The sequence below is a fragment of the Sceloporus occidentalis genome, unplaced genomic scaffold (genome assembly GCF_023333645.1).
Source record: "Sceloporus occidentalis isolate IW3139 unplaced genomic scaffold, rSceOcc1.0.p SCAF_6, whole genome shotgun sequence".
Lineage (NCBI taxonomy): Eukaryota > Metazoa > Chordata > Lepidosauria > Squamata > Phrynosomatidae > Sceloporus > Sceloporus occidentalis.
This window is the reverse complement of record NW_028316986.1, coordinates 93269993-93414171: the sequence shown is the minus strand read 5'-3', so window position 1 is coordinate 93414171 and position 144179 is coordinate 93269993. Positions and strand designations below refer to the sequence as shown.

Sequence of the window (144179 nt, the reverse complement as noted above, 5' to 3'; positions counted from 1 at the left end):
AGACAGTCAGTGTGGGGTAGTAGTTTGAAGGGCTGTACATACAGCCCTGAAGGGGCAGCATGCAGTTGCCCCTTCTTCAGTTGGATCGGTACTGTGGCAACCTCATGGTGCAGCCCTGATCCGGCCTCTGGAGGGTACAAAAAGAAGCTGCAAAAAGCAGCTCATTTTTGTGCCCTCCAAAGGACGTCAGCCGCAATGGCGTGGCTGTATGGCGCCCCTTCAGCGCTGCATTATTTGGACACAGTGCCGGAGGTACGTCATGATGCTGCGCACTATCTAGAGCAGCGCATGGCATCAGGGCACTTTGGGGGGTGGAGTTGGGCATGCATAATCAAGATGCTGTGCCCTGACTCTGTCCCCAGGCCATCCTTTTAGGCTGGTCTTGATAGCCCCTGAATGTTGAATTAGAACTCTGGGAAACCATGGTTCAAATTCCCATGTGATCATGGAAACGCAAATTACACTTTCTCAGCCTCAAAGAAAGGCAATGGCAAACCCCACAAAACAAATTCTGCCAATAAAACTCCATGATAGGGTTACCTTAGGGTCGCCATAAGTGAGAAACAACATGAAAGCAAACAAGAGTAAAAACTCCTATTTGAAGTTTGGAAGTCATTTTCTTTTATATAGATTGAACAAGATATGAATAAATCCTGTATTCTGGAGTGTGGGCCCTTTATAAAGAAAATGTATACATAATATAATTTATGAATGTGGACAATATGTTAATTTTTCAGAGAAACCCATTACTAACTTAACTCAGTACTTTAACTTCGCATTTAGGCAGAGCACAAGTTTGTTAATGGGTGTTTCCAGATGGTCAACCTTGCTTGTCATGAATTTTGACTATCCCTTGTTGTTATTTTGAAAAGATTTATGTTGTGCCTCAAAAAGTAGTTTTCAAAATATTTGAAATAAGTAATTAAACAAATTATATGTCTATTGTTTGCAGCACTGTTTATAAGGGATTAAGCATGCCCTTCACTCAAGGGATTAGGTTACCAATGGCGGGTTATAAACCGCCGCTTTGAGGCAGTCTGCCGCCGCCACCATTTGCTCCGTGCGGGAGCCGCAGCAGCCACACCGCGCGGCTCCCGCACGGACCGAAAAAGAAGCTCCAAAATGGAGCTTCTTTAAGCGGCGCCTCTATGACGTCGCGAGGCGCCAGGGGCGGACTCGCGATTTCATAGACGTCGCGACACGTGCGGACGCACAGCGTCTGATACGTAAACATGGCGGCCCCCATGTGGAAGGGGCGCCGCCATGTTGTACGTATGGAATACATACTAGGGTTAGGGGGCTGCGGAAGCACCGCCCCTTCCTAACCCTAATACGTATTCCATACGTATTTTTTGGCGGTTTGTAACCCGCCAATATCTCAAATAAAGGTGTAGATTTACTCCCAGTGCTCTCTCTTTCTAGACTTATGATTAGTTGAAAATTAACAGACATACACGTACTCTTGAGAAGCCCAGACAAAGGCTATGAAGAAGAAACACATGCTGTTACATAATATCTACATCTAGTAACTCATCACACTGAAAACAGAAAAATCTGGAAAGAAGACATATTTGTGAAAATGTCTGGAAAATCATTTCAGTTCTTAGGGATTTGAGTGTTAGATTTTGATGTATTTACCAATCAGAAGGATTACGTTGGAAGGAAATGACCTACCATAGCTCAGAAAATTGGCTCAGATTAGTGTGTGATCATATTTCTAAGATGCTAACCTAAAGCAGATTTTTTTTTAAAAAATGGCTCATTGTTTGCACAGATGCAGTCAAACTGTAATAGATCCAGTGCACCATTGGATCCATTACTGCTTTGCAGTCAAAGTCCTGTGATGGTCTTAAATTCTTAAAACAGAAACTGGGAAATCCTAGAGTGCAACAAGAGGCTTTTGGCCAAAAAATGAAAGATTTCAGCATTGATATATTGAGAGTTGGCAATAACTAAAATGTCAAAAAAGTGTTCTTTAAAACATCTTTGCTTCAAGAGAAGTATGACGAAGCAGCAACATGTCCCTCCAAATCTTTACAATTGCACATTTCCACTAGGTGGTAGCATAGATAACAATTGTGTTTCAAATATAATTAGTGTCTTACCAACCTTTCCGATGGATATTAAAATGCTGATCTCCCCCCCTCCCCCCCCCCCCCCCGGCTACAGCCCACAATTTTTAGTGCTATAGCTGCACTATTCTCTAATGTTAGTACTGAAATTCTTGAGAAAGCCTTGTTGATGATGATAGGTTTGTTGTACAAGGTATCATATTACCTTTTGCTTTCTATGTATGTATTAGGATTCCTGGGCACTCTGACATTGAGAGAATACAATTTCTAAAGAACTAATGGTGCAATCTTTTGTATATTTACTGAGACTTTAACCACTAAATTCAATGGGGCCTGTTCCCTACCAGGTGAATTTAGCATCCCTCCTCCTTTTGGTTTGTTGTTGTTTTCAAGAAGCACCCATCAATGTCTCCAATGTGTTTTGAATTAGTTTTGGGATCTTTTGCTTCTTTTTGGATTCTTTTTTCCTATTTGAGGAATCTTCTTCCTTTTTGAGGTAGGAAAGCATATTGGGGGGGGGGGGGGGATCCTATGTGGCTGGAGTGTAGACAATAATCAAAACAGTCAACAGGAACACAACAGCTTAGGTTCACTGTATAAAGCAGATCAACTTCTCCCATCCACTTCTGCTGGAATGCTAAGGAAGCCATATCCACTCTCAAAGAAGAAGAAATTCCTATTGACATTTAAGCCTATCTTAAACAAGCAGATTCATCATATAGCAAGATGTTATATATAAATAATTCTTGCTTCTTGGTTTCCCTTTCTTGGCTTTATGGCAATATTTTATAACTGTATTTTGCCTATATTGCAAGGAAGAGTGATGAGTGAGTCTGTGTGTGAGAAAAAGACAGACTGCAAATAGGGTAGGGGACCCCTTCCAAGCTGCTTCATCTTTCAGGCTGTAGTCTATTCAATATCCAGTCACCCAGGAGAAAGACCCATTGATTCAAAGGTACTGATTTCTAAACAGACACTCTAGGATTGCACTTCTACCTGATTTGCAGGCAGGAAGTCTTTTGCACAGATACATCTGGTCCTCAGGTCCATCTCTGAAAACCAAAGCCAGTTCCTTTCTCAGAGGAAAGCATACTTAATTTTGCCATTGTTGTTATTATGAAGTATTACTGCATATAACACTTAACTTTTTTAAAAAAAGTGTTAAAGCAGTCAAACCATATTTCCTAATGTAGTTCATTCAACCTGACTGACCTCAGCTATAGAGGCTGCTGTGACTATGTGCTGGGGCTGCAGCAACATTTCAATTGAATAAAACTGATTTTTGCTCCTATTTTTATCCCTCTCCCTCCCTTTTTCATTTATTATTTTTAAATTAGATGTTAGTCAAAATTGCTAATCATGGTGCATATTTATTACTGTAAGATGCTTAGTCTATTGTGCAGTAAAGTATCATATATGCCTTCAAATTGCCTGTTGACCTGTGGTGCCCCAGGAAATTAATAGGGTTTCCTTAGGCAAGAAGAACTCAGAGGTAGTTTGTTATTTCCTTCCTTTAAGTATAACCTGTAGCACCTGCTATTCCCTAGCAGTCCATTGCCAAGCTGCTCTCACCATCATTCTAAGGTTTAGACTCTCCATTCCTCTCATTTCAATTTGAATCTAATTTGAATCCATTGCTTTGTATCCTATCCTCTGGAGTAGCAGAGGAATAGAGAGAGATATTGTGTGTGTGTGCACATGTGCACAGGTGTGCATGAGCACTGGGGTGAGGTGGGAATAAATGGGTTTTTAATCCAGGCAAAATTGGGCACTTTATCTAGTTTCTCCATGTCTTATTACTGTGCAGTGTCTTAATATTCAGACAGTAAACACATCTTGATCTTTCTGTGTATTCTGCCATATATCTCATGGGCTAGTGGATATGTTTGCTATTGGGCAGCCCTTTGGGTTTCATGCCCATAGGAAGCACTTTCATGGTTCAACATATGGACCAAGGCCATCATTATCCTGTGGTGTTTCTTACCATTAGTTTCTATCCACTACAGGCCTGCATGCTCAGAGTATTCTGCCAGCATTTATTGCCATGTTCATGCTTTGTCTTTCATTATTAAAGAAAGATTTGCAGTAGGGAAGGGGGGGGGGGCTGATCACATTACCCAGGTGAATACTAGTCCTGATATTTAATCACAGGGATTTGCTGCCAGTCACAGATTGCTTGAGCTCTGCTCTTGCCATGCTTCAGCTGCATCCCTTGATTAAATTATAGCATTGCTCCATCAAGGATGATGTATTCCTTTGTATGGCTGGCAAACAGAAGTGGATAACAAAAAGTCCCTGTAATGGTGCCTTTGCAAATAGGTTTGTTCATAATCTGAAGGGATAGGCTCCCTGTTTGGTTATATAACATGTTAATTTAATTCTGCATTTGGGAAGTATGACTACATATCAAGTCCCGAGGGAGTAGTCATTCCACGTCAGAATCCACTCACCAGCCAATAAACAATTGGTTGCCACTGTGCTTACACATCTACATTTTTGCTTTGAAAAGGTACATTTCCACATGTGTCACTTTTCTGTAACAGCCATAGGATGGCCATCCTTTTTTTTTTAAACAGATTTGTTGTTTCATAAAAGCAGTAGAAAGGATGGCAGCTTCCATTCCGAGGTCATAAGCAGTCTATTATAGGAAGAGTATACATCAGAATAGCCTTCCACCTTGATACATATGAATAAACTTGATTTCTTCATTCACTTCTCAGCGTAAAACATCAGACAACATCAGTGGTCATGGTGTTGTTACTGTTATGGCAGGGATTTTGAATCTCAAACAAGGTCAATATAATGGATTAGCCTATTTTAAATGCTGAATATCCATAGGACAAATTTCTCTTGAACAAGGTATGTTAGATGTAATCTAACATGGCCACGATTTATAGACCTGAATCCTATAGTTAGTCCCTCAGCTATAGCAGACACATTGAATCAATAGAATTTACATAGTGTTAATTAAGTTACAGTTGATTTGGTGTGTCTATCCTTGCTGGGATTTAACAAATGGATTTAAATCAGGGGTGGGTATTATAAAAGGTTATTGGAATGCAGCTTCTAGAAGCTTTAGTTAGTATGGTTGTTGGTGAAGAATGTTGGGCGTTGTAGTTCAGCAACATCTAGGAAACCACATGAACTCCACCATGATTTAGACCACAGTTATTTAGGTAAGGTCCGAAATAATGGGTCAGTGACTGAGCTATTTTAAGGAAGAGGGTGCAGTGATGTCTCCATGTAGGCTACTGGTTTTAACATAACAAAAGGAACAATAAATTTATCTAGGCTTCTTACATAATGTACAAAATAGAACACAGTATCTAATTAGAAACACTGAGTTTCCTGATACAATGATGGAGGTTACTAAGTGAAAGTAATGGTGCCAACAAAACTGAAAAGGCTAATGGAGTTTTGGCGAGTGAAATACAATTATCCAAAGAATTTAAGCAGTAATCCAGGGTTAACAACACTGTCAGAATGTTTCAGGGTGGGTTGGTAAGGAGGAAGATGAAATGTGAGATAGAAAATATGACTAATCTTTTAATTTGCAATGAGATTTTTTCCTGTGACAGTTATTGAAAAATAAAGGGCTATTTGAAGCCTAAGCTTACCATCCTTTTTGTGCTAAATTGATCCATATGTCAGCTCCAATAGCAGTTCTGGCTGATGAACTAATTGGTTGGGGTGTCCATTTAAGTAAGTTTAACTGCAGGAATAAAAACAATACAGAAATCCTCCCGGTAAGCAGATAAGATGTGTCTTCATTAGAAACCCTTATAGCATGTTCAGAGGCCTTTTACTGTGACAAGAACAGATCCAGAGTGTTTTTGTCATCTCTACGCATATGTCAATCCTAGTGACATTCTAGTTTTCCAGAGCCTGGAATGTTATTTTCTAAAACCCTAATGTGTTAATATCATGTGTTACTTTTCACAATTAATACAGTGGACGACACTTGATATCCATGGCAGTTTGTTTCCAGGATTTTGTGGATACCAAAGTCTATAGATGCTCAGGTTACATTATATACAATGGCATAATAAAATTTTGTCCCTTATTTTTTTAAAAATGGCAAAATCAAGGTTTGCTTTTTGGAATTTTTAAAAATACTTTCAACCCATGGATACTTTCAATCCATGGATTCAGAATTCATGGGTACGGAAGGCCGACGGTGACATGTTAGCATTTGAAGAGTAAACCCTAACACATTACTAACATGTCATTTTAAATTAACTATTTTTAAAAAAAAAACCTTTAAAAATTAAAAATGTCCACCACTAAAATAAAACTAGCTTTTAAAGAAGTAATATTCTAAATTAGGATTGGAATTGCCAGCTTTCTTCATCATTGGCTGTGCTGGTTGAAACTACTGGGAGCTGTAGTTCAACAATATCTGAAGGGCCACACACTTCCAATGCCTGCTTTAAAATAATGAGAAAGCATTACTTGTCACACACAAAGAAATAATGTATTAGAATTAAGATGTGTGTGAACAAATACTGCTACACCAAAAGTGATGTGTTAGAGATAAAACTATTACCATAACAGGTTACTGCCAAACTCTTGCTAGTTTCATCTGTTATGAGTGCTCACATGAGCTGGAGAGAGAAAAAGCTACCAGCTGAAGTTACCTTGAGTCCAGATACACCATAAGAGGCCAAGCATCACTAATCTTGGAAAGCAGCAAGATGAAACCACATGCTTCAGGTGATACTGGGGGCCCATTCACACTCCAGAATTATGGCACTAGTATTCCACTTTAATTGTCACTGTTCTGTCCTGTGGTTTTGTACTTTGGTGTGGTAGTGGAGCACACTGATTGTACATTCCAAATCCCAGGACTGCATAGGACAGAGCCATGGTAATTAAAGGGGAACAATAGTGCTACAGTTCTGTAGTGTGGATGGGACCCAGGGATGGTGGAGGAGATGATGGTAATAATTGGTTTCTAAATAGTGCAACAAGGCCTTTAAAAGTCTTTTTAAAGTGTTCATTGGGGAGAAGCAAGGAAGATGGGAAAGTTACGCACTCCTCTCACCCTTTATTTCTTATTTGAGAACTTAAATTCTAACTCCCCGCATCAGCATTGTGAAATAAACATGGGATTAAAAAGACCTTTGTTTGCTTTACCAAGATGGCCATGGTTTGAGTTGCAAAGCACTATGCTACATATTTATAGCAGATTGATACCACTTTAACTGTCAAATTTCCATCTCATGTTATCCTGGGATTTGTAGTCTGAGGAGGAAATTAGAATGACCTGCTTGAAAATGCTAATGCTGAAGCTTGGTGGGCTGAAATTTACTCAGTTAGCATTCTGCACAGATTCAGATTAGGGCAGTGTAAATAAAATTATATTGTTGATTTCTATTAAAAGTTTAAAGTCTGAGCCCCAAACTTAGCACAAGAATATGCTCATTAAATATCATATCAGGAGGAAAAGGATCCAGCCCGTTACTGCCATTTTGCCAAAGTAATTTGCTTTTCATAATCAATGCCCAGCAATTCATTTCAGGTTGTTTACAAGAAGTCTCAAGAGATCTCTGTGGCTTTCTTGCAGAGTTTATTACTCACTGGATGACAAGAAGCAGAACACATTTTTAACATGACTTGAATTTAAGAAATGCCAGACTCTTCCATTTGATTTCTTAGATTTATCTCTTTTTTCTTCTTTAAAAGGAAGTTAGTAGTTTTGCATTTTGACACCAAACCATTTGTAGCAGGATAAGCCCAAAACATTTCACTGGCTAGACTGAAAGCTGAATCTTATTTCAACACTATTGACAAGAGAGGTTGCTCTGCAGCACATGAGGGTAGCTGGCCAGTTTACAAAGCTGGGAGGATATGATCTCTCACATTCAGCTCTATCCATTTTACCCCCCTCGGCATCTGCTACCTCTGGCAGTCCCCTCACTTTGCCTAAGAGTAGGCTTGGTCCTGATTCCATGGGAATATGGCTCCTGAGAACTTATTTGAAATTCAATTATGATTCCTGTGAACTTCTTTGAAATGGGGCTGAAACAGGTTTTCCTGCACGCAACACAAAGTGAATGTCAGGTTTGTCTCCTCACTGACTTTACAATGTCAAAATGAGTATGGACTTGTTAGATCTAAGCTGTATCATAGAAAAGGCACATGGGAAGCTGAGCTAAAATACCACCTGAAAGCTTGCATGCAAATTGCATTGTACTGCAGCCTATGGTAAACTTAATCCTATTTGGCTGAGTGTGTGAAGCAGCATTTTTACAAATGCACTTCACCTTATCATACAACAGTGGCTTTGTAAGATTACTTCACACTAATGGCCTGTAGCCAAGATTTTAGCCAATCATTAATTGAAATGCAGTCCTCTGGGGCTTTTATCTCCTTGGCAGATTCTGTAGTAAAGGGCATCCCCTGCCACAAATAATAATTTTTGTGCCTAGATTGTCCTGTTGATGGCATCACCAGAGGATTCTTCCTGTTGTCACCACAACAGGCCATGTGGATCTTCCCTTTTGCTTTGGTTTCTCAAATCTCCAATGTATCCTCCAAGGCCAAATTGGGCTTTTTTCTTTTTCAGTTCAGGTACACCAGTGAGGTCTTTGCTTCTTAGTATTAGACAGTTCTGTGATGTTAGATGGACAGGAGACGGAAGTGAAGGGGGAAATGCCACCCCCATAATAGGATTTCAAGATTTCAAAATAAAAAAGAAAGACAGAGCAGGAAAAATCTAGCAGCAACTTTGAGTCTAACTGATTTATTTTAGCATGAGCTTTGATGCATTTCACTCTACTTCTTCAGATAAATGATGGAGTACAAAATTAATGTCACAGGTATTTAAGCAAAATAAGAATTCTCTTGATTGGAAATGGACTGAAATCTGGTTAATTCTCTAATGAGAAAGTGGCTGTCTAGAGTAAGATGAGGTTTCTGTGCTGGGAATGGAAAACTGGCCATTTTCATTTTTCAGTTCACCAAAGGGGAGGAGTGAAATGCCCATACTGTACACTTTACTTGTGTGAACATGCCCACTTATCTAAAGTCAAGAACTGTTTGTTTTCTTAGAATCAACTTGTACATCTCCATGTGTGATGGCGAGGAAGTTCACTCACCTGCCTCCCCAGAACATGACTGCTGCTACTGTATGTACAAGAAAGGCCTTGGAAAAAAGGCAGGTGACATACTTAAACCCTGTTCAATTTGCATTCCAAATAAAGGGGATTATACTTTCTGACTACAAGGCACTCCTGCTAGCTTGTTTAGTCCTAAGGATGTTTGATTTTAAACGGTGATGCAGAACAGTTTCAGATTGTGATTTTACCATTATGTTGTACTGCCTCATTCACTGAATTTTATGGGGACTTCACCCTATTGTTCTCCACCAGTTCTCCACTACCTTGTTCTTCCAGCTATCCTTCTACCTTTTTTCTTACCAGGGAAAATCTGTTCATGAGATAAAGACTAAAAACCTACACAGTCCCTCCTGTTTCCCAGCTTCAAGAGCCCTGCACCTGGAAATGCCTAAACTGTTGCTGGTAAATACAGTACACTGTGACAGAATAAATATATCACTGAATAGTGATGTTACATGTGTGTTTTTCCTGTACCAAACAGAGAGAAATAAGTAACATGAAGTGGATCTTGAAAGCTTATAGCAGTGATGGCAAACCTTTTAGAGACTGAGTGCCCAAATTCAGTAGCGCTCCCATACTGAGTGTCACCCATTGCGTGGGGGGACTTCTGGGGGCCATAATTTCTGCCTTCTGTGGGGGTAGGACTTCCAGAGGTGGGACTTCCCTCTTCCAGGGGCAAGACTTGGGGGGGGGGGGGTCAGGACTTCCGTGGGAAGAAGAGGAACAGGTGAGCAATGGCTCTTCCACTGCTTTTGCCCTCCCATTCCCTTAACTGCCTCCCTAGGGAAGAGGAGGAACAGGCATGAGTACCACATAGAGAGGTCTGTGTGCCAGAGAGGGCACACATGCCATAGGTTCACCACCACTGTCCTTTTGGGTGGGAATGTTACTGTTTACATGCTGGCTGGAGGATTCTGGGAGTTGTGATTTAAAAAAATACTTTTCTAAGTTCTGTAAAACATAAATCAAGATTGAGATTTGGCTGGAGCCTTAGTGTCACATGACATCCAAGAATATGTATCAATGGGGGATATCTACACTGTAGAAATAATGTAGTTTGACACCAGTTTAACTGCCATAGCTCCATCCTAGGATTTGTAGTCTTGTGAGGCATCAGCACTGTTTCACAGAAAGAAGGCTAAAGATCTTCTGTCAGACTGCATTATTTCTAAAGTGTCGATACACCCCAGTCTCATATTTCTTGTTTCAAAAGTTAGCAAGATCTTCTGTACTAAGACTCTTGTACATCTTTCTTGACAAATTGCCCACTCATTTTAATGACCACAACTGACAGGCAGGCAATGGAATGACAAGCTGTTAAAATGTTAATAAATCTCAAGACTATGGCTGAACTTTCAGAAAGTTCATACATAAGATAAGAGTTTGGCATTTCAAATTGTGTTCAGTCAATTAAACTAATTGCATTGCTCAGTGATATTTAGCTTGAGAGCTCAACAGAGATCTTGCAAGAGACACCTTAAGATTTATTTGATTTAAGCAAGCTTTTGCAATTAATCACCTTCCACATGAGTAACATGTGGCATCTCTAAAGGCTATCGTTCATGGAAGGGTTTCAGTATACATTCATTGGGACATTTCTGAAGAAAAGCTGTCTTGAACTGTCTTATCTTTAGGACTCTTGATAAATAAAACACCTTTTAAGTACTAACAAGGCATCACAATTTTAGTTTGGGTGGGGATGAATAATCACTAGCAAAGACATTGGGGCAATACTGGACTTAACATGCATCTTCCATCATCTCCCAAATCAATGTTGAAAGCAGTCCTCCTCCTCCTCCTTCTCATCATCATCATCATCATCATCATCATCATCATCACCATCATCATTTGGATATTCATCATCACATCATTGCTACAGTCTGATTTTCCTGAACAGTTAAGGCAGATCAATAATAATCCACATAGAAAGAAACTGCTGATCACATCCATGAACTTCAGGGACATTATTTAAGTACATTGTTGAAAAATATTATTTTTTCTTTCTCTCTCTGTGTACAGTATCAATTTTTTCTCTGTTAGGCTTATTGCAAAAATAGTTATTGAAATATACTGGAGTATGTGTATATTGAAGCATTCCACATAAAAGATTAGCAAGATGATAATTCAATAAAAGATGCACTCCATGCAGGAACTGGTTCTTTGTCATGCAAAGACAATAGAAATGGCCTTCAAATCCTCCTCACCAGCATGGGGAGATTGGGGGCAGCGTAGACAAGGATTCTTTAGGCAGAGAAAGTGTGTGTGTGTGTGTGTCCGTCCGTCCGTCCGTCCGTCCGTCCGTCCGTCCGTCCTCACCCTCATTACACCTCATTACAATTTTAATCTTCACATAAGCAAGCTGAATGCCTGGATAGGTTTGTTGTATTATCTAATTTTGCATATGTGGGGCCTAGCTGAATCCAGATTGTCATTGACAAGGTGATGGCAAGTGGGACAGAGATGGGTAATGTAGTTGTAAACTCACCAGCAGTCAGGTGCCAGGTCAGGCAAACAAGACCAAGACAAATGAAGTTGTCTTGGAAAAGCTAGAGGAACAGACTATATGAGGTGAGATGGGAGGTGTAGAGGGAGACTGCTCTTCTTCAGATGAATTGTTTAGACTGCAGGATTAGTGTTGAAAGAAAGGTTTATAGGACTTTCTACCCTCTGTTTCTTCAAACAGACAGCTAACTTCCCAAACCAGTGGAGAACAACTTCTCTATAAAATGTTTTCTTTTTTTATTAATAATTTTTATGTTCACATTTCCACTTAATAACATTTTAAACTATTAACAAACAAAATCACACTATCATATCACACCACCTTTGGGTCACCCATTCATTCACTACATACTCTCTAACCCCCCACCCCTTATTTCCCTATATAGTAAAACGTTTTCTGAATTCATTTGTTGACACTGAAAGAAATGGACTAAGCAGAATAGCATTTTGATATGACCACTCTGATACATTATAGCTCTTTCCCACATAAGAATAGTTTCTTATCCTTTTTCATTGTTTGTTTATTTAAAACTGTTACACAGCGTTTTGTAGAAGAATAGCAGTTACTGTAGAGAGGATGTCTTTCTATGCAAGCAGATACAGTATTCACATTTGCCATCATTGTGTACACAAAGAGGCATTTGCTTTTCTCATTTAAAAAAAATGAATTAAAAAATTATGTAAAATATGCGGGTTACTTGATACATATAGCACACACAGAGAGAATTATGAAATGACAGATGAAACAATTTCATAAGATTATGTGGTTTGGACATTTTAAAAAATAGTAGTTTATTTGCTGCTTGAATTCAGGACATACTACCTATCCTTAGGGAGATTTATGCTTCACTTCTTCCATGTTTTGTCAGTTCAGCTGGAGGTCCCTGATGGAATTTTGTACAGAGAGAGCATTAGTAATGCTCAAGACATCATCATTCATGTGTGGGAAGCCTGTTGTTATGGAACTGGGTAGTAAAATCATACTCACTCCCCCCTCAAGCAAACAAGGGTTGATCATTGCTTCAGCCATCCCTTTACAAACAGTCAATTGCCTTAAATATTTTGGTGTCACACACCTGCTCCACACACTTGCTGAAGTTCCCCAAGTAAATGAACAGTAAAACACACGTTGAAGGCATGTGCACATAAAGAGGTTGAAAGCATTTGAAAGGATGTGAACAATTATGCTACTTCTGATGCCTATAATTCAGGCAGGAAGATTGTCTCATTGCCATCTCTCATGCCAGAGGTGAACAATGGCACCAGTGGAAGCTATGCGTTCTGCATAGCTTGCTTCTATTTACTGTCAGTTCACACCCAGATTCAGTTTCTTCTCCCAGCAATGACTTAGAGGAGATTGGAGGATTATATTCTTTCTAATCAGATCCTCTTCTTCCTGGTTGTCAGCTAGGTCCTGATGCATTCCCTGTCCTTCCTGGTTTTTCCTTCTTCCCAGTACATGGCTTGTAGTGGAAGTCACCATGAGCACTTCTTCCTCTCTCCCACTGTCTCTGGATTTCTTACTGGGCCCCAAATCACCTTTGCTCAGGGGGGAGGGGATAAAGGGACAGTCTGGGACCAGGGCACATGCAAGAGGTAATAGGAAGAGTCAGGTGAAGTGACTCTGGGACACTCTGGATGATCATCTCTGAGAATCAGTTCTTCCAGATCCTCAGTTGCACCAGAGATTTCCATGGATATCCTACTCTTGTACCTCAAAGTTCTTTGGGTGAGATATACTGGAGTCATGACTGGGTGTTACACTAGCATACCGTATATACTCAACTATAAGTCGACCTCATGTATAAGTCGAGGGCAGGTTTTGAAGCCAAAATTATGGATTTTGATATGACCCTTGGATAAATTGAGGGTAAAACTTAGGGGCATGCAAGATGCTGAGGAGTGTTAAATGTTCAGGTCAGAAGTTTTCCGACCGAGCAAAATGGCACCCCTCAGCACTGAATGGGGACAGCTTGGCGCTGAGGAATGGCCACATTTTGTGGACAATTTGCTATGCGGTAAAATCCATTTTTTCCCAGTCACGCGCAGCCCTGAGAATGCCCTTCCCGTTCCCATAAAGGGGAAAATAATGTGTGCGATAAGGTTTATAAACACTTACTTTTACAGAACACAAATAGTATCACAAAGTGTGGAGAAATTTTTAGTCCTATTCTAGCATTCCTCACCAGCGAAATAGGAGAAATGCCTTAGTGTATTCCCTCAACATACTACAAATTTCTAAGAGGTTATTTATAGAAAATACTCTTTTCAGTGACAGAAAGAATTTCATGTTATAGATAGAAAGAATTTCATGAATGTAAGCATTTCAACTTTACACAGCAAAGCTTAAGCTGAGCAACCATTAAAGGAACACAAGCATTTACTGATGCAGTTTGGTGTCTTCAACCCTATATGCAAAGAATCTAGATCCAAACAATCAGATAATTAATTGCATATGCATATTTTGGAACAAGCAGTTTTAGAGTGAGAGGATTCTTTTTGTTTCCCAAATTACCATCTCTCAGCCATATGGGGAATTAGTGGCTGCAGAAACAATGACAGCCAATACAAAACAAAAAGCAAACAATATATCTACGGATTTTGATTCTTACACATGTGAAAGAGAAATTGAACTTTATGCAAGAAGAGAGAGATAATTTTATAGTTATAGATACTCTACTTGCTAGAGTTTTAAGAAACAAAAAATCAATGAGAAAAGTTTGGGAGGGTCTAAGGCTCAGAGGTACACCAAAGGATTCCAGGTTCAGTCTGTCATTCCTGAGTAGGCCTGTCTGAAACCGTGTAGAGCCAGGTCCCCTTGGTGTAGGCAAGAAATTGACAGGGAGAGTGTGTTCCTGATGGTTTTGTTGGACTAGATATTCTTCTGGTCTGCCTTACTGGGGTGGGAGTTGGAAGCACAGTTTTACAGTGATTTCATTCCTTCCTGGAGGGGTGAATTCAGGAGGTGGTACTTGGGAGTTCTGTTTTGGCATATGGGGTCTCTTGGGATTCAGTTCTGTTCCTCATACATGAAACTGCTTGGAGAGTTGTTCATTTCTGCAGTCCATTACCATCAGTATGCAGATAATAGTAATAGTAATAAAATTTATTCGGTCTTTGATCAGTATAAAGACAAAACCACACAAACAGCGTATCAGTATAACAGAATGGTGCCTGTGATCAGTAACAGACCAGACTAGGCTGAACAAAATGAATCTTAATCCAAGCAAAATAAAGGTGCTCCTGAAAGATCAGGGAATGATGATTAAACCTGAGCTAGATGAGGTTACACTCTCCCTGAAGACATAGAGCTGCCACTTGTGCGGATTCCTGGACTCAACATTGAGCCTGGAAGTCCAGGTTTCAGCAGTAGCCATGATTGCATTCACATAGTTAAAGCTTGTGACAAATTGCACCTGCTACTTCAGACATTGGTTCTGACATAGTGATACATGTCTTGGGACTGTGCAGGCTGCCCCTAAGGGCCTGCAGCTGCCCCTTTTAGAGCCAGATTGGGGCTGTGGCAACTGCATGCCATGGCCCTGATCTGGCCTTTCCAAGGCACTAAAAGAAGCAGCAAAAAACAGCTCCTTTTTGCACCCTGGAAAGGGCTCTGTAGTCACTGTGCCGTGGCTTTACAGCACTCCTTTGGCATCTAAATGCAATATCAGAGGAGCACCGTGATACTGCATGCCATGTGGTGTGGCCCACAGAGTCATGTCACTGTGGGGGTAGAGTCAGGATGTGTGCTGTGTGGACTCCACACCATGACTCCACCCCCAGGCTGGCTTTAATGGCCAGTCTGCACAGGGTGTTAGTTACTTTGTTTGGATTACTGTAATGTGCTCTATGTGGGGCTGCCTTTGAAGAATGTTTGGAAATTCCAGATGACCCAAAGTCTGGCAGCCAGACTGTGAACTGGGGCTGGATACAGAAGCATGCAACTCTCTTGTTGAAACAGCTCCATTTTCTGCTAATCCGTTTCTGGGCACAATTCAAAGTGCTCCTTATGACCTATGAAGGCCCATATGGATCCAAGTTACCAAAAGGACCCATATTCTCCCACATGAGCCTGCCTTTGTCCTCTCTACCCTAATACCCTCACAGGCACATCTGGTGGGAACACAGGAGAGGGCTTTCTCTGTGGTTGCTTCCAGGCTTTGGAATTCTCTTCCTAGAAAGTTGCACAGGGAACCTCCTTGCTATAATTTCATAGGCAGGTGAAAATTTTCTCATTTTGTTTTGACAGACCTTTGAGAACTGATTGCTAATGGAAAAAAGAACTTTACTAACATGCTGTGTTGTCTCTATTTAGTATTTTATTATTAAACTTCTAAATTGCTCTTAATCCTGTTGATAGTTCAATTATATTTCAGCTACTGTGAACATTTATCTGAATTTGTTTTGCAAGCCTCCTCGAGTTGCAAGGCTAGGAAAAAGGTGAGATGATCATTATGGTGATGGTGATGGTGGTACTAATTTCAATTACTGCAGTTTGAAGTGACAAAACATCCGAAGGAAAATGTCACGGACAGGATCACAATAACACAATTACAATAAGTGACACTGCTTGGAAAGTGCCACATCGGCTGATGATACTTCATTGATTCCTAGCTTCTTAGACAGAGTCTAAATCACCGATGGTCCAAACCGCCAGTCAATAATACCTAGTAGATTATGGAACCAATATCACAGTAACAGTAGTAATAGTAATATTAATAGTAATAATAGAGCTAGATCTGGAATAAACCTATTTCAGAGCCCAGAGAAAGGTCATCATGCCTGCCATTTTGAGTGAGCACAAGTGACATTGCATCTTTTTAGGTTAGGGTTGCCATATCCCGCCAGGGGGCGGGACAATCCCGGTTTGGGCGGTGCCAACCCGGTCCCAGTCCGGTTTGGCGCCCAAACCGGGACGGCCCCGCCCACCGTGGCCACCTCAGGCCCCGTGGCGGCTCCAAGGCCTTGCTGAGGCCTGGGAAGGCTCTCCGCGGTTGGAGCTCCAGCCGCGGAGACGCTCCCTCCCGGGCCCCAGCGAGGCCTTGGAGGCGGCTCCGCGGTCAGAGCTCCGGCCGCGGGGTCCTCAAGGCCTCCGTGAGGCCAAGGAGGAGGAGGAGGCCGCTTCCCACCGCGGCGATTGCCGCGATGAGGGGCGGCCCCTGCCTCCTTCCCGGCCTGGGAGCCAGGCCCAGGCTTCCTCCTAAGCTGGGGAGGAAGCGGAGGCTGCTCTCATCGCGGCAATCGCCACGATGAGGAGCGGCCCCCGCCTCCTTCCCAGCCTGGGAGCCGGCCGAGGCTTCTTCCCAGGCCGGGAGGAGGAGGAGGCCGCTTCCCCTCACGGCGATCGCCACGATGAGGGGCGGCCTCCGCCTCTTTCCCGGCCTGGGAGCCGGCCTAGGCTCCCTCCCAGGCCGGGAGGAGGAGGAGGAAGCCTGGCACCGCGGCGATCGCCGCGATGCCAAGCTTCCCCGCGCCCTTCCCAGCCTGGGAGCTGGCCTAGGCTCCCTCCCAGGCCGGGAGGAGGAGGAGGAAGCCTGGCACCGTGGCGATCGCCGCGATGCCAAGCTTCCCCGCGCCCTTCCCGGCCTGGGAGCTGGCCTAGGCTCCCTCCCAGGCCGGCAGAAGGAGGAGGAAGCCTGGCACCGTGGCGATCGCCGCGATGCCAAGCTTCCCCGCGCCCTTCCCGGCCTGGGAGCTGGCCTAGGCTCCCTCCCAGGCCGGGAGGAGGAGGAGGAAGCCTGGCACCGTGGCGATCGCCGCGATGCCAAGCTTCCCCGCGCCCTTCCCGGCCTGGGAGCTGGCCTAGGCTCCCTCCCAGGCCGGGAGGAGGAGGACGAGGACAAGGTTTAAAAATCTAGGACTTTTTTTTTTAATTTCCTAGCCAGGAAATTTTTTTTAAAAAAAGTTCTACATTTTCAAACCTTGTCCTACATTTGTCCCGTTTTGGAGGTCCTCCATTATGGCAACCCTATTTTAGGTTGCCTTTAGGCCCCTATCAATGGTTTTCAGGCTGTTTCAGGGTATGATTTTCAAAGTTTCAGGGTAATTTTTTCAGATTGTAAGCCTAAAATCAGGAAACTGTCTATTTTTTTAAAAAAAATTGTAAGCTGCTCTGAGAATCTTTGTGAAGAGTGAGGTATAAATACTCTAAATAAATAAATAATATGGCTCCTGAAGCAGCATTTGTTGGGAATGCTTTCATTGTGAGTTCCTGCATGGCAGGCGGTTGGACTAGACGGCCCTTGTGGTCTCTTCCAACTCCAGGATTCTATGATTCTATGATTTAAAACATGTTTAAACCAGTTGCAGTTCAGAAGGAAGGAAAGGGTGGGTTAGCGATGATGATGATGATGATGATGATGATGATGATGATGATGATGATGATAGGGGTTCTGGGGGGTTGGGGAAGGACACAGGACCCCAAGAATTGTACTGCTCCCCAGAGAGGAGGTCCGTAAGCCACATGATCCCCCCCTCCAAGCTAGATGGACCTATTTGGCTGACACAGCATAACTCTGCTTCCTGTTGATACTTGAAAGAAAATTCTGAAAAACAAATTCTAGGATGCATATATATATATATATATATATATATATTGAAAACTTATTGAAACAAAACTGGATCTCCCTAATATTGTTCAAAACTGAACCACAGTTATGGGTAAATAAATATATGAATGCTTTTCTATTTTGCAGTCAGTTAAAACTATTTTGGGTCACAGAATTGCGTTTCTGGCATAAAACTTCTTTTCATATGAATTATTAAAATGTCCTTGATTATAGTATTCAGTTACATTGCCTTAAATTCTGTACACTTTTTGAGAATAAAAACTGCTTGGCACTTAATCCTATTACATAAACGTAAAAACATGTTTGTTGGTGTTCGTTCTTGCACCTGTAATGGCCATAGTATAAGGTAGTGGAATACTTTGTGCAACAAGGTTTCATATTATTATGAGAAGCTAGCTCAAAGACAGGGTATTTTAATACAGAGCACAATCTCACAAATGTATTTATTTACCTGAAACAATCAAATATATCCATGAAAATAAAGGAGAAAACAACCACAATGCCAAGTAAAAATCAAACAGAGAGAAGAATTGTGTAGCTGTTTTCACAAGGCCAGAGACTAAAGGCCAACCTCTCAAAGCTAGTGTTTCTATTACTGTTTCTATATTATGACTTTAGCTTTTATCCCCAGTTACAGAAACTGTAATTAACAGTTAATTCCAGACGTATGGGCTAGTCCAAATGCCACGAGCTAGGAATACAATATAATTGTGTTTTTAAAAAAACAAATTTAATTTAGACTGCATTTAAAAAAAAAATTAAAATGAGATTTTCTGCTGGTTTAATATTAAACAGTGTTCCCTTTGCAGGCAAAAATGGTTGTATAATTTCAAATAATGGCTGAAAGTTAGCCTTGTCTGCACTCAACACAGCCATCCATTTGATTTCTTATGCGTATCACACTGTTATCTAGTACTATTTAGTTAGTAGAATACTAATTGCTGCTAATAATCCAGTTTGGCCCCACTTTAATGGGCATGGATCAATGCTATGGAACTGTGCCAATTCCATAGCATTCATATCACGGATTTGAGAGAAAGCTATAATTCTGAGCAAGTCTGCTAAAGGTATTTTGATTTTAGAATAAAGAATTGTATAAAGTTATATTTATTTTCAATCATGCTGTGCATGTGCATGCACACACAGAGTATTGTTTGTATTGATTTCCTTTTTCCTTTTTGGGGATTTCCTAAAGCCACTTCATTAATTCCAGTGTTTTTCTGCTTGAAATGGCAGTTGTGTATGATTCTGCTCATTAATAACTTTTGCCCACTTGTTGCCTCTCCTCACCTCTCTGACCCCATTGCTCAGCCATGTTTCCCAGTCTTCATCAGTGAAATGCCCTTATCAGCAGGCTAAATGTCCTCATAGCACCAGATACTGTCTGATCTAAGCAGGGTCACCACTAGTCAGTGTTTGGATGGGTGACTACCAAGAATTTTCAAGTGCCCGGGGTATATTTCGGAATTGGTATAACCACCTCTGAGTATTTCTTGCCGAAGGAAACCCTGTGAAATTTATGGGCTTGCCATAAGTGGACAGTTGGTTTGAAGACACACACACACACACACACACACACACACTTATCCCTATTCTAAACCACTTCTTGCAGAGACATAATGTGACATAATATCACATTCTGTTTCAGCTTTTCCTGAATAACTTGACAGGACAAATTAAGCTTCTTTCTCCAAAGAGTTTCTTCTTTTAATTAAAAGAAGGCTCAGGAAGCTGTGGTTGAAAAGGGAATTGAGATCTCTAGCTTAACCCCTCATTTTCTGCCATTTCCTCCTGAGAATTGATCTCCAAGAATTTCAAGGAAATATTTATCTTTGCTAAAATATTTAACATTTACAGTTATAAATGACAAAAGCAGTTCTAAACACATCAAAAATCAGCTGTTTCAGCAAACCACTGTTACAATTCAGTATCTAACACAACAGTGCTGAGAGACACTGTGCAGCAACCATGGAACCAGACATCTCCATAGATAGCTTGATGATCTATGCAAAATGAAAACAAGCAGCATTCAGCACAATGCTCCTGTAAAATGGAGTCATCATCATGCAGTAACTTGAGAAGTAAATTAATTACTGAATGACTATTCAAATATTACCTGAAGCAGCCACTTTTGTAATTAATAGATGAACGTAGCTGAATAACTGCATGTATGGGACATCACTCTCAAGACTGGAAAGTAGAATACTAATAAAATAGCTGTAAATAGTTAGCTCTTCAGATAATGCCAACTGTTGAGGTTTTATTTTTCCCTCAACTTCCTGGGTGTTCAGCAAACAGGATCTCTAAAATTAATAACTACAGTGAAATAATCTTCTAGACACACAGTATAAGCTCAATTGTTGAGCCATGATGACAGCACTATTGTACCATTCAGACAAATAATTTCACTAGAAATGTCCTAGAAAAGACACCATGTGATGGCTTTTTAAAGAATATGCATGAAAAAATGGGACTAAGTATCCACTTGTCTTCCAATTTTGCCACACAGTCTGGTTGACTGTATCCGCACTGCAGAAATAATCTCGTTTGACAGCCATGGCTCAATGTATGGGATTCTGGGAATTGTAGTTTGTTGCAGCACCAAAGGTTGCAGCACCAAACTACAATTCCCAGAATTCCATAGCATTGAGCCATGGCCACTAAAGTGGGATCAAAGTGAATTATTTCTCCAGTGTGGATACAGCCATTGTTAGTTGCTGATTACTTTAAAGCCAAAGATCCAGTACAACATTTTGTAAGAAAATTAAAAAACTGTACTTCCTCTGCCCTAAAATTACCTCAGGATTCAGTACAACTGTTGTTCAGGCAATACCATACAGGGTTCATACAGGCAAAGGCATTGCAAATCATTGCTTGCCACAACACTGCTATGCTATTTTCTCTCCTTTTACAGAAACCACAATTGTGAGAAAAATAGTACCTTCAGGAGCAGGAGGGGGGAGAAGATTTTTGTCAAGGTTGTATCATGAGGACTAATCACTTTGCAATATGTGCTGTTCAGAAGCCTCAATTGCTATTTTAAAATGAGAGCAGATATCTTAAATGCAGGCATCCAGTGATTTCCCCCGTTCTTCTTCCATGGTTGTTTTGTCCCAGTATTTTCCATCCTGCTTCCTTCCATTTGAATAAATGTTTCTGCCCTAGCTATGTAGAAATTAGATTACCCACCAATGAAAACTGGTCTCTGTAAGAAGTAATAAAGCTATGCTTGCATCATGGCCTTTTTGTTGCAGCTACTCATACTCAAGTTTGATTTGGTTTGTCCCTGGCTGTCTTTCAGTCCTCTTTGCATGTTCTTATCCATATGTATTTTCTCTCCCTGAGACCTCAGATAATTTTATAAACATTTTAATATGTCCTCCTCAGTAAGTCACTGATAAAAAAGGTGGGGCTAAAATCTTTCAGAGACAAGCACAAGGTGACTGTCATATGGCTCAGGTACTTTTAAAGATGAGAGGGATCCATCTGTACTTAGACAAAAGAGCAGGTATGCAGCAGATATTAATGAACGCTCTAAGGACAAAAATGATGGATCATTACAGAGTAGGTGTTTTAAGAACATGAGGAGGATGTAACATAACATTATGGTAGCCATCTGTATGTGAGAACAGACACTGACCTTTTGGATGACATCAGTGATTTATCCAGACCAGCATTCCACAAGCAGAACATAAGAGAAAAAGCACACCCTATTCTTCATCACTTGGTACTGAGAGGTGTAATGCCTCTGATACTGTAGTTTTCATGACTAATAAGCATGGACAGCCTTATCTTTCATGCATTTATTTGTTTAAAGCAATTGGAAGTCATTGATGCAGCTTGTGGTAGCAAATTTCAGTTTGCCTATGAAGTATGTGAAGAAGGATTTTTGTCTGTCATTCCTGAATCTCTTATAATAACTTTTATTTATATTTATTTATAATGCCCCTTTTGCCACACTTCTTACCATTCAGGTTCTTGGAATGACCATGGGGATGGGGTTAGTATGTTGTCTCCCTTTCCAATTGTTCCACACCATGCACAACACTGTAAATCTTTATCACAACATACATTGCCATTTTTTCCTGAGCTAAAAACCCTTGAACATTGCAATCTTTCCTCACAGAGCACTTGCACCCAGTCCATGGTCATTTGGGCTGGCTTTTTCTTTACCTTCTCCAACTCTTAAATCTGTAACTTCTGGTCACATGATACATCTAGAGTAATTATCACCCATCTTCTGTGGATTGCCAAGTATTTGCAGAAGGGTGGTAATAATAAACCCACTAAACTGCTGGAAGCCACAGATGGCAACCTGCCTCTCCATGCAGTTACAGCTGTCCTATGGTAAGTTTTAGATGGGTTATTAAAACATTATCAATAATCTGTGAACACTTTAATTTCTAGTGCCAGGATGGACATCTAAAGAAATATCCTGTTCTGTTGCTGCTTGCTGGCATGTGTGGTTGAAAAAAGGAATCTATAATGTCTCTAGCTACAGGAGTCCGTATCTACTTTTGAGTTTTGAGCATCATCGTTGCCTTCCTGCGTCAATAGAGTTATTTGCTCCCTGAGTCAACAGCGCTATGTGCTAGGTTTTTATTACCACGGCAGTGAAAGATTACATACCCAGAGCAGCTGTTGGGAGAGCAATATGATCACTGTGAATTGTTTGCAAGTGTTTACGGTGTGCATTGTCGGTTGTACAGCCATACAAAAAGGCCCAGTATTTGCTTCAGAGATCAAGTGTTATATCTCCTTTCCTCTCGCTCAGACCATCTCATACACATAGTCAGTCCTTCATATCTATGCCTTCTTTGTCCATGGATTCAACCATCCATGGCTGAAAATATGCAAAAAAAACATAAATCCTAAAAAGCAAGGCTTGATTTTGCCATTTTATATAAGGGACACCATTTTACTATGTGTTTGTATTTAATGGGACTCGAGCATCCATGGATTTTAGTATCCTGGAACCAAACCCCAGCAGATACCAAGGGCTCATTGCACATACAGAAGCTTCTCAATAAAATTATCCTTTAGAATAGGATCAAACACAGGAGTATAGGTGTCCTAAAAAACTTATGACAATTGCATTAAAGCTTAGTCAATTACATTAATTTTATTGTTAAAAGTATTTCCTGAGGTTTGGGGGCAGATAAACTTAGCAAAAATCTTAAAGTTAGACACTTAGAAACAATGGTCAGGCCTCACTTGGAATACTGTGTCCAGTTTTGAGCAACACAATTCAAAAAGGATGCTGACAAGCTGAAGCGTGTCCAGAGGAGGACAGCCAAAAATGGTGAAAGGTCTGGAAAAATGGATGCAAGCTACAGAAGAAGAGCTTTCATCTAAACACTAGGAGGAACGTCCTGATAGTAAGAGCTGTTTGACAGTGGAACATACTCCCTCAGAGACTGCTGGAGTCTCCTTCTTTGGAGGTCTTTAAACAGAGGCTGGATGGCTATCTGTCGGGGGTTCTTTCATTGAGTATTCCTGCGTGGCAATAGATTGGACTGGATGGCCCTTGTGGTCTCTTTCAACTCTATGATTCTATGATTCTAATGTTTTAGTGTTCATTCTCACCAATTATGTGTTTTGGTGTGAACAGTGAAAAAAGGGTGAGAAATAGTTTTTGGCAAGTTGAAATTTCTGCAGTTTCTATTCTCATCACTCTGTAGGTGATGACAGATTATGTTTCAAGACTTACTAACATCTCAGGTACATCTTGGGAACATTAATGAGTTTGAAAGGATGTGCCACTTGTTCATCTGGATGGCTTGGTACTTTCTCCCCACGCTGCATCATAGAATTACTCCAAACTGCCCCAAACTCTTCTAATAGGATGAACAGGTTTGAGTAGTTAGATCTCAGTTGTGCTTTTTAAGTGGAATGTTGCAAATAACCTCACCCATGCTTTCTGGGTTTGTTATTCACATTATGGAACCACATCTCTGTGCATCTCTAGGAGTTCAGTTGCTCACACATGCCAGCACTCAAGCATGGAGTCGACAATGCAAATGGATTTGAAATGTGTTCAAGGCATAAAGAGTTTAAATGCCGGTCTATCCACATTGGTTATTCACGCTACCAACAATACATTAAAAAACAAACAAAACCTCAGAATGAAAGGCTATTGATTATCCCAGGCCAAGTGGTTGTTTTGGTGCCTCTGGGATGCTTGTGAACAATGAGATTCAACCCAGATTCATCCTGGATTATTTTCACCATCTGAATAACCACTGAGGCTGCATCTGCATAAATAATGCTGTTTGATACCACTTTAACTGCCATAGCTCAATGCTATGAAATTCTGTAGAATTTGTAGTTTTGTGAGAAATCAAGCCTTTTCTGTTAGAGAGCACTGGTGCCACAAACTACAAATCCTAGGATTCCACAGCACTGAGCCATGGCAGTTAAAGCAGTGCCAAACTGCATTAATTCTACAATATAGATGCAGCCTGAGAGGGCTTTGGGATTGATATAGACTAGGGTTGGAGCAAATACTGTCTCATCTTGGAAGTCCTGGTTAGTATTTGGATGGGACACTGCCAACAAATACCAGGTTCTGTAGGCTATATTTCAGAGGAAGGAACTGTCAAAAGCACTTCCCCACTGCTATTCCCTTCTCTTTTTGTGTCACTGTCTTTTTAGATTGTAAGTTTGAGGGCAGGAAACTGTCAAATTAACCACCTGTAAACTGCTCTGAGAGCCTTTGTGAATGAAGAGCGGGGCATAAATACAATAAATAAATAAATAAAAACCACATCTGAATATTTCTTGCTTAAGCAAGTCCTATGAAATTCATGGGGATGCCATAAGTTGACAGGCAACTTGAAGGCACATATTCACACACACATGGTTGGAGTAAGAGAAAGAAGTTTGGGTTGGATGCTTGGTAAGGCCCTGGTTTAGTCTGAGACAACAGATTGTGGTGTTTCAAATGTTATATATAAATAATCTGCTGTTTTATGTTTAACTTTGTAAATAATTTTTTGCTTTGTTTTTATATACTTTTGGCCTCGCTATCATTCTGAGAGCTGGGTTTCAGACAAAGCGCCTGTCTTAGCTTCATTAGAGATGGAAGGGCAGTATCCTAAACCTACACCTGGGGTTTGCATCTACACTGTAGATATAATGCAATTTGACATCACTTTAACTGCCATGGCTCCATCCTATTGAATCCTAGGATTTGTAGTTTGGTGAGGCACCAGCGCTCTTTGGCAAAGAAGGCTAAAGACCTTGTAAAACTGTACATCCCAGGATTCTATGGGATGGAGCCACAGCACTTAAAGTGGTGTCAAACTGCATTATTTCTACAGTGTAGATGCGCCCTTGGAAATGACCCCGTCTTAGTGAGAAACCCTACTCCGGCAGATCACAAGAGAGCAGTTTTTTATCAACATACCTCTCTAGTTTTATGGCCTCTTCCCCCTCACCTTGGCCCCAAGCTTGGTCTGGTTAGTTGGTGCCTGGTCACAGTTTTGTGGCAACCAAATGGGTACAGTTCCATCAAAATTCCAGAGATGTAATGTTAACCAGGGGAAAAAACTGGAGAGAAATCTCTTTCACAGGGGACAAACTTAAAACCGTAGAGCTGAGATCCCCAAGAGCCATCCAATCCAACTCTTTTCTGTCATGCAGGAACTCACAATCAAAGCACCCTGGCAGATGACCATCCAGCTTCTGTTTAAAGACTCCCAGACTTTGAGCTGGGGAGGTGCCCAGGCATCTAGAAAGAATGTAGTTTGGGCCTCACTTTACCTCTTGTAGGAATCCTGGGGATCTGTAGTTTTTTACAAGGTCTGTAGCCTTCTCTGAGGGCCAGCACTGTGTAAAGGCTTGAGGGCTGGGCTAGGAGACTGGGAGACCAGGCTTCAAATGCCCTTTTGCTTGGCCATGGAAACCCACTGGGTGACCTTGGGCAAGTCACACTCTCTCAGCCTCAGAGGATGGCAATGGCAAAGCCCCTCTGAAGAAACTTGCCGAGAAAACCCTGTGATAGGGTCGCCATAAGCCAGAAATGGTTGCTTTCTAACAAAACGATAAATCCCAGGATTCTGTAGGATGGAAGCAGGCAGGGCAGTTGGAGTGGTTTCAACCTGCATTATTTCTACAGTATAGATGCATCCTCCAAACCCCAGGAATCCTTAATGTGTTGTCAAGCTGCATTATTTCTACAGTGTAGGTGCAACAATCCTCTTCTCTATAGGGATGTCCCCCCCTCTCTAGTGTGTGTGTGTGTGTGTGTGTGTGTGTGTGTATATATATAAAAGGAATGATGGCATTGGCTGTCCTTCTTCCTTGCCTCTTGGGGCTGCTTCCCTCCTTTTTCAAAGGGAGTTATATCCAGGGGTAGCCATGCTCAAAATACTTGGGATAAACCTCACACGGCTATATCTTTGAATTCAACCACTATGGAAAGCACCAAATTTAGCCAAATGGAGAGGAAATCCATCAACCTCTTCAAGAAACTTGCCCAGGTACAGACATCTCTTTTCTCAACAAATGCAAGCAACAGGTTGACATCCTCACACACCAATGGCACATATCTGTCTGTCCCTGGATGCCACTCCACCAAATGCATCTGAGGAAGTAGGCTGAAGGAAAGCTCATGCTGCCAAATTCTTTCTTTCTGTCAGTCTCAGAGGTGCTACAAGATCTCTCTACATACATGGTTATATCTCTGAATTCTATCCCTTAGGATAAATGTAACACATGCTTCTTAGTGATACTCCAAATGGAGGACTTTTTGGAATTCCTCCCAGACAGAAGGTTGAAATGGAGGACATGTCCTGGAAAAGTTCGCCTCTGGGGACATATTTCCTTTAGCAATGCAGGGTTAGAGCCAATGTGGCACAGTGGTTTGAGTGTTGGGACTTGGACACTGGAGACCAGGGTTCGAATCCCGGCTTGGTCATGGAAACCCACTTGGGCAAGTCACACTCTCTCAGCCTCTGGATGGCCATGGCAAACCTCCTAGTGAACACATATGATCAAGAAAACCCCGTAGGGTTGCCACAAGTTGGGAAGGACATGAAGGAAGGCATGTAAATATCCATATTGAACCACCTATAGTAATAAGTAGCATTTCACTTGTTGCTGCATTTTCCTTCCTCTTCGTAAATACGCGCCTGTCATGAGGAAAGAGAGAAGGGTGAAAGGAAAGTAGAGAGAGGTTAAAAATGTTGTTTTATTTATTTTTATTTATTTATATTGTGAGCCGCCTTGGGTCCCTTTTTGAGAGAAAAATAAAATAAGATAAATATTAAGAAGGGATCGAGGTTGAAAGAAAATGAAGAAAGATGAAAGGAAAGGACAGAAGAAATAGGGGAAAGGGTTAGAGAAAGTTTAAAGTTTATTAGGTTAAAGAAAGGAATCTTAGGAAGAAAAAATATTCATGGTAATTGGAGACTGAAGGCTTGAAGAGATCAGGGTCCAAAACACACTGCAGAAATAATCCAGTTTGAGACCGCTTTAACTGCCCTGGCTCAGGACTAGGGAATCTTGGGAATTGTAGTTTATGGTGGCCCCAGAGCTCTCTGACAGAGTAGGCTAAGTACCTCACAAAATTACACTTGCCAGAGGTGCCTATCACTGAGCCAGGGCAATTAAATCGGTCCCAATCCGGATTAATTCTGCAGCGTGTTTTGGACCTAAAATAGGGCACGCGAGTCCACCACACACTGCAGGAATCCCCCTAACTGCCCCTGGCTCAGTGCAAGGGAGGAGGGCACAGGGCTAGGAAGGAAAGAAAGAAAGAAAGAAAGAAAGAAAGAAAGAGGGAAAGGCTTGTAGTTCCCTGTGGCCCCCGAGTTCTCTGACAGAGTCGTCTGACCCAGCGACCCTTCCGAGGGGTCCCTAGGCTGGAGGAGGCCGGGCGGTGAGAGCGGCCTGGAGGTGGCTGGTTCCTGCGGGGTGCCTTGGAGCAGGCTCCCCTTCTTCCTCTTCTTCTTCTTCTGCGCTGGGGAGGAAGGGCGCGCTCTCTGGGAGGAGCCGGGAAAACTTTGGGCAGCCGCCGCCTCCTTCTCCTTCTCCTGCTGCTGCTGCTGCTGCTGCTCTCCCTCCAGCTCCAGCGTTGCCTTGGGGCTCCGCCTCGGGGGCAGAGAGGCAGCCAGCAGCCCCCGGCCCCTCCGTCTTCGCCAGCAGCAGCAGCAGGAGGAGGCAGGCAGGGGGCCTTGGCCAGGAGACCCCCGCCGCCAATGAGGGGGAAGGAGGAGGAGGAAGGGGCTGAGGGGGGAAGGCGGCTCCAGCAGCCCAGGGAAGAAGGAGCGCCAGAGGCCTCGCCGCTTTCGGAGGAGGAGGAGGACACAGAAGGCGCGGGCTCCTCCGGGAACCTCACCTCCCTTCAGACAGGTAAGGCTCCTGGGGGAGAGGAGAGAGAGAGAGAGAGAGGGAAGGAGGAAGGAAAGGAAGAACGGAAAGAAAGAAAGAAGGAGGGGAGGAAAGGAAGAAAGAAAGAAAAGAAGGGAGGGAGGGAGAAAGGAAAGAAGGAAGGAAGGAAGGAAGGAAGGAAGGAAGGAAGGAAGGAAGGAGGGCCCCTCCCCCGCCCTCCTCCTCCTGGAGGGGATGCCTCTATGTCCAGGTGAGCAGAGGTCCTCCCCGCCAAGGAGGACCCCAAGACTCCTCCTAGAGATGCCCAAGAGTGCTTCTGCTCCAAGTGGAGGCCCTCCTGGGATTCCTCCTGGACAGGAGGAGGAGGAAGGATGGAGGGGCAGCTGCTGGACAAAGAGAACCACCCCGGGCGATGCTCCAGATGGAGGACCTTTGGGGCTTCCTCCTGGATTGAAGGAGGTGGAAATGGAGGGACAGCTCCTGGAATGGGAGTCACCCTCATTTAAAACCACCAATATGTGTATCTAAATGCATGCTTCCGAGTGATGCTCCAAAGGGAGGACCTTGTGGGATCGCCCTGGACAGAAGGAGGTGGAAATGGAGGACCTGTGCCCCCGGGGTTGGTCTGCCTTCCTTCTGGCAGCGCCGCGATCCTTGGGATTCCTTCCCAGCAGCTGGAAGGCGCCTCCACTCTTTGTTCTCCCTCTCTGCCTCTTCAGAAAGAGAGAGATAGAGGGCACCGTCCTCTTGCGGGGAAAGAGCTTGGCATAGATGCCTCCTTCGGGGGAAGGCTGCTATCTTTCCTTCCCAGAGGACCCCTGGGCGCCTGGCTCTGGGTGCAGCTGCTACACCTTCTTTTGTTTGGGGCTGAAGTCCTCCAGCAGCAACCATTCCTGGCTGCTCGGGCGATGGCAAGGGGAGAGAGAGGTGCCGGAAAGGTTGGGGTTCTCCTAGGGGTGCTTTCGGTCTGTTTTTAAAAGAAATCTGGCCATTTATATGGAGGGTTTACACTCGCTTACCAACAGCCTCACGCAGGCTGCATGCCCAGAGCGGTTGCTTTGCTGGATGTTTGTCTGGAAGGGACACACAGAGAGAGAGAGATGGAAACTATCAAAGGGGGAACCTCCTTTTCTCTCCCATCATAGGATTCTGGTCTTAAACTCGCCTTTAGAACTGCAGCCGGGATTGTCAATGAATCAGCCAGATGGCGATAAGAACAGTGTCTGGTTCAAATGACCAGTGAAGGAAGAGCTCAGCGGCCCGTAGTTAACGTTTCCAAATGTCTGGGCACTTTCTGCAAAATCCGGTCCCTCTGTTGCTCTGCAGAAGGGAGTCCAAAGTGTGGATGGAGGCTTTCCATAGTCAAGCATTGTATGTCAGTTATGGAGTTGCACCTCTATTGTGTTCGTACAGAAGAATCATTAGTTTTGATCTAGGGAGGTTAGATGTAAACGTTGTCATTTTGTGCCTTCAAATTACTTCAGACTTATGGCGACCCAAAGGTGAAGCTATCAGGAGAGGTCTTGGTAAGATTTGTAGAGAGGGTTTTCCTTTACTTTCTTCTGAGGCTAAGAGAGTGTGACTTGCCCAATTGGGTTTCTACAGACAAACAGGGATCTTAACCCTGGTCTCAAACCATTACAACACACTGGCTTTCTGTACATAAATGATCCGTGATGAAATGGAGCCACAAGTGGTACTAAAAACGAAAGCCTCCAGATGGTAAAATCCTCACGCAAATAAAGTTCGTGGAAGTTCTGCAAGTTGTCAGAAGGGAGACCGGATTTGATCCATGTTCTTCAGTGTGTCTCTTTCTGTGCTATCTGCTTTTCTTTGCAATCCCACAACCAAATATAGCAGTGAACTTGTGCGTTCTAGTCCTATACGCCCTCTGACTTCGCAGTTAATGGCCACACTCCATGTGCAGGATCGTACCCTGGGAACTATATGATGCAATGTATCCTGCTTACTAAAACTGTTTATCAAGAGAAGTGACATGTTTTGCAATTTACTTCAGTAATATAATGTTGCATGATATGATGTACGTAAAACATACTCGAGTCCAAATGTCTGCAAAAGGTAAAGGAGGAATTTTCATCAAAAAATATCTGTTTTAAATTTTGCCTTATTCATCGCTACTCAAGTCTACTCAGAGGGGAGTATATTCTTATTAAACAGAAGCATGAATAGTTGAATAGTGGTGCCTCTTCTTATTTCTAAAATGGAGCACTTTTACATCCGCACTGCACTGCTGATAACATTTCTTTTTTTCAGCAAAATACTTGTTAGAATGCAATTAAGAGGCAATTTGGATAATTTAATGCCTGGGTAATAATTAACTTTTTGTCCTGAACAGAAAGCTGTGTTCACATGGAGAGAATCTCAAATACAGCTCTAGTGATTTGGTGAAGGAATCGTATGTATTTTGTATTGTGTTGGCATAGAAACATATTTTACTTGTTGCTCCTTTGTTGGTATCAGTGTGATTCAGAGGGAACTGTATTGCAAGGAGAGAAGGGAAAAGAATCCTGCCATGAGGACTCACACTTCTCACTTGTGGAGAGACCAAATAAGGAACCCACACATCCACACCTTGGTGTTATAAAGAGTGTACAAACAAGAGTGCAATTTCAGGTCTCAAGGGTGCATGAATGTGGAGAGCTCTTCACACCAGTAAACCAGTTGCTACCAATAGTTCTCCTGTGTGAGCCTATACTTTCATGTACACACCTGCCTGTCTCAGCTTTCCTCAGTCTGGTGCCCTTCCAAATGTACTGGATGACACATTGGACACACTGGTTAGTGACTATGGAGTGCAACACATCTGGTGGGCACCAGGTTAGCCCAGATAAGTCTGGAGATTTGAATTAGGGGACACTTATACTTTGCCTCATTCACTGCTGATAAAATACACTCTTATGTTGGTCATTCCCTCTTGCTCCCTTATCCAAGCTAATGGAGAACTAAACCCCTCATCAAGTTTATAAGATGCTTATCAATATTTCCTGATGTGGATGGGAATTTCTGTTGGAAAATCCTTGTACTCTATAATTTGGAAAAGGCACTCTTTGAATTCTGTCTCCCAGAAAGCTCCAGCCAGCATGGCCAGTGGCCATGGTGGCTGGAGGATTCCAGATGATCTAGTCCAGAGACAGCTCTACACAGCTCTCCGTAAGTGAATCATTCTCCACAGTGGGGCAGGCCAGTATATGGAAAAAGATCCCACTTACACATTATAAGAGAAGGAAATTATACCACTATTAAGGACATAGGACATGAAGAAAAACTGCAAATTTCTCATCCACCCCAAGAAAAGTCTTGACAGACTGTTTGTTCTGACATGTGAGATCAAAAAAAGCAAGTATTTCCTTTCCTGTTTAAGGAGAGTTCCTCACCCAGTGCCTGAACTCTATATCAGAAATGCACAGAAACCTGCCTTATACTGAGTCACATCTCTGGTCCATTCAGGTAATTGCTGTCGGCACTATAGTTTTTTGTGTGTGTGTGTGTGTGGGGGGGCTTTCTGGGCTATGTGGCCATGTTCTAGAACATGGCCACACAGTCCAAAAAACCCACACACACCCCCTTAAAAACTATGGATCCAGCTATAAAAGTCTTTGACTTTACACTGTCTACACTGACTGGAAGTGTCTTCCCAAGATTTCAGAGGGGGGGGGGGATCTTTCCCATCTTCCCAGGGGATACTGAGGACTTTGAATCATAGAATCATAGCATTGGAAGAGACCACAAGGGCCATCCAGTCCAACCCCCTGGAATGTACATCCATGCACATGCAAACATACTCAGTGTGGAAAACAATGTAAAATTAATCTTAGAAATCTGTCTTTATGCAGGTGGCAGTCTTTCACATCACTGACTGTGATTTAGTGATGACTGTAGTATTGGCTAGAAAATCCAGTTGTTTAGATTGGAAGGGATCACCAAACAGATTGCCATGATCCTGGCACACCCAATGTCCAACCAAAAATTATCCTTGAGGAAGCACTTTAAAGATATTGCTCTAAGACTACAGTCTAAAGCTTTTCCACTGAGAAAAGGGAGCTGTTTCAGGATTCAAAGGACACCAGACTGGCTAGGGGAAACGGGACATGAAATAATACTCTAAATATACACTAATCTCAGAAGCAAAAGAGGAGAAGGAAGAGACAAAAATCATATTATTTTGAAGTGATGAGTCCAGTGCTCAGAAGAAAAGTGTTCCTGAGACCTGTAGCCTTAATTCTTTGTCCTTAAGCATGCTGTAGGCTATATATCTTTCAGAGGAAAAAACTGGCAAAACCACCTCTGAGTATTCCTTGCCTAAGAAACCCTATGAAATTCATGAGGTTGTGCTGGTCTATGAGTGTAATAAAGATCCATTGATTCTGAGGTTGCCATACGTTGACAGGCACTTGAAGGCACATGTTGTGTGCACCATCACTGGTACATTTCCAAAGCAACATCCCTTTAATGCTGGCACTTGCAGTAGGTACTGGTAGAAAATCAGTAATATTTCTCGGGGAGGCAAAGAATATATGTGTTTCATCTTTAGCAGTAGGGCAAGTCATAATTGTGGGGCAGATGGTTCCTCAAGAACCCTTCACTGTGAACCTTCATGAACTTGAATTGTAGTTGGTGTAAACAAACAGTCCTTTCTGGACATCATTTCATAATTTAATTATTTAATTATGCAATAATTTGTAGATTAATTAATTTTAACAAAGATATACTACATGATAAGAAAGTGTGAAAAATTTTCAATATGTTTCATGTGGCCCAGAACTTTTCAATTAAACTTTGTGGCTGCCTTAAAGGGATTAATTAAAAATGATCAGAGTGGTAAAATAACAATCATCCTATAAACTAATTAAATTTGGCACAAGTTAATGAGTTTCTAGAAAGAACTACAGCCTATTTGCACTGTAGGTGAAGGACTTTCATGGAAGAAGATTACTTTCCTTTGGAAAATGTGTAATTTAAAGCCACCGCTCTGCTATTGAACATATAGTTGGATCTCTTATCTGAGATCTTTAATTTACACAGTTGCATGGAAGTTTTGTAGCCACGGAGAGCTAGTGTGGTGCAGTGGTTTGAGCAGTGGGCTAGGATCCAGATTCGAATCCCCACAAGAGCATGGAAACCCACTTGGTGACCGTGGGAAAATCACACTCTCTCAGCCTCAGAAGAAGGCAAAGGCAAACTTTCTCTGAACCATCTGGCCAAGAAAACCCCTTGCAAGGGGTTGCCATAAATCAAAAATGATGTGGAGGCACAAGTCCAGACTTGATCTGGAAACCATTCCCTACGAAAAATGGTTTAGGAAGCCAGGGATATTTATTTTGATAAAGAGGAGACTGAGTGGTGATACAATAGCCATGTTTAAATATGTGAAGCAATGTCCCGTAAAGAAGGGGCAAGCTTGTTTTCTGCTGCTCCAGAGACTAGAAGACAAGCCAGTGGATTCAAATTACAGAAAAAAGTAGTCCACCTAAAAATGATAAACAGCTTTGTAATGGCAAAAGCAATTCAACAGTGAAACAGACTTTTGGGAGGGTGTTGGACTCTCCTTCTTTGGAGGTCTTTTAGCAGAGATTGAATGGCCATCTTTCAGGAGTACTTTAGTTGTGTATTACATATTTAGTTATGCATACTGTATTGTGTATTTTAGTTATGCCCCTTGTGGTTCCTTCCAACTCTGTATTTCTATTATTCTAATGCCCACTGTGATCAGTGGAGCAATCTCAGCCACATATGTAAGTCAGAAGAGACTTATATAGAACCCTATTGTAAGTAATAGTTCTGTCCTGCCATGTTGACATATTAGCACTGAATTTTTCTTCCAGAAATCATTTTATGCTGCAGATGTTATTGTTACATAATAAACATGTTAATTTGTTTCATTGTGTTATTGTGTTGTTGTTGTTTCTTCTCATCATTTCTGACTTATGGCAACCCTAAGGAGAAACTATCATGGGAGTTTTCTGGGTAATATATGTTCAGAGGGGGTTTGCATTTGCCTTCCCCTGAGGTTGAGAGAATGTGACTTGCTCAAGGTCCCCCAAGCAGGGATTTGAACCAAGGTCTCCAGGGCCACAGTCCAGCACTCAAGCCAATACATGATGGCTCTCACTGAATTGTGTGTGTGTGTGCACGCGCATGCGCGTATATAGTGAATTTAGTGTAAGGTATGACTTCCAGTGTTTTTTCCTGGCTTTCCTCGTTTGCTTTTGCCACCTCTTAACGTGTCAGTGAGAAAAGTTCCACTTGTTTAATTTCTCCATTTCATATGGCTTTTAAAAGCATAACATAGGATAAAAAAAGAAATAGAAATCCTGCTGAAATTTATGCCTGTTGGTAGGCGGGATATAAATGGAAAAATAAATGTTTAGTGGCCTTGTTCCATCCTGAGCTCTTAAATAATCTGACAAGTCTAGGGCTAAACCATTAGAACTATTTTTTTTTTCATTTTAAGCTAAGTGGATACATCTGAAAGCAGCAACTAGAAACTATATTCACACTTTCACAACCATACTGCCAGTAACTTGTACTTCACATAAGTTGATAATAAAGTGGTCCCTCCACATTTTCTGGGGTTAGGGGTGAAGAACCCCTGTGAATGTAGAAAAACCATGAATAAAAACAGAACACTATTCTTTGAGGGGGACACTCTCTAGGAATCTAAAGGTCTTTCAGTGCAACTTTATGGTCAACATCTGTCAGACGTTGATCACGAAATCATGCTGGAGGACCTACAAATGCTTCAAAAAGTGTTTTCTCTAGGAAACTCTAGGTTCTCTGGCACAACTCTAGTCAACTTCTGGCAGAGCTGGACTGGGGGACCTAGAAATTCCTAGAGAGGACATATAAAATGAAAACCATAACTAAACCAACAAAAGTCAAAACTTCAGATGTGGAAGGACAACAGTAAACACTTGGTGAGGAAGAAAGGAAAACTGCCTTTAAAATTTAAAGCAACAATGAAGCAGGCATGGTACTTATGCATAGTTCCATAGCACACTTAAATCTTGTAGCTAATTATCAAAGTTTGAAAGGTTCCCCTCCTTAAAAATTCATATTTATAAGCAGAATTGGTGCTCACAGGCTGTAGGTGTTTAAAGGAATCTACTTGCTAGACTAGCACTGATATAGGTGTGACAAATGCTTCATGAAATGTGAACCCACTATTACTTGGTGACAAATTCCATTAAAATCATCAGAACATAATTTTAAAATGGAACTAAGGTGTTAGATGTGAGCCCTATGTCTTAGTTTTCTGTTAGCCGTAAAATCTGTTTCTTTGTTCAGTCAGTTTTATAGTTGCTTTCTGCATGTTTTCTCTAGTGTTCAGTATCTATAACCTTATTAGGATATTATCTCTGCAAAATATGTATGAGCCATTTGCCCATACATATACAGTCCTGTCATTCCTCACCTTATGTGACCCATATTTCATCCAGAAAGCAGTTTTCCATTATTTTTGAAAACTATGATTTTAGGTTCTGGCATGCCAGAATCTAAAATCAACTTAAAACTGTGAAAGCTTGGCTTGGCTTGTCCTTAAGCTAGTCAACGTCAGTGTTTACTCCTCTCTTAGTGAGTCACTTCAGGCTGCGGAATTCTCTTCCACAGGAGGTTTGGCAGCCCCTACTTTCTTCTTCAGACAGTCTTTTGGTTCTTAACACATGTGAGAGAATGATTTTTTAAATGTAATGTAATGTTAATCTTTTAAGTTATATTTTAAATGCATTTCAAATTGTTTTAACTTTGTGCCTTTAATCACATAATCATAGAGTTGGAAGAGGCCCCATAAGCCATAGATGCCAACCCTCATATCCTGTGCTACAGTCAGCAAGTGACCAGAGAGTCAGGTGGTTGTACGGCAAGGAGCTGTAGGGTAGTCCATCAAGCCCAAGCCATTTACAGGTTATCTAGCAAAAGGAAGAGAGGAACAAGAGCAAGCCAGTCCAGAAGACATTGCATCAAGCCACAGCATCATCAGTTGCAGCCAGTCCAACATCAAGTGTACAGGAGTGCTGAGAGTGCTACCAGTCACCAAGAAAGGATTGATGCAATCAACAAAGGCCGAAAACAGACTGGCCACAAAAAGCAGCTTCTGGCTGTTTTGGGGACGTGGTGTTCAGATGACACATGCCCCCAAAGCAGTCAGAAGGCACTTCAAGACCATGAAAGGCGGCCTGAAGCCACCAGAAAAAGGAGCAGATTTAATTTTGTCCTGGCGGTGGCTGGTTTGGGATTGGGAGGTGGCCCACTTTGAGAGCAGGCCATATGGTCTGCATAGTCCTGGGCCAATTGTGTCTGGAGCAGCCAGAGGATGCTTTTTGCTGCCCGTCTGCTTGGACCAAAGACACCAGGGAGGTGACTGGGAGATTTATAGGCAGCTGTCTCTGGACATTAGGTGCTTAATTAGTCAGTGATTCCTATTTAACAAAGACTGGGACTTACAAAGCCTTTCCTTATTTCTTCTGTAATCTTCAAAGGAAGGAGGTGCATCTTTGACATCTGCCACATCCTGCTGGGGAGTGGACCCCCCCAGCTGTTTCAGCCCCCAATTTCTCAGACTGAGGGACCTGCCATTAGCTGAAACCATAAATGTCTGTCACTTTGACACCTCTGTGTCTGATTCTTCAGATTCTAGAGGGTAAGTTATGATACCCCAGCTCAAAACAGGAACACCAGGTAGACTTGAGCATACCCAGCAGGTCGCTGTCTAGCCTCTTTTTGAAGATGTCCAGAGAGAGAGAGAGAGAGAGACCCACCACTCATCTAGGTAATTGGTTCCATTGTCCAACTGCTCTTGCTGACATGAAATTTTAATAAAAATCTACCCTCCCATACCTTAAAACCATTAGACCCGGTCCTATCCTCTGAGGCAGCAGAAAACAAATTTGCACCTTCTTCTCTGTGACAGCCCTTTAGATATTTAAAGAGTGTCATCCATTAGTCTTCTCTACACCAAGCTGAACATGTCCACCTCCCTCAACTTTTTCTCATATGTTTGTTCTCTATAGTTCTTATCATACCTGTTGCCATTCTTCAAAACTTCTATAATTTGTAAATATCCTCCTTAAAATGAGGCATCCAAAACTAACAGCAGTACTCCAGTTGAGGCCTCACTAGCATAGCATATAATAAGACTGCTAATTTCCTTGACTTGGAAACTATGCTTCTGTTAATGCAGTCTAAAATGTTTGCCTTGGAGCATGGCTCATGTTCAATTTATGATTAACAGTAATCCTAAAATGTTTTTCACATATACTACTGCTAAGCCAAATATCCCTCACCCTCTACCTGTGCATTTGGTTTTTGTGACCTAACTATAGAATTTTGCATTTGTCTCATGCTATTAGTACTGAGTATGTAATATAATTGTTTATTTAATTTTTAAAAACCTTTGTATAATAAGATTTTAGCTGTACTTTGTTTTAATTTGTTGCAAGCTGCCTTGGGTCCTGTGTTTGAAGGAAGTTGGTATATTATGATAGATAGATAGATGATAGATGATAGATAGATAGATAGATAGATGATAGATAGATAGATAGATAGATAGATAGATAGATAGATAGATAGATGTTTGTACAGACCAGAAGAGTATGGGTAGAAAGTATTTCCTAACATAAATAATTAGAAATATGAGTAAATCTTTGTTTTTAAGTGCTCCACACACACTTCTTCTCTAGAGTCGTTGGGAAATGAGGGAAATTGTTGGGTGATTTAAGTTTCCTAAGGCTTCAGCCTTTGTTAAGGAAACAAAAATATTTAAATATCAAAAACGTGAAAGCAAAGCGTGTTAGGGTCTAATGGTAGCAGAACACGAGTAGGTTGTAGTTCAAACAAAAGTTTACTAATGGTTTTAATCTATATATACATGAAGGCTATATTCTAATCTAGCTAGTGAATAGTTCAGGTAAAAAGAAATCTTTGGCCCAGTACAGACGGGACTATTGGGTGCCCTCGACATGTGCTAGGGGTTGGCCGAGGGTGCTCTGCCCACACGTGCCTCAACCCTAGCACATGATGAGGGTGTAACAATGGCGGTGCCCTGTACAGGTGGGTGCCGCCATTGTTATTTGCAGGATGCCTAGCATCCGCACGTCATTGTGCCATTATGACGTTGCGAGTGCACCATTGGCACACTGCAGCGTCATAATCGCACTGCAAGAAGAACCCGCTTTTTGTGGGTTCTTTTTGTTCTGTGGGGAAGTCCCGCAGTCTGGAGGCTGCAGATTCCCCGTGGAGCAAAACTAAGTGCTGGCAGACAGCCCTTTTGGGGTAGTCTGTACTGGGCCTTTATCTCACCAGCTTTCCAAAGAAAGTTGAGAGAGGAAGAAAATGGGAAAATGCAGTGCAAGAGAAAATCGTCAAGAAAATGTACATTAGAGTGTTAGCTCTTTTCTAAAAGGGGGAGTGACCTAAATCACATGGTTAGTTTAAATGAGAGGGGGGGATTTATATTCAGGAAATCCCTATCTATCTAAGGAGCGGGAAAGAGAATACAAAAATCTTCCAACAAAAACCAGGATTTTGTTTCATATTACTTTTTTTGACTTTTTGTTAGAAATCCTATTTATAATCACAATTTATACTGAAATATAAATCAAGAAAATTCGGTAAAAAATTGACCTTAAAAACCAGGTTCAGTTTATGCATGCAGAGCGATGTTGGTTTTCTAACTGTTGAGGCTGCCTCATCCAGCTTGGGAGAGAAGGATGGAGGAAAGGCCCTAGACTGCTCCAAGCTGGGAAGAATTCACTGGATTGATTTTCAATGATTTTTGTTGTTAACTGCCCTTGAGTTGATTTCCATCCATGGTGACCCTGTGGCTGAGACATCTTCAAGACTTCTTGTCCTCCACTGCTCTGCTTAGCTCCTGCAAACTCATACCTGTGACCTCCCTAACAGAGTCCATCCATCTGCATGAAAACTTCCTCTTTTTCTGCTTCCCTCTACCTTTCCTAGCATTGTTGTTTTTTTCCAATGAGTTGTGCCTTCTCGTGATGTGTCCGAAGTACGACAGCCTGAGTTTTCAATTATCAACTCCCTCACTACACCCCCTAGTGGCCTGATATGGTGTGACTATTCTGGATGGTTTTTCAGGGACCATCAGAGTGATTGCACCAGATTGGGGACCCAGGGGTGGGTTTGAGGGAGCTTTTGATGCTTGCAAATTACAAACAAGTTTCAGATGGTGCTAAGGCCTTCATTTAAACTAGTTTAATATTGCAATAAATCCAAGCACAGGCCTACAATCCATTACAGTACATTAATAATACAGGTTGTGTCTCCCTTATCTGAAATGCTTGGTACCAAAGGTGTTTTGGATTTTGGATTTTTTCAGATTATGGAATACTTGCACATATATAATGACATATCTTGGAGATGGGACCAATTTCTAAACATGAAATTCATTTATGTTTCATATATAATTTGTAAACATACCCTGAAGGTAATTTTGTACATAATATTTTAAATAATTTTGTACATGAAACAGTTTGTGTACACTGTACTGGAAGCAAATGTGCCACTATCTTAGCAACCCATGTGGACAATTTTGCATATTGGAATATTTTTCGGATTTCAGAATTCCAAATAAGTGGTACTATGCCTGTATAGTACTTTAAAATAGAACAATTAGTTCTTGCTCTCTGCAAAATGAGCTCTGAAAAGAAAATGAGTGCTTCTTGCATGGCATTATTCAAACTAAAAGTTATTGAACATACAAAGATATCCAATGATTCTTTAGATGTGAGAGAATTTGGCTTCAATTAAAAATTTGTAAGAGACTGGAGAAAAAAAGAGATGCACTGCAAAAATCCGGATGTCAAGGAAAGTGCTGCATTGCAAACCTGTATGTTTTGATGAAATGACAAGAGAATCTGAATGGTCAGGTCACAGAATGCAGACAAAATGACAACATTGTGACTTGATCTAGCATTTGGATAAGGGTGCTTCAGATGGCAAAATAACTAAAACATTCAGTGAACGAAGGCACTGCACAGTTCAAAGCATCAAGTGCTTGGTGTATGCTGTTCCTGAACCTCTATGAATTGTCCCTTCACCAGCCAACAAAGATCTCACATAAGCTGCCTAATTGAATGAAAAGGTCATTCTGTACTATACATTTCTTATAAAGCAGAGAGAAAAGAATAACATTGATATTGCTAATGTTGGTAATATGGATGGAATCTCAATGACTTTTGATATGCCTGTTAATCAAACTGCAAGCACTGATGAAAAGACTGATTTCACAGTCATTCTATCTTGTCTGGCACATGGCACAAAGTTGAGCCCAGCAATAATATTTAAAAGAAAAACAATGTCAAAGAATTAAATAACTCCAGCAGGCATAACTGTTCATGTTCAACCTAATGGCTGGCTGGATGTGCAATGTGTGGGGTAGGTGACCAGGCATGAGGCTAAGATCACAATTGTTCCTATTGGTGTGGGATATGTTCAATGCACATACCATTCAAGATGTCAAGGACCAAGCAAAGAAAATGGAGTGATTTATCATGAGCAGCAATTCCAGGTGGCATAACACTGAGGTTGCAGCTCTTGGATGTTTGTCTCAACAAGCCATTCAAGGACCGACTGTGCAATATATGGCAACAATGGATGTGTTCTGGTCAAACAGAGTTAACAAAAGCAGGTAACCTGATGAAACCAGATATTGATTTGGTAATGAAATGAGTAAAGGATTCTTGGGATTCAACACCAGAAATAGTGAAGAAGTCATTCCTGAAATGTGGCATTAACAGTGCTATAGATGGCACAAAAGACAATCCCATCTATGAAGACAAACATGGATCGACCTTAGATAATGATTTAATGGATTGTGGATGGTACAGATGATGTTTATGCCAATGATGTCACCTAAGAACAGTTCCAATGTTTATTCAGTTATTCCAGCAAAGAGGAATAAGGCTTTTTGGGGGTTAAAATCAGGCAAAGTTACTATACTAAAGTTTAAGGCTGTAATCATTGCTAATCTAGCTGCCGTTTTCTTTGTTTTGCCTTTCCATCCTTTTTGACATGTTTGTGTTTTCTTAGCTCCACTCATGCCTGGTCAACTCCCACACGCATCACACAGCCATTATTGACCATAGTTCCCTCCTCATCCATCCAGCTTTTAGGGTGGGCACAGTTACAGTATGCCTGCCAGATTTTTGTAGGTTCTTTGGCATTGTTTTCCTTTGATTCATTTTTTACATCTTTTGTTACATGCTCCTAGGTTTTATCCTCAACTTATCCATGGGTCATATCAGAAGCCATAATTCTTGGCTCCAAAAACCTGCCCTCAGTTTATACATGAGGTCATTTTATATATGAGTATATACTGTATGGTAACTATAGTCTGGATTGGTTTACTGGTTTGTTTAACAAACTATACCCTATTTTCAGCCACAATTACTGGCACATAAATACATGAAAAGGATCTGCTAAGACAGAACTGAATCCTGCCTGTCTGAAGAATCCCCTTCTTTGATTATGTAGAGAGGGGACACAGGATAATGGATTTCACTCCTCATCACTTTGTACTGGCTCATTTTGCTCATTCCTATAATATAAGACAAGGTTTAATGTTTCATGGGAATGCAGCCTAAGATTAATTAGAGAGTTCTTGGTTTAATCATAGTTCACATGAAAGTTTTCAATGCAGAAGTAATTAAATGAGATATTAACCTGGCCATGGTGTAAAAAAAGCACCCAGTTTGAAAGAGCAAAGTGTGGGACCATCAACCTATATCCAGTTGCTAGTGTCAACTGGAGTAGACCCATTGAATCAATTAGCAAATGGTAAATTACCCTGGTAAATCCCATTGATTCAGTGGATCTATTCTTGATGAGACTAACAACTTGACATAAACCATACTCTGTTTTCACAACATATATTAACCTGTCATATTAATATATTTCCTCCTTCAATGCACATACACACATAACACAACCACACTCTTTTAATGTTTTGTTCTTATTGGCCCAAAGCAGATGGGCCAGCAGGTACAGTTTCTGGCCACTTTGGGGGCACGGTGTGCAAATAAAGCATGCCCTCAGATCAGGTGGAAGCTACTCTGAGGCCACTTAAGGTGACTTGAAGCTGCTGGCAAAAGGAGTGGCAAAAAATTGCTACTGCTGGCAGCTCATTTGGGACCTCGGCAGCGGCGGCCTGCATTCAGAGTGGGCCGTCCAGTTGCTGCAGTCCCCGATCAACTGGGGAAGATTGAGGCTGGAGTGGCCAGAGGCCACTGCAATCTGCTAGTCTTCTTCAACCCATTGTCTTATTTACCTGTGTATATATTTTCTCATTCGCTAGCTTATGTGCTTCACCTCTGCAATGTTGACCATAGTATTCATTTGAAAATATAATGGGATTCTGAAGGGCCATAGCATATTTCTTGATCATACAGTGGGTCCTCCTTATCTGCAAAATTGCCACCCACAGATTTGAGAATCTGCAGATGGCAAGCTTGTATTGTAGGCAATGGTGGCATGGATGCAGCTGTGCCACCATTGGGGACAAAGGTCCCTTGCCTCCTCCACCTTCCCTCCCTCCACCTTCCTCCTTCCTCCCCCTCCCTCCTTTTTTACCTCCTTCCCTCCCTCCTTTTTACCTCCTTCCCTCCTTCCTCTTCACCTCGGATGATAACTGAGCAAGATTTACAGGCTGGTCCACCATCACATAGGTCCATCATCACATCAGCAGTCATTTTGTGCTTCAGCATTTTAAGTTGGTATGGCTATTAAAAGTAATTTGTGTAAGGTTTATGCATACAGCTGATTTTAAAATTAATGTAAGTATCAATTTACTTTGAAACTGAACTTGTACACTGGACAGCCTTTCAAATAGAGGACACTCCTCTGTAAAGTAAGGTTGTGGCGCTCTCTTCCAACTCTATGATTCTGTGATTCTATGATGCAACATGTGGAGAGGTTGTGGGGGGGGGGATACCAAAGTTTACAGAAGTACCAAAAAAACCCAAAACAAAAACAAAACCCAAACACTTTAGGTGAAAAAGAAATCCTAAGTTGATGACACCCTCAAAAGCTGCTCAGTGAGAACTGAGAATGCTCAGTGCCCACAGAATGGTAACTGCTGTGTTGGGTGGAGGTGGTAAATGACATGGCATTGGCAGGGCATGGGATAGAATACTGAAAATCCATATTCTGTGTTGTGTTCATTCAGAAATGGCATATAATGCGTGCTCACTTACTCATTCATACAAGGAACACTTATCTGATTTAGAAATCCCTTCAGCTTTGAATATTGCTGCACTATAGCTGGAGCATATGTCTGATGCAAATGCTCCATCAGGTTAGTTTTATGATGAGATAGAATGACTCACTGGCATGGGGTGTGGAGATGGCAAAGGTTTGGAAAATACAGCTTGTGTACTTTCCATTCCTAAAATAACCTGCTTTCTTCAAAGACAGTAGGGCTCAATTACCACTCTGCCAGTGTTGATGTTTCTGTGGCCAGTTCAATTAGCTTCTTTACATGGATGAAAGATGGCATATTTCCTTTGCCTGAGGCAGAAAAAAAGTCTTGATATAGTTCAAGATGTAGCTGCCACATAGAAATCAATCTTAGCCTTATCCTTAACATATAGATTAAGATGTATGTCCTATAGAATTTCACAGAGTCTTACTTTATGTAAATTGTTTAAGACTGTATAGCTTAAATCATTGGTGTGAATTTATCTGCAACAGGCATGAGGAACCAGTGGTGTGGAACAATGAGACCTGCAGTCAAACAACATCTGGAAGGCCACATAATTCCCATCCTTGATCTACAAGGATTGCTTTATGTGGGTGTGTGTGCATACATGTGCATGCATGCATGCATACATGCATACATACATACTGTAGGTACATACAGACACATTTTCCAAAGAATAACTGACTTTTCTCTGTAGGTTCTTAAAAGAAAAGTGAGGGGAAGAGGCAGAGTAAATGTCTTATTCTCCTATTTACTAGCATACAAGAAATGCTGTACTGTGCTTATTGGGTCTTATGCTGAAGAAGGGTTTCCCTTTCTCACCCACTCAGCACTTCACTTTATAAAAGCAGCAATTATTACTTGGCAACTCTGTGAATGCAATGACTGTCGCTCTTTAGGGAGAAGTTGAACTTTTCCTGCCTTTGATCTTATTTGAAAGAAATGAAGGAAGCACATAGAAATTGTTCATTGTGTTGAGTAATGAGTGGAGGGGAGGAAATTCTTGTTAGTTTTCTAGAACCAGAATCCTGCGGGGGATTTCTTTAGAGAGGTAAACCTTTCTTGTCCCAGAATCAGGGACATAGACAAGGTGGTCTTTTACACTGTGATGACCAACTGATAACCACACATGCACCCAACCAAATATAACACAAAGCTATAGGATAGTATCTTTTTTTTAAAAAGTATTACTAACATCTTATCAGAAAGGAGAGAAGATAAGCACTTCCCTTGATAAAGACTGAAGAGTTCCCAATGTACTGTACAATAAGGATATGGTTAAGGCATTGCTACTTTATGGCATCTAATCACATTGAAGAGCCAATATGGCATAGTGGTTTGAGTGCTAAATTAGGACTCTGGGAGACCAGGGTTTCAGTCCCTGCTCAGCCATGGAAATGACCATGGAGAAGTCATATTCTGAACTTTTCTAGAGCTTCCCTGATTGGACAGCTCAAACTTTTGTCAAGGCCTTGGAAACACACAATATTACCTATAAAGAAAGGTAAGCTGAATGTCTGTTCTAAGATCTCTTGTTAGAGATGTGAAGCAAAATCTCCCACAATCAATCTGGCTGATTCACAACATGATCATAGGAATCTCCTTATACTGACTCAGGTCACTAGCCCATTATTGTTGGTTCTGATTGGCAGCAATGGCTCTTCAGGATTTCAGGCAGGATTCTTCCCTAGCCCTGTCTGGGGATCATTGGTATTCCCTGCTGGTAGTTTCCTATTCAAATATTAAACAGACTCTACTAAGCCTACATAGTTTACTGGATCAGATAATAATGGGCATGTTCGGGGCATTATGATGGAATATGATACTGCAATGGCTTTTGCAATAAATACTTTCTACCGATGGAATATATTTTTATTTTAAGCAACACTAAGTGAAAACACCTATACGCCCCACAGCATAGTGTAAAGCATATGATGCAGTCACCTGAATGCAGAGCCAGACATTTTAAATTTGGGTGGCCCAAGTATGATGAGAGTGTCCAACACAGTTAATTTAAAACTAGGTGCATAGATAAAGTATGATGCTTGTAAGTATATATTTAAATGATGCCATCAGACCATCTGGTAGGAAATAAATATGCAGGAAGGCAAGTCCAGCCCAGTGAGGTCATTGATCAGTCCATCTTTGCTCAGGGAAGAAAGGTGTAGAGATTTTGAAGAAATGTGGCTGTCCATGCTGCCTCCCCTGTGGTTATAAGCTAGAAACCTATTCTTGGAATTAATCAAATTAAGATCTGGTCAATGGATAGATGGGAGAATACCCTGGAATGTGGTAGGCTCCATGAACAGAAGAAAATTGCAGTGTAAGTATGCCAAATAAGTGAATCAGTAGTGTTTTATCTGTACATGCAATTCATACTTTCTTCTTTTTTTGGACCATCCTCTTCCTTGTTAGACTTTAAAAAAAAACCTTTAGCCAAAATGGATCCAAGCACCATTTAGTAAGGACTGTGATTCACAGTAACCTGGGATTAAGAGAGGGGTTAATTAAATAGTGAAATTTAATAAGGTACTGTTGAATCAGGATAACAGTCCTGAAAAATCAACTTCAATTGTTTATCCCAGGGAGTGTAACAAAGCTGAGTCAAGTGGAATATATGTCTTATTTGCTGAATTAGCTTCATGCCGGTCTGGATTCATTAGGCAATGTTTTATGGTGTGATGGAGGAGTCTTTGTTTGTCATTGTTACTACTGTCTTGAAGTCTAACACTAAGAACCAATTTGTTAAGTTCACCAGTTAAATGGTCTTGTTATTTGAGATAGTTTGACCCCTTCCTGTTTTTATGTAAACTAATAAGATGGTGATATTACTTCCCAAAAGCAGAGCCTGGAATATTATTCTTAATAAATTAGTATTAGTTGATACTTAAAAATTTTTGTTACTTCTTACTTTGCAAATAGCACGTTTCTGACAGAGAATAATAAAATCGTAGAGTTGGAGTACAAGGGCCATCCAGTCCAACCCTTTGCCATGCAGGAATATACAGTTAAAACACTCCTGACAGATGGCTATCCAGCCTCTTTTTTAAAACCTGCAAAGGAGGAGACTCCAGCACACTCTGAGGCAGTTATTCCACTGTCCAACAGCTCATACTATCAGAAAGTTCTTAGTGTTTATGTGGAGTTTCTTTTTCTATAGTTTGAACACATTAGTCTCTGGAGCAGCAGAAAACAACCTTGCTCTATCCTCAATATGACGTCTTTTCAAATATTTAAACATTGCTATCATGTCATCTCTTAACATCCTCATCCTCATGTTAAACATACTAATCTCTCTTAGCCACTCCTCATAGGGCATGGGTTTCATGATTTTTAAGTTTTTTAAAAAATTAAAATGTACATAAAAATAGAAAGATGGCAAAAAATATATCCTTTCAAGTAATTGCTCCCAAACCAATATTACAGAAGTTGTGGGTAAAAGTTGCTCATTACCCTAATAGTTCATGATTTTAAAAAAGTAAACATTTTTGAGCTATAGCTATAATTGTTAAGTAGGGGTTCCCTAAGACCTGAAAATTATTTCAAGGATTCCTCTGAGTAAAAAAGGTTGAGAAAGACTGATTAAGACTGATCTCTGATTTTTCTCCTTGTCTATGTGAAAGTGTAGTCATGGAGTCTAGTAAGCAAGGTTCACTGTACTGGTAACAGAGGTTTTTTTTTCTTGTTTGTTTTTCAGAAAAATGCTATTATATTTCTCCTTTGGAAATTACGTTTTGTTTTTGGCTATTCTGCTAACAATAGAGTTTGAGGGCCAGATTGTCATTTGCTGAATGATACTGTTGTTTGTTTGTTTTGCTAAACAAAGTCACCCCAATCAAGCATCTGGTAAATCACAGTATTTGGTGGGTGTGGTGTGTTTGGGCTTAATGGAGCAAGGGTTGGGAATGGTCAACATAGGCTATTGGTGAGCTGCCTCCTTCTCCTCCTCCTCCTCCTCCTCCTCCTTCTATCCTTTTGCCTCAAAACTGACTCAGTGGAGCTTAACAAAAATTAAAATGAATACGCATAAAAACACACACAAACACATAAGTAAAAATGTACTCTTGGTAAAATGCAGTTAAGCTGTCTGTAAAATTAAAACCATTGGCAACAAATCCATTAACAAGTCCACAACACACAGTTAAAGCACCTCACAGTTACAGTCGGCCCTTCTTATACACAGATTTTTTATACACGGATTCAATCATACACAGTTTGAAAATGTTCAAAAAAAGTATACATTTCAAATATTAAACCTTGATTTTCCATTTTTTTTATAAGGGATACCATTTTTCTGTGTCATTATATTTAATGGGACTTGAGCATACACGGATTTTGTTATACACGGGGGATCTTGGAACCAAACCCCAGCGTATAACAAGGGTCCACTGTATTTCCCAAAAGCTTCTTGGAAATTTTTGTATTTCTTCATGCAAGGATAGCAAGGAAGGACCCATCCTAGACTTCCTAGGGAGGCAGTTCCAAAGTTCCAAGGCCACCAAGAATGCAGAGAAGGAATATGTTGAATTACTACAAAATTCTAAGCCCTGCATACACATTTGGAGAGCCACATACCTGTAACTACTGTTGTAAAGTAACATATTACCATGTAGCATTGAAAAAGACTGAATTTATCACCCAGTCTCTCCCAATTTGACATCCTCCATACATGTTAGACCACAATGGCAATAAACCCCAACTATGGCCATTCTTTGCACGATGGCTGTTGTTGTCCAACAAATTTAGAAGATTTTGGATTAGGAGAAACTGTTATGGTCAAATCTGGATTTAAAAGATTTAATAAATCTCTCTCTTCTCACTCTACAACAGGAGGAGGAATCGATACGCCTACCACTGCACCCCAGATTGTACAGTCCAACCAAGCATATTTCCACATGGTTGTCCAATTTATTTTGATGGGAAAGTTCCCCCAAAAGTTAGAACTGCTGCTCTTTGATGATTCTAGAAGTAATAATTCTCTAAAGCAAGGCGTGCCTGCCATATACTGTAGTAGAAACTCTACCACCACCTTTTAAAAACAGAAGTAGTTTTATGAAACCAGAATTTTTTTCTGGTCGCTTCCAGTTTCACATGAAAACAAGAAAAGGATTTGGGGTGGGGTGGATGAGAAATAGGATTGTTAAAAATTCATAAAAAGGAGTAAGAAAGGGTGAGGAAATATGTGGCATCTTTAAGACTGGTTTTTATTTTAGCAAGAGCTTTTATATATATATAAACTCAATTCTTCAAATACAGCACAAAGTGGTATTAAGGCCACACATACAAATCATATTTATACAGTTGTGGGAGTGAGATAGAATGTAATAGGATCCCCAAAGATGAAAATCATTTCCCTTGCCTTAAATTTTCAAAGGCCTGGGTGAAGAGATACAAGGGATCTTACAGTGCTCAGTTGGTGTTGATGTGTGAAAGCAATAAATCTTGTTACCAAAAGTCAGTTTCCCTGGGTTCAAAACTATATGAGAAGATTCCTTTTGTTTCATGTGCAGTAGTGAGGACACTTGTATCAGTACATGCAGTGTGCCATGAAGCCATTGTCTTTTATCATACCTCTGTTAATGGATTGGAATTTGTGAATATAAATCCATTAAATTCAATTCAGCTGTTTTTTTCTAGTCTTCCTCTGTAATTTCCTTGTGCAAGGACTGTGACCTGTAAATGCCTTTCTGGATTTACCTCCAGGAAGGTTTAAATGTTCTGTAACTGGTTTTTGAGTACTTGCATTTCTAATTTCTAATTTGTGTGTGTTAATTCTCCTGCATATAGACTGGTCCTGTCTGCCCAACACAGAGTGTAGAGAGATGGCATATATCACATTGGAGGAAGAACAAGTAAATACACCTCCCAGAGTAGATGTGGGGACAGAGTTGGCACCGGGGTTTCTGGTAGGATCTTTTCCCTCTATTACCATCCTTGTTATGTCTCCTGTTGTAAATGAGTAGTGATTTAAAATTTGTAGGCTGTATTAATCCAACAATGCACTGTCTCCCAGAGTTTGTGAGAGGGCTGTGTTATCCAGAACTGATTGTAGCATGTTGATTTGAGTAGTCTCTCAGCTGAGGACTGCAGTTCACCACTTGGATGTTCTGTCATTTTGTCATTTTCTGTCTTGTAGAGATGTTTCCTGGATATTAATCTTGCCTTGTGGATTTGTTTCTTCACCTCCTTAGGTGGGTATTGTTTGAGAAATACCTGTTGTAAATCCTTCAGTTTTGAGTCTCTGTTTTGTGGGTCTGAGTAGATGTGGTTGTATCAGAAGGCTTGACTGTAAACAACAGATTGGTATTGTGTTCTGGGTGGAAACAGGAGGCATGTAAATAAATGTGCAGTGATCAGTGGGTTTTCATTAAGAGTGTGGTGCTTGGAGGTCAATTCCACAGTTTCACAGTAGTCTCAAGAAAGTGAATTTGTTGTGTGGATTGTTCCAGCTGAGGTTAATGGTAGGGTGGAAGGTGTTGAAATCCTGGTGGAACTTTTTATTACTTTCCATGTGGCCAAGAAATTCATGTAGCTGTTTCCTTCTGTACCTAGCTCAAGACAGAGACAAAAAGACTGGCAGAACTGAAAAAGCCCCACCCCAAAAGGTGGTAGAGCAGCTGAACTAGTGACTGGATGCCTGCTTCAGGGTGCTATTTCATCCTCTCTTGGTCCTCATTTCTTGAGGCAGTAAGTTTATACAATGTACCTGTAGTCTAATAGCTAGGCGTTCTTGTATCTAGTGGCAAGTGATTTGGCTGATGTCTGTATTTATCATTCCCAAACAATGCCACTGGGATCACAAAGCAGTGTTATTCTTGACTGAGGCTTTGATGGGAAATCAAAATGGTGGATGCAAGCAGCAGTACTTGGTGGCAACTAACGAAGCAGACAGGCACAATACGCCAGCTTGGGGGCAGCATGGAGACATGGCTTTTAGATGACGTACATCCCAACACCACCCCGAAGCCAGCGTTATGCCACTCTGCTGCCCACATGGGGGCAGCTTTTTGGTGCTCAAGCAGCATAGCATTTAGACGCCACATGCTGCTGGAGCGCCAAAAAGCTGCTGTGGTGGTGGGAAAAGCAGCATCTTTCCAGCACAAAAAGGAGTGGCATTTTGCTGCTTCTTTTTGTGCTGGAAAAAAACCCGGTTTGGAGCTGTGGCATGTGGTTGCTGCAGCCCTGACCCAGAAATCAAAGGGGCAGTGTCAAGCCGTCCCTTTAGGGCCATCTGTTTCAGCCCCTACTAGCTTTTTGCCACTGCTAGCAGGGATGTGCTGCTCAAAGGTAAGGGGAAGCAATAGGAGATAGGAAAGCAGGCCTTCTAGTGTTGGGCCTATTGCCTACTTAGGACAGCAACTGTGAAATTAAAGATTTCTTCTGGGTTCTTTCTTTGTACCTAAAAAAGCACAGTACCAATGTCTTGAAAGCTAGTCTTTACTCAGAAGGAACTTCTGCCGAATTCAGTGGATTTGAATGCTATTACTAGTGTGTAGAGGACTGCAGCTTAAATAAACAGAATCTGGACAATAATTACTGTAATATGTGGTATCATATTTATTATGCTTAGGCTCAAAAGCCACATTTTTGTTGCTGGTGTGTTTTTAAATAGAAAAGCAGAATTCAGCTCCACGTAGGGTTGCCATAATTCTGGACCTCCAAACTGGGACAAATGTAGGACAAAAGTAGGACAAAATTTTCAAATGTAGGACACATTTTTAAAAAATGGAGGACACGCAAAAAATTGATGCTTTTTTAAAAAAATGTTAATATAAATGCATGTTTCTTAGGCATGATCAAAATGGAGGACATTTTGGCATTGTTCCTAGACAGATGGCAGAAATGTACTTCCCTTTCTGGCTAACTTCCCCCCCCCCATTCCAAACAGCATATTTGGGCATTGAAGAGGAGGAAGAGTGGAAAAGGCAGAGGAGGAGGAAGAGGAGAAGAAGAAGGGGAGGAGGAAGAAGGGGAGGAAGAGGAGGAGGAGAAGAAGAGATGGAGAAGAAGAGGAGGAGAAAGAAGATGAAGAAGAGGAGGAAAAGGAGGAAGAAGGAAGAGGAAGAAGGGGAGGAAGAAGGGGAGGAAGAGTAGAAGAAGAGATGGAGAAGAAGAGGAGGAGGAAGAAGATGAAGAAGAGGAGGAAAAGGAGGAAGAAGGAAGAGGAAGAAGGGGAGGAAGAAGGGGAGGAGGAGAAGAAGAGATGGAGAAGAAGAGGAGGAGGAAGAAGATCAAGAAGAGGAGGAAAAGGAGGAAGAAGGAAGAGGAAGAAGGGGAGGAAGAAGGGGAGGAAGAAGGGGAGGAAGAGGAGGAGGAGAAGAAGAGCTGGAGAAGAAGAGGAGGAGGAAGAAGATCAAGAAGAGGAGGAAAAGGAGGAAGAAGGAAGAGGAAGAAGGGGAGGAAGAAGGGGAGGAAGAAGGGGAGGAAGAGGAGGAGGAGAAGAAGAGCTGGAGAAGAAGATGAAGAGGAAGAAGATGAAGAAGAGGAGGAAAAGGAGGAAGAAGGAAGAGGAAGAAGGGGAGGAAGAAGGGGAGGAGGAGAAGAAGAGATGGAGAAGAAGAGGAGGAGAAAGAAGATGAAGAAGAGGATGAAAGGGAGGAAGAAGGAAGAGGAAGAAGGGGAGGAAGAAGGAGGAAGAGGAGGAGGAGAAGAAGAGATGGAGAAGAAGAGGAGGAGGAAGAAGATGAAGAAGAGGAGGAAAAGGAGGAAGAAGGAAGAGGAAGAAGGGGAGGAAGAAGAGGAGGAGGAGGAGGAGGAGAGGAGGAAGAAGAAGAGGAGGAAAAAGATGAAGAAGAATGGGAGGAAGAGGAGGAGAAAGAAGAAGAAGAGGAGGAGGAAGAAGGGGAGGAAGAAAAGGAGGCAGAAGAAGAGGAGGAGGAGAAAGAGGAAAGGCTCTTTCCCCTGCCTGGCTGCCTCCGTCGCCAACGGAGGAAGCCAGGCAAGGGAATGGGGCCTCGCTGAAGCCAAGCCCCAAACCCCTGCCTGGCTGCCTCCGTCGCCGTTTTGCCCCCACCCCCGGGATTCCCCCCCCCCCGAGACAGAGGCAGCCAGGCAGAGGTTTGGGGCTTGGCTTCAGCCGTCCTCCAAGCCCCAGCCAAGCCTGGAGGACTCCATGATCGCGGAGGAGCCCCCTGGGCATGGCTGGGGCTTGGAAGACAGCCGTCCTCCAAGTCCCAGCCAAGCCTGCAGGACTCGCTGGGGGGGGGGTGTCCCGGGGGCGGGGCCAAACCGGGGCGGGACCGTGCGGACCCGCCCCAAATCGGGAAAGTCCCGCCCCCAGGCGGGATATGGGAAGCCTAGCTCCACGTGTTTAACAGATGGATTGAAGTTTTTTAATGTAGACTTGAATATTGTTTGTTATTTGATTACACAAACACACATGCACACAAAAAAAATTAAAATTGGGTTAATTTTATCATCATTTAGTATAATTAAAATTTTAAAACTTCAGTAAGATAAATAAAATTATTGGTGTTTATCCACACTTGACCTATTTTTAAAAACTCCCCATGATGTTTATAGTTTATATGGTGCCAAAATTTTGAGTGCACTTGCTTAGAAACAAGCAGCGGTAACACTGGTGAAATTTATTGCCAAGTTACTGTGAGAAGCACAGCACTGGACTGTTATTACTTTTTTTATTCAGTAAAGCTACAGGTCTCATTATTTAAATTGCCAAGAACCTTAGGTTTATTATCTGAGACTCCTGACTCCACAACCAACTTGTGTGATAGTTTTTTGTGGGTTTTTCTGGCTATGTGGCCATGTTCTGGACGAATTTATTCCTGATGTTTTGCCATCATCTGTGGCTGGCATCTTCAGAGGATGCTGGCATGGAAGTGAGTGGGGTATATATACTGTGTGACCCTTAGTTGGGAGGAAGTGGTTTACATGTTAATCTGTGTGTTGGTCTGTTATTGAATGGCAAAGCTTCAGGATGGGAGGATATGTGAGGAGAATTTGTGTCTATTTAACCAGTTTAGAAGGAGGTTGGGAAGAACTAATTAAACGTGAATTTGGAATGCTTAATGAACATCTCTGTAGTGGTATTGTGACGGCTATTCTTTTAGGCCCCATTAAAGTCCCCAACATTAGTCAACTCAAAAAGACAGGCAAAGTATTATGAGTCCCAGTTTAACTTTATAGGTGCTGATTGAAGTTCAGCAGAATTTTTATTTTATTTTTTACTGTTTATTGTTCATAATAATTAACTAAATCTTATATTTAAAAAATACAAAGTAGGTTTGGCTGCAGAGCCTTCATTTTGAACAGTTTTTTTTTTTTTTTTTGAGGAGTCAGTTGGGAGGCAACTTCATTAAGGAGCCATTCTAGTTTCCTGGTTTTACATTACAGTCGCCCCTCCATTGCATGCACATAACAAAATACAGCCATTCAAGCCAGTGGAGCTTAAATATATGCGAGTTTCTGTTTTGGCAGGAGGGTCCGGAATGGATCCCCCACAAAATTGGAGGGGCGACTATACATGTATTTAAAAGCTAATACCTTCAACAGTTAATCTTATTCAAGTTTTACATTTGTGCATACCAACTTGAATACCCTAAACTAAAGAAGAGATGTTCACTGATTTTTTTATGTAATTAGAAAATTCACTGTATTAACTGTAAGACTATAATGAAAAGGAAAATCATTTATTCTTAGACCATACAGCATGGATTTTGAATTTAGCTTAATGGTAGTTGTTCTCAGGGACATGGGTTTTCTATAAATAATGGCATTATTGCAAAGGATTAGTGTACATGATTTGTTTCTGGCAAAAATCTAATAATGTGATGTCCAGATTATGTATTTAGCAATTTGTTTGTCCCAGTCCAGAGTTCAGTTTACTATTTATGCTCCAACCTTTAAATTAGGCAGGTTTTTGGGTTTTTTTACTACTTGGCTACAGGTAAAGGTAAAGGTATTCCCCTTTGACAAGGTTGTCAAGTCTCGTGAGACTTTAGGGGGCGGTGTTTATCTCTGTTAGGAAGCCGAAGAGCCAGCCTTGTCAAACACAACTGTATGATCACGTGGCCAGCATGATTGCACAGAACACTGTTTGGCTACAGGAATTATTTTGCCATTTTAAAAAAATGGGCATTTAACATTTGAGTGGCAGAGTCGACAGAAATGCTGAGTATCTTTGCATGAACTTGTTGAACTCTTCTGTAGTTAGTTGTTAGATACAGCACCCCACAAGGAATAACATAGATGTCCTAGATTGTTTCCCATAATTACTACTTGTGCAGCTTCTGAAACACCAAACCCAACACTACCTGCCAGCTGCATATTTTATCCTGCCTAGCATTTGATATACTGTAGCTCTTGCCTTTTTGCTGTCTGGAATCTCAAAAATGGTACATTGCTGTCTCAAGTATACATTAGGCAACAATAAGTGGCTGGTGGGCTACAATTGCTATGATAAAGTCCCAAGTTTTAAAGGTCTGAGATAACATAGTCTGAAAAAGGTACATTTTAGACTAGTTTACAGAAACATGCAGATAGCATGGCCATACAGCATGAGGATTCTAGGAGTTGTAATCCAAAAACAACTGTGAGATGATAAGTAATATCTATGAGTTGAAGCAAACAACTTTCTGGATTCACACTACATTTTTCAATACATCATTATTCTTAAATAAACTTCAGTTCTATTGGCCTGAAATCCATATAATTAAAATTTTTAAACAAAGAAATGGCTGCTTTTATACTGTACTAAGGAAAATCACTTAGGTTATAAGCTGGAATTATTGCAAAATTTCCTTGACATTTGTAGCAGGCTCAGGTTGCGTTGGCCTTAAGTCCATTAAGTTTGGGACTTTCTCTAGCCTGAGCACAAACAGAATTTCTGTTGCTGTGATCCATCAGACTTATTATAACATCTTACATGGAGTTCAGAACAAGTAGTTGTTTATGAAACAACATCAAGACTGTTTTGTTCTTCTTGTGGACTCTTTGTACTGGTGAAGCTAATTGGTTCACATTATGTCTCTTAATGGGGCTTGTATAGATAAATGGTGGCTATTACAGCATGGTTGTTTTTCCAAATGAAAGAAAACTTAGACCTTGCTGCTAATAACATTCCAATTAATACACTGTACCAACCACATAAGGGCAACTTCAAAGAGCCCCTGGCAGTGTGATACAAAAGTAATTGTTTACAGTGGTCAAAGAATTGTTAAGATGATCAAATTCTGCATCTATAACAGTGGTATACAGTCAGCCCTTCTTATACACGGATTTTTTATACACAGATTCAAGCATACACAGTTTGAAAATGTTCCAAAAAAGTATAAATTTACCTTGGTTTTCCATTTTTTATAAGGGACACCATTTTGCTGTGTCATTATATTTAATGGGAATTGAGCATACACGGATTTTGTTATACACGGGGGATCTTGGAACCAAACCCCAGCGTATAACAAGGGTCCACTGTATATGCTTCATGTGTGTAAATTAGGTGCTTGCACTTTCATTTCCACCAACCCTATGGCTAGCTTGATACAGGAATTATTAGTCAAAATAGTAGCACTAGTGGGAGTGCTGATCCCAAGGAGACAGAAATCCATATTTCTTTGATGTATTGCTTTCTATTTTCTCTTGTTAATAGCTCAGGGTGTTAGGTAGTACATCAGAGAGGTAACAGGCACCTGGACTAGAGATGATGGCTGTTAAGCTTACATTCTTCATTAGACAACTTCAAACTGAGGCACAAGGTTTGACAGTGAAGAAATCAAAGGAGATTAGAGAAAATACAGCTGCAGTATTTTCTCCAAGAGAACAAGAGCCACCTGCAATTAAGCAAGTATTGATTTATTTTATTCAGAGAGATCTAAACAGTTGTTCAGCTCACCTTTTGAAAGCAAAAGCACAAGAGAATTAATTATATGTAAAATGTTTCTCAGTGAAAATAGTGCAATTCAGTGACTTTAACTTTGACTGGATTGTGCATAGGACACAATCCATCAGTCCCACAATCCTGGCACAGAAGCTCATCTCACTTGACATAACTCTGGTACAGAAATTTGTATTACTGTAACGTACTGTATATACTCATGTATAAGTCTAGAAATTTAGGTAAAAAAATTGACCCCAAAAACCTAAGTCAACTTATCCATGGGTCAATGTAAGTATTGTATCTTAGCTCTTATTTAAAAGAAGGAACCATCTCCTGATGAAAAGCAAGAATATAATATGTGAAGCTCCCGACCTCCTTTACTCTCTCATCCATGCAGTCTTAAGACTAAGCACAAAGAGTTATGTCTGCTGGACTTTTGTAAGTTCTTTGACATTGTTTTGCTTTGCTTCATCTTTTAGATCCTTTGCTATATGCCCCTAAATTTTATCCTCGACTTATCCACGGGTCATGGCAAAAATCCATAATTTTGGTCCCAAAACCTGTCCTCGACTTATACATGAGGTCAACTTATAGTCGAGTATATACGGTAATACCTCCCTCCCGTCTTGTCCCCTTAAATAGACCAATCTTTTTTTTTTTAAAGATACAGATTTATTCAGCATTCTGTTAGCCTTTTAAAAGTATCAACCTTCTTCTTGTGTGAGTATTTAATAATGCAAAATAGCTATATTAGTCTGGAAAGACTACATAGCACAAACATAAAGAAATCTTTTGTGCTCCAGTGCCTGTTTGCAGATGGCAATAGAAGACATGTCTGCATGAACAGTTCATGTGCTCTTCCTCTTTTTCTTTCAGATTATTGGGGAAAGTGTGTATGTTTGCAAAGTTTATGATCTCATTTGACATTATATCAATAATGTTAATCAAAACCATTATTGCGTAGGGGGATTTTCAAGTGAGCAGTAAGGTGAATATAGTAATGGGCAATGAGGAGATGGAACACACTATCCACCAAGTGGATATTTTAATTAAATTTTAATCAGAACTCTTTAAGAAGTTGTCTGCCCTGATGAAGTTGTCATAAATAATATATTTGCACATCTCAGCATTAATAAAGCAATAAATGTTTGCTAGGGTTATTAGCATAACTGAATGTCCTTAAAATAAACCTGCAATTATTATTGTTCATTAAGGAATCAATAGTCAAACACTAGGACAGTGCTAACTGGGCCTCTGTGCATGTGATTGTCCATGTGTGTATGCATGCACCTGCATGTGCAGAAAGTGATAGATCCCCCCCCCCCCCCCCCCAATATAAAAAGACTTGGAAACTCACATCAAGCAGGGCAGGGGTCCACCTGATTTTCATAAAGAAATATTTCTGAATATGCCAGCCACAGATGCTAGCAAAACGTCAGGAATAAACTCTTCTAGAACATGGCCACATATCCTGAAAAACCTAAAAAACCCTAATTTCTTTCCTATTGAAAATAATTGATCAGGTTAGGCCCAGGCTCAGGAGAATGATGAGGTGTTTGAGTCAGTGATCCAAATCTGTCTCCATCCTACTGATGGAATAACTCATTTGGGAATCTACGTTCAGTGGTCCATTTCATAGACAAGGGGCTGGAAGGGACCTTTTAGTACAACCCCCTCCCTTGATCATGGGGTTATCTTTGGCTGGTTACAAACCGCCACTTGGGACGTCCGCAGGACATCCCATTTTAAAAAAGGAGTGTCTCTTCTAGACGCCTCTGGCTCTAATATGGACTCTGTCCGTACAATATGGCGCCGGCCGTTCCACACGGCCGGCGCCATCTTTACGTATCGGACGCTGTGTGTCCGAATGTGTCACGGCGTCTGTGATGTCGTGAATGCACCCCTGGCGCCTCGCGACGTGACAGAGGCGCCGCAAGAAGCAGCTCCATTTTGGAGCTTCTTTTTCGGTCCGTGCGGGAGCCGCACGGTGTGGCTGCTGCGGCTCCCGCACAGAGCAAACGGCGGCGGCGGCAGACCGCCTCAAAGTGGCGGTTTATAACCCGCCAGTGTGTCTAATTTAGACCTCTGGAGCACATATGACACTCCCCCAACAGACACACACCAATAGATCCTCTCCCTGCTGTATCCTACCATTGTCAGATGACCATCAAAAGGATTAGAATTGCGCTCTCAGCTTTGTAGGCTAAATCTTAATTCAGAATTAAGTCCCAGAGTTTTGTTCAATGTTATTACTTCTCATTAATTGCATAGGACTATAAACTATTTCTTTTTTGGAGGGATGCTACTTTTTTAATTACAACATTCTGAAAATATTGTAATATTTTTAAAATGAAGATTTTGGAACAGTACCTTAAAATCATACAGATAATTGTTACAAGATATGGAATAGGAGAAGAGACTGCATGATGTTGTGGTTTGAGTGTTGGACTACAACTCTGGAAATTAGGGTTAGATTCCCCGCTTGAGCATAAAAACCCACAGGATGACCTTGATTAAGTCACTCTCTCTCAGCCTCAAAGAATGGCAGAGCCCCTCTAAAGAAATTTGCTAAGAAAATCCAATTATAGGTTCATCTTAGGGTTGCCAGAAGTCAAAAATGACTTGGAGGCATACAACAATTGAGTCAGGCACATTATATAAAAATACTGGACAAAGACAAATGGTTCTAAATTATAAACTGATTCAAGTTAAGACAGGCTAAACACACACACACACACTCACGGCTTCAGAAATCATATTAAATGGAGCCACTACAGGATTTTATCTTTTGATTTCTCTATAATATACTGCAGCAGTGGGGAACACCTTTCAGCCCATGGTTTGAATTTGGAAACTATCTAGTGTAACAACTTTCAGGCTTGCAAAACTTCCTAATCTACAAACAAGAGCACCTATTCCATACAAAACTTTCCAAGGTTAAAACCTCTAAAGCTTCCCAAGTCTCTGGTCAGAGATAATCATTGGTCAGAGATAACCCATGTCACTGCAAGAACAACAAACAAATAATGCGATTATCTGTAGTTAACACATTTATTCTATAAATAAAAGGGCTTGTGGAAAAAGTGATGTAATAACGTTTAAATGTTGTAAAGAAAGAACAAATATATACTATCTTGAGGTAATTTAATTTGTACTACTAACATGGTAGAGCATAATGCAATAGAGGTATAGTTAATTGTTTAGTGTGACAAACTATATAGAAGTGGTTTATTATTAGTAGTAGTAGTATAGTAGTACTAGTAGTAGATGTTTGTTTGTTCTTTGAAGAAGAGATTTATCTGTACCTGAAGGGAAGATATATCTGTATTTGATTCATAGAAAGCACTGTATTTATGGTAAGTTCCAAGGAATAACATCAATAAAAATAATATTTTTTTAAAAAAAATAACAATTGCTGGTCAGAGATAAGGGCAGAAGGAACTATGCTGGCTACTTGGGGAATTCTCTCTAGTTGAGTGAGACCTTGGAAGATCTTCTTCCTTGCTATTAGTGATCTCTTTATTGGCTTAATAAACATTTTTTAATTCATTTTAATAGTTAACCAGTTTTGTTCTCTCTGGGATTCAAACTTTAGTCCCCCAAATATATAAAATTATGTCATTATATTAGAGAAAGCTCTCCTACTAAAAACGTGTCTGAAAGATGGATAGATATAATTGGGCTCCATATCTGTTCTGCAAAACTCACATGGAAATTAAATTTAGTCCTAAATGGTTCCTACTTGTATTGTTCCAAGCATAAGTCCTGTTGAAAAAAAATATGTGGGAGTTCTGCTCTTCAGTATAGGTGGAGGCTCAAAATTATGTTTGCTAATTGTACATTGTTATAAATGCATAAAACACCTGCTCTACATTAACTCACAACATATCCATCTGTCTATGGATATTTCACAGGTTACAGTAGTCATGTTGATGGCTACCTTAATCACACCATATGGCAGCTTCTACCATATGCTAAGCTGTTTGTGTGAAGCCTACATGAATTTTGCAGTTTTTTTGTACACCACTGACAAACTTTTAAGTCAGGGAGTAAGATACTTTGGACAGTCCAGGGTAATTACCCTCCGTTGGACACACCACAGACTGCTGCCACTTCATCCTGCTGAAAGCAGATACAGTGGTACCCCGGGATACGAATTGATCGCGTTACGAAATTTCCGGGGTACGAAAAAGTTAGATTGGAAAAAACTGTTCCGGGTTACGAAAGATTTTTCGGGTTACGAAATTCATTTCGGCGCGAAATTCAAATGTGAAGCGCGGCTAGCGGCTTTCCAGCGCCTTTTCGGGTTGCGAAATGTATCGGGTTACGAACGGCGCCGCGGAACGAATTAATTTCGTAACCCGAGGTAGCACTGTATTCCTGAAATTCTGTCCACTTATATCAGGTTTGGGCAAAGTGCAGCTCACCACATGTTACTAGAGTATGCTCTAGCTGGAATAGCCAAACGTTAGGATTTCTGGGAGATACATTCTGATGACATCTGGAGGGGTTGATGGGCTCTGGAGCCCAGCAAAAAGGGGGTACAGATGCAGCTTATGGGCCATGCATTGCCCATGTATGCTTTAAGATCAATTGGTCTTAGCCAGGTTGCTTGAACCACACAACAAACCATGGCATACAAGCTACTTTGCTCTCATCTTGGTAATAACCACTAAACGGGGCTGCTACCAAGGGTGCCATGGTAATATTTAACAGTTTCCCTTACACATTTAAACCAAGAATGTACAGGAGTGGAGAAAAAGGGCAACAGTAAAAGTTGGTATGATGTTCTGAAGTTGTTGGGGCTTATGACAAAAGGACTAAGGTTTATAAAATGTGCTTAAATATTTATTTATTAACATATATAAGCGAAGACTCGACCCACCGTTATTTTATTATCGTACTGTTTTTAGATTTTACCATTTGTAATTTTAAGGCATAGAATTGTTTAATCCTTTTTTAAGGGGGGGGGAATTGTATTTATTGTATTTTTTTAAAAGGTTGTACGCCGCTTTGATTGTGGTAACAAAAAGCGGGATATAAATTAATGTTTTATTTATATTTTATTTATGCTGTGGCTTGTCACTATTGCCTTGCTTCAATAGGGATATCACTGCCACTTTTATACATGGATGTGTGTGAGAGCATCTTCACCAAAGCATGGGGCAAGTGTGATACTTTGGCGCGTTACAAACAGCCATAAGGGACATCCTCAGGACGTACTAGGTTTAAAAAGGGGCGTCACTTCTTGACGCCCCCAAGCCTAATACGTCCTGAGGACATACAAGATGGCGGCGCCCCATCTACATGGGGTCCGCCATGATGGCGTCATGAACGCGCCGTCTCTAAACTAGGCGGCGTGGACGTGATGCCATCGCACTGCGCGAGGGCGCTTAATGCGCCTTTTCGTCCACGCAGGAAAGAGCTCCGAAACAGAGGTCCTTCCTGGTCTTACGTCACTGGGAGCAGCCTTTAGATGGCTGCGCCCAGCGACGCAAGGGAGAAAGGGGCCAAGCGGCCCCTTTCTCCTCCTCCCCGCTGCCCCGGGGTGTCCTTGGGGCTTGAAGCCCCAAGGACACCCCTTTCCAGGTCTCGGGGAAGGGGCCTTTTGCCGCTTCCCCACGGCCTGGAAAGTGGTGGATCGGGGCCTCAGCGGCTGCCGCTGTGGCCCCAATCCGGCGGGGAAAGGGGCGGGTGCAGGCCGCCGCTTTTCGGCGCTCTGTAACGCGCTTTTGTTATCATTGGGAATATGTTACAAGGTCTTTTCTGAAAAACTGGAAGTCACACAGTCCATTCGTTAAAAGAGAAACACAATTTCTGTAGAGGTTTTGTCTCAAAATGCATCCCTCCCCACTTAAAGAATGTCCATCAGGCTGCATCAGCAGGTGTATTTCATCTGAGCCTTCCAATGTGAGGGAGGGGGGACTTGCTAGGAAGAGAGAGACAGAAAGAAAAGGGGTAGGATAATGAATTAAAAATGGGAGATATCTCAGGAAAATATATTCAAGAAGTCCCAGTAGGAAGCATTTAAGCTTGGGGAGAAAATGACACATTAAGGTAACTATTGCCTCCATTATGCCATACATAAAAGCACAAGGTGCATGCTGTCTAGTTTCCTTTAGGAAAATGGCAGGGATTTCATTTCTTTTCACTGCCTTTTTTTCAAACAGTGCAAAAGGTCCCTAAGTAGAGCATATCTCTCTTCTGGCAGAGTGTTAACAATGGTTATAATATTAGCTTAAAATGCTTAAGGCACAGCGGCTACAGTTTTTTTTATGAAGCAGGACAATACGTATCCTTGATTTGATATCCTCTGGAAAATTCACCAGGTTTCTTTATAATTAAAAAAAACCTGGCAACAATATTTTTAATAAAAGTACTTATAAAAATAGCAGATAGCAAACACAGACACAGCTACTCAGGAATGCCTCGTCTAAGGTCATATTTCATGTGTGTAACTTAGGGCCTGAACAGACAGGACAAAATAAAGCTGCTTCGGGTCACTTTGGAGGCATGCTGTTTAAATGACTCACGCATCTTAAGACGCCAGAAGCTGTGCCAAAGCTGTACTCTAGTCCTTAAGACTGGAGTGTGGATTTAGTGTGGCTTCTGGCCTCTTAGGATGGATGCATCATTAAACAGCATACCTTCAATGTGACCTGAAGCTACTTTATTTTGGCTTGTCTGTTTGGGCCCTTAGTTTTTGTTATCTGCCCTTGAGTAGACCTCAACTCATGGTGACCCTGTGGGTGAGACTTCTCCAAGACTCCCTCTTTTCTACTGCTCTGCTTAAGTTCTGCAGACTCATGCCCACAACCTCCCTACTTAAATCTAGTCATCTGGTATATAGTCTTCCTCTTTTTCTTCTACCCTAGAACTTTCCCAGCATTATTTCTTTTCTAATGAGTCATGCCTTCTCATGATGTGGCCAAAGTACTATAGTCTCAGTTTGATCACCTTAGCATCTAGGAGTGTATGTGGTCATAATTAAAAAATAAATAAATATGCTTCCTACTTTACAACTATTGTTCTTACCAATATGTGCATTTATTGGCTCAGTTAATGAGTTAATTAATAACACTCACATAGTGGTCAGTTTCATTAACCATAATTTAGCATGTTGTGATTGAGCTGTGAACCTATTGGGAGCCTTCCATTCCCATCAGTTTTATAGAGTGTGTGAGCAGTGATAGAACATGATAAAGAGTTGCGGTTCAAGGACATCTGGGAAGGTCACAGGTCCACCATCACTATTTGATGACAGTAATAAGTTTGGCCAGTTAAAACAAGCATTTAAAGCTAGGAGCCATCAACAGATCTTATGGCAGTGAATTCCTTCAATAATGTATTGTGTGATATGGATAATTCCAAATTCAAGCATTATGAGAGAGGGAGGGAGGAATGGCCTAATTCACAGAACAATCATCACTCTGCAAAAGGAAGTCTGCCTTACCAAACTTTTGGAGTGATTTGAGACTGTGGCATGCTATTTGGCTGATTTCAAATATCATGCTAAATAGAGGTGGACAACTACGATGGTCCAAGGCCCAATTTTCTGCCCCCTGGAAACGCTAGGAGCTCACAAGCCACTAATAATTCCAAGAAATAAATAAGCAAATAGATCTAGTTTTGAAAAAATAGGGCACTGTAACCTTTTAAAAATCCTGAAGAGTAGTTTCATCCTTTTTTTAATGGCCAAAAATGGGTTCAAGGACTTGTGAGAGACTGATAACCACAAAAACAGACCTACAAGGCTGCTTGTTGCACCAGAGTCAGACTTTGCCTACCTGTACCAGATCACTATTGTGTATTGTAGTCAGTATTAGTTGTGGCTGGTTTCACAGTAAACTATGGCTTATCGTTATTATTAAGCCCTATTCCAAATCTCAGGCCTGTTACAGACAGGCCAAAATAAAGCTGCTTCGAGTCACTTTGGAGATATGGTATCTGATTAGGACTGGAGCATGGCTTTGGTGTGGCTTTTGGACTCTTAGGACTCATGCATCATTGAAATACCATACCTCCAAAGTGACTCGAAGCAGCTTTATTTTGGCCTGTCTGTAACAGGCCTCAGTTGTTGACTGTGGTTAATATTTGCTGTTTCAAGAGAAGAAACCATAAGTGAACTTTGTCGGGTCGGGGAGGGGGGGAGTGCCAGACCCGCAATTATGTAAAAACTGAAATGAAGACTTTTAAACTCTACCTTATATCCACTCTTGAAGAGAAGAGGGAGCATATGAGCTCAAATGTCTTTGCAATTTGTCCTGTCTCTTTCACATCATGCTAAACTATAGCTTAGCAAAAATGGCCATTGTATACTTGGGAGATTATCGCACTGCGTTCTGAGAACGTTCTCATCACGTGATGAGAACGGAACGCATTTGAGTATACCGCACGTATGTGTTCCAATCGGGTTCTCAGAACGTTTAAATGTGTTCCAAATGTGTTCCAGGAGGGTACAGATATGAATGTGTTCCCAGAGAGCTGAAACGTGATAAGAACGTTCCAACAGAGGTGTGTGCGATATTCTTATCTGTTCTCAAATCCGTTCTCTCATTCCTCCGTCTCCTGATTGGCTGAAAGAATGACAGGCAGGGAGGGATGCAGGCAGGCGAGCGACTGCAGTGAGGGAAGGTGTGTGTGTGTGAGGGGGGAAAGAAGGAGGGAGGGAAGGGAGGAAAGTTGGGACAAGTGAGAGAAGAGGAAAGAAGGGAAAGAGAGAGAAAGAGAGAGGGAAACAGGGGGGCCAGAGCAGAGAGCAAGAGGGAGAGGGTCTGGCTGCTTCTGCGGGGCCTCTAGTGTCATGTCCAGCGGGGCTCCTGTGCTGGCAGCCTGCAGGAGGCAAGGATGGCAGGGATGCCCAGGACCTTCTCCTCCTTCCCTCCAGGAAGGAACCCACAAAAGCTCCTCTGTTTGGAGCAACACACAAAAGCAAGCAAACAACTCCCAGAATTCCATAGCAAAGAGCCAGACAAGAATTAAAGCGGGGAGGGAAGCTCACAGGCCCCACCTGGAATATTGTGTCCAGTTCTGGGCACCACAATTCAAAAAGGAGCGTGTCCAAAGGAGGGCGACTAAAATGGTGAAAGGCCTGGAAACCATGCCCTACAAGGAACGACTTAGGGAGCTGGGGATGTTTAGCCTGGAGAAGAGAAGATTAAGAGGTGATATGATAGCCCTGTTTAAATATTTGAAGGGATGTCACATTGATGAGGGAGCAAGCTTGTTTTCTGCTGCTCCAGAGACTAGGACCCGGAGCAATGGATGCAAGCTCCAGGAAAAGAGATCCCACTTCAATATTAGGAGGAACTTCCTGAGAGTAAGGGCTGTTCGACAGTGGAACACACTCTTTCCTCAGAGTGTAGTGGAGTCTCCTTCCTTGGAGGTCTTTAAGCAGAGGCTGGATGGCCATCTGTTGGGGATGCTTTGATTGTGATTTCCTGCATGGCAGAATGGGGTTGGACTGGATGGCCCTTGTGGTCTCTTCCAACTCTATTATTCTATGATTCTGTGAAGGCACACATTACATGCGCGCACACACAGGAGGCAAAAGGCTGACAAACAGCCAAAATGGGGAATTGGGATGACAGCAGAGGACTCTTCTTTTCTAACCGGTTTAAAGAGCTGCTATGGCTGCCAGGGCTCTGCCCTTGGCCCAGTCCCCTCCCTGGCAACTTGCTTTTCTTCGGCTTGAAGAGACCTGCATGGAGCTCCTCCTTCTTCCCAACCTTGCAAAGGAGGTTTGGGATGTAACATGCAAGGCTCATCTCTCCCCATTTCTCTTTCTCCCTGCCTTCCTCCCGATCCCTCCTTCTTCTCTCCCTTCCCTCCCTCCTCCTTTCCCCCCTCTCTCTCACACACCCCCCCCTTCCCTCACTGCAGTCGCTCGCCTGCCTGCTTCCCTGCCTCCCTGCCTGTCATTCTTTCAGCCAATCAGGAGACGGAGGCGGCCTTGGTGGAATATGTTCTCGGAACGGTTTCAGGAATCGCTGTGCGGTAAAATGCAGTTCTGATCACGTTCTGATCACGTTCTAGTTTACTAATGCAGTAATATCTGTTCTAGGAACGTTCTCATCACGTGATGATAGGAACGTTCTCAGAACGCAGTGCGATAATCTCCTTGGTGTACTCAACAGCTTCTGACAGAGTCTTTCACCAAAGGCTCCTCAAATATTTAACAATCACAGGATACGAAAACAGCATATCATCCAACATTGCACAGATGAAAACTGGGACATGTGTGTCCAAGAAACAGAGTGTAGTCAAGACAGCAAAAGTTATTAATGAGGAAGAACAGACAGGCTAGGAAAGACTGTAACAGATTGCTTTTGCCTGAGCCTGCAAGGAAGGATAGGATCCCTTTTTCTCCTTGATACCCTGTCCAGTTAACTGAATGCAAACATGCTTTGTACTTTGAACTCACTTTGAACCTCTTCAAGCAAGCTGAAGACAAAGGGATAAAGTGGCAGGAAGAAAGAGAAACTGGGACATTTTAAAAGCTGCTGAAAAAGTGGGAGGATTAATTGGGACTGACTTTTTTTAACGGGGATGTTGGAGGAAGAGCTTCTTATTATCTGGCGGCTGGCTAAAGACCAAGAAGTGTCACTGCTACTGAAATAACAGCCTTCAAAGCTGAGTTCCTTACAGTCAGTCTGGATGCTTTATTGTGGGGATGAAGAAATAAACACTTAGCAGTAGGAGGTTTAGCTTTTACAGGACATGCTGTGTGCACTCATCAAGGATCCCTCATCTCCCTACTATTATCTGTTTTTGTATTTACAGTAATACTATGTAATACTGTTTTTGATTTATAGGAGGAGAGATTACAAACAAAAATTAGCAGCAAGTAGCACAATGCTAAATTCCTGTCCTCAGCTCAAGAATGTTAGTAGGCTCACTCCTTTATCTTTTTTTAAAAAAATTGTACATAGATTCTGTTTGCACAATTAACATGGTAGTTATTTTGGATTGTTTAGAGACTGACAAGAATGGGGCAGATTCATCTAGGGTGATCAGAGACAATCACAGACCAGCCCTCTCCAACATAGTGCCCTGCAAATGTTTTGATTGACAACTCTCATCATCCTTGACTATTGGTCCCACTGATTGAAGCTGATGGGACTAGAAGCCCAAAGCCTCTGGATTGCACCAGGTTGGATAAAGACACTGCAAGAGAATGTACATGGTACATTTTAGGCAGTGAGTTTTCTGTATTAATAGAATAGTCAGGGCTAAATGAGGTACTTTTGAGGTGCCATGAAGTACAAAATTGCTCTGTGTTGATTTTTGTTTTCTTTGGAAACACTTTCCTCTTAAGTGTGGACTGGCTGTTTCCCCAGCTCTGGCAGAGACGCTGGAAAAATACAATAGTTAATTTGGCTATTTTCCCCCAGGGAGACTAAAAGTTTCCTTTGTATTTCTGTTCACTGGAGACCAGTGAACAGTGCTACAAGCAAAAGGCAAGTTTATTTTGGAAGGTATCTGCCTAGCATCCAAGGAAAGATCCCTGGTTGTTTTTTTCAGACTTGATTCTGAACCTTTGTCTTTTGCAAATAAACAAGATATTCTAGCATTTTAACAGATATATATCATGTAAATAGTGAATGTCAATATGAAAAAAACATGTTCCTGAATGAATCCAAGATAGCCAGATGAAGGGTTTTTTTGTTTGTTTTTTTAACACACACCCCCCCCCCCCAAAGTCTTCATTAAATATATGAGAGTGCTACAATTCCTCCTTATCTTACTGTACCACCCTCCCAACTTACTGGCTGTGACCAATAGTATATTAATGCCTTTGTAAGAGTGGCACAAGGAGCTTATCGCTTTAACAAATAAGCCAGTTTACCTCTTCCAGCTTGAATTCAGGATCCAGCATGCCCCCGGAAGTTATCATACCTAAATCGCTGCCGGTCTAGTCAGGATGCCACCTCCCGGTTGCATCCCAGGTTGAAGCCTTGCTCAGCCAGCACTTTTTCTAAGTCGGACAGCTTCCAACTTCAAAAACTGGCTGGCTGAGTAAGGCTTTGACCCGGGATGCATCCAGACAGCGGCATCCCAGCTAGATCGGCAATGATTTAGGTATTATATCATCCAGGGGCTTCCCGGATCCTGAATTCAAGCTGGAAGAGGTAAGATGGCTCATTTGTTAATGCAATAAGCTCCATATAATGCAACCAGTTGTTCTGTTAGACACTACGAAGTGTCCATACCCAACTGTAGATTTTGGGTGTCTTGAAAGGGCAGCAGAGTGTTCATTGTTAGATTTATTATGATTATATTTTTACTACTGAGCCAGTGTGTTGTAGTAATCACAACACTTGAGATGAGGGTTTGAATCCCTACTCAGCCATGAAAACCGACTAGGTGACTTTGGGCAAGTCACAGTCTCTCAGCCTCAAGAGGGAGGCAAAAGCAAACCTCCTCTGAGCAAATCTTGCCAAGGGAACCCCATGATGGGGTCAGCATGAGTTGGAAAATGACTTGAAGGTGCATAACAACAAACAAACAAAATTTTATTACCATAAAAAGGAAGAGGCAGTTGTGAGATTTTCTGTCTTGGCTTCTAAACTCTAGTTGCCTAATGTACTATGCACCTTCGCTTTGAAAATGTAAATCTATCTGTGTGTGAGCACGTGTGTGTGACCATGCCATTTGTTTCAGACAAACAAATACTTTGGACAGTCCCTGTACCCTGATACCCGGATGGTGTATTTTCAACCCACTTGTGACTTTCATTGCTTTACTGTGGCCTGTTACAGACTGCCAAAATAAAGCTGCTTTGGGTCTCTTTGGAGGTATGCTGTTTAAATGATGCATGGGTCCCACGAGTCCGGAGGTCACGCCAAAGCCACACTCCATTCCTAAGCACAGGAGTGCAGCTTTGGTGCAGCTTCCGGATTCTTAGGATGCATGCATCATTTAAACAGCATACCTCCAAAGAGACCCAAACAGCTTTATTTTGGCAGTCTGTAACAGGCCTGTGTGTCTGCATGGTCTACATAAACTGTTTTGCATTATTACCAGATTATGTTTCCATAAGTAAAAAGAATAAGTTGTTTTATCATTCTATCTGTCTTCAGGAATTCTGTGTCCTTCCAGATATTGGTTGACTTCACTTCCCAACATTTTTCACCATGAGGTATGGTAGTTAAGGTGACTGGGAATTGCAGTTCAACATTTGGAAGGCCCTTTGATAATTGCCCTACAGAGAGATAAAGTGAAAGCAGAACCTATTGGGACATGGAGGAATGAATATGTACACGAATCCAGAACTAACAGGGGAAGAGGAGTATTGCATCAACAGTTAACAGCTGTTCCTGCCTGCTACACTTAGGCTTGCCATTTCCTGCCTGGGGGCGGGACTTTCCCGGTTTGGGGCGGGTCTGCACGGTCCCGCCCCGGTTTGGCGCCGCCCCCAGGTGAGATATGGCAAGCTAAGGGAGGCTTTCCCTCGCAGCTTGGGCCAAGGCTTGCAGGGAAAGCCTCCCTGAAGGGGAGGAGTCCCTCCCCGTTTGGGCTCCGCCCCCGCCAAGGGCGGGGCCCAGGCTGAGAGGGAAAGCCTCCCTGAAGGGGAGGAGTCCGTCCCCGCTTGGGCCACGCCCCTGCCGAGGGCGTGGCCCAGACCAAGAGGGAAAGCCTCCCTGAAGGGGAGGAGTCCATCCCCGCTTGGGCCCCGCCCCCGCCGAGGGCGTGGCCCAGGCTGAGAGGGAAAGCCTCCGAGGCTCCTATTCAAATGTAGGACACACAAAAAAAATGTGTCCTACATTTGAAAATTTTGTCCTATATTTGTCCTGGTTTGGAGGTCCTGATGAATGGCAACCCTAGCTACACTGGAATTCTGCCCATGAAAGTTACAACTTTTGAACACAATCTCAGTTTAGGCTGAAGGCTGTTGGGGATGAGAGACCGAGGAGTCACAAAGGGGGCTATACATTTTTAAAGGAGCCGTACTTGTTAATGCTTTAGGTTGCTTGAGCTGATTATGATATGATTGATATGCTCTTCCATGCTGTCATCCCTTGGCATGGGTTGCTTTGAATTGCTCCTACTTTCCTTTCCTCCTCCCTGGCTCACCAGAATTACTAAATGAATGGTATACTGTTCTTCAGATTTTTATACTCTGGTTTTTAATAGATTTGTTTAATTCCATGTTATTATTTAATGGTATTTTAACAATAACTTTTTATGTTTTTACTTCTCCCTTTGTAAATGTTTTAACTGTATTTCTTCTATTTTTTGTAAATTGTATTGAATCCCAGTACTGACTGTTTTGGCATTACAGATCTTTTTAAAAGGAAAACATTCAGGGCTTTTGTTTCTTTGTTTATTTTGTGGAATTTTAGACCATACAGAAAACTTACGGCTATAATTACATAAAATTATTATTATTATTATTATTATTATTATTAAACTTTATTTCTATAGCGCTGTAATTATACACAGCGCTGTACAAAGTCGGTAAAATTAGGAGTAAATAAAAGCCTGCCCAAGGCGTACATTCTAAGATAATAACAATTAAAAGAGGAATAGATAAAATTACCATATAGAAAGGAAAAAACAGATTAAAAATATCAAATATCAAACAAATCACATCACATCAAATATTGTCAGACAGCCAGATAACAATCACAAATTCCCTGAGAACGCTTCCCTAAACAATATGGTTTTCAGCTCAGCTTTAAAGCTGGTTAGGGAAGTGATGAGCCACGCATGCAGAGGAAGAAGGTTCCAGGAATGAGGGGCAGCTAGAGAGAAGGGATGGATCCGGGACGGGGCAGAGAAGATCCTGGGTTGAGAGAGGAGATTTTGGCTACCAGAGCGGAGAGTGCGAGTAGGGATGTAGGGAGAGAGAAGATCAGTTAAATAAAGAGGGGTTTGTACCTGGTGCGGAAAGGAAGAGGGAGCCGGTGAAGGGAAGACAACAGAGGGGAGACATGATCATAACGGCGAGCGAGTGAAATAATGCGTGCAGCTGAATGCTGAACAGAAATTAATGGGTGGAGGTGAGAGAGAGGAAGCCCTGCCAGGAGGAGGTTACAGTAGTCTAATCGTGAGACCACTAGGGCATGGACCAGTGTCTTTGCGGTAGAAGCTGAGAGATATGGACGGATTTTGGTGATATTATAGAGAAAAAATCTACAGACTTTGGCTGTAATCTGGATCTGGGGGATAAATGACAAAGAGGAGTCAAAGATGAAACCGAGACTGCGGGCTTCCTGGACCGGCTGGATCGAGATGTTATTGATGGAAATAGAAAAGGAATAGTGAAGGGTGGGCTTAGGAGGGAAAACAAGAAGCTCAGTCTTGGACATATTGAGCTTCAGACGCCGATGGTGCATCCAGTGGGAGACAGCTGTTAAACAGGATGACACTTGCTACTCTAGCTCTGGTGAAAGATTAGGGGTGGAAAGGTACAGCTGGGTATCATCGGCGTAAATATGGTAGGAGAAACCAAAAGAACTGATAAGTTTGCCAAGGGAAAGTGTGTATAAAGAGAACAGAAGGGGACCCAAAACAGAGCCCTGAGGAACTCCAACAGACAAGGGGACAGAAGACGAGGTCTGACCACCCGAGACCACTGAAAAAGATCGATCTGACAAGTAAGATGTGAACCAATCGAGAACAAGGCCCGAGAAACCAAGGTCAGAGAGTACATCTATTAGGAGACAGTGGTCCACGGTGTCGAAGGCCGCAGACAGATCGAGTAGGACAAGGATAGAATAAAGGCCATTCGCCTTGGCCCGCAAAAGATCATTTGAGATCTTAGTAAGGGCTGTCTCTGTGGAGTGCCGTGGGCGAAAACCAGACTGGAAGGGATCCAGAATGGAGTTGGTTTCAAGAAACTCAAGACAGCGTGAATAGACAACTCGTTCCAACACCTTGGAGAGAAAAGGAAGAAGAGAAATTGGACGATAGCTAGCCAAGGAAGAGGGGTCGAGAGAGGGTTTTTTCAGGATAGGGGAAACTAAGGCATGTTTGAAGACTGAGGGGAAGGGACCTGAGGAGAGAGAAAGATTAAAGATATAGAGGAGGGAGGGTAACAAAGAGGGGGCTATAGAGATTAGAAGACGAGAAGGAAGTGGGTCAAGAGAGCAGGTGGTGGGTTTGGATGAGTTCAGCAGCGAAGAGAGTTCTTCCAAAGAAACAGGAGGAAACACAGAGAGTTTATTAGTAGGAGGGGCAAGGAGATTAGTGGTGGGAGCCAAATCAAGAAGAGTTAACTCAGAATGAATGGTAGTGATCTTTGTAATGAAGTAGTTGGCGAAGTCGGAGGGAGAAAATAGTGGAGAGACGGAGGGAGGAGAGTGTTTTAACAGTGTGTTGAAACAGGAGAACAAGCGCTGCGGGCGCCTCTCATTGGCACAGATCAATGATTTGAAGTAGTCTTGTTTTGCCATCGACAGGGCGCGTGAAAAGGATAAAAGAACGAACTTAAAATGGATAAAGTCAGCCCACTCCCTGGACTTTCTCCAGAGACGTTCGGCTGCTCGGGAGCAGGACCGGAGAAATCTAACAATGGGAGTGATCCAGGGCTGAGGCCTAGTCATAAAGGAAGAGGAGGACACGCGCGTAGATACTGGGGCAAAGCTGTCAAGAGTTGAGGAGAGAGTAGAATTCAGTAAAGACAGCTGAATCAGCAGAGTCCCCAAGATTGAGAGAAGCGAAGGATGAATCCAAGGACTGAGTGAGATGGTTAAGGTTAAGAGAATGAAGATCACGGAACTGGCGAAGGACGGTATGACGGGGAGGAGGAATGTAGGTAAGAGTAAAGGAAAGTAGGTGATGGTCAGATAGTGGGAAATCAGAAGCCAAGTAGTCAGACACGACACACTTGGAGGGGAGAACTAAGTCGAGACAGTGACCAAGGGAATGGGTTGGAGAGAGGGAATGGGGTTGGAGACCAAAGGAAGCTAAGAGAGAGCTGAAGCGAGAGGTTGAGGAGTTCTGGGGATCGTCGAGGTGGATGTTAAAATCACCTAAAATCAGGGAGGGGACAGTATCCGAAAGAAAAAATGTCAACCAAGATTCAAAATCTGTGAAAAACTGAGACGCTGAACCAGGAGGACGATAGATGATGGCAACCCGAAGTTGCAGAGGAAAATAGAGTCTAATGGAGTGTAATTCAAATGAGGAGAAGGAGTAGCTGGGGGGAGGAGAGAGAACCTGAAACTGGCAGGACTTTGATAATAAAACTCTACATAGCCTGGACCCAAGCCTGGACCCAAGCCTGGACCCAAGCTGTGTAGGGCTTTATAGGTCAATACCAGCACTTTGAATTGTGCCTGGATACGGATTGGCAGCCATTGGAACTATTGCAACAAGGGAGTTTTATGCTCTCTGTAGCCAGCTCTGGTTAATAGCCTGACTGCAGCTCTTTGGATCAACTGACATTGCTGAGGACCTTTCAAAGGCAGCCCCACATTACAGTAATCAAGTCGGGATGTAATCAAGGCATATATCGCTTGCATTTATTTACAACACAAGTACTATGTCTAGAGTTTTGTACATTCAAGAATAGCTGCTCTGAAATTTCCTCTTATAGAAGATATGAGAGAATCTTCTGCATCTGTCACTCTACCTCTTGCCCTTTAAGTTGTCATAGAGTTTAATAGAACTCAGATTCAACTTGCAAACATGAGAATTAATAGTGGCCTCTGGCAGTGGAAAATGAAGACATTGGCGGGTTACAGACCGCCCGTTTGGGGCGGCGTGCACCCGCCCCTTACCTTCTGTATTGGGGCCTCAGCTGCCAGACTGGCAGCCTCCGAGGCCCCGATCCGCCGCTTTCCAGGCTGCGGGGAAGTTGCAAAAGGCCGCTTCCTCACGGCCTGGAAAGGAATGTCCTTGAGGCTTCAAGCCCCAAGGACACTCGGCGATGGCGGGGAGGAGGAGAAAGGGGCCGCTTGGCCCCTTTCTCCTCTGCGTCGCTGGCACAGCCGTCTGAAGGCTGCGCCCAGTGACACAAACCCAGAAGGAGCTCCGAAATGGAGCTCCTTCTGGGGTCGCGGAAAGGGCACCCTAGGCGCCCTGGCGCGGCCCCAATACGTCACAACCGCGCCGCCTCATTTGGAGGCGGCACGGTTGTGACATAGTGATGGTGGTGGCCATGTGGAACGGCCGCTGCCATTTTCTACACGTGGAGCGCGTACTAGGGTTAGGGGGGTGCGGAAGCACCTCCCCTTCCTAACCCTAGTACGCACTCGTCGTGTACTTTCTGGCGGTCTGTAACCTGCCCTAGATTCCTAAATATGAATTCTGCTCTCCCTGCTCCCCAAATGAAATTTCCCTTCAGTTCCCAAATTTCTAGCATTACAAAAAGAGAGCCACTGAAAATCATTTATACCTGGAATGCATCTATTTTCTGTGTTCATGTTCTCTTGGTAACCTTGCCTGCCCCTTTTCTTTGGAAGCCCAAGTTGTATTTCTAAATGCTAAAGTTTTAAATTATTTCAATGCTAAATATTTGAAGACTGAGAGAGACAGATTTATTGTGTGTGTGTTGTGTGCCTTCAAGTCATTTATGACTTATGGAAACCCTAATGCAAACCTATCTTGACAAGATTTGTTCAGAGAGAGTTTGCCTTTTCCTTCCGCTGAGGCTGAGAATGTGTGACTTGCCCAAGGTCATCCAGTCAGTTTCTATGTCTAAGCGGGGACTTGAACTCTGTTCTCCAGTTATAGCCCAATGCTCAAACCACTACACTTTTCCCTCCTTTCCTGCACTCCAGGTGAAACATCCCTGTTGAGTATTATTTCAGTACCTTGTTACTCAGAAAGGAAGGGTACTCACTTTTTCATGGGCCCAAGAAGGCTCAGCACCAAAGTAGTTTCCAATATATTTTCTGTTAAGGCAGGTGCAGTAAAGCAAATAGCTAATTAACCTTCACTTCACTTTCATTACTTTCTCTATGACAGCCTCAGGATAAAGAGGTAAACACAAGGATACAGTCACTCCTCTGAGAAAGAAAAATCAAACATAAAGAAGTAAGCATCTTCTTGCCTTGGCCATTATCTTAATTTACTAGGTCTTCATCTGTGAGAGGAAAGTAGGAAAGAGAAAAACAGCAGAATATTTTAAAACAAATCAGATACTTCTCATGTGAAAATTCCAGCCCAGTGATTGCTAAGAGTTTAATCAGGATTGAACTGACCATGTCTGTAGTGTTTATTTTTACTTTAAGACTAAACTAGGCATAGGCAACCAGGTTTCCTCCAGATGTTGTTAAACTGCCATGAGCCAATACCCAATGGTTAAGGATTATGAGGATTGTCATCCAAAATATCTGAAGAGCACCACTTTGTTTACCTCTAGCCTAGATAAACGTCCAGCAGTTAACATAAAATCAGGAAGTTTGACGTTTGAAATGTTGCCTTTGGATACAAAACCACCAGAACCGCCTCCCAACCAATGGTATGCACATGGAAGGCAATTCTGGGAATTGTGGTTCAAAAGAGTAACTTTCCCATGCTCCAGTTTCACCTGTTACTAATCAACTGTAGTAACCAGGCAACTAGTGAGTGACTCCTAAGTGACAACTTTGTGCTAAAGACAAACAGAGGCACCAGGCTGCCACCTGTAAGGAACAGTAAGGACTAGTTGGGAGTTTGACTTGATTCAGCAGAGTGTTGCACAAGGTGGCCTAAAAAGATCCTCAACATCTCTGTGGTGCAGTTGTTACTCAGCAATCAAAGCCATTACCACTTGTCTGCCCTGCATGCACTGAAAGTATTTTTTTCTTTACAAATGCATTCCACAAAAACATCCAAACCATTTTGTTAGTAGGAATTAATTTCCTCCACAATTATTTTCCATTCAGAGGCCGGTTACAGACCGGCACTTTAGTGTGTGATGAGCACGCACTAAACGGCGGCGGCCCTTTCATACGGCCGCCGCCGTGAGGACATCACAGCCGCGCCGCCTCTAGATGGGGCGGCACGGATGTGACGTCCTTGCTCCGCGCCAGGGTGCTTAGTGCGCCCTGAACACGGAGCAGGAAGGAGCTCCGTTTCGGAGCTCCTTCCTGGTTTAGTCCACTGGGCGCAGCCTTCAGACGGCTGCGCCCAGCGGACTAAAAGAGAAAGGGGCCAAGCGGCCCCTTTCTCTTCTCCCCGCCGCCGCGGGGTGTCCTTGGGGCTTGAAGCCCCAGGGACACCCCTTTTCAGGCTGCGGGGAAGCGGCGTTTTGCTGCTTCCCCGCAGCCTGAAAAGCGGCGGATCGGGGCCTCAGCGGCTGCCGTTCTAGCCACTGAGGCCCCGATACTCCGGGGAAAGGGGCGGGTCCAGACTGCCCCAAATGGGCGGTCTATAACCCGCCAGAGTCATGCTTTCAAAAATGTATCAGCTCTTTCCCAAAAGCAGCATCTCAATTTATTTTCTTATACAAAATATTAATTTCCCTCTAGATTCGACAGTTGCTTTCTCTCTTTTCCTCCCCCTCTCTCTTAATAAAAAAGAGAAATCTATTTTTCCTCTCAGTCATGCCCCCAATCTCTCTTATCCCTCTTGGTTCTTAGGTCTGATTCCAAATCAAAGGGGCAAAAGCTCAGTGCAGAGACATTTTAAAAATGCATAGCTGTTTCCTAATCAGCACCCACCATGTTGTGCCCTTCAGTTTCCACCTAGCTCCCACCTCTGCAATCCATGCCACAGCTTTCCAATTACTGATGTATTGTTGAAGCACCATTGATAAGACACAAGCAGGGACTAAACCCATTTGTATGCACCAGCACCTAGATTACTTTTTTTTTTAATTTCAGCACCCCAAACAAAAGTTGTTCCATATTTCAGAAGAGAATTTTAAATACTTATTTAGTTTCTGTTCATGCATTGATTAAGAAAAATCAGGGTAGCATGTGGTCTGAAGAAGAGGCTTAATAGGAAGAAAATCTAGTTTGCTGAAATCCAGAGGACCAGAAGTAGTAGTTGTTTATCTGCTTCTTTTTGAGCAAGCAATTAATGAGCATGGACAACTGTGGCAATATGATGGACAGGATATGTTTTGTGCTGAATGGAAAGCCTAGTGAGGGGAAATGATTAGATATGGTTGCTTGTTGTGCATCTCCTTCAGAGCAAAAATTGCCTGTCCATATCCACAAGATTGCCTACAGCAAAATAGATGCTGCCTGTTTTAATGAAGGATTGTATAAGATAGACATCCCGGAGAAGAAATGACCAAAAGTTCTTACCCAGAAAATGATGGATCCCAGAGAGGGCCATTGTTCGCTTTGGAGTTTGTAGTTCCATAAAATGATCCGGGCTTCAGGGAAGAATTGCCTTTCAGACACATTTAGTTGCTAGGTGATAGGTAGAGAGAGGATAACACCTAGACCCATTGGGGCACTATGTCTTCTGAACCCATATCAAATTAGCCATCAGGTAACTGGGAGAGCCTGTTCCTGTTACAAAGGCAGAAGGGGATACTCCAACTGATTCCAGTTATTCCTTACATCTTACTTTAACAGGCTCAGAGCCTGTACCATAATCTGTACTGTAATCTGCTGTACCAAAGGTAGCAGACAGGTAGCTAGATATGAATGTTTTTCCTCCTCAGAAGAAAGGCTATGCATGGTTCATGACTGTGTGCATGGTGGGAAGGTCTAAAACATTAGCAAGATTCTCAGCATGCTGCAAAATTCACCATTTTCTCTTTTTCAAGCATGCATACACAAATATTACCCACTGTCATTTCAGTGCACTTATTTCCCCATCTACTTTACTTTCCAAAAAAGGTTAAGGGCCCAATTGAACCTGTTTTAGTTATGGTTGATAAGTTCATAAGGCATAAAGAAGCTAATGGGATTTTTCACATTCACAGGAGGACTTTGAAGTGCCAAAATAATTTAACTGTATGGGGTGCCCATGATGTTCAGTGGTACAGGACTGATATTGCAGGATATGCTATACAATGGGTAGGAATAGTATCAAAACTTTGCACACACCTCCAACACATCAATCCCCTTTATACGGGGATGCTTTGGAAACATGTCTTTGCACAAAACAATAGGGGGATTATCACACCCCAGTTTACTATGGTTAAAACGCCGGTTAAACGCTCCAGAAGCACGAAGGTGTGGTCAGGTCGTACATCTGAAGCGTCACTGAAGTGTGCCCTCTCCTCTCTTGTTGTCAAAGCATTTGTGGAGCAGCCATTTCTTCGTAACGGGAACTTGTATTATGAAAAAATGGCTGCTCCGTGAATGCTTTTGCTGGTGGGAGAGGAGAGGGAACACTTCAGTGATACTTCAGAAATACCTTCACGCTTCTGGAGCATTTTAAGTGTTTTAACCATGGTAAAGTCGAGTGTGATAATCTTCTATGTCCTGCACTCTGATGGGATAGCTTGTCAAAATCCAATATAGTCGCATCAGCATACACTGATTTTTCCTTGCATTCAGAATTCAATTTAAAATACTGATAATTGTAAATGCCTAGATTATCGCCAAGAGAATTTACACCACTATATTTCTTCTATGTCTTGATTAGTCTCAAACTCATTCTCAGGTATTCCTGCTATGTCTTAGTTCAAGCACAAAAGTGCCAAGAGAGTAATTCTTAAGATTTTTGAATTCTTGTCTTTTGGACTCAAATGGAAACAAATGCTTCAGATGCTTCTAGAAGCAGTTTGAATCATTTTTATTTAAACTGCCTTTGATGGTGAGAAAGAGGGAAGGATAGGAGCATGTTTTATTTATGGTTACTCACACATGGGATGGTGCATAGCAGGGGAAGAGGACTAGTTACATAGCAAGATCAATTTAAAAAGTTTATGTGGAGTTGGAACTAAACCAAACAGAGCTTCTGCTTCCACAGTACAGTTGCAGTGTACCGTCTCTCTCTCTTTGTTTTATGCAGAGGAAATACAGAATTGATCCTTGGTGCAAATTAGTCTTAACATTCCCTGAAAACAGGATTCCAATTGTTCTTTGACAATTGTTGCAAAAACAAAACAAAAAAAACCAGCCCTCCCCAAACAAAAACAAAAAGAGAAACTATGCAGCTGTACATATTATTAATGTCTTATCTCTTTTTAAAATCTTTATCACGGAAAATACTTTATAAGAGAGCATTTGGTTCCTTATTTGGATTGCTATTCTTTCCTCATTTAGAGCAGATGTTCAGACAGAATGGATATGGCCTGTAATGAGGCAAGAGATTTCAAGCCAAATGGTTTGCAGATGTGCTCAGTTTATATTCATCCTTGAATGTTATCACTTTGATAAGGATAAATAACTTTTAGTTGTTGGAAGGGGCAAATTGCTGTGCTATTAGTGTTTACACACCCCCATGCACTTTTCTGATTACCTGTCTTGAATATTGAAAAGTATTGAAAGTAATACATGTGTTCTGTTTTAATCAACAGTATAAATAAACCTGATTCATACATTCAAACATTAACCTTCGCCCCTTGGAAAATATATATCAATCAACTGACAGCTCAAAAGCATAAAATGTTCCCTAGCAGTTGAGTAAGGGTCTGTAATTGAAATGACTATTAAACATTTCTGTCATTTTTTCCATTTGTTGTAATTTTAGGAGTGCAACATAAAGCTAGACTCTGTTTTCCTGATTAATGAAAGGTAATATAAAATAAGTTTTGTGACACTTCAAAGGTTTTCTTGTGTGGTAAAATTACTCACCCCTCTGTGGCTTTGTCACACATGTGGAAATTTACATAGGCGGGCTACAGACGGGCAGGGGAAGACGTCTTGGAGGTGTATTCTGCTGAATACGGAGCCTCCAGACCACCTGCCCCGGGGACGTGCTTCAGGTGTTGGGGCTTCCACATGGGGGGCAGTGAAGACGCCTCACCTGGGTCCGTTTCAGACCCGGAGTTTCCAAACCGCCGCCTCGGAGGACGCCGCAAAGAGAGAGGCAGCTTCCTCACGGGCGGCCCAAACCGCGGCTTTTTTTTTTCCTTTGCCGGCTGGCGGATGCGCAGCTGCGCAGCTGCAGCGCTAAGCAGCGGCGGCAGAAAGCCTATGGGCACATTTAAAGTGCCCAAGCCCCTTTAAAACTTTTCCCCCCGCTCTGCCCAAGAACAAAGGTGGTCTCCTGCCAGCTGGTGATCAGCTGGTGTTGGCATCCTTGTCCGCTTGCACTTTGCCAGTGTCACCAGCATCATAGATGCCTCCTCTCCTTTGGCCCCCGCGCTCCTGCTGAATCTGCAATGCACAGCCACAGCTGTCTCCGCTGCCACCGCTGTCCCCCTGCCACCCCCCATCACCTCCCTTGTATATATGTAAATATTTACAGTTTTAGGGGTTTTTATTGTTAGGTGAAAATGGCACAGGAATGTGTGTAGGGGTGCACTTTAAAGTCCAAACTTTCCAAGCAGCGCATGCGTACATGTTGCTCTAGGGTTAGGGTTAGGGTTAGGGTTAGGGTTACGAGTCTTAAAATGCGCTGCAGCTGTGCTGCAGCTTCCACACCTGCATGGCAGCGGACGCTGCAATTAAAGCCTGACTGCAAACTGCGCATGTTCCAAGACCCCAACTCATTATGCGACGCAGCAGACACGGAGCTTTTAAATGGGCAACTTAAATTAGCGGCGTAGCAATTCTGGTGTACCAGTGCAGCAGCTCTCATGGCTTCTTCCACTTCTCGATATGTGTCAGCATTCAGGTAGGACTGCTCCAGTTTCTGCAAAATGTTTGGCTGGGACCATATAGCTATAAGGTCAGCCGTCTCCGCATGAGACCAAGACGTCCCCCCGCCTTTTTTCGGGGTGCTGGTGGATGGCTGAGCCATCCTGCCTGGTGGCAAAGGGGAGCCGCCACACAGCTGTGCCAGGAGCAGCCGAACTGTGCCCGTTCCCAGGTGAAAATGGCACAGGAATGTGTGTAGGGGGACACTTTAAATTCCAAACGTTCCCTTATCACTTTCTACAACCAAAACATCCGCCGGCAAAACTTACAACTTCCCGCGATTCTAGCAACGCATGCACACAAGTGGCTCTAGGGTTAGGGTTACGAGTCTTAAAATGCGCCGCAGCTGTGCCGCAGCTTCCACAGCTGCATGGCAGCGGACGTTGCAATTAAAGCTTGACTGCAAACCACGCATGTCCCGGACCCCGACCCATTATGCGACGCAGCTGACACGGAGCTTTTAAACAGGCAACTTATATTTGCAGCGTAGCAATTCTGACGTATCGGTGCAGCAGCTTACATACGGAGCTGCGCACGTACACCGCAAATCAAAAAGAAGCGGAAAAAAGCAGCACCTTTTTAATGCCGCTTCTTCCCACTTGGGGCGTGCGGGCGGCGCGTTCATGACGGCATTCAGGTAAGGGCCGTCTGAAGGCTCTACCTTCATGACGTCATGAATACACCCCTTTTTGCCCGTCTGTATCCCGCCATAGTTTGTTTCTGTTCCAATCAGTTCTTTAGAAACTTGAGACATAATTATGTCAAAATTCAGAAAGTGCACTGTGGCAAGAGCTTATAGAAACAATAGGCCCAGATAGTGTAAGCAAGCCAAACCAAATTCTTTAGAGGAATCCCAAAAGTGACCAGTATTGCCAAGATTTTCTGGAGACCAGTAACTCCCCAGTGATAATAACCAGCCCAAATTCCACTGGGTACTTCAAGAGGCATGTATAATATTTCTGTGTACACTATTTTTTTTTCACTACCACATGGTACTTATAGTAAAAAATGCTTGCTTGTATTCAGAATACCTTGACTTGGCTAAGGGTGCATCTACTCTGTAGAAATAATGTATTTTGACACTACTTTAAGTGCTGTAGATGCATCCTATGGAATCGGCGTTTTTACAAGGTCTTCAGCCTTCACTGCCAAAGAGTGCTGGTGCTTCACAAAACTACAAATAAATGTATGCATGTATGTCTGGATGTAATATTTAGTATATGTCAATAAAGTCTATCCCCCTCAACCCTCCCTACAAATCCAAGAGTTTTGTAGGATGGAGCCATGACAGTTAAAGTGTTGTCAAACTGCATTAGTCCTACAGTGTACATGCACCCTAAGGCTTTCAGGTCTCCCTTATTATGACCCTCCTGGAGTTAAGTCTTTTTACAGTGGATTAGGTTTTTGTAGTCTATTTCAGACATTGCTACAGAAGCAGAGACACAATAAGCAGTTTTATGTACTAAACTTCTAACTTCATTGTACTGTCACTTCTGAACTGGCTTGAGCTAGATTAACACAATGTTAAATGGAAGTAATAATGCCACAGAGATTTGAACTGAGTCTTTACATTCTTTCATAAAATTCATTCCTTCTGGTTTTTCCTTGGTCCTCATATGTACTTTTGACTCCAATTTTATGTAAGGTAATGAAGGATTATGAGGGAAATATAAGAAGCAGGAAAAAAAGGAGCTATGGGGTCTGAAGATTTGCAGAAAATGTGGCTGTACGACTCACCATGCAGACATTTTGTAATATGGTAGTGGGGAATAATGGCAATAGGTCTCCTCTGGACCCCAGCATCCTCTTCCCATCAGGAAGTGTGACAGTGTGCTGCTCAGCCTGCAGGAGGAACTATGAGGCAATGAGCAGGAGCCTCCTCCTGCTCATTGACTGAGATACCCAGTAGGAGGAAGCTGTGGTAGGCTTCCCTCCACTCGGGTATCAGGGTATTTAAGCCAGCTGGGTGCTGCTCTGCTCTTGCTCCTGCCAGGATCTTTGTCCCACCCTCCCACCTTCTTTGCATATGCAGGTGGGATGTTTTTCCTCGGATATTGAGCTTCTCAGTTTTGGGAGTGTCTTTTGTCACAACTGTGGTCTGACACTGGTCCGGAGGGGGGTTCATTGATCAACAATTGGGTTGGTTGATGTCTGGGTGCTTTTGGCACGGGGCCGATTTTAGGGCTCGTTAGGGCTGGGCGTCCATACACTCTCAGTCCTAATAGCAGTGCCCGTGTGCCACCTTGCCACAGCCCCACCCATACGGGGCATGCGATGATGATGCAAATGGCATCATCAAGGCGTGCAAGTGCCATTATGACACTCCTAAAAAGCCATTCTAGGCGGCTTCTTTTTAGGGAGTGTGTCAGTGCCACACGGTGTGGTCTGCGCAGCGCAGACGAGGGGTAAAAACAGGTGGCATGGAGCCACCCATCTGTATCCCTCCTCTTTTTTTTTTTTTTGCTTCAGCTGTAAACAATAAAGTTGTGGCCTTTTCTCTTCCACCTGGTTGTTATATGTGGTTTTCCTAAAAGGAACCAAGAAAGAGTGTAGAACACTGCCCACTGCTTCTGGCCTGAGAAAACACAGCCAGAGAGAAGACATGCATTTCCATGTGAGTGCTTAATGAAAGCCAAGCCCAAAATACTGCCTGGCAGAATTGTTAGGGAGCACTTTAAGCCCTTCCCCACTTTAAGCCCAGTTAAGAAAGAAGCAAGCAAAAAGCTGGGATAAAAATTGTCACTTAGGACCGGTATACACAGGCAGGAAGCGGCGTGGCGATGCCAATTCTAGGGTTCCAGAGCATGCAGCAACCGCATGCTCCAGAACCCTGGAATGTGCTGCCACTACCATCATGTCGGCCTCCCGTCCACATGGCGGACACCATAATATAGTACACAATGCATAGTGTCCACACATTGTGCACAAGAAGCAGCATCATAGGGCTGCATCACAGCCCTTATGACGCTGTAGGGAAGAAGCTGCTCTAGGCAGCTTCTTCCTGGCTGTGTATCGTTCCTGCATGGTTTGGCTGCTCCAGGAATGATACACAGCAAAGAGGAGCGGCGTTTCGCCATTCGTATGTACAGCCCCTAAATAAGCTATTGGGTTTTGCCATTGGAATATTTTTGTTTCCCGGTCAATGTTAGAATGTCACATACTGGGACCAATCTGTCTGTTGCTTTTCTGAAAATCATGGTGAGAAATGGGAGGGAAAAACTGTCAGATCTCCCCCCCATTGGAATTCTCAGTGTTTTCAGGAAATGCAAGAATACATGTAAAATTTTACCAATGATCCTAATCATAAAGAAATTATATTTTCTGCAAATCTCATAGGTCAAGCATTGCAAATTGTTTTTTAATCCTGATGCATAGGGGTTTAAAAGTGCCATTGATTGTTCTTATGTATCTGCTGTGTAATGTCTTATTTGGCCTACAGCATTTATTCTGAACAGAGCTTGGCAACTTCTCTTCACAACTGTGAAGTTAGCCAAAATAATGATTGCAAACATAACGTCTATGTTCATGGAAATGCTGCCTTTGGAAAGTGCACTGAGAATGAAGAAGAAACAGATTGCTATCTTAGTCAGGCACAACACTAGACTTTGTAGAAAACACTGGCAAATTTTATTTTTACATCATCTGATTTTGAAATTGTTAAAGACCAATCTCTGATCTGATGAGGGCAAGAGATTGTTGCTAATACACAGTGTTGGAGCTTATCAGATGAACTTTAAAACCATCTCAAGCTTTCCAGGATGAAGGTGAAGATTATCGCATGCTAAATCACCACCTAATCACCACCCCCATCAGCCCGGGTCCCAGCTGCGCTCTGCCAGCACTTTTTTTGAAGCCAGAAACTTCAGAAAAGTGCTAGTGGAGCATGGCTGGGACCCGGCTTGGACCCGGGCTAATGGTGGGTGGCAGTTAGGCAGCGATTTAGCATGCAATAATCCCTGCCTCCATCCCATGTCCCGGCTGCAGCCCAGGATGCTTGAACCGGTTTTAATGTTTATCTGATTAGCTCAGTTGTTTTAATCTCTCCTCCTGGAACAGCAACAAAATTGACTTGATTAATTATCTGTTTCATAACAGGATGCCAAAGCCAGTGGAAATAGTTGCATGATGTCTCTCACTTAATACAGTTCTGTAAAACTGTGACGTTCTGAACTGTGTGTTTACTTGGAAGAAAATCCCATTGAGTGCATCTAGGTACACATCATTATTCATAATGTGACAATATGCCTCCATTTTAAAGGCTGGTCTTAGATTTAATTCTGGTTGTTGGTCTGGCAAAATCCTTTCTCATTCATGGATGTACTGAGTGGAGTGGCATTGGGCAAGGTGCTCTCTCTATCTTGTCTCCAGCTATAAAATATGAACAACAATGACTGGCCCCATTGAGATTCTTCATAAGAACACTTTGAACACACATACACGCTTGTGCACAAGAGAGAGAGAATGAGAGAGAGAGAGAACTATAACTTACTATAAGACTGAGGAATACACTTTTCCATATAGTTTTCTTTAAAAATGATGAGGTAAGATGGAGAGAATGTGCCTACAATAGCTCAAGAAACAGGTAAAGGGTGAACAGAACAGGTTGGTCCCAGCCATTTTTGAGAGAGAGTGATGTCAAAAGGGTTGGGATATGTTGGTGATGCTTGAGAACAGTATCTTTGAACTGAGACACTTCAAATATTATGTTTTGCGTAGATGTGTATGTACCTTCACATTGTCTAACTACTTATGGCAACCTCATGTATTTAATAGGGTTTTCTTGGGGAAGGAATATTCAGAGCTAGTTTGCCATTTCCTACCTCTGAAGTACAGCCTACAACACTTGGTATTCATTGATGGGTCCCCCATCCAATTACTAACTACACTGACCCTGCTTAGCTTCCAAGACCAGACAGGATCTGGTATTGTCCAGGTATTTAGGCTGTTATTAATCCTATAATGTCCAGAAATCATCCAGAATTAAATTAAATTAATTAGTCTAATGAGATATTTGAGGTATTTCATCAAGGCTATTTTTATTAGATATTTGAGATATTTCAATTTTAAGTTAAGTTTATTAAGGCTACATTTATTAATACTACATTTATTTATGGTACTACAATCCTATCTTATCTGTGTTCAGCCAGACAGGATCACAGCCAAGTAAAATGTTGGTTGTGAATGAATGCCTATGTCAGGAATTGTCATTATACATGGCAATGCTGAATTATGACTTAGCAGAATGTCAGCCCTCTTGTCTGAACAATAGTATCATATGGCCAAATCTAAGTTCAATGAACATTTTTGACCTTCCCAGTTTTAACAATTTTGGCTTTCCTCAGTCAAATTGCCCTCATTATTTTAAATTTGCAGGATTTTGAAAGTTGTGCACCCCTACTTATAGGCGCCTAGGCTTTCCACCAGAGATTACACTTGTAGCAATGTAGCATTATTTAATTTTCTCCCTGCTCTTCTACAACTTTGCATGCACCCCTTCTTTATCTCTCTTAGGGTGGTAAGTCTTTCCATTCCTATCTGCTTCTGTCTTGAATCTTCTCCTAAATCTTGCTGATCTAGAAACATATTTTGAAGCTGAATGGGGCCATGGATCGCGTTGCCAGTGACTACTGGATTTCCTACAAAAATGGCTTCCCCTGGTGGTAGAATTCTGAAATATCTGTGTACAAATAAAATAGCAAAATGGTGTCACCACCTTCTTTTAGTAAATAAACTTTAGTTTATGTAAATTACTTAGAACAACATTGATACAATAATAATACAGCATAGAATTTGAATACAAATTGCAGGCAATTGCTAAGCCCGTGGATCTTCTTATGCCTCCTGTCTTGAGCTCAGAGTTGGAAGTGGTTGAACTAGCAAAATCCACAGCTGTTATACCATTGCTGGAGGACTTATTCTTTCTCCCAACTCTTCCTCTTCTAGAAACTTATTCTTATGTTTTCAAGCTAAAAGGAAGGAGGATGACACAGCTAAGATCGCAACTGTTGTACCTAAGGACCTAGATAAGGTTTCTGCAAACTGATAGTCAGGTGTCTAGAAGCCAAACCACGACCCTTGGAGATGTATTCCCCTAAGCTTGTTTCACCTGAGGAGTCATGTACCCCCCACTCTTCCACTCCGACCCAATGGCACAGAGAGCATACCAGTTGGAAGTCCACTGTAAGGAAGGGAAGCACTCATTTCAGGCTTCAGGTTGGCCCTTTAACGAGTCATATTCCTCAGGTGTGGGGTGCAGAGGGCTCAGATAAGACAAACACCCTTATCATATGATAAAAGAAAGCTGAGATGCAATGAAAAGAAGTGGCTTTCTCCTTGCCTCTCTGCATGCAATCAAAGCACTTATGTTCTCTTTCTGAGGGAGATGGTAATAAGTGTCTTTTGTCATGCTGGAAAAATTCATAAAAAGGGAAGCTTTTACAACCATCTCCCTCTGGAAAAAGAACAGAAGTGCTATGACAGCATGTGGAGAGGCGAGGAGAAAGCCGCTTCTCTCTCACTGTATCTTGGCTTTCTTTTGTCATGTAATACAGCTCAGTCTGGATGGTAATTCACCTTCAGCCATGGGTAGAGCATGTTACTCACTTGGCAATTGCCAGGGTGCTGTAACCAGTGAGATGCCTTGCCTAATGAGTAATTGCTGTGGATATTTCTTTTCTTTCAGTGTATGTGCTGTATGGTCAGTTGCAGCTATCATACAGAGCAGCTGAACAATGGGAGATCCATGCAAAATAAAAATTCTTCACGCTGTGCATAATTCACATTATGGAATTTGCTACCTCAAGATGTCAACTTCAATGGTTTTAATATGTTGAACTAGGCCTTTGCTCTGATCCACCACTGCTTCTCTTATTTTGTTATGGTTTGGACAAGTACATATCATGTTTCATAATACCAGAAGGAATGTAAAAGCCTCAAGAGGCACCGGATGTTGCTTGGCTCCAACACTGAAAAGTTTATCTTTGCTGCATTTGAAGCCTAACAGAATTTACATTCTTCACAAAATTCTCTTCCAGACTTGGAGGAGAAATGCCAGCTCTGTCCTCAAGACTAGAAAGACCACATTTTCTTTTAATGATTTAAACCATTTAAGGTTTATAGTGTAAAGTGAAGTTCTGCATGCTATCTCATGTACAGCATGATATGATATGTTTTATTCAAGAAAATAATTTTTAAATGCTTCTCTAAAAAATCACCCAGGATTCATGTTGGCAATTGATATAGGAAAGAAAAATACTTATTCCAAACACCCCCACCACTGTCGTTTCACTCAGTCTCTTGCCTCCTTTCTCTGCATGGGGATAAATTATGTAAGTACACTTTCATTTCACTGGTCCAAGAAGCAGACAAAGCCGGTGCCTTGTCACTTTGAAGTGTTTGTACAGATTCATTTTGACTTTAGTTTATACCACAAAAGTAGAAATAGTGGGCAGGACTGAGAAGAGAGTGGTTGGAATCTAGCAATCCAACCATTTTCTTTCCCCATCAGCCCCCTCTGCATGGGATATGCTGTGGTATATGGGAGCTGAGAATTTGCCCTCATCCTCTAGAATTCCTCTCTCACAGAAAGTATATTTGGTTCCCTTTGTGGCTATTTTAAAGCAAGGATATATATAGTGTGTAGCTTGGGTGTCATGATATGCTAGTACTATGTTTTTAAAAAATTATTTTACACCCTTACTACCTTGAGAGGGTGTTTAGCACTGAAAGACAGAAAAAATATACACATAAATAATATAAAATAATGCAAGGTCATCTTATTTCCCACTCACAGAAGATGGCTCTGACCATTTCCCCATGGATATCCTTTGTCAACCATGCTAAAGGTCACCTTATTCATCAGTCTTGCTAGATAGGGGGTATGTTCAGGGTCTCCAAAGATTGGCAGGGAGAAGAGGAGGCAGCTCAATACAGTGAGGCCTTGGTGTCTGGTTCCTGGACCCTCTGTGGATTAGGGACGTAGCCTGGGGGGGGGGGTCCTTGGGGTCCGGACCCCCCCTTCCATTAGAAAAATGAATGGTGTGTGCTGCTGTGCTGCCGCACCCAAGCCCCATTATAATGGTGGCACTTAGTCTGCCCCCCCCCCCTTACTAAAATCCTGGCTACGTTCCTGTGTGGATGCCAAAATCTGTGGATGCTCAAGACCCATTAAATACAATGGCATAGTAAAATGGTGTCCCTTACATAAAATGGCAAAATCAAGGCTTGCTTTTTGGATGTATATATTTTAAATATACTTTCAAGCTGTGGATAGTTGAATATATGGATAAAGAATCTGTGGATACAAAGAGCGGGCTGTAAGCTTCAAACTTCCTCTTCTGTGGATAGGCCTCCAGATCCAATTCAAGGCCCCAGCTGTTGTTAAAAAGAAAAAAACAGTTGTTGTTATAAAAGTGTTCTCATTTCATTTTTAAGAACTGGATCTACACATATAGCAGAATGAAATAAAGATGGCAAAATAGATTGAATTGCTTTGCTTTGCAAAGTGCCTCCATCATCCTCAAGCAGGGACAGATCCACCCTCAGATATTTCACAGAAAGTGCCCCAAAACTTTGTGACTATAAATTAAAGGAAATGATTCATTTGGTCCCCAGGCAAGGGTGTCAGAGTAAAACAGTTGTTAGAACAGAGTTAAAATGCCTTCTGAATATCTGGTAAAGTAATAGGCTGTTTACTGCACCTCATTTGTAGCAAACACAAAACAGCATGGTTCTGTATCAGTCAGAGGCCATGCTATGATTTTGATGTCCTTGGTTGAACCACTACTTAGCATACATTTGCTATGATGCTTAATATTCTTTGGACATTTATTCTGTGATTATACTAATTAGCAGTATCTTTGCAAATGTTTGAATAATGGCTGCAACAGAGTCATCCAATGAAGCTGGTCAGGCCCTTTTGCATTCTGCCCCATGTGAGCAGGATATAAACCACTCGATAATCTGTTGTGAAGAGTTTGCACAGCACTTTGCAGTTAAAAATGCTCGGATCCACTCCAATTTGGATGTTGTAGTTGATACAGGTATTGTGGATGTAACCTTGGCCCCTGTTTGTCCACTGTTATTGGACATGTTTCAGTTTGTGTATTCTGAGGTTATATACAGAATCTTTGGAGAGGTGAGAGCTACCATATGCATACTGGACCCATGCCCATCTTGGCTGTTGAAAGAGCCCGAGGAGGACTGGATGATTAGGTAATGGGAGGAGTGAATGCTTCACTACAGCAAGGCAGGTTTTCAGCTTGTCTCAGAGGTTGTGGTGAAGGCACTACTGAAAAAAATCTTCCCTAGATCCCACCAGATTGGAAAAATACCAAATATACCCTTTTTAGGCAATTTATTGGAGTGTGTGTGGTGACTTCCCAGCCTCAGGAATTCCTGGATGAAACTGCTTATCTAGATCCATTTCATTTTGGCTTCAGGACTGGCTATGGAACAGGCGCAGGTCTGTTCATCTTGACGGATGACCTACACAGGGTACTGGACAGGAGGAATGTTTCCTTGTTGGTTCCACTGGGCTTTTTAGCGTCTTTTGATACCATCGACCATGACATCCTTCTGGATCACCTCTTTGGGATGGGCCATGGTGGGGGCACTATTTTATAGCTGCTCCAGGTGGTGCTAGGGGACATTTGTTTGACCCCCTGGTCAGTAGCGTGTGGTGTCCCTCAGGGCTTGGTTATAGTCCCCATGCTGTTTAATATCTACATGAAACCACTGGGAGAGGTCATCTAGAGTTTTGGGTTTCAGTGTCATCAGTATGCTGATAACACCCAATTCTTTCTGTCCTATTCATCTGACTCCAAGGAAGCTGTTTCTGTACTAAACTAGTGCCTGCTATCAGTAGGGTGAAAAAATTGAAACTTAATCCAGATAAGACAGAGGTGAAGTGGTCAGGCAGAAGGCAGATCAGAGAATTCAGCCTGTGTTGGGGTTATGCTCCCCCAGAAATCTCAGGTTCGCAGCTTGGGTGTGCTCCTGGATTCAGATCTGAGCCTGGATGCCCAGGTTTCAGCTGTGCCCAGGAGTGCATTTGCACAGTTAAAACTAGTGTGGCAGCTGCACCCATTGCTTGAGAAGTCAGATCTTGCTACGGTGACACATGTCTTTATTACATCTCATTTAGACTACTGCACTGTATGTAGGGCTGCCTTTTGAAACTGTTTGGAAACTTCAGTGGGTGCAAATTGCTGTGGCCAGGCTCTTGACTGGGGTTGACTACAGGGATCATGTGAAACAGTTGCACTGGCCACCAATCCATTTCCAGGCAGAATTCAAAGTGCTGGTTTTGATCTTTAAAGCCCTAAATGGCTTAGGTCCAGACTATCTGAAGGACCTTATCTCCCTATACAAAGGTGGTGGGACTGAGCAAAAGCCCTCCCCAGTGTTAGTATTTTGAGAGGTCAGCTCGGCCCTCTCCCTGCTCTGTTTCTGCCGGCAGCTGAAAACATTTTTATTTAGGCAGGTGTTTGGTGGATGAATTTTTATTTATGTAGTGTGCTGTGCTATATTAATGTTTTAATGATTTTTACTTTTTAAAAAATGTTTTAGCTATGCTGTTTTTAAACTTATGTTTTAATATTAGTGTTACAGTTAGCCCTCCTTATCCATGGATTTTTTACCCACAGATTCAAGCATCCATGGCTTGAAAATATTGAAAAAAATAATATAAATTGTAAATAGCAAACGAAGGCACGTTACACACGCACCTATAGTATGTCCCCAGGATGTACTAGGGTTAGAAAAGGGCGTCACTTCCTGATGCCCCTAACCCTAGTACGGACTGGGTCCGTACAAAATGGCGGCACCCGTTCCACAAGGGCGCCACCATTGCTATGTCACCACCACACCACCTCCAAACGAGGTGGCGCAGAAGTGACGTACTCGCGCTGTGTGAGAGCACCTGGGGCGCTCTTTTGGCGGCGCAGGAAGGAGCTCTGTTTCCGAGCTCCTTCCAGGATTTGCATCGCTGGTGCAGCCTCTACACGGCTGCGCCAGCGATGCAAATGAGAAAGGGGCCGAACGGCCCCTTTCTCTTGGTCCCCGTTGCCATCGGGTGTCCTTGGGGCATGAAGCCCCAAGGACACCCCTTTCCAGGCTGCAGGAAAGCGGCCTTTTGCCACTTCCCCGCAGCCTGGAAAGCGGAGGATCGGGGCCTCAGAGGCTGCCACTCTGGCAGCTGAGGCCCCGATCTAGTGGGGAAAGGGCCAGATACAGGCCGCCCCAAACGGGTGGTCTGTAACGCGCCCTAGATTTTCTATTTTATATAAGGGACACCAATTCAGTATGCCATTGTATTTAATGGGAGTTGAACATCCAAGGATTTTGTTATCCATGGGGGATCCTGGAACCAAACCCCAGCAGATACCAAGGACCCACTGTATTTAAGTTTTTTTAAAAATGTTTAATGCTTTAGTTTTATCCTTTTAAATTATTGTAAGCCACCTTGAATCCCATTTTGGGAGAAAGACAGGATATAAATCCCATAAGCAAATAAAATAAGAACAAACTAAAAAGCAGCTAAACCATAATAATAATAATAATAATAATAATAATAATAATAATGATGTTGGAAAGTACAACACCCTTCAGCAATCAAAGGCCTACCTGCCAATGGAAAGAGTGAAGGGGACAATATAGCCTCATGAGGTAGGAAATTCCACAGCCTGGGGAAAGCAACAAAGAACACTCTCTCACTTCTTCACCAAATGCACCTGTAATGGTGATAGGACACCCTTTCGTAAGAATCTTAAACTTGACAATGGGAGAAAAAGTCCAAAGGAAAATTTGAGATTCTCAGAGAAGGGTTAACTTTCAGTCCCTTTACCATTACAGTTGCATCTTGGACTCAGAAAGCTTAAAAGTAAGTTCTGAGATAAATGATATAATAAACTCAGCCAAAATAATGAGAGGGATGTGGAGGGTACCGTGGGTAGGAATTTAAGGATATTAACTCTATTCAGCATTTTATGTGCAGTAGAACAGAAGTACCTTGAAGAGATGTGGAGAATAATTTAACTTTGTTTTATCAAATATGTTTGCTATTAAATCTCTGAGATGTTTAATAACAAAAAATAACCTCTGCTTTGTACTGAAACTCTGTAAGCATTAACATCCTATGATGAAGGAGGATGGATTAGATTGAAATTCCTTCAGGCAGCACCTGTCGTTTATTGAGACCTTTATAGAATACTGCTTTCTGCCAGAATTTATCTGCTTTTGTAGCAGGGTCTAGGAGTTAATGTCCTCAGCACTTTAAGACACTTGTGTAATGGAGTACAGCAAAGTGAAAAAAGACACAATGGCCCTGTACAGATGGGCCCTTTGCAGTGCGCCCATGACGTGCTAGGATTGCCTTGGAGTGGTGCGTGCACACGCCCCACAACCCTAGCATGTGATGAGGGCGTCGCAGCTGCGCAGCATCCAAACAGTGCTGCGCAGCTGCGACACCATCGGGACATCTTTGTAGGTTTGCAGCAGTGTAACTGCGCCACAAAAAGGAGCCACTTTTTAATGCTCCTTTGTTGCTGCGCAGCAGCATCGCACAGTTTGGTTGTTGCAGCTCTGCTGCGGAGCAAAGAGAGGTGCCTCCCCGGCACCTCTTTCTGACGGTCTGTACCCCGCCAGTGGTTTTACTGTCAGTCTTCAAAAGAGTAGTCATTTCAGTCAGTTGCCCCCAAAACAATAAAGAATCTTGTAACAAACTAACACCAGTGTAAACTCAGAATCCTCAAAACCCAATGCTGCAATAATTTTGTTAGAGCCTTATCACACGAGGGGTTTTGCAGCTCTGTTTCGATGCGACTGCGGGTCCAACCATGCGGATTCATGCTAAAACATGATGTATTATCTCATGTGATTGCTTTCTATGGGGGGTTGTTACGAGTCGCTTCCACAGTCAATCCAAAGTGACTTCTGATTTTGGTGAATTCGGTAACAAGCGAATTCACAAAAATTGCTTCTAAGCTCACTTTGATTTCACTCCGAATTGGTCTGGTGTAGAATGCAACTTTGCTTCCTTCCTGGTACACCCCCCCAAACCTCCAAGGTCTCACATTTCCCATTATGCTGTGCTGCAATTTTGCCCCATTTGCTTCCGGTGCTTGGAAGGGTAGATTTAGATGTAGATGACAGGGGGCCTTATCGTACCCACCCCCCACCCACCCCGTTATGGGCATGGGAAGGGGCCTCTCAGCATTCAGTGCTGCGATGCGTCATTTGCTTCAGTCAGAAGTCTTCCAACCAAAGCAAAGGACACACTTCAGGACTGCATGGGAATGGTTTGGCACCAGGCAATGGGATGGGGCCATTTTGAGGACACTTGAAGGTGTGGTAAAATGCGTTTTTTCTCAGACTTGCACGGCCCCGAGCGGCTCCTTCCCATGCCCATAACAGGGGGGAAATGGATCCAATAAGGTTCATAGTTTGGATCCATATATTTTGAAAACTTGAGTTGTCTTTATTGTGGATGTGGTTCTGCAACTACTCTTTCTAGAAATTTAATACTGGGCCAAAGCAGGCCTTTACAAAAAAAGATTATTAGAAGAAAAAAATCTCAAAATCTCCTGGACGCCATTTTGGATGGGGAAGCAGGCAACATCTTATGCAGCCTTTCTCAAATAGTGGGGCGGGCCCCCCGGGGGGGGGCGTGAGGCTCCGTAAAGGGGGGCGTGAGGCTCTGTTATGCAGAGGTGTACTTATAACAATTTTATAGACAAATGATACTATTTACAGTCGCACGGGGGGCGTGAAATGATTTCTTCTTCCTAGGGGGGGCATGACAGAAAATAATTGAGAAGCACTGATCTTATGGAAATGAATAGCATTAGGACTCTTCTAGATGATAGAATGCACCTAAACTATAGTTGGTGGCTCCATTCTGTAACTGTTACGGCTCAATTCTGTAGACTTCTGGGTTTTGTTTTTCAATAAGATACTTAGAATACCTTGTTAGAACATTTCCCCTTGAGCAATGGCATTAGAACTCTTTATCAGAAAAACCCAAGAGACGGCAGCACAGCATCCAATCAAATTCAACAGCTACAAATTCTCAGATTCTGTAGGATACAGTCATGGAAATTAAAGTGATATTAAACTGCTCTAACTGTAGCATAGATGCTTTTCTAGGATTTTTGGTCTCAGTGATGAGGCATACAAAATTAGGCATAGGTAGATGTTCTGTCTAAGGGATGGTTTCTGGTCATGCCCAAGGAGAAAAGCAGTGGTTTGTAAACACTATGTCAAGGACATAGAACGGATCTGCTCCTTTATCTTATGCACATCTAATAATAACACTTCTGCTAGGGAACTGTAAGCTGACAGAGTTTAATGCAGTTTTCTTACATGACCAAAACTAAGTTTATCTTGGATAGATATGAGCAAAAGCTGATGGAAGGAGTCTATTCTGCAGTTCCATTTCCCTTATCTTGAGCAGCAGATTCTGACAGAAAATCTGGCTGTCATGAATTTCAGTAGGTCCTGATGTGCATCAAGTCACCCAATACAATCAAATATTCACTTCAAGGAAATTGTAGATTTCATTTGCAGCCACAATATCAACTGTAGTTTTGTAGTTTTGAAATTGAACAAAAAGCACTCTTATATATGTGCCTAATTTGCTTGGCAGGGCAAAAGGATCTGGGCAATGAATAGGCTAAAATGCATTATAGCGGTGAAACCGAGGGGTGGAAGGGGCAGCTTCCAAAGATGGATTGTGGCCATGGTGAACACACGTTGCAGCCCCAATCCACCTTGAAGCCAGCTGAAAAAGGAGCAGCAAAGACCCGTTCCTTTTTTTATTTGTTTATTTTTAATTAATATATCTTTATTTTACAAAGCTTGCGTTTTTACAAGATAAATTTTTACAAGACAGTTTTACAACAGGATAAATAAAAACATATATCAACCTATATCAACAAGCTATACATCTGTTATATATTAGGTTTACACCTGATAACTTTCCACAAGAAACTGTATAATTTTATCTTTTAATACAAAATCTTATTCCCCTATCTCTAAGTATGAATAAAACAGTTTTGTTTCTTGTACTTCTCCTTACTGAGCAGCCATTAAGTATAGTCTTACAGCTTCTCAATCCTTTTCCCATTTAGCCATATCTTTCTTATTTATCAATGCTGTTAATCTAGATCTTTCAATTCCCCTATTTCATTTTGCCAAGTCTCTATTTGTGGGGTTATAGGTAATTTCCAGTTCTTTGCTATTATCTTTCTTGCAGCTGAAATTAAATATAATAATATTTTCCAATGTTTCCTTTCTTCCTCTGGGTCTAATAATGAGGTCGTGTTTAACAGATATATTTCTGGTCCAAACTGAAAATCAATTTTTAATATTAACTTTATTTCCAAATGAATCTTTACCCAAAAAGACTTTATATATGTGCATTGCCATCACATATGCAAATATGTACCTTTTCTTTTGGAAGACCCGTTCATTTTTCATCCGGGGAAAAGGCAGCTTTTCTCACCCAGCCACAGCTCCATGGCATCTTCAAGACCCCCTGGCAGTTTGCACACCCCCCCCCCAAACCTTGAAGCCACCCTCACCTGGGCAGCTGCCCAACATCCGGGCAGTGTGGGAGCACACAGCATATAAACATCATGCTTGAAAGCTGCCTGGACAGTGGCTTTAAAGGACTGTCTATTATGGCTCATGTAAGCCAATATAACACTCTTTCTGTAAGTCTACCTTGAAAGTAGATTGTATGGTGGATTTTTGAAAAAGTCACCTGAGTTATTTGGATAAAAATTTAGACATGATGAAATTGCAGTGCAGGCATTCTTCAGTTAACAAAGAACCTGGTTATTATTTTTACAGACTATTTGGTACCACAGATAAGCAATAACATGGAAATAATAAGCATAAGTTCCCATACTACAAAAAAGACAAGATGTTCAATATATTTAAATATGCTTTTTCATTCAAAACTAACAATATGCACATGTGAAATGAAACAACTAGATCAGTTTACTTGCATAAAACAAAAATATGAAGTCGAAGGCTTTCATGGCCGGCATCCATAGTTTTTTGCAGGTTTTTGGGGCTATGTGGCCATGTTCTGTAAGAGTTTATTCCTGACATTTCGCCAGCATCTGTGGCTGGCACCTTCAGAGAATGTTGGCATAGAAGAAAGCTGGATGCACACACACACACAGACACACACACACACACACACAATGTGACCCTGTGTAGGCAGGAATGATTTCCATGTTAATCTGTGTATTGTTCTGTTGTTGATGCCAGGGCCTCCGGATGGGAGAATATGCAAAGGAGGATTAGTGACTGCTAATTGGTGATCATTATCTGCTGAGAAAGCCCCTGATCCTGGGTGATTTCCCATTTGCATTTGCTGAGTCCTCATTTTACTATTCTTCAGGACTGGTAGCTAAACTTTAAGAGTTTCTTCTTTCCAGTTGAAATTATCCAGATGTTTATGGATTTCAATGGCTTCCCTGTGCATTCTGACCTGATAGTTGTTGGCAATGGCATGGTCCAGGATTTCAGTGTTATCAAACAGTATTTTATGCCCAGGATGGTTTATAACATGTAGCAGAACATGTTATAAACCATCCTGGGCATAAAATACTGCTTGATAACATTGAAATTCTGGACAGTGCCACAACTATCAGGTCAGAATGCACAGGGAAGCCATTGAAATCCATAAACATCTGGATAATTTCAACTGGAAAGAAGAAACCCTGAAAGTGAACAAAGTTTGGCTGAGCTAAATCAATTCCTCCATTGAGGTAAATTATGGGTGCCCTCCTAGGAACCTAGTATTTTGGGTAACAATGCCCCACCAGGCTAGATGTACCTGTATTTTGGCTCCGTCTGTTTCCAGTTTATATTGCAACACCTGCCTATGTAATGGCTGCAAAGCCATTTTGAATAGCTGTTTATAGATTGCACTGTTTTCATGCCCTCTTTGAAGAAGAATTTAGGCAACCAGACAAAACCCACCTATCAGTGTATTTATTTCTGTAAAGTTGTAATTATTGCTTTACAGTAGTTGCTTTTGTAAATGGGTTCTTAAAAGGAATTGTAAGGAGAAATCTTGGAAGCAAGTTAAGTATCAAGAAGATTGAGAGTACACTGGTACCACTGTTGCCGAGGTATATTCTGTGATTGAACCAGTTCTTTTTATTTTGGCACAATGCTATTTGCATCCAGATTACTGAAAATGTTAATAATATAAATGGTATGTCTTCTGGCATAGCTGCTCCTTCTTAGAAAAACGCTATTATCATTGCCCTTTATGCCACTGTATTCTTCTACTTGCCCTTTCCTCCTCTGCTGATTAGCTGCCAATATAGTTCTTGAATTTTGAAGTGTTTTGTGAGTTCCCATTTTTAGAATAAGAATAAAGAATTCATCTCATAGCAATTTCCCTCTTAGCAAAAGAAAACAAAACCAAAAAAGTCCAGGTGCATCTCCCCACCTCCCACCCCTTTGCAGACACTTCTCCTGTGATGAGGGCAAATGTTTTCTAGTTTATCTGTGTAAAAACATCACTAATGAAAAGGGATTTGTAACCCTGTGAAATGTTTCCACCATAACCACAATAATTTCTAAACAAATCTTTCTTGTGAGGTTTAGAGCCAAGAGCAAACCCCAGACAGATTGGGATATGAAAATCTGGATTGAAAAACCAAAGATTATGTCCCAAAATAGAAAGAAGTGATTTAAAGCGCTTAGGGCAACCCACAGCAGAGCATGTACTTTTTATGACATGGTGTTCTTTTGTTTTTATCTCTCTTTCATATACAGATAGTGGCTGGATGTTGTTTTTTTAAATCAGCATTTTATGTGTGACGAAAAGTGATGGAAGCTACAGATATGACTGAAGAAAAGCTTTGTTTGAAGGAACAGTTTTAATAGTTACTGTATGCAGGTAGGTATATCAAGAATAGAGACAGAAAAGTTACTGAAAAGGGTTAATGTATGTAGTTAATCATTACTAAGTTTTTAAAAAACCTAATTCAGTTTTATTGACATTGAAAAGGTGAAATATTAACTATGAAATTCACATTAAATTGTAAATTAGTTACTTATTTACTTACCCATTATTGAAAAATAAATGAACTGGTAACTAAGAGCTTGTCAAGGCCTATAAAATCCTATATAGTTTAGCTCCAGGTTGTCTGAAAGAACATATCTCCCTATACAAACCTGTTGGTTTGGGCTTTTTTCGTCAGTCTGTTGCAAACCTCTGGCTGTGGTACAAAACACATTTAAGTAGTGAGACCACACACATCGTGTAATTCTAGAAGAAATTAAAACAGTTCTGTTACACTGCAAAATGAGTGAAGTAATATCTTGTCAGGTTAAAATTGCAATATAAGCAGAACTTTGAAAATTATCATTTTAGATTACATCTCACAGAATCCTCTATGACATGATCAGTTTTAACTATTTCCAAGTTCTGGATATACCTTAGTTATGTTGTAGTTTGTGAAACAGAATTAATTATAAGTGACTTGATACTTCCAAAATATGGAATTGGGTAACATTTGCTGAGACTTTGGGGAACAGGATTTTCTTCACTTACATATCTTGCATGCTTTGTTTTGTGGTTATTCATTGAAAGGTAAACATAAGATTAATTAGCAGCTCTAATTTCTGAGACTCGTATCTCTAAAGAAATCCCATTTGAGAGAGAAAATGGGTTAATCATAGGGAATACATATTGCCTTTAATGTCTACTCTGATCTTCAGAGCAGTTCAGAAGAGAGCTACTTGAAACAGCTACTTGAAAGCCAAACACTGGCAGAATTCAGGGTTTATTATGGAAAGCTATTTGAAAGTGGAAAAATAATGGTACCTGAAGGACTACTGGAGTGTGTTTAGAATTGCTCTTTAAGAGACCTTATCTTGTTGGTTAATACTTCCTTAAGAAACATCTAATATTAAAGGGCAGTAGGTGGACCACAAGTGTGTTAGGATCACACAGGTAACATCACTGGACAAAGAGCCAAGTTTTTAACAGCCAGTCCTCCAGACGATGCCTTTTCATATTCTGCCTTATTCATGGAATGAGGGGGAGGTATTATCTGTGCAACATTGTCTTTCACTTGTAGCACTCCAATGCTTCTCCATTGCTTCTCCAATTTTTTGGGTTTGTTTTTTTATCTTAATACACAAAATAGATTAAGGAGGAGGATGGAAGAGTTTTATAGTGCCTTCTAATAGGAGTTCCCTGTCTGGAAGCATACAATATGTAGTTTTTGAGGACTAGCAGCTCCTTATAGAACTTATTGGTACAGCAGTGAGATTTGTGATGTCACACTGGGTGTAAAACAAGGGTGATGTGATGGTTCAATTTGTTGGATCTACAAATGCAGTTCCTATTTGTACTGAGTAGCTGGGGGCAGAGGAGTTTCCACTAGTGGTTTGTGTTGCTTTGAATAGATGTTGCTATCATGTGTGTCAAAGGGGACAGTGGCATTGCATTGAGGTTAACTCAAAACCAGCACTGGTTTCTCAGCACAGATATAAAACAGTGGGTTTAGCTGAGAAATTGTAGTTAATATAATGCCTATAAAAACAGCCCTGGGATCAAAAAAGTTACTGTCCAGCATCCTCATCCCACAGTGGCCAACAAACTACCTCTGGTATGCTCATAACCGAGACCTGAGGATAGGAGCATGTTCCCTATACCTGTTTTTAGTATGTCGGTCATCAACCATTTGCTGTATTTAATAATATATTTTTACAGTTCTTCTTAGACTATTTTTTCTTGGTCATGTAATATGTTTCCCTGCTGGTCATAGAACATGCCCACACTTGACTTAAATTCTCCCTTGATTTCTTGGATTTTGCCGAAGAGGTCATCAGCCATAGCAAAGCATAATCTGCACAGAATACTTTTGGTGATTGCAAAGTTCCATTATCAATTACAGTTGCCCCTCCATTTTCTTGGACTTGAAGTTTGCGGTCTCGGTTATTCATTGATGGGTGAGCTCCATTGGCTAAAATGGTGCGTATGCAGGAGCATGCAGTCATTCAAGCCAATGGGGGGGGGGGGGTCTGAAATAGATCCCCCACAAAAATGGAGGGGAGACTGTAATATGTACCACAAATTTGAAGCTTTGGTTCCATAGTTACATATTAATTCCCGGAGAAGACAGAACATGAAGGCTCCATCCCCACAAATGAACTGGATCAATAATTTATTCATTTTATTTAGAAGCTTCACTTTATACAAAGATATTTGCATGCTTTTCATAATAAAAGCAGAAATTGTTAGGTAAAGACAGGTACCTCCAAACTAGGGAATCAAATCTTGGGTTATTTCATACTCCCAGGTAAAAACAAATGGTTTCTATATTTTCTCTCTGCTGAATGAAATTATGAGAATTTCAATGCAATTTTGGGGCACTATTTGGATGTTGGAATTATTTGTGGGAAAATTTATTTGTACAAAAATAGACATGCACAATATTTTGTTCAAGAAACAGAGTATTTTGCACAGAATATACAATTTTATGTGCATATATATTGCTTTTTGCGTAGAAAATAAGTTTTCTGCACAAGAATAACATTTTCTATGTAAAAAAGCAAATATATTTGAGCACATTAATTCTCCAGAAAAGAGTGCAAAAAATCTTGTTCCTTGTTTTTTCACTAGGCTGTTCAATGTCACAACTTTCTTTTTTCATCAAGGATTTGAATGTTGATGAAGCAAATGGGTAATCTTTAGAGCCCTAAGCCAAACATACAAGGCATACACTGTTGTTGTTTCCATACCACAAAGAACACAAAAAGCACCCTAGAAAGTAATAAAAGCAGGACACAAGTTCATATCACAAAGAGCTTAGAAATGACATTCAGCCAGGAAAAGTCTAAGGGAGGTAAGCAACAGAGATAAAGAAAAAGAGGCAAGAGTAAGAGATTACTTTCAACAAACCTTATACATAGTAAGGTTTTGTTTAAAATAGGCATGAGGATTAATAGTGTGACTAAACAACAGAAGAGGTGTGTACCTCCAGCTGAATAATAATAATAATAATAATAATAATAACAACAATAATAATAAATTTTATTTCTATTTATTTCTATTTCCCCCTTACAACACAATAAGTATGATCCAAATTTCCCTTGCTGAGCTCCACCATGTTGCTTACAGAAGTGGAGAAGACCTCCGTTTGGTGATGCCATACTTTTCTGTATTTCTAGCCTTTAGTGGAGGAGAAAAAAACACAGGGCTTCTAATTTCAGTGGCATCAGTTGTAACATTGCCCCTAAGGCCTTCTTTGCAGTCCCTATGTGCCTTTAAGGCATGTCCCTCTTACATATCCTGATGGTTTGGGAACACACTTCTCACCTACACATTGTGCAACATCACTTTACTGTGATGCACTGTAATAGGGGAAGTGCCTGAATACATGTAGTGCTAGTCATATCTGTGGCAGCCTTTATTTTAATTCTGTTTTTAGTCTTGCAGTAAATATGCAACAGATAAACCAAGTGTTGGTTCTGTGCACCTGCTGCGAGGCTGGCCCTGCAGCAGTGTGCTTGTTCTTATGCGACCGCTGTCATGGCAACATGCGCACCAACACTTCTACTGAGAGGTCTGTAGGCTCAGTGTTGGTACTTTCTTGTTGCTAAGCATCTGCGGTACTTGCTCAAGTCAGGAATAGCTGTTTCTGGAGATACATGAGATGAGGAACAACATACTCTCTACTTCATCGAAACCAGTCTTTTTTATGAGTACACAAATATTCTTTCTTTAGCGTGTGGGTTAGTGTATTTTTCTCTGTGTTGATGTATTTTTTTCTAGTGTGTGTACAAGACAAAGAGGATTGCATTTTGTATTTATGAATGTCAAAAATATGTCTTACTGACTTTCATAAACTTTTTATAAAAGTTTCCTTAGCTAAGGAATTTATTTAAAGACTGTGAGACCATTTAAATGGAGGTCTTTTTATTCCCTCTTCCTCTTTTGCAGATTGGAATGTTTCTATTTTTATATTTCAGTGTCTTTCAGTATAAAACATGTAAGCATAACTTTAGTGGAATCTACCAGTTCAGTCCCTCACCATTATTTGACTCCTGATGTTTTATGGCTAAAATCCCTCTACAGTTCTAAATGATTGTATTTAGATTTTTGTCTACAGTTAATAATAATAATAATAATAATAATAATAATAATAATAATAATAATAATAAATTTTATTTATATACCGCTTTTCCAAAAGATCAAAGCGGTTTACACAGAATTAAAACCAGTTACAAACACATCATAAAATAGATAAAACCAGTAACACAATATACACTATACAAATCTAAAACAGTCATTCAATAGGGTGAGGCAGAGAGTTGATGGAATCAAAATACACAACTTCATTTCCCAGAGGGAAGACTTGACAGAAGAGGAAGGTTTTAAGCCTCTTTTTAAATGTTTCCAGGGGGATGATAAGGCGGAGCTCCTCGGGAAGACTGTTCCAGATTTGTGGGAACGCTACTGAGAATGTAGTACTGGGATGTAGTAACATATTTAGAAGGTGGAATTTCCAGCAAGTTCTTCCCAGTTGTTCTGTGTGTGCAGGGTGGATTATATGGGGAGATGCGGTCCCTCAAGTAACTCGGGCCCAAGCTATGTTGTCTACATTACTCATTTTCAACCAGATCAGTTGTTTTTTTTTAGTTTTTTCAGAGAATGTAGACATCATCATTGCACTCCAGTCTTTCATACTGTGTCTAAATTAGATGTAGACTTTGAAAATTTTGCTTTTTGTGGACTACAATATGCAGAATCCCCTAGCTGTCTGTGCTGATTTGGGGATTGTGGGTGCTGTGATCCAAATGAGATGTTCCAGCCTCTCTTTAAAATGTAGTTGCAGTGCCACTGTGATAAAGGCATTTTGGCTTCTTCTTCCAGTTGTCTTTTTAATTAGAAAATTTCTTCTTACCTCTTCTTTTCAGAAAGCATCTGCCTTTTGGCGTCTGCCATTTGAATTGCCAAATGTTCACTTTTAAATGATTTTCAGTTCCTGAACTGGCTCTGGTCCTTGCTATAGGTAAAGGGTTAAATACTGGATTCTTCTTTGCAACACTTGCACAGTTGCCTCTTAAAAATAAAAGGATTCAAAAAAAAGGGCGGAAATTAAAGACATTTACCACCACTACACAATAGAGAAAGGGAATTGATTATTTATGATTTGATACAGGAAATTGAAATATTTTGAACTGTGGATGCTTGCATCTGTGGATAAAAAAAATTGTAGATATGGAGGCCTGACTCTATACTGTATCTGTTCAGCAGGAGATACTGGATTTCACAAACCACGTAAGGGTGATAGAGGAAGAGATGGACATTTTGACTCATTTGACAGATTTGGAGACAAATCTGTCGGCACAATTCAACAGTAACTTTTGTGTAGCCTCCCATTAAAACCTTGAACAAGAATACATTTTAATGAGGGTTACACAGGACCCTTACATTAACTGTTGTAGGGCAGGAGAGGTACTTCTTGATTTTTAGGTTCCAAAGTGTCCTATGTGGCCATGTACAGAAATACACTCCATTAATTTAGGGGAAATGTGTATAGATGCAAGTAGTCCTATAGAACTGTGACACAATAGTATGATTGTTCAGACTGGCTAATACAGTTGTATAATCTATGTGAGAACCAGTGGGTGTAGTGGTTTGTGTGCTAAACTATGATTCTGGAGACCAGGATTTGAATACCCACTCTGCCATGTATACTGTATATAATCAGCTATAAGTCAACCTCATGTATAAGTTGAGGGCAAGTTTTGGGGCCAAAATTATGGATTTTGCAATGAACCATAGATAAGTTGAGGGTAAAACATAGGGCATATAGCAAAAGATCTAAAGGATGACGCAAAGTAAAACAAGGTCAAAGAACTTAAAAATTCCAGCAGGCATAATTCCTGTGCTTACTCTTAACACTGGATGGATGAGAGAGCAGTGCTTCCAGGACAGATTGTACTCTTGCTTTTCACCAGGGAATGGTTCCTTCTTTTAAATAAGAGTTAAGATACAGTACTTACATTGACCCATGAATAAATCAACTCAGGTTGTTTGGGTCAATTTTTTGACTTAAATTTCTAGACTTATCTCTGGCTTTGCTTCGCCAACGAAGATTCAGGAAGGACACATCCTGCGCTTTGTACAAGCGCGTTGGTGACTAAAAAGGCCAATCCGGGACAAACAGGTTCAGTTGCAGAATGCACAGCGGAAAGTCTCCTTTGGTGATGTTTCCAGGTTGTGGTTCTTTCTGCGTTGTCGTTTCTCTTCGAGGCTCGTTCGCCGTGAGCTTTCGAAAAAGGCTGCAGCATTGTGGATAGTGCGTCTCCATGCCTCCTGATGCAAGGCAAGGGCAGACCATTGTTGGTGATCAATTTGGCCAAGCCTGAGATGTTGTTTCAGGGAGTCCTTGTATCTCTTCTTTGGGGCGCCCCTCTTACGCTGACCCGTGGCGAGTTCACCGTAGAATACTATTTTGGGGAGGCGATGGTCCTTCATCCTAGAAACGTGTCCTGCCCAGCGCAGATGCGTCCTCAATAGCATGGCCTCAATGCTGGTGATCCCTGCTTGCTCGAGGACAGCAACATTGGTCACATAGTCAGTCCAGTGTATATTTAGAATTGTGCGTAAACAGCGCTGATGAAAGCGTTCAAGGAGTCATAGGTGTTGGCGATAGGTGACCCATGTTTCAGACCCATAGAGGAGAATAGACAGTACAATGGCTCTATACACACTGATTTTTGTGCTTTGCCTCAAGTGTTTGTTACTCCAGACTCTTTTGTGAAGCCTTCCGAATGCACTATATGCCTTTGCCAGTCTGTGATCTATCTCTTTATCAATCTTCGCATCTGAGGAGATGATGCTTCCCAGGTAGGTGAACTGCTGGACGGACTTAAGCACAGATATGCCTACAGTGATGTGGGGATGGTAGTGTTCTTCCTGAGGTTCCTAGACTTATACATGAGTATATACAGTACATGAACATCATCAGTTGGATCCCAACTCTGCCTCCTGTAGATAGAAGGGGTCCTTCAATCTCTGGAATGCTTCTGATTTAGGAAAGGTATTATGGTGCTGGAATGAGGTAGAAGACCATTTTTGGTGATTCTTCCTCCTCCTACATCTGTCCCCCCTCCCAACCTGTGTATGTGGAACCATGTAGGAGGGTTAGGGCATGCCATAAGAGAGAAGTCACAATAGGAAGACACAGATTAATGGAACAGCTATCAGGAAATGGCTCTGTACAGAGTTAGAGTAGAAAGTTGTTGTTTTAAAGCTTGTTTATATAATATTCTTTGCTGTATATAACTCCTGCTTGATTCTTAAGGGTAACTACCACCACTTGATGCTAATGCTTAAAAGTAGACTCTAGTTGAAGCAGTGTAACTAAGAAAGAGAGAACTGAAATACCCTAATACCAACAGAATTTAACTAATCTAGCCCAGTCATGGAGGCACAGGAAGAAGAGTTTGAACAGTATTGAGGCCATTTGTTGGGATTTAGAGACCCCATTGAGCCTTCCAGGGAGGAGCACTCCCCTCTGCCACCCAACACCCTTTAAAATTGCACTAACAAGTCCACCATTGATTGTATGGAGCATTGGGGCCAATTTTGCCATGTTTTACATGATCCCTAGACTATTTTAAGTCCAAGATGGCCCTTTTTTTATACCAAAAGTAAGTGATTAAGAGCTCAGTGTCCAGATCACTTCCTGTTTAAACAAAAAGCCTCTTGGGGCCTAAAACAGGAAAAACATGGTAAAAGTGCCCCCATTCCTCCTGGATGGTGTTTGGAAAGCAGTGCAGATTCCCTCATCCTAAATCTTAATTTCAGGGATTGATTGCCATTTTGTCAGTTACCGTGTATCTATCTGGAGTTCCCAATAGTCAACCTTCTGGTCACCTGAGATTCCAGGTAGTGAACAATGTTATTTTCCAAAAGAGGTAACCTAACATTAACACTCTCCTTAAGAACTGGACTTCAGGGTATTTAAGATGAGAATATAAGCAGGTAGGTTGGTAATCTTTTAAGCTATTTAATAAGATTTTCAACTCAGATCTTAATAAATAATAAATAATAATGATACTGGAAGCTAAGCAGGGTCAGCTTTGGTTAGTACTTTTTTAGGAGACTGCCCACAAATAACAGGTGCTGTACGCCGTATTTCAGAGGAAGGAACTGCCAAAACAACCTCATGAGCATTCGTTGCCTGAGAAAACACTATGAAATTCCCGAGTTCACCATTAGATGACAGGCAGTGTAAAGGTACATAGTGAATTATCCACTCTCTCTGGGGAGGATTATTACATAGTATATGAGAGCCAGCATGGTGTAGCAGTTTGATATTTGGAGTGTGGCTCTGGTGAGCGACGTTTGAATCCCTGCTTGGCCATGTAAATCCACTGGGTGACCTTGGGAAAAGTCTCAGTCTATCAGCCTCAGAGGATGACAATGGCAAACACCCTCTGAAGGAACTTTCCAAGAAAACCCTGTGATAGATTTTAAGTTCACGAAAAGTTGGAAATGACTTGAAGACAAGCAAGACACACATTACATAATATAGAGATACTCATTGTCTAGGCACCTTGTTATTTATAGACATATTAACTTTTGAGTTAGCAACACTTATGTTATTTTGTTCTCACGAGGAACATGCTACTTACAGTACTGAGTACAATACAACACTCTCCATACATGAGAGAGATTGTAAAACAATGCAGAGATTAGAAAATTATAATGGCTTTATATTGTCTAGCGCCAGTGGCGTCACTAGGATAGGTGTCATCCAGGGCGGTAACTGATAGTGTCACACATCCCCATTAATCCTCCCATACCACACCATACAGAATCCTTAGTAATATTCTTTGTACTAATATTACTCATAAATCATAATTCCTATATCACTGAATATAATAATAATAATAATAATAATAATAATAATAATAATAATAATTTTTATTTATATATTCTGCCTCTCCCTATGGATTGAGGTGGGAGAACAGCACATATATAAAGTTACACATAGTTAAAATACATTCTTATTATACAAAGCTAACAGTTGTGATATAAACAACTAGCAAAATTAGAATTACACATTTAAATTGCAGCATTACATGCACAGTCTAAAAATATTTACATATACATAGTTTTATGTGATTAAAGTGAAAACATGGTAAAACACAATGTTTTTAAATATATATATTTTTAAAAATGAAAAATTTAAATTTTAAATTTTTGAATTTTGAAATTTAATTTTTTAAAAATCCTGAGGCCTCACCTTTTTCCTCCTACTGAATCTTACTTCCTCCTACTGAATCTTTATAGCATTTTAAAGGGACACAGACAAATGCCAAAAAGCAAGTATTTGAGGAGCAGTGGTGTCACACACACCTTTAGGGTGTCACCTGGTGCAGACCCCAATAAGATGGAATTCTGAGTTCTGCAAGTCTGGGTATCTGCCATCATGCATGACTCAGGCAATTGTAAGGCCAAATTGCACCTAGCCAGCTGTCTGGTTTTTCTGTTTCTACATTACTGGGTTCTTCATAATTTATAGGTATGCTAGCTAGACCCACAGAATGAATTATCAACTATTTTAAAGTCATGAATAAACCTTTTTAAAACCATTATTGCACTATGCATCACCCAGTATCCAATTTCTTTCATTAACATTCAAAGGCATAGCCATGTTAGTCTGGAAAATCAGTATGCAAAGGGATCTTGTAGTACCTTTGAGACTAACTGAAAGAAAGAAGCTAGTAGCATGAGCTTTCGCAGATTGGGTAAATTTCCTCAGATGCATGGAGGAAGTAGATTAAAATCAACAAATGCTCATGCTACTAGCTTCTTTCTTTCAGTTAGTCTCAAAGTTGCAAGAAGATCCCATTTTGCATACTGACTTTAATTAATATTTTCTATTAGCCCACTTCAGGGCTTGAGTTTGGCAAAACATATAATGAAAAATAGGGTCTAGTCTATAATGTGAACCAAACATTGAGGATGGGGGGTCTCTGGGAACAGCCCCGGGAGCTGCATGCTACCCACAGGCTGCACTTTCCCCAACCCTGACCTTGGAACACTGCATCCAACCTACTCTGGTGATGTGTAGCACCTGGCACAAAAGTGCAAGAAGACAAAATGGTTAACATTCGCCTTTCCCTTTCCAATAATGAGTTCCCTGCATTAGAATTTGCTTCAGAAATGCTACTGGTGATGGAAGCTAACTCCATATCTATTGTGCCAAGCAGGATGCTGATTTTTCTTCTGACTACTTAGCAAGATTAGAAACAAACATAGATGTATTTGGTATCATATTTATTACAGATCAGTGGGAATTTTTTCAGTATAAATGTTCTTTGAACTTGAAAGGTTGTGCAAATTCAGTATCTCTTAAGATTTTAATTAGTTGTCAGCAAACAGGTTTTGTTTTTTTGTTTTTTTATTTTTTATTTTGGTTAGGACAGATTGATTAGAAGCTCAAGCAATGCCTCTACATGGACATTTAATTAATTTCTTACATTAATTGGAGGCTTTTTTTTGTGAGACAAGTGTTTGTATAGAATGAAGACCCCATTAAGAATGGTACAATTTGCCCATTTACTTCATTTGCTAATGTCAAACTGTTTCTCATTGCCACTTTGTATCTGTGAAAATAAATAATAATAATAATAATAATAAATATTACTGTTAGATAAAAGTAAATATCATACTGCTGCCACAGCCCTGTTCTTTAAAACCTGTATTTACATATAGGAGGAGGGAGATAATAATAATAAAAAAATAAAATAAAATTTAAAAATCTTTATTTTTTAAAAAGGCAATTCAAAACTATAACAAATTAAAATGAAAGTTGGAGTAGGCTCTGAATTGGATGTAGTTTGACATAGGAGAAAGACTCAAAAGGGAAATAAAACGACAAAAATCAAAATTCCATAATGTCAGTGGCATCCCACACTTGGATGTCACCCAATGCAGGGGTGGGGGGCTTTGGGGTGGGGCCACCAGGGCTCTCGCCCAACTACCCGTGCCTCTCCCTCCCGTACTGCATGGCTTTACTTGCAAGTATAGGAGCACAGTGCAGGGACAGAGGGGACACCAGGCACTCTGCCTCCCTGACAGTACTGTGGCACGCATCAGGGAGGAGGGGTGCTCGCCAGGCATCACCCACCCCCTTGTGGGGTGTCACCGAATACGATCCACACACCCTGCACACCCCTAATGATGCCACTGTGTACCATCACACCATGGCAGTTAAAGTGGTGTCAAACTGGATTATTTCTGCAGTGCAGATGCAACCTAGATTGGATTTATACCATCATAACTCAGCAAAAGGATGCCAGTGTTCACTTTTTTATATAATCATAGTAACTGCCTGATCAGTAAATACAGAAGCAGTTTTCAGCTGGGACAGCTTCCTCACAGCACCCTTACGAGAGAACTAAAGGTCCTGCAGGAAAAGTATGAATGGCCTAGAGATGTTATATTAACCAGGAACCCAAACACGAGTGCCCTTTCTCTTTCATTTTTTGGCCTGTTAACAGGTTTTCTTTTGTTTTTAATTAGGATGTATAGGACCTTTGCCAGAAATGAGAGGGAAGTCTTTTTTGCTGCTCTTTGCCGAAACCAGGAAGAAGCCCTCCCTTTCCACAAAGCTGTGCTTCTGAATAACCTGCATTTTTATGCAGTCTTCATTTTCTTGTTTAGTTTTAAAATAGCTTTTAGACCCACTCAGAAATGTTGATTCTTCTTCCTTTAGACTGATTTAAAAACATAAGAACAGCTATTCTGGATGAGACTAAGGAATTACATAGTCCAATATTCTGTTCACACAGTGGCCAGCCTGTCTTCTGTCTCCAGTAACTGATACCCGGGGGCATATTGTCTCGGAGACTAGAGGTGACCTATAGGCACACATTTAACTTGGGTTTGCTTGTTTCTGTGATTTGCTTTCATGCTGGTGGTTGTGCATGTATAATAAACATAGTACTACAATAGGAAGAATCCACTATCACCCTGGGACACTTTTCTGATAATGCCTTACAAATTGGATACCTGACAGTCAAATGTCCAGATCCAGCAAGTGCAGTGTGCATGAAGCAAGAGTCCATTAGAGTAACAGATGTGGATCCAACTTGTCATCCTGAACCTATATATGCCCAGGTGGTGATGTCTTTCCCCAAAGTTGGATGAGGGCTGCAGACTCAGGTCTCAGTTTCCACTTGTTTTGTGTCCTTCAGATTTTTGATCTAAAGATGATTGTTATTACCTACAAAGATCCACTTCATTGATGTAGAAAAAAGCTGTGTTTATCATTTTCTTGCCTCACAAAAAAAAGAAAAAAAACCCTCTGCAGGATAAAAGCAGAGAAATGACAAGCTGATATAAATATATTTGCTTCCATTGTTAGTCAGTTTTTAAATCAAAATAAAGTTATAAGTAGTTACTGAAAATGCCACAGGAAATAGGGGAATAGGCACTTCACAGAGGAGTTTTCTGACATTTCTTTAAAAAAAACAGACATACCGTAATCCAATATCTGATAGGACTGATAGCTGTAAATTGTTTCAGCAAATTATTAGACTGATCCCCCCAACACAGAGACAGAGATATAACTCATTAATAAAATGATGGGTAGGTCAAAGAGCCCTGGCATGAGCTGTTATAGATCAGAAGATAATGGTTATACATGCCTTTCTAGCTAAAATAAAACAGTCTTTCTGCAGAAACATAAATTGCAGAAGGGCAGTACCAGTTGAGGGAATGACAACCCACATCTAGCACCTGGTACATATGCATAAATCATTTTGGAGTGTGGTGTGGTTGGAGGTGTGGTTGGAGTTGCAGTTATTGAATCTAGGTGCCCCTTTCCTACTTCACGTTAGGTGACTTAACAGTTCTAACCATCTGTTAGGCAGAGGAGATCCTTGTGTGATGCAGTGTCTGTGATGTGTCTTGCTGTGTACCAGGACTTCTGTATTCTGTTGCTCAGTCCTTATAGCCTGGCAAGCAATTAAGAAAGGACTGGCTTCACAATTCTTTGGAAGAATTGTAGCATCAAAGGATGCTGATCAAAGGATACAAATTCAAAAGATGCACAGTTTTTGGTTCTTTTTCTTTCTAGATCAGATGCCTTACTTTTGTCTTCCGTAACATTCCAGCAGCTTGTTTACCACATTAGAAATTTGCAGCCTGGAAGACATTTTGTAATAACATGAAATCACACACACACACACACACACACACACACACACACACACACACACACTATTTTACAGATGTTGTGAACACTGAGTACCAGATTTGTATTCACATAAGCATTCTTAGAGATGTGATTTTTGCAGATTAACAGCCACTGAAATGCTTTTAGTTTACATGTATTTAATTGTGTTTTAACTCATGTGTTGTCTTTCAACACTGATTTGGATACCTTGGTAGGTTAAGATGTTTATAAATATATTAAATAAATAAATGATTAAATAAGAGACAGCCTATAAATATAGGCATAAATCCAATGGTTAGTCATAAATAGTGCATAGGTGTTGCCTTGGCAAATTGAGTTAGAACTAACAATCTGATACATTTTTAAAAAACATAAGATACTGACTGTTTCTTAGTATGTGTTTATTATACATTTGTTCTATCTTGTTTTCAAATCTAGGTTGAAGTGAGAAATTATGATTGCAACTGGGGGAGTCATAACAGGACTGGCTGCCTTAAAGCGGCAGGACTCTGCCAGATCCCAGCATCATCTGAACCTGACATCATCACCAGCTGCTGAAGAGCAAAAACCAGTGAAGCGTCGCCCCCGGGCAGATGTTGTTGTGGTCCGTGGCAAAATTCGACTGTATTCCCCATCAGGATTCTTCCTTGTTCTGGGAGTGCTCATTTCATTCCTAGGGATTGGTATGGCCATTCTTGGGTATTGGCCCCAAAAGGATCTTCTTCTTGCATCTGAAGATAGCTTGTCACTCAACGAGACCCAAGGCATAGGAAAAGAAAATGGCATTATAATTCGTTTCCTTGAACAGCATTTACATTCTGATAAGATGAAAATGTTGGGGCCTTTCACTATGGGCATTGGAATCTTTATCTTTATTTGTGCAAATGCAATGCTCCATGAAAATCGTGACAAAGAGACAAAGATCATACACATGAGAGACATCTATTCCACTGTCATTGACATACATACTCTGAGAATCAATGAACAAAAGCAGCTGAATGGTGCCTACACTGGCTTCGTGGGAGAGAATGAACCTAAGCACAGTGGAAGTTCTTGTGCATCGCGCCTGGCTGCAAATACAATTGCACCTTTCTCAGGCTTTGCAAGCAACTTACAAGTGGATTGCAGTGTTGAAGAGGATGACATATCTGTAAACGATAGCAAACATTCCACTAGTATTTTTCCACCTTTGCTGACTGAGCGCTCTGGTTCAGTCTTTGGCCTTTACCCTCACTCTGGGAAAGCAAAGGATGACAGAAGTAGCGGCTCTCTAAAATGTGAAACAAAATCGATTGTCTCATCCTCCATTAATGCTTTCACATTACCAGTAATTAAACTAAATAACTGTGTTATTGATGAGCCAAGTATAGACAACATCACGGAAGATTCTGTGAGTACTAGGGGTAGGCCTAAAAATTTGTCCATGGATTCTTTAGCTGTCCCATTGACTGATGCCAATGACAGCTACAAACCTTCTGGTGCACTGATACCAAGAAATAATTTATATGGAGATTCTACATCCAATCAGTTCAAATCATCTATGACTCTAGGACCCATTGCTGGAAAGCTTTTATCACCTGGTGCAGCCAGAAAACAGTTTGGGTCTAACACCTCATTGCATCTTTTGTCTGCACATTCAAAATCCCTAGATTTAGATAGGGGCCCTTCTACTCTCACTGTACAAGTTGAACAAAGAAAACATCCAAGTTGGCCAAGACTAGACCGTAGCAATAGTAAAGGTTATATGAAACTAGAAAACAAAGAAGACCCAATGGACAGGCTCCTTGTGCCATCTGCCACAGTCAAAAAGGATTTTACTAATAAAGAAAAGCTTCTTATGATTTCCAGATCTCATAATAATTTGAGCTTTGAACATGATGAGTTTTTGAGTAACAATCTAAAGCGTGGGACCTCTGAGACAAGGTTTTAACAGTTAGGTGACTACAGTCAATGTATTTGCCAGTATTTTTTTTTAAATCAAAATGAAATCATTTTGACATAATTTTAGCCAGGTGTCCTTTGTTTATGTTTCTTGATTTGTTTCCAATATAAGTCTGTTCTTTAAAAACACCAAATATTTCCATCAGATGAAAATTGATTTGTGTTAGCAATGGTTATTTTTCACCTTTGCCAACTGTTTAATGTCAAGAAGCTTGTTTACCAAAACACTGTATGGGCAGAATGCTGATTGGATGGTGTTTGTGCTAGATGGGAACAGGATGGTGGATTGAGAATGGACTTCTTAATTTACAACTGCAATACTGTGCATTATCATTGCTTGGCATATTTAGGTGCCTCACATCAATTGCTTACCAGCCATTGCTCTTTTGTTTCTATATAAGCATGCTGTCTTTCATTGCTAAGAGTAAAGAGCTGACTGAATAAAGATCAAAATTCAAATCCATCAGTAATGGCCACATTTTAACATTGGTGTATTTAAATATTTAACTAAAGATAAAGATGAATGCAGAGTTTGTACTAGAGCCAAATTTAGCCCCTAGGTTGAAGCAGCTGTTTGGCTGTTTTTCTTTTTGAAAGGAAGATCCACCCTTCTATTTTTTTAAAAAAATATCTGCTCTCAAACTTCTTATTAGTTTGAAAAGAAAATTTCCATGTGGCCTGGGGGTTGCTCTTTGACCAACAGAAGTCCAGGTCTATCTTGGACATGTGGAAAGAGCTGCATGGCTCTTTAAGCTCAGGTTGTAAAGTAGGTAACGGACACAGTTCCCAGGAATTATTCACATACTCATGCAGTGACATCTCCCAGTTATTTCCCCCAGGCTTGCTTAAAGGATATTTTCAGTAGGGTGTGCCCATTTCTTTTGCATATAATGGTAATTTAGAAATAAACTGAATAATATTTAGTAAAACTGTTACCATATTAGATAGAATTTGGGAGCAAGAAAAAAGTGCAAATTAATAATCATTTCAACTTGCTATTATAAACCTGACATCACTGTCATGTCTAAAAGCTGATACATCATAATAACACAACGACAAGGGAATACATTAAGCTAGACATCCAGGACAGTGATTCTCAGTCTTGGATTCCCAGATGTTGTTGGACTACAGTTCCCATTCCTGCCCACTCACCAGTTTGGATGGGGTGATGGAAGCTGTTGAGGCCCAAATAACTGATATGTGGAGAACAGATGTTCCTTGGAACAGCTTAACTTTTTTCTGGATATGGTGTGAATCGAAATGCAAATGTTGCAGTTCATAAATCATGACAACATGAAATATGAAACTTCTGTTGACCATATGTTCAACTGCCCTGTTTAAGTGTCCTATAAGCAAAGATAATAAACTCATGAAATGTTGAAGTGTGCTATTCCCCTTCCCCCTGTCTTCATTTCCATTCCTGCTCATGTGGAAAGCAGTTTCTGATAAGGAGAGCCTCTTCTATCTATGAATGCTCTGCATATAATTCCGAATTCTGGAAAATAACTGTTCTGATTCATGCAGATCAGCTACATGTCTAAAGGAGGCTCTTTGCTTCAGTAAGCCAATCTCCACATGAGACCAACAGAAGCAGGGATATACTGGGTGGGGTGAGCACATTTCCTTCATGTTTATGATCCATTCTTATAGAATATGGGAACTAGAGTTAGAACTATAATGTCACTCAGTGCCATGGTAAATTTTATTGGAAATTGCCACAAAGATGGTCATTTTTCTGGGAAGCGTTTTATCTTCTCCAGCTGGATCACCATTGATGCTGATTCTTATTGCTAAATGAGTTAGTGATGTGAATGTAAAAAATTCCCTATATTGCACTGAGGGAATTCAATCTTAATCTTGCTGACTGGTCTGTTGTGGTCCAGTCTACTCACGTGGTTTGGCCAACAGCATGACAATGTTAATCGGTCATCTTAGCAGATGTTTCATATTTTCACTTAGTCTAAATAACTCAGGAATTATTAAAATAGTTTCTCCCAAAACAGTTATGTCAAAATGTTGTACTTCAGTTGACTGAAAAGACAAAAGACAGAAATTTTCTATTATTGTCCAGCTCCATACTCTAACAATGTGATGTTTCTGTGACAAAAGCATTACTTGCCCAGTGAATTGAGGCATAAGTGTTAACATGTTAGAATCTCAAGTCTATATATTGTAACAGAGTTGGCTAAATATTTTGCTATGAAGCTTTTAATAACTTTCTGGTCAGTGTTCTTAATACGTTTGCTATTTTTTTAAGTAAAAAACAAAAAGTATATAATATCTCTGTGTAGTAAATGCCTGTTTTCCTGGTATTTCATAATTCTGCTGTTACAACGAAAGAAGGCAAGTTTCCCTTATCGACCCCCTGGGATATATGCTCTAGGATTTTTCTCCATAATGTGGTACCTTTTGGACAGTAACTCTAAGAATCTCCCAGCCGGTATGGCTATTGATTTGGAGCTGTAGTCCAAAGAAGTAACTTTTCCATGTTGTTTTGATGAAGCAATACGTAGGGTGTGCCCAGAAAGCCCTGCTTCATGTCTTCACTATGTTCTACTCTAATGAAGAAAACTATCACCCTACATTCTGGAGAGGTTTTAACAGTATAATTGTACATGAGGGTTTTTATTGTTGTTGTTTTGCAATTTCCTTTAGTCTGTCAGTACATTTTTGTTGCTTTTTAAAATCACTTCTGCACAGTGAGCAGATGGCCCAGAAACACAGAAAACACTCTTTTGAATTACAGTGCACTATATTTTTATTTTTATTTTACACATCACATTCATTCATTGATTCTGGGTGGGTGGGGGTGTTTGGGGGGGGGTTTATTTTGTTTTTTAACTGCCCCAAGAATGAAAGCACTCTGGACAATTCACAAGATAAAGCCTTACTATATGCTCTAAAACACACACATACAATAACACATAAAATGTTTTCAAAAACCTTACAAGATGAAACCATTTTTTTCTAAAAAAAAAAAAAAAAAAGCAGCAGTAGAGATGCAAGGGACTTCAAACGTGTTTTAGAAATAACATATGTTCACCATTATGTACTATTTCCAAGTTTAGCAACTTCTTTTGAATAATACTGTCATGTTTTTAGAATATTTCTGCAACTAATGTATCAGAGAAGAACACAGTGTACATTTTGGATACCAATTGACCCTGAGAGGGAATGTAATGGGGGGAAAAATACATGCTCCTGTCAAGGTTTCATTATCATTTTAATAGAGAGATCACACTGATATATTGCAAGATAATAATGTTCTCACAAGTCATGTAGCATCTTTATCTGAATATGAAAGGGTCTTAGATAAAGAGCTCCTGTGATGAATGTGCAGATGGTGTTACAAAATGAGAAGACTTACTGAAGGATATTGTTCCAAGGGACAAAACAAGGTACAAATAAAACTGCAGCATTCAGCCTTGTAATGGAGAGCCTGTTGAATAGCTCATTAAACTACTTTTCTTTGGATCAGTTGAGTATTAACTTGGAGGAGTCAAGCCACAGTTCTGTAGATCCTTGTTATTTAGCAAAGATAAAGATCATTACAAAACTTTCAATATTCAAAAACAGTCCATTCACTATAGAAAAAAGTATATAATTAGGTCATATGTCGTTGATGAAGCCCAGTTGTGTAAACAATAGACAGCATAGTGAAATATACTAGCCACAACACAATGCAAAGTGAATAGCCCTTCAGCACATGCATTTTTTGATATTCCCTTGAAACCTCCTTCATTTTTCATATCACAGCCAATTTCACTAAACTTACACCACTTACTTCTGCTATGTCAAATACTGACATAGCAGAAGATCACAGTTTCATTCTTTGGACTACAAAAAAATCCACTGTAGGGAAGAGGTTAATGTGAAACTCTTAAAAGTATATACTGTAGTAGGTTGCCAAGACACAGTATAGTATGTGTGAAAATGTTTCTTACCATCAGACTTCTAAAGCAAGGGTTTTCTGTGTTTACTGGAAAGAGAATATATTACATAGAGTTTTAAATAAGAGATGGGAGACTGTTGGGGTTAAGGGGTGCACACTGTATCACAGGAATCCTAGAAGGACCACAGAATCATCCACCAGGTGGCGTATGGGACAGTTTCGCCAAGATTTCAGCCCCCTTTGAGATATGTTTTTCAACAGAACGTAACCTGAAGATGTGGCAAAATCCCCTGCACTATAGGGTGCTGGGGGCATTCAAGGAAAATATTTTTAAAATGGAGACCAGGAAACCATAAAATGGTCTTGGTGGAGTCACATGCAGCCAAAGGCACACACTTTCCCCACTGCTTAATTGTGTGTTGCTTTGGGCATGACGAGAAGTGCTATGGATACAGACGTATTTGAAAAGTTAGATTTTTCTTTGAGGCCTTTTTCTGTTGACCTCTGATGGATGGTTGACAGATTCAATGGTCTGTACAAAAGCTGCACTTAGTGCAAGAAAAAGTAAGGCTGCCAGATTGTGTGGCTCTATTCTGCCACTCCTTGTTTCTTCTTCTTCCAGACTTTCGGACCACAGCTATGTTCTTCTGTGACCTACCACATATCAGGTTGTTTTGCTCTTCTCTCCATCCTTTACTAAAAGTACACAGGGGGATGTCTGAGATGTTAATGATATACAGAATTACTCTCTCTCAGCATTTCCAATCCTAATGACTCGGGACATGAACCAGATAATTAGCTGGGTACTTCAAATAAATGAATAATAATTCTTCATTTACTGCAGGGGAAAGGGGGCAGATAGCTTTCTACTCAGGATCCAGATTTATTTGCATGTTTTTTCTGTATTTTCCCCTGTGTGCTTAGCCTGTCTGTTGCTGAATAACCTCTTTTTGTTCTACAGACTAAAAAAAAAATCAAGTTGTTTCCTTGGGTCAGGTTCTGTGAGATTTCTTTTTCTTTCTTTCTTTCTTTCTTTCTTTCTTTCTTTCTTTCTTTCTTTCTCCTTTTTGCAAGGACATAAATATATTGAAAGCTTTGTGCATAATCATAACACTTTTTTTGAAAACTCTTGAATGGTGATAATCTGCTGCCTTCAGACTCTGGCTATGTACTAAGACAATACACCAAGTTGCCACTGAGAGGTCATTCCTCTAGAACTGATCTTATGATATGTGAAAGCAGAGGATATAGAGCAAAATGATGATCAGATGGTGAGTGGGAGGACATTTGACATCTCCTCCCACTGCCCTTAGAACATAGTGCACATCATAAAAATAGATCTGGACACTTCTAAGTCAGCGTAGAGGTCACACAGTCCACAAAGAATGGAATTCTACCTCCTTGCCTTTTCATTTAGGGGAAAAAAACATCCTATGAGTCAAACTGTGAGTTTTCTTACCAATGGTGTCCTCAAGTGAGAGTTGGGAAAGTTTTCTTTTTATATGGTGTCAGTGTTGTCCCAAGTGTTGTAAGAGTTGCCTTAAAAGTATCTCTAGGAGGCCAACACATCACAGAGATTGATGTCCCTATGGAAAATGTAACATCTGTGGTCTTTCTGAGACTGTTTGAAGTATGTTTTTTATGGAGTTTTGGGGCTATGTGGCCGTATTCTAGAAGAGTTTATTGCTGATGTCGCCAGCATCTGTGGCTGGCATTTTCAGAGAAGTTTGAAGTAAGTTTAGACATATGTAAAAAAAGAACTAAACTGTATTAAAAACTGAAGCAACAGTAATTCAAAAATCCTTTGTTTTTTGCTAGAAAAATAATCTTAGCCATGGGCAACTGGGAATGATGTTGCAGGGCAAGGGTGAATATAATCCTTTTCTCTCCCATCATTTATATCATTCAGAATTACAACTGAAGAAACCTTTCTCTCCAGGCTTCAAAAGTGGAGGGAGAAATGTTAAGGAAAAAGCAACATGGGATATACAGTGAATGAAATAAAACATGTATGTGAGAGTCAGGGTGACTCAGCAGAAGCAATTAAGAGCCACACAGGTGTAGAAGGTAATGGAATTAAAAAGTCCTAAATGCCAAGGACAGAAATGTAAAGTGGATAATTGAACACACCTGAGAATTGTTAAGTGGTCAAGGCTGAGATGATGAAATCATTAATTCTGGGTAGAAACAAGAGAGCCAATGAGAGTGGATGTACACGCCCACTGGGTGGATACTGACAAGAGTGGGTGGTATTATCCAAGGACTATAATAATGACTATGAATCCCAATGTATTTTGTGGGTAGTAGTGGATAGTAGTGAGGAGTTGTATTGGAGCTGTATATAGTAGAATAAAGTAGATCTTTTATATAAGACTACTGAGTTGTCTGGTGTCTTGAGTGAAGATACAAGAGCCAGCTGGATCCCGAAGAAGTGGGAAGACTTCTGTGGAAGCAAGAGTGAGAAGGCTTGGAGAATTTGTCAGGGTCTTCAGCCTATTCTCTGTAACTCTGCTGCTTTAGAGCAAAGCTTTAACCACTGGCCAAAACTGGTCAGCGCCGGTGCGTAACAAGGTGGTGAGTTTGAGCCAGAGGTGAAGAGCTACAACTCCCATCATCCCTGACAAGAAAGGGAGCGGAACTTAAGTTGATGCAAGATTAAACTTCCTCAGCTATGTGTGTATATTTGGAATTAACTAAACAGTTAGTTCAGTTTGGGCTATGCAAAGAAATACAGGACAGCTCACATGTGCAATCCTAAACATTCAGAAGTGATTCCTACTGAATAAGTTTGGTTGTGTAAATTAGCTTCTTGAAGTCTCTTATAACTCAGTGACATAGATGAATACTCGGGAAAATTCTTAAGAGGAAAAACAGATATTTGAGATTATCGCACTGCCCTTTCCTTCCCTCTGCACTTACCTTGGTGTGGGATGAAAACCTTTAAGCACAGATTTTATTGCATGCCTTTGTGCCCAGGTCAGAGGCATCCCGTACATGATCCTGACATCTCATACTCAATCCAGACTTCTGCGGCACTTCCCCATTCTTTGCAAAGTATGGGAGAAGTCCAGATTGGGTATGGGATGCCATGACTGTGTAGGGGGTGCAATATAATCCATTCTTAAAAGTTTTCATCCTGCACTGAGGTTGGAATGGAAGGACAGAAAAGGGCAGTGTGATAATCTCCATTGTCTGGACATGTCCTATCTCAAAAGAAGATCATCAGCTTATCTGAAACTTTTTTCTTTTGTAATTCACCACTTCTGCTGGACAAAATTTAGTTCCTCCCCAAGCATCTGGCATAAGAACTTTGTGGTTTATAACAAACAATCTATGAAACAAATTGCATACATTCCAACTGTATCAATTTGGGAGAGATTCTCAGTTAATTCTCTGTCATCCCACTTTTTCAGCTGCTTTTAAAACGCCCAGTTTCTCTCTCTTTCTTCCTTCCCCCCTTTGTCCAATGGAAGCATATTTCCATTACTGAAAACTGAGTTTAAGGGGCAAGATTAGTACTCATTAAACAAATTCAGATGGGAGGAGAGGAGTGGAGGGACAGAATTGTGCTCTTCCCAGTAGATCAAGGCAAAAGCAAATTACTGCAGCCTGTCCTAGCCTGTGTTTTCTTTCTTGTTAATAACTTTTGCCATGCTAACCACATTCTTGATGTATCTCAGTTTTATCTTTAAAAGGTTGCAGGATATGAAATTATATTTTTTCTTATTCTCAATATATTTCTGAAAGTGTCTATAAAAATGTTCATACTTTTTTTTTTAGCAAAGTGTGTACAGTGATATCTCTTTTAATCTGAGATCCTAAAAGAAGATTAACTGTTGGCACTGCCTTGCTGAAATGTATTGTCTAGCAACACATCGGCCACGACGGATTCAAGAACAAATGGCATATACTGGTTGAACCAAGCAAATATAGGGAAGTAGTAGTAATATTTTTGAGTAAATTTTAGAAGAAGCTTCTTAGAATCATAGAATCATAGAATCGTAGAGTTGGAAGAGACCACTAGGGCCATCCAGTCCAACCCCCTGCCATGCAGGAAATCTAAATCAAAGCATCCCTGACAGATGGCCATCCAGCCTCTGTTTAAAGACCTCCAAGGAAGGAGACTCTATCACCTTCCGAGGAAGTGCATTCCACTGTCGAACAGCCCTTACTGTCAGGAAGTTCCTCCTAATGTTCAGGTGGAATCTCTTTTCCTGTAGCTTGCATCCATTGTTCCGGGTCCTGTTCTCTGGAGCAGCAGAAAACAAGCTTGCTCCCTCCTCAATATGACATCCTTTCAAATATTTAAACAGGGCTATCATATCACCTCTTAACCTTCTTTTCTCCAGGCTAAACATCCCCAGCTCCCTAAGTCGTTCCTCATAGGGCATGGTTTCCAGACCCTTCACCATTTTTGTCACCCTCCTTTGGACACGCTCCAGTTTCTCAATGTCCTTTCTGAATTGTGGCGCCCAGAACTGGACACAATATTCTAGGTGGGGCCTGACCAAAGCAGAATACAGTGGCACTATTACTTCTCTTGATCTAGACACTATACTTCTATTGATGCAGCCTAAAATAGCATTGGCCTTTTTAGCTGCCGCATCTTCTTTTAAGCAGATCTATTGCCTAAAAGCTTTACAGTGTTTTTACTAAAATCAGTCTGGAATACTTAATTAATAAATACATTGGGCCATCCACAGGAATGGATGAAAAAAATGCAGGAGCTCAAGCCCATTTAGTCAATGGACAGTGATAGACAATATGGAGTGGGACTATCTGCAGGAGCTCCAATCAGTGGATTGCTAGCCTGCTGACACCAGGCCCACTATACCTATCATTTAAGTTCTGAATAATGAAGTATTCAACATTAAAAACTGAATACCTAAGACAAAACAGAGGATTCAAGACAACCTTGGTAGAAAACCAAAGCATTGACGGGGAGATGATTTCTTGGAGCCATACTGAAATGCAGTCACTTCCCATTTCTCTTAACGGGTCAAAGAACCTACATCAACCCTTGACTATCAAATATTTTTAAAAGAAACATCAAAAGCATCAGTCAATCAAGTAGTGAACCCTTGTTAGCCCTTGATTATCAAATATTTTATTTACAAGCTCAGTCAGTCAGATACTAAGTCATTGGTAGCCTTCAAAATTGTTTAACATTTTTAAAAGGCATGTCTTTAAATATAATACTGTTCCTTTTATGCATATGCATTAATTTAAATTATGCTTTATTTGAGCTGACATTTTTCTTTTCGGTGATTAAAATACAGCTTGCTAGCTTGTTATACAGGACTTGATTTTGTTTATTTAATTTACATAGTTTATTTTGTGTCCATAATTAAAATCGGATTGTTTCAGAATGTTGACTTTCCTAGCCAATAGGAAGAAAAGTCAGCAAGTCCCATGGTTTAATATGAGACAATAAGGAAAGGGAGATAAATAGAGAGGAACTGAGAAAAATCAAAACATTAAATGGGCATTTACTGGCAAAAAGAATAGGTTCTCATCAGATTCCTCTTTCCCAAAAGGTTCCTGTTTCCTGTTCCATATTATTTCAGATTACTTATGTCTTAATGTCATAGCACTTTGTGTCTTTACTTCATCCTGGCTTAGAGTTACTATATTGAAAACTAGGGAGAGTTCCTATACCTTTAATGGTTTTGATTTTCAGCATGTTTTGCACATCATGCAACCCGGTCACAAGCAACATCTCTAGAAATCTCCTTTTCTGCCCAGCCCTCTTCTCTTTTCACTCTGGCTCTAACCATCAGCAGAACTGAGGAAAATGTGTAACACTGTGACCAGAAAACATAGCAAAGAGTCAAAGCAAATGTTAAGGGGAGCAGGTATTATCTGCGATAAATCTGCTTCCCCCAAACCCCACAAGGGGATTTTTCAGAGATGCATGCCTTGGAAACCAGACTTAAAAGTTAAATCTGTGTTTACCTTGCAGTGACCAGTTACAAAATAAAGCATGCTAAATCCAATATGGACATTAGGGCAATCACATGCAATGGCTGTCAATTGCCTTTCTAAAAACATTCTAGAGATATAATCTAGCTTGGGCCTAGGTTGTTCTGGATGCCATGAAAACTGTGGAGAAATGAAGTGAGCCTCTGTGCTTTGAGCAGCAGCTTCCCAATATGTGTTGCTCCAGCAGATGGAAAATACTTCCTCCTCTACATAAGCCATAGTAATTTAAGTGGGACAATACAAGTTTAGAGTACTGGAGGCATCATGACAATTGCATATTGGAACGTTTCATTTTAAAATGTCGTATAATGCTAGTAATGGAGCAGAATTAAAACCGTATGGGTTGTGTTTTTCATAATTTAATTGTTAACCTCCCCCAAGTATTTCATTGTTTACAAAGATTTGTTATCCTAAATTCTACAGTATGGCTTTGCTTTTTCTCACCAGAGACCAGAAATTAGAATCATATGGCCTTCCAGATGTTGTTGGACATCAGCTTGCCACAGCCTGGCTGACATAGTCAACAGAGCTGACTGCTGGTTATTGCAGTCCAACATCTTCAGGACCCTTTCTACATATAATGGAGAAAACCTTCTTTAGTCTACCATTGCTCACGTACTCAGAAAACCAAGCTTGAATCTGAGGTACCATGTAGACCAGAAGCAATGTGACCTCAAGTACATCCAAAGGAAAATATTATGCATTTTTGCCTTCCTAACATGTGAAACCATTCAATGTATTATCACCAAATCTAGTGCTGCCTTTTTGCCAGAAGCAAAAAAATGGCAGATTTTGTCACTTTTCAGACAATTGCATCAAAAAAGCTGAGCACAGTACTTTTTGTGATGAATGCACAAAACTATAAGGCTGTAAAAATGCATTGGGAAATCAGCACTAAGGGACCTCTTTCTGATTTGTAGGCAGAAGTGATTATTTGTACCACCAGGACAGTATTATTCAGAGGTTTTTTTCTTTCTGATAATTAACATACAACACATTCCCCCAGAGTTCGCTGGAGTACACATAGCACTACCCTCCCTTTGGGGTGAGGGAATGTGCATTGCAAATGAAGATCACACAGCCACTGCAAAGAGAATCTTGGCAATTTCCAGAGGGACAAGTGAACTGATGTTTCCTTCATTCCCCATTTCTAGAGAAGATTAAAAAACATGGGAAGAAATCATCTGGTTACAGTGAGATTCTCCTTATGCACAATACGTAGCAAAGGAGTAGAGATCTTCCTTTTCTTGGGTCAGGGGAAACATAGATCAGGCTGTGGACCCTCAGACCATTTTGAGAACCCAAAGGACTCACAATGCTCCCCCTGAAATTAAAGTTCAGGGACAATTGTGCTGCATCTCCTCATCCAGTTTGCTTAGTATGTGGTCAGTTTCCTATATTTCTTGCACCTATCAGTGCAGCCACATTCCTCATAAACAGAACATGCTTTTAACTGAAGCCAGATTCCAGATTGAGAGGGTGAACTTTCCCTCTGTGGGCCACTTCTTGTACTGGACCCTTGCTGAGCTGACCTGATGGCACTGGCTGGAGCAACAAAGCCAAGATCACTACCAGGAGCTCTTTTACATGGCACTGTTGCAGCACTATGAATCTACTTTAACTGCCATAGCTCCATCTTGTGAAATCCATCGTTTAGTGAGACACTGAAGCTCTCTGGCTAAGAATTCTAAATGCCATTCCATAAACTACAAGTCTCAGGATTCCATAGGATGGTAGCATGCTAGTTAAAGTGGAATCGTATTGCTATAATTGTGCAATGTGAAAGGGCTCCAGGCAGCCACCATTTTAATTCCTGAGACTGTGGATGATGCTAGGATGACAGTAAACTTTTAAAATGGCAATTGCTCCACCTGTTTATTGTTTCAGCAGTATTGTGCTTATTTCTGATAAGCACAAAAACTGTGCACTTGCTACCTTAAAAGCCCTTGTGTAAGTAAGCAAAAGAACTGCAGCTTGACATGAGGTTAACCCTGACCTCATTGGAGAACTAGAAGTTAAAGAGTTAGTGAAACCTGATATCTAGTCCTCCACAGTCCTTAGATTTGCTCTCCCAGATGTTATTTTCACAAGAGAAAAAATGGAGTACAGTGAATGAGGGGTAGGAAGAAAAACTGAAGGAGAGATGGTTAGGGCACCCATGGGCTAATGGTGTGACCTCATGGCCACATGTGGACTGCAAACTGCACCTTGCTCTTTCATTTTACATTTGTTTAATTAAATCTTTGGCATAGTCTTTTCTGGTGATTACTGTATCCCCCTCAAAAAAACTCCAATTGCATTTTAAGACATTATGGTGGGGTTGGTTGGTGTTAGGTCTCCATCAGAGCTAGTAGCAGGAATGGAGTGTTTGGGTAGAGCATCAGCACACCTGAAGCTCCATTGGTGTGGCACTAACATTTTGCACTGAACAATCCCTAAGGCTACATCTACACCATAGAAATGATGCCTTTTGACATCGCTTTAATTCCCATGGCCTAATGCTATGGAATTTTGGCATTTGTAGTTTTGTCAGATGGTTAGCCTTCTCTGTCAGAGAGATCTGGGGAGCAATTGTGATCACCATCCTGGCCATTTTCCTGTTCCAGAGATCAGATATTTACAGGATCACCTGTCCAGGCAACAGGAAACTCCCCAAGACCCATCAGGAATCCATTTGGATCCATTGTCCCCTACAAAAGCTCTGAGTCCCAGTGAGCTGAAATCCCACCAGGTAGTGATCTGTCCATGACAATGGAACTATAAAAAATTTCCTCCATATCTCACCATCATCCTACCCAGCAGAGAAAACCAGATCCAGAATATGTTCTGCATTGTGGGTGGCCCCAAATATTATTTGGAACAGAGCCATAGTCATCATGGAGGTCTGCTCCCAATAGAGTGGTCTCAGCAACTATTTGTTCCCTGCAAAGTGGTCTTTGCATGGATGTTAAAGTGCCCTAGTACAACAAGCTAGGGACCTCTAGCACCACTGCCAAGACCAATCAGGTAGCTCAGGAAGGGAGACTCGAATAGGTGGGTGATACACCAGCATAATCTCTATTTTGTTCCAGCCACCCAACTTCAGATACAAACATTCAGACCTAATAGAGGGGGTGTGGGTGGGGCATATGGTGTGGGAAATGGAATCATAATAATCTACTGCAAGTTTGCCTGCCCACCCTCCAGGCCTTGCCTGCTGCTACCCTGAGAACTGTGGTAGACAAAACTAGGAGAAGTTAAACCCCACTCCCTCCTCCACTTCATCCAGATTGGCATGGTCATCCAGAATCAAGTCCTGGATCAGAAGTATTTTTCCTTTCACTGATCTGGCTTTAAGCAGTAGCATTTTCAGCCCAGGGAGCCTGTTGCCAAGTTTATCCACTAGGTTACCTCTTCTAGGTTTGAGTGTTCATATGTGAAGTTGGATGGCTGGGACAGAATAGAGATTAGGGACTTTACTACATGCATGGCAAAACATGGTTGAAACGTCATCCAAATGTTGTGGAAGTGTCAGGGTCTGATTGTGCCTGGTGCTTCTAAAATGTAATTGAGGCTTTCCGCTATGTTCCCATCATGGAATCATTCGCAGGGAAGCCATTTTCTGAATAACAGGATATCTCGTTATTGAGAAAATGACTCCTCCTGGCTTCTTCGCAAATGATTCCATGACGATTCCATAGTGGGAAGCCTCAATTACAATTTAGAAGCACCAGGCATGATCATATCCCTGGCCCTTCTGCAACATTTGGATGACGTTTCGACTACATTTTGCCCTGCGTGTGATAAGGTCCTGTGTTGGTGGGGGACATTATGGGGGCAACCAACAGCCTGTGGCTCTCCCATGGTGTCTCCCCACTTCATTGCTCTCTCTACACAATTACTAATCTATAAAGGGACTGACCTCTGATCCTGACACTGATAAGATTTCAGGCTTCCACAGAAATCTTTAGTAATGGGCCATGTAATGTTCAAATGTACATTTCCTACTAGATCTTCCATCTGTTTGACATTACAGTGATATGCTGCTATTGACCTTTGCATAAATGGTCTGATGTTTTACCAAAATACTTATTGGCAGGGAGTGCTGCTTCCATTAAACAGCAGGGATTGTTTCTTTCTATTTTAGACAGAAAGAGTTTGGTGTAATTAGAGGTGTAATTAAACATGAGCCAGTCCTAATTACCTGCTACCCTTCTTCTGTTCTGAGAGCCTTTGGAGCAAGAATCATATTTGACAGTTACATCTACGCCTCCATTCCAAATGAGGAGATTCAGTCACAAAATGGCTCCTAATTCCTTTCTAACAAGTAGGAAAACTAGATTTACAAGGAGGAAAACCCACCAGGCTTTTCAGAATGCTATTATTTCAGGATTTTGTGAGGCAATTTGCTGCTGTAGAGATGCAAAAATGTCTGTTAGCTTACTGAAATGTCATCTGTTTCATGCACAGTGGCCAGATGTAAAGACACTTTAATTTCTCCTGTTACTTTGCACATTAGTTGGAAGAGGGAATTGAAGTAGGTGTGTGCAAGTTTCATCTTGTCTCACTGCTGTCTCGCAGTGAATGTACCATTGGCGTTTGAAGCTCAACATATCCAAGACAGAGCTTCTTGTCTTTCCACCTAAGTCCACCCTTCAACACTCCTTTTTTGTTTCTGTTGACGGCATCTCTATTCAACCGGTCCAGGAAGCCCAGAGTCTTGGCTTCCTTTTTGATTCTTCTCTGTCATGTATCCCCCAGATCCAGGCCACAGCCAAGGCCTGTTGATTCTTTCTCTACAATATTGCTAAAATCCGTCCATTTCTCTCAGCCTCTACTGCCAAGACTCTGGTCCACACTCTGGTCGTCTCGCAACTAGATTGTTGTAACCTCCTTCTGGCCAGGCTTCCTATCTCTCACCTCCATCCTTTAATTTCAGTCCAGCATTCAGCTGCACACATTATTACATCCGCTCGTGCTCTCTGACCATGCTTCTCCTCTATTATCATCCTTTCACTGGCTCCCCTTTCCCTTCCATATTCAGTATAAGGTTCTGTTGTTAACTTTTAAAGCTCTGCATGGGCTGGCCCCTCCTTATTTAGCTGAACTTCTTTCTCCTCACATCCCCACTTGTACCCTCAGTTCTGGTAGTCAAGGTCTGCTGTCTCAGCCTAGGATTTTCACTGCCCCATCCCAGATTCCTCCCTTTTCACTTGCTGCCCCTCACTCCTGGAACCTCCTTCCCCCACAAGCAAGGGTCATCACTTCTTTAACCAGTTTCAAAACTGAGTTGAAGACTATATTGTTCAAGGAAGCATTCCCAGGCATTGTGTGGCTGTTTATCCGATATTTTATTTTATTTGATACTTGATGTTTTTAATCTGTTGCCTCCTTATTTTATCTAATTCTATCTTGTATTATTATCTATTACTTTATATGTATTTTGTAGAATGTACACCATTGGCAGGTTTCATTTTTATCGATTTTATTGTCTGTATGTACAGTGCTGTGTAAATCTACAATGCAATATAAATAAAGTTTAATAATAATAATAATAATAATAATAATGTATATGTCTGTGTGTATACATGCCAAACTATTTCTTTTCAATGACACGTTTTCCACAGAGGTGGTGTACTTGAAACCCTGACAACCTTGGTACTTAAGAAAGAATTCAAATGGTCAGACTCAGCAAAAGTATCTCATCAGATTTTTGGACTGCCTAATTACCTTTTCAAGTTTGGCTTCCTTGTTTGTATCCCATATCCAGAACCATTATAAGAAATGAAAGAGTGGACTAAAAGAGAGGAACCATATCCTCCCAGAAAGGGAAGCACACCATGAAAAACAAACCCGCTGGCAGAAAGACAGCAGGGAAGAAGCGAACCAGACCCCCAGAGAAGGGAGTTCCATCACATGGGAACAGCCACTGAGAAGGCTCCATTTCCATCAATTTACTTGTCTTTTGTTTTGTCTCCACTGCAAAAAGCTAATGGCCTCCTGTTACAGATGGCCAAAATAATGCTGCTTTGGGTCTCTTTGGAGGTATGCTATTTAAATGATGCATGGGTCCTAAGAGTCCGGAGGTCGCGCCAAAGCCACACTCCATTCCTAAGCACTGGAGTGCAGTTTTGGTGCAGCTTCCGGATTCTTTAGGATGCATGCATCATTTAAATAGCATACCTCCAAAGAGTCCTGAAGCAGCTTTATTTTGGCAATCTGTAACAGCGTGTCCACTGAGCAGAATATAAATTAAATAAACTAAATTTAAAAAGAAAATGAAGCTAAACAATATTTCTACACTTACTAATGATAGGGATATTGCTAGAACACAGCACAACTTCTTTCAGGATTAAACTATATTTTATTTATGGTATTTGTACCCTGCCCTTCAGCCCTAAAGGCTATATGTCAACAGAAATGCATATGCCCTGCAGTAAACCTAGGATTTCCTTACAGATAAACACAAGTTAATCCTGTTATTTACCTTTCAATGAACAATAATGAAAGAAAGCACAGAAAATGCAAAGTATGTAGGTGAAGACAATAACTTGGCTATGACAAATAGCAGTCTTCCATTACTTGAGGGAACACTTCTTTTTAGTAACGTGATAAATGTATCATCAAGTTTGGCCCTCTGCCAAATGGAACTGATTTTTCCTTCTTGTACTAACCCACCCTTTGTAATCTTGGAATATTGGAAAATCCTGGTGACCTGGTTTTGAGCATCTCCTTTAACTCTTGGTAACAGGGATGTTTACTAGCCACCTTCCAAACTAATACCAGTATCAATGATTGCATGTAATCAGGGTCATTATTTTAACTTTTTAGGTATCTTTTAGGAACCTCTTACTCTGTCTTCATTTTTCAAATATGAGCCATAGGCCATAAAACTGTGGTATTAGCTGGATTTTGAAATTTAGTAGTTTGAATTATTATTTCAAGATCAGCTTCATGTTCCAGAATGTTGTGCCATAATAATGATCTTCACAATGCATTTTAAAATAATAATGTTCACAACAAGCTCTCTTTGTATTTCTTAAAAATATACATCTGGAAAACAGTATCTAGGATGTTTCTTCAACAGCTCTTTTGTTTCCCATAAAACAATGTGGGAGGGAAGGACGGATGGAGGAAACAGAGGTAACTTTATGGTTTTCTAAGACTAGATAAATTGCCACTGTGTTCTAATTGAAACTATGATTGACACAGAAGTGTATTATGGCTTAAAGTAACTACAGCCAATGCTCCACATGGTCATAAAGTAATGACAATTGTCTATTCAGTGAACAACAGAAATCTTAAAGTCCTTATTAGAAACAATCTGGTGCAGATATTGTACAAGGCTGTTGATGCCAGTGAACTAAATAATTTGACTGTTACTACATATGCCACGCTCTGGTTGAGATGCCTATGACTATTGCCTTCAGCTGCAGAGGACATCTATTATCTTAAATAGCTCCTTATACCTTTATCCTCTTTTCCTTCTCTCTATGACTTGCCCTTCAGCTCTTTCCCAAAACATCTATAAAGTGTCATCTCCCTCCTTTTCTGCCTTTCCCTCTTCCTTCAAGCTCCTTCAGAAATAGGCCAGAATCAGCTTTTAAACAGATCAGATCAGATCACATCACACCACACAAACCGACCTTTCAAGTAATTTACCCTAAACTATCTAGCCTTGTGTGCTTCCTCAAGGAACAGGAGCTGATTCACCTTTCATCATTATTCATCTGCTGCCCCTCTTTATTATTAATGAGGAAGGATATCCTCTTAAATGAGTCTTGAAAATCTCAGACAATCTTCCTGAATACCAGCTATATATAAAGCATAGCTAAGAGATCATAGGGAGTAACCCAAATTTTTCCTTGTTAATGTGTGACATTTTGTACTACATCCTGATAATGAGTTTCTCCCCTTTTGAATTTTTTTTACTTTGATTTATGGCATGATCAGTGTGACAACGAATGGTAATTAAGTCTGACTTGATTTCATCTACATGAGTGACTCACACACAGCTCCCACATTTCAAGCTACTTCAATCCCATTGTGAGAATCACGTTGGCAATGCATTGGAGCAAACTTTTGGCATTTCTCTGAGGTACGCAATCACAGCTCAGTTGAACCAGGACAGAAATGATCACTTGATTTTTAAAGAAATATGTTGTATAGACCCTAAATCAAACATTTTGAAAAATTTAATTCAAAATGTGCACCTTTCAAGTCACGTATTACATTCAAGAAATTAAATTGATTTAATGGAACAAATAAACAGAACAAAAGAGAGTCAACAAAAAGCAAAGGCATTGTCCTGATGTGTTTAAATGGCAGTGGTGTTTGAAAATGTTGATAGTCCATATAGTGGAAGCTTGAAATTTAATGTCATAGGGGAGCCCAGTCTTTCACAGTAAGTATCAACAGCACAGTGTATCATTTTAATCAGTGTCAAAATGCACGTAATGTTATTCCTACCTTCTGAAAAGCAAACATCAGTTGGCCACTTTTATTATGAAGGAAAAGTAGCCATATTGACTCCAGTCCTCCAACAGCTATATTGGTTCAGTCCTCCAGAATGTACCCTATCACATTTTTCACTGGAAATCCCGCTTCTCGACTCTTTGACTGCATTGCAAACACCACATTCAAGGGCAGGAGTAGATGGGAGGGAGGTTTTCAATAGAAAATCTGTACAGGGCTCCATACAGGAACCCCACATGTTTTTTTGTTTTGTTTTGTTTTACTGGTGTGGTGAAGGCAGGGCTTCAAGCGACATGATGCCTCGACTTAATGGCCAAGATCCTGGGTGGTCCAGTATATTTCTAAATGCATATAGCTTACCTGTCACCACCTCCAGAAGTCATCGTTATGTTGTGAATGCACCCTGGGGCCATTCCATGGGTGGCTGAGAGCAGGCATGATCAGAGAAACCTCTAGCTATATCTCCCATAGCCAGATGTAGAGTAATTGTAGCTTCCATTGAAATCTATTGGGATCCTTCAGAGGTCTCAATGGATTATGACTTCCCTTCTACTTGCCACCAGCAACTGAATGGCAACTTACTTTCCAGAAAGTAAGTGAAGCTGCAGCAAGGTTGGAAACATCATCCTCTTTTGTCCAATTAGAAGCCGAACAGATCTCCTTGACCCAATCCAGCAACTGGCTCTTAAGGTGGTTTGAGGCAGCATTTACTTATAAAACTATGTAGTTTTACTAAATACAGAACAGAATTTAACGATATAGCTATGTTAGCCTAGATCAGTATGCAAAAGGATATTATAGCAAAGGAGTGTTGTGGCTCCTTTGAAACATAAGCTTCTTTCTTTTGATAGCACTGGCTTTCATTCTCAGATGCATCTGAGGTGCTGCAATATCTCTTTGCTACAATATTGAATACAGAACAGTTACAGATATAACTACATAACACAATGTTATATATCCTCATCTCAAGGGTACAATATCAAATGTCTACCAATAACACCAACAAGATGTAGAATTGCCAGAATTACTGATTGATCAGAGGACATGATACATATTTTGTCTATCTTTCTAGCATAATGTTTCTATCATATCTAGCATAACATCATTTAATAATTATTCTAATTAAATGATAGACTGAGTCTGATGTAATGAAAAATTAATGATGGAGACTTAGCATTTTTAATCAGTTGGATTACTTTCTGAAGATTCTGAATGTTGAAGACCAGCTGGCATACAGCATACAAACAAACATACCCATTACCATGGAAACACAGATCATCTTGGAGATTAATCATATCACTGCTGGCTGGGAGGTGGATCTGAAGAGTTCTAATTGTGATTTAGCATAATATAAATCAACATTTTGGTGTCAAGATACTAGAGGATTTTCTACAAGAAAAATAAATTCTCTGATTTTATTTCAGCTTGCATGAGTAGAAGAAGATGAAATAGATTACTTTTGTTGTTGTTATCTATCCATGAGTCAATCTCGACCAATGCCGACCCTCTAGATGAGGCTCCCTGTCCTCCACTGCTCTGCTCAGTTCATGAGAATTCATACTTGTGACCTCTTTTATAGAGTCCATCCATCTAGCATGCAGCCTTCTTCTCTTTCCGCTTCCCCCCAATTTTTCCTAGCATTATTGTTTTTTCCAACTAATTGTGCCTTCTCATAATGTGGCCAAAGTACAACAGCCCTAGTTTAGTCATCTTGGCTTCCAAGCTTCCAGAGAGATTTCTGGTTTGATCTGTTCTAGGACACATTTCTTTGACTTCTTGGCTGTTCAGGATATTCTCAGCACTCTTCTCCAGCACCACATTTTGAAGGGATTGATTTTCTTCCTATCTGCTATCTTAACTCTCCAGCTGTCACATATGTACGTGGTAATAGGCAATACAGTGACTTGTACAATTCTAACTTTCATGATAACTTGCCATAATCCTCTGCATCATGTAAACAAACCCAGAGAAGATTTTTTTTTCTCAGAGCCACTGAACACAAGACATCATAAAATTTGGATGTACAGTATCTTAATTCATGGAAAGTTTCACCTTTACAAACTATATGTACATTACGAAATACAGACTTTCACTGTTGCACTTCAAATGCTTCCGTAGAATCGTAGAATCATAGAGTTGGAAGAGACCACAAGGGCCATCCAGTCCAGCCCCCTGCCATGCAGGATCTCTCACTCAAAGCATCCCCAATAGATGGCCATCCAGCATCTGCTTAAAGACCTCCAAAGGAGGAGACTCTACCACTCTCGGCGGGAGTGTGTTCCATTCTCAAACAGCTCTTATTGTCAGGAAGTTCCTCCTAATGTTGAGGTGGGATCTCTTTTCCTGTAGCTTGCATCCATTGTTCTGGGTCCTATTCTCTGGAAGAGTAGAAAATAAGCTTCCTCCATCCTCAGTATGATGCCCCTTCAAATATTTAAACAGGGCTATCATATCACCTCTTAACCATCTCTTCTTCAGGCTAAACATCCCCAGCTTCCTTAGTCTCTCCTCATAAGGCCTGGTTTCCAGACCCTTCACCATTCTGGTTGCCCTCCTCAGGACACGCTTCAGCTTGTCAACATCCTTTTTGAACTGTGGTGCCAAGAAATGGACACAGTATTCCAGGTGAGGCCTGGCCAAAGCAGAATACAGTGGCACTATTACTCCCCTCTAGACCAGTGGTGGCAAACCTATGGCATGCATGCCAGAGGCGGCATTCAGAGCCCTCTCTGTGGGCACATGTGCCGTCGCCCCAGCACAGAGTTTGCCAGAGTTTGTTACTAGAAAGCCAGAGGGACATGGCACTTTGCAATAAATAAGTGGGTTTTGGGTTGCAGTTTGGGCACTCGGCCCATAAAAGGTTAACCATCACTGATCTAGATACTATTGAGGCAGCCTAGAATTAGTTGTCACATCATACTGTTGACTCATGTTCAACTTATGGTGTACTAGGACTATTAGATCCTTTTCACATGTACTGCTGTCAAGCCAGGTGTTCTCCATTCTATATCTATGCATTTCACTTTTCCATCCTAAATACAGTACCTTACATTTCTCTGTGTTAAAATTCATTTTGTTAGCTTTGGCCCAGCTTTCTAATCTATTAAGGGCATTGTGAATTTTCATCCTCTCTCTGAGGTATTAGCTATTCCTCCTAATTTGGTGTCATCTGTAAATTTGATAAGCATGCCCCCTATTATTTCATCCAAGTCATTGATAAAGATGTTGAATAGCACTGGGCCCAGGACAGAACACTGTGGCACCCCACTGGTCACGTCTCTCCAAGATGAAGAGGAACCATTGCTGAGCACCCTTTGTGTTGTGCTAATATGCATAGGCTCAAAGCAATGCAAGAGCAACTGAAACAGGAGCTGAACAGGAGCATTTTTGCAGATTTAATTTATTTCAGAAGGTTTCAGTCAAGGGAACGCTCCAGTCACTTGTGGTCCATGTTGAAAATATAACATGAACTATTTCACCAACACAGAAGAAACCATGATAATTTTATTTTTAGGAAAAGTAAAAAAAGTTTATTCATGGACTAACTACCTGTTTCACATTAAAATATAGTTTTAACAGCAAAACAACAAGAACTTCCTAATTCCAAAGTTTGTGGTTCAGTAGTTGTTCAAAATCCACAAGTCAAGATCTATTTACTGTTTCCTCATGCTGCTAAGTGAAATGTCACAGCAGCCAGTTTATTCATTCTACCACAGATAATGTTGCCTTTAAGTGGAGCTGTCCACATTTAGGAGTTTATCAAATTCATTTTTGTCCCCAATCCGGGCACAGGCAGGGGACACCCATGACTGAGTAAAAAAGCAATTTATTGCACACTATACTGTCCTCAAGACCATGCTATTGCCCAACCCTAACCCGTCCCCAATCCAGGCTCAAGCACATGATTTTGCTCAGCCAGAAAGCTTCCATCCTTCAAAATTCACATGCCTGAGTCCAGCTCGGGGATGGGTTAGGGTCGGGCAATGGCATGGGGATGCCTTGAGGACAGTATAGCATGCAATCAAATACATTTTCACTTAGTCACGCATGTCCCCTGCTTGTGTCCAAATTCGGAGCAAAAGTGAGTACGATAAACTCCTTTGTCTGATGTCAAGTGGCAGGATTTTTTGTAGGGGTAGGCTATATTTCAAAGGAGAGTGCCTCTCAGTATTCCTTGCATAAGAAAACCCTATGAAATTCATGGGGTTGCCATAAGTTGACAGGAGAAATTAAAACACACACAGAGGCCTCAGGTGTGAACAAGTTTGTGACTTTCTGCTGCGTGTTTACACTTGCCAGAATACTCTGGGCAGACTCTGGAGTATTGAGGCATCAAATTCCCCTCTCACCACTACCACCACCAAATTAATCCCTTACTTGCTCTCTTTTGCTGTGGGTTTTCAACTCTTGCAGAAAATGATGGGCAGTTGCCTTCCCGTGCCTCTCCTGTTCATTGCCGCTGCTGAGGTCAGGATCAAGCCATCCAGTATCACTATCGTTGCTGGGCACCTCGTTCTGACCTCAGAGTGACTTGCAGCCACACTGGCAGTGCCAGGTAGCTTGCAGGAACTGCCAGTAAATATGTAGCACCTGCTGCCACTGCTGCAAAAAAAAAAAAAAAAAAAAAAAAAAAAGGAAAAGGTGAGTTATTTAAATGCAGGTTGGGGGAGGAAGCCCCGAATTGGGTGCAGGCTTTTTTGAAGATAGTCCAGACCAGATTTGAGGTTCTGGCCCTACATCATTAAAACAAGCAGCAAGCCCAGGGGAAATCAGCCATATAGACAATGCCCTAGTTACTGCAGCTGTCAATGAACATCCCACAGTGTCCCAAAGGTCTCCCAGTGCTCATGAGTAAGGGAGAGTATCAGGCTGCCCTGGATAGGAGGAACCGCTAAAACTTGGGTTCCTCACCTTGATTTTTCCCCCACTAGTTAAAGGCAGTAGTAGATATGACCCTTACTCACTTTAGCCGTATCAACAGCAAAATTGAGTAAATATATGAATTGCTGAAAGGAAAAAATGCATCCAATTGGCCCTCTGTAACCACAGATTCTGCATCCGTGCATTCAACCATCCACAACTTGAATCTCTCTGTCTCTGTCTCTCTCTCCCTCTCCCCCTCTCTCATTTATCTATCTTTCAGTTCCAAAAAGAAAACCTTATCTTTGCCATTTCCTATAAAGAACACCATTGTATTACACTATTCTATATAATGGGGCTTGAATATCCATGGATGCCAAACCCCAACAGATACCAAGGGCCCACTAATTATGATTATTGAGGCCAATTGTGGTGTAGTCGATAGATTGCCAGACTAGGAATAGAAAGACTTTGGTTTAAATGTCAATGCAATTATGAAGTATGCTGAGTGATGTTAGGCCACTGACAGTGTTAGTCAATTTCAGACTAATTTATCTAGCAGGGTTGTTGGGTAGATCAAATGTGGGAGAAAATTTTGAGTTGTTTTGAGGGAAAGAGGTGATGAGAAAGGATGGATGGGTGAATGAATGAATGGGCATCTTTCAGGCATTCAGGCATATTTCCAATAATAAAGCTGTAAAGTTGATCAAGCTTTCAGTCTTCATTAATCTGGCAGGCAGGCAAAAATTAAAGTACTACAGTTTCACCCATTGACAGAAAAGCTGATATGTCTCCTGGGATATTCTGTTTTCTTTTAGATTCATTATGCTAACTAAGGTATCTGAAATAGGAAAAAAACAGAAGCTCATTTGTAGTTCCCTGACAGTTCTTGGAGGATAACGAGACAGCACTCTGCTGACAGTAATCCATGTTGTAGCACAAATGTAATACGATATTTTCTTTTACGAGCAAGCTTTCCTAATATTTAAAAACCTTTTAATTAATTTTTTAAGCTTCTCAATCTCCTTTGGAATCCAGACCTTTATGCAAACTAGCTAAAGGAATAATTATCATGAATGTAATGTGCTTTTAAAATTTGCTTTAGAAGGGCAATCCCTGGAAAATTGGCAAAGAGCAAATAACCAAATAATGGAACAAACAAACAAGAATAAACTTCTGTGATGATATGAAGGGATGAGAAACACAGGCATTTTGGGTCATTACTGAGATTGGAATACTGTACCAACTGCACAACCAAAATTACCTACTAAACCTATTTTTTCAGTGTGGTGGCCACCTCTTGCCTAAGATAGCTGTTTCTAGGTTGGTGGTGAATATGTGGAACAGCAGAAATACATACAGCTGTTTTTCTAGCTGGCTGCACCTCTAACAACTACCATTCAGGATGTTGAACCGTGTCTGACAACATGTGGAGGGCTACAAGTTTCCCAGTTTCCTATAGGACAATTTGATCTGAGATACTGCTTTAACCTGCTTTTTGCAAATAGGCTTTTCCTGAAAACAGTTTATTGTATTTTACATTCTCAAATAGTTTTTGCTGTTTCTTTGAAGTTTTCAAATTACATAAAACTCATTTTAAAGTATGAAAACATAGAGGTTTCTTTCCTGTTAATATGGATAAATGTTGCTGCCTTTGATACTTTGTCAAAAGGAATAAAAAGCGCAGGAAGGCATCAGGATAACAAGAATCTAATGAGCTTTTTGAAACAGAAAATGTGCATTTAACAAGACTAGTGCCAATGGTTTAGTCCATTTAATATAGAATTATTATTATAAAATATATGCATTATTTATATGTAGAAAGCTACACACCAAGCTTCTCTCTTGTAGTCTATAAAAATAATAAAACACCTCTGTCAGTTTCCAGCCCTGGACTTCCGGTGGGGTTTCCAGGGGCAGGGGGGTACCTCACTGGACCAAGGAGGCCCCAAAAACCTATGCACAGGTCCAGGAGGCCCCCCCAAAACCCACTCTGGGCCCAGGAGGGCCCCCAAAGCCCCAGCTGTGCCCAAGAGCCCCCCCCCCCCCAAAAAAAAAACCCTCATTGGGCCCAGGAATGACCGCACAGGCCAAAACAGTGCCCACAGGTAGTGTGGATCCAATCTGGTGTCCCCTGCTTCGGTGTCATCTGGTGTGGTCCGCACCCCTCCCCCATGACACTACTGATCCAGGTGGGCATCTCATTCTATATTTTTATGTTATGTTTTCTAGGACTTGGTCTCTAATTCAATAACATTTAATTTTTAAAAATGAAAAGTTGCAATTGCTCTACAATGTAGAACAGTCAACTTTTGATTGACTTCCTGACTGAAAAAAGGCCTCTCTTAGCGGGAGGTGAATGTGGCCAAGCAGGTGGTGACGGGGAGAATATTTATCATCAGTTTTAAAAATAAAACATTTTTCAAAAATGTGTGGGTTTTAAGCAACTTTGAGGAGTTTATAAAAGGAAGCACATGTAACCTTGTGCAGTCATGTTCTACATCAACAAAAGAAAGAGCATTTTCACAGATAAGGCTTAAAGCAGTTCTTGCTTTGGTTCTGGCAGTAAGGAGTGAATATATGACACTTAAAAAGAGCCACCATGGTGTAGTGGTCTGAACATTGAATTATGACTCTGGAGACCAGGGTTCAAATCTTGGCTTGGCCATGTAAACCCATTGAGTGACCTTGGGCAAGTCACACACTCTCAGCCTCAGAGGATGGCAGTGGCAAATCCCCTCTAAAGAAACTTGCCAAGAAAACACCACGATAGGTTCCCTTTTGGATCACCATAAACTGGAAGCGACTTGAAGACACACAAGAACAAACAACAAATGTGACACTTACATTGACCAGCATTCAAAAGAATCTTGTAGCACTTTTGAGGCTAAGTGGGAGAGAGAGATTTGTAGCATAAGCTTCCATAGACTCAACCTGCTTCATCAGATTGCCAGGAAACATATGTACAGTATAACTGCCTAATTTCTATTTATCTATTTTATCCTCCATATCTACTCAAAGGGAAGATGTGCTCTGTTAAATAGCAATTACTTCCAGATAAATCTGATGGGATGACAGAAAAATAGAGCAACTTATGGAAATTGTGTACAGGTCAAGGGAACTAGTAGTAGAAGATTTACTAGCCACTGCAAAACTGTTTCTTTCTACTTCCACCCCAACAGGATCTATATGACATAGATTCCAGCAGATTTCTGACTTTACTACATTTAAAACCATACACTTTTTTGGTTATTTTTACTCTAAGCAAGATAACATTCCAGCACTCCCTTATGCTGTCTGTGTAGTTTGTTTATCTATCAATTCTGAAAGCAGTTACAGACTGGAAGTATATCATGCATGGGACCTTTGGACTGTGGAAAAGGAGAAAATTAATTCCACAGGGTAACATGAACATTACAGAACAACAAGGCTACAACAAATAGAGATAAATGACTGGTGCATTACAAACTCTGAGTGTAAACCCCCCTAGGATGAGCACACGCAGCAGACTGAATAGTGTTCTTTTTTCAGCTCTAACAGAAAAGTTTGAAATAGGAAGAATGACTGGAACCTGAAACAAATGGCTGCAATGTGTAGTACTCTTACTGAGAAGTCCAGCCAACCCTCTTCTAGGCGTTCTTCTTACTTTAACCCTCTTTCTGGTCTTCTCTTCCTACTAATTCCACAAACACCCAGTACTCTTTAGTCACTCAAAGGTCTCTGTTTTTGTTGACCTTTTCTGCAATCACTGAGATTCTCCAAAACCAGGAATGAGAATGCTCTGGTCGTATATGGGATGATTTCCTACCTCCTGGGTCCATTAGATGACACACTGTCAGGCCACTGAAAAAATGGGGTGGGGGTGAAAAAGAGAACAAAACTGGAAGCCTACTCTTGGTTTTGTGAGAATGGTCTATTTTTACTCTTAAAAGATATGCATAAGTGTCACTTAAAAGAAGACTCGCCACTTCTGGATGCCACTGGAAACAACAATTTCCCTTTTCTCATTTATTATTGGGGACAGGGGAAGGGGTAGTTCAGAGAAACAAGGGTTTTGTAGGCTGCCTGTGTACATGTGTGGTGTAGTGGTTTTGGTGCTGGACTACCGCTCCAGAGACCAGGGCTCAAATCCCCACTGGGCCATGGAAACCTACTGGGTGACCTTGGGCAAGTCTCATTCTCTCAGCCTCAGAGGGAGGCAAAGGCAAACTCCCCTCTGAACGAACCCTGTCAAGAAAACCATGTGACAGGGAACTTTATCACATTGGCCCTGGAACGGGCCTGTAGCGTCCCAAAACAGAATGTTCTGGGGACGGGAGGTGGTGGGGAACGCATTTTACTGCACAGCAAGAACTCTGCTGCCGCCGCCAACCATTCCCATCCTGTTTCATATGCATCCCAGAGGGGCCGATTTTTGGGAATGCTTGGGATGCATTCCCAGAAATCGCCCCCCGGGGAACACATCCGGAACGGGATGGGGATACTTGGAAGTGGCGGCAACGTTCTTGCTGTACAGTAAAATGCGTCCCCTGCTGCCTCCTGTCCCCAGAACGTTCCATTTTGGAACGCTACAGTCCCGTTCCAGGGCTAATGCAATAAAGTTCAGAGTTGCCTTAGGGTCACCATAAGTTGGAATTGACTGGAAGATATACAAGAACAATGTGTACCATCAGCCATGTGTTTCCCATCTCTTTCCATAAACCTTGGGAGTACTGTAGGAGTACTCTAATTTTCATGTGGAGTTTTTTTTTTACAGGCAATTTATATTAAAAAAAAAGAAGATTGAATGGTGCCAGAGCACAGACATCAAGTCAACCACCATTTGGCCTTGTGTGCGTGATAGTTGAATTGTTCATTCTGTCTTAGGCTAATACAATTTTTTCCAGTTCTGAATTCGATAATGACTTCCAGCAAAACGTCTTTAAGCGCTCTTTCTTTTTAATCGTTCCTTTTTCATTTTGGCAACCTTCACAATAAAGTCCTGAAAGAAGAAAAAAAGAATTGCATTGACCTAGAGTCACTCATTTTCAGCAGAAATGCTGGCTTTAAAGAAAACAACCCTCTTGAATTCAACATTCAGTTCTAACTGGTATGCCTTGAGGCTCTTGAGATGCAAATGCTGTTCAAATGTCATTTAAAAAGAGAAAGGCAGGGAGAGAGTTTGAGAAAGGGAGAGACCTTGATATTCACAGAAATTTGGCTGCTGACAATATGTATTATTTTTGCCATCCTGCATGAAGACCACTGTATAGCTAATGTTTTATGATATATTTTTTCAAAACCTTCCAACCATCTTCTCACTTACAGACCAACAGTAGCATTTCACACTCTGTGCCCTGCAGGGTGGAAATTCCATCTATCCTACTTTTTACCCAGGAGAATTGATACTATTGTCATTAAAAAACTTCATATTATCCTCTCCTGTGATTTTTCAGTTCATTCGGTAGTGTTTGGGAGATGGTGGCCTAGATGACACTCAAAAGTTTCTTCCCTTCCTTGTCTCTGCACCAAAAGAAGAAAAGAAAAAAAGAGGGAAGAATTTCTTCATGACAGAAATACACTGTCTCGGTCATAGGAAGAGCACTGCTCTTCCAGAGACTGGTGTTGGTACATCCACAAAACGCAAGCCCTTATCATAACTGGAACTAATTGGCAGCTTAGCTGGAAGCAGCAGCGAGAGACCAAAGACTAAGCAGACAATCGAAACACCCACTCATCCCCAGAGGGGGTCCTTTTGCAGGGCAGAACTGAGGCAATTTGTCACAGCTATTGAAGGGTGTTTGCAGTGCAGCATGGGGGCTAATTAGAAAATGTCAGTCTCCAGAATAGTTATTCGGCAACCTTCTAAAGATGCTAAAGCCAACAGAAAAGCACTACTATGTTTACGAAGAGTAAGTATTACACTAGCATGACTCTTAAGAGCCTGTAGCTACATTTTCTAGACATGCATGAATGTATATTTTTTTCTTGACCTTTTCGGTATTCGTTTTTCTCTCCCAATAGCCTGAGCGATAGTGCTTTGTTTTGCTATGCCATTTTCTTTGATGCATGTGACCCTCTGCTTGTGGTTTTCATAGGTTAAAACTTTAGTCAATTTTCCATTAGCTTTAACAACTGCAAAAAAGGAGGAAAATAACAATGGGATTTTTTCCGTGTCATTCAAAATCTTGTCATTTCTTTAAACCTCAAAAAGCAAATCCCCCATTAAACAAAAAGCATGTCTGCTCAGAAAGTACCATCTTTTCAAGGTCTAAAAGTGAAAAATGAGGACAAAACGTTATGGCATAGCTCTTCTAATTCCTCACATCTAAACACTGGAATATTAAATTGTTAGTGATATTAAAGTAGATGCTTTTGTTCCACTTATGCATTGGAATAGTATGTTATGTACTGGGAGAGGGCTGTAATCCACAAAAGAGACTGAAAAGAAAACAAGATGAGGGCTCATCCAGACTGGCAATCAGAGCTGATTCATCCAGCTCCATTA

The 144179-nt window shown here is 41.2% G+C and overlaps 1 protein-coding gene and 1 pseudogene across 1 annotated transcript; both read left to right on the top strand.

Annotated features, from left to right (window-relative positions):
• Positions 1 to 28529: 28529 nt before the first annotated feature.
• On the top strand, positions 28530 to 116742 carry LOC149311116 (transmembrane protein 200A-like). The gene is made up of 3 exons (XM_089530391.1): positions 28530 to 28620; positions 99119 to 99242; positions 113002 to 116742. The coding sequence occupies exon 3, from the start codon at positions 113018 to 113020 to the stop codon at positions 114491 to 114493; it is 1476 nt and encodes a 491-aa protein (XP_089386517.1). The 5' UTR covers positions 28530 to 28620; positions 99119 to 99242; positions 113002 to 113017; the 3' UTR covers positions 114494 to 116742.
• On the top strand, positions 45030 to 45150 carry LOC149311117 (U6atac minor spliceosomal RNA; annotated as a pseudogene).
• Positions 116743 to 144179: the final 27437 nt, after the last annotated feature.

What these genes read in the sequence shown, in the direction of transcription:
- LOC149311116 (XM_089530391.1), top strand. Translation starts at nt 113,018, where the DNA reads ATGATTGCAACTGGGGGAGTCATAACAGGACTGGCTGCCTTAAAGCGG.